The following is a 144,179-nucleotide window of genomic DNA, read 5'->3' as shown; positions in this document are numbered from 1 at the left end:
CTCTGCTTGTCCAGATCGCTCAATATGGCAATATTATTATATCAGCTCATTCGGCCCCACGATCTCTCACACAGAGGATATCAATGTTTATTCAGAACTATCTGTAATGATCCTCTCCCTTCTCCAGCCTCGTATCCCTTTTGCCAATCAACTTACCAGCTCTTGGCTCCTTCCCTCCCCCTCCTGTCTTCTCCTATTATTTCGGATTTCCACCTCCACTTCCCAATTTCAAATCTCTTATTATCTCTTCTTTCAGTTAGTCCCGACAAAGGGTCTCGACCTGAAACGTCGACTGTACCTCTTCCTATAGATGCTGCCTGGCCTGCTGCGTTCACCAACATTTTTTGTGTGCTTTACTGAAAATTTCATTGTTTTTTTTCAGCCTTATCATGGACACAATGAAAACAAGAAGTACCACCATAAGATCATAAACCATAACAATACATCTCTTTATAAAAATGTTCCTCAACACAATCACACTGTTAGTGATGATGCCCAGTCATCACCGAACACACTTTCACTGGATATCAGAACATATTACTCATGTCTTTATTTGTTAATGAACGCTCCCATGGAGCAGATGAAATGCAAATTACAAGCTGCAGAATCAATAGCTCCAATGTGCAATTGGTAAAAGTTTAAACTAAAATCGCTGGGGGCTGGGAACCGATCTGCAGTCACGAAAGAAGTGGCAGTTGGCGCACAAATAGATAAAGCTTGTAGATAGTGCGAGCTGAAGGTTAGGCAGGTGATAGAGAAGAGATGAGCTCAGATGGATGGTTTGAGAGGTTTATATTATTGCAAGGAGCATTATGAGAAAAAACGGATGAGCTAGGAGTGTGCATCAGTACTTGCATCTGTGACTTTGTGGCCATTACAGAGATATAGATGGTTAGGTGGCGGGAATAGCTCTTAGAGTGCTAGGTTTTAAATGTTTCGGGAAGGAGAGGGAGAGAGGCAACCGATGTGGGGGCGTGGCACTGCTGATCAGAGATAGCGTCGCGGCTGCAGAAAAGGAGGAAGTCATGGAAGGATTGTCAATGGAGTTCCTGTCGGTGCAGGTTAGGGACAGGAAGGGATGAATAACTCTAATGGGTGATTTTTACATACAACCCAGTCGTAACAGGGACATCATGGAGAAGACTGGGAGACAAATTCTGGAAAGGTGTAATAATAACAGGGTTGTCTTGGTGGAAGATTTTAATTTTCCAAAAATTGATTGGCATCTCCATAGAGCAAAGGGTTTAGATAAAGTGGGGGGTGCTAGGTGTGCTCAGGAAGGTTACTTGACACAATATGTAGATAGGCCTACAAGAGGAGAGGCAGTACTTGATCTGGTATTGGGAAATGAACCTGGTAAGGTATCAGATCTGTCAGTGGGAAAGCATTTTAGAGATCGTGATCACAGTTCTATCTCCTTTACAATAGCATAGGGAGAGGGATAGGAAAGAAACAAGTTAGGAAACCGTTGAAGTGGAGTAAGGAGAAATATGAGGCTAGCAGGCAGGAACTTGGAAGCATAAATTGGGAAAAGATGCACTCAGGAAATGTGGCACATGTTCAGGGGATGGCTGCGTGCAGTTCTGCATAGGTACGCTCCAATGAGACAGGGAAAGAATGGCAGGGTTCAGAAACCGTTGTGTACAAAGGCGGTTGTAATTCTACTCAATAAGGAAAGTACAGCCTACGAAAGGTTCAAAAAATAAGTAATGATAGAGATCTAGAAGATTATAAGGCTAGTAGGAAGGAGCTTAAGAGTGAAATTAGGAGAGCCAGAAGGGTCCATGAGAAGGTCTTGGCGGGTAGGATTAAGGGAAACCCCAATGCATTCCAGAAGAATGTGAGGAGCAAGAAGATAAGATATGATACAACAGAACCAATCAAGTGTGACAGTGGAAGAGTGTGTATGGAACTGGAGGAGATTGCAGAGGTACATAATGAATACTTTGCTTCAGTATTCACTACGGAAAGGATCTTGGCGATTTTAGGGATGACGTACAGCGGACTGGAAAGCTTGAGCATATAGATATTAAGGAAAAAAAAATGTGCTGGAGCTTTTGGAAAGCATCAAGTTGGGTAAGTGACTGGGACCGGGCAAGATGTACCACAGGCTACTGTGGGAGGCGAGGGAAGAGACTCTGGCGATGATCTTTGCATCATCAATGGGGACGGGAGAGGTTCCGGAGCATTGGAGGGTTGCGAATGTTGTTCCTTTATTCAAGAAAGGGAGTAGTGATAGCCTAGGAAATTATAGACCAGTGCGTCTAACTTCAGTTCCTGGTATGTTGATGGAAAAAGTCCTGAGAGGCAGCATTAGAGAGAAATAGTATGGTTCGGACTAGTCACCATGGCTTTGTCAAAGGCAGGTTATGCTTTACGGGCCTGATTGATAGTTTTGAAGATGTGACTAAACAACGTGATGAAGGTGAAGCAGTAGATGTAGTATATATGGATTTCAGCAAGGCATTTGATAAGGTACACCATGCAAGGCTTACCGAGAAAGTAAGGAGGCAAGGGAACCAAAGCGACATTGCTTTAAGGATCCGGCATTGGCTTCCCACAGAAGAGTGGTTATTGACGGGTCATATTCTGCACGGAGGTCCGTGACCAGTGGCTAAGAAGTGATAAATGGGGTTCAACCCACAAAAGTCACAGGTTGTTCATTTTGGTAGGTCAAATATGATGGTAGAATATAAAATTAATGACAAGTTTCTTGGCCGTGTGGAGGATCAGTGGGACCTTGGGGTCTGAGTCCATAGGACACTCAATTCTGCGACATAGGTTGACTCTGTGGTTAACAAGGCATACGGAGCATTGGCCTTCTTCAATCGTGGGAATGAGTTTTAAAGCTCAGAGGTAATGTTACAGCTATATTGGACTCTGGTCAGGCACCACTTAGAGAATTGTGCTCAATTCTGGTCGCCTCACTACAGGATGTGGAAACCATAGGAAGGGTGCAGAGGAGATTTACAAGAATATTGCCTGGATTGAGAGCATGCCTTATGACAACAGTTTGAGTGAACACGGCCTTTTCTCCTTGGAGTGACAGAGCATAAGGGGTCACCTGACAGGGGTGTATAAGATGATAAGAGGCATTGACATGTGGATAATCAGAGTCTTTTCTCCAGGGCTGAAATGGCTTCCACGAGAGGGCACATTTTTAAACTGCTTAGAAGTACTTGCAGAGGAGATTTCAGGGGTAGTTTGTTTTTTTTTACCAGAGAGTGGTGAGAGCGTGGTTTGGGCTGCCGTCGGGAGTGGTGGAGACGGAAAAGATAGGGTCTTTTTACAGACTCCCAGATGGATACATGAAGCTTAGCAAAATAGAGGGCTGTGGGTAAGCCTAGGTTGTTCTAAGGTAAGGACATGATCAGTACAGATTTGTGGGCCGAATAGCCTGTATTGCTCTGTAGGTTTTCTACGTTTCTCTGTTTCTATAGCAACTTTATGTTTCATGCAATAGTCTGTCTGCGAATGTTTTCAGCTGAATCCTGTAGACTGTTACGTGATTTGTAAGAGAGTCCCATTATAGTTGTCATACTCATCTTATTCCCGATTTCCAACGTTAGCGCCTCACTGGACGAATTTTCCAGTCTGTCCTAACTGAGGAGTGCTGAGAATTTTTCTGCGATTAACAGCCCCACGCCTCCTCCTTTAAACCCTCACGCTCCGTCGGGTCCAAAGTGAGGAAACTCCGCAATACTTAGATGCCAGCTCTGCCCCTCCTGCAACCAAGTCAGGCACATAGACGATCTCTACACTCAAAGACTTACTTTTGAAATCCTCCCACTTACCAAGTAAACGAGAAAGCACCCTCTCCCAATCCACATTTTCCAGATCCTTTCTCATAGTGGCCTAATGGGGCTTTCTTCAAGTCAGAATCTCAACCCCCAGACCAGAAATATGTTTCTCCTATATTTAGTTTGATGCTTGTGATACTTCGATCAATTGATGCAATATTTTCCCCTCCAGAAATTTCTGTCACCTGTCCGGTCTCATTCCATACTTGCAGATTAAGTATCGTTCACTCTTGTTGCAACATCTACGTATTGATGAAAGAAACTTTCCTGAACGTATTTGGCAATCTGTATCCGATCACGTCATTTTAATAAATTTCAAAGTTTAAAGAAAATCAGGCATTTCAGAAAACATATATGTCACCACCTACAACTGTGAGACTCTTTTTCCTTTGGGTATACTTAGCAACATCTATGACAGTCCCTGTCAATATGAGGACAATTAAAATTGCCTACAATAACAAACTTATGTTTCTTGCAACAGTCTGTCCGCGAATGTGTTCCTTTAAGCCGCGCGGACTGTTAAGTGTTCTGTAATATAGCCCAATTAAAGTCATTATACCTAACTTATTCTACAGTTTCCACCGTTAGCGCCTCACTAGACGAATTTTCCAGTCTGCCCTTCTGAGTAGGGCCATGACATTTTCCGTGACTAGCAACGGCACACCGACCCCTTCTATCCCTCCCGCACTATCGCGTTTAAAGTAGTGGAACTCCGTAAAATTAAGATGACTGTACTACATCCCCTGCAGTCAAGTCTCACTAATCGCTACATTACTATAAATCCATGGGTTTGTTTCCGGCCTGAGTTCATCTGCCTTTCTTACGATACTTCCTGCATTGTAATATACACTGCTATGCACATTTGCCTTTCACTGACCAACACTATGTCTCCACAGTGAAAGTTGAAAGTTGAAAACGGATAACGCGGGCAGAAAGGACTAAGCCAATTCCCTGTACAGTGGATGGTACAGATTGCTGAAGCGCTGATGAACTCCACCCAAACCATCGACCTCAAGAAGGCGATGGGGACAGGAGATCATCGATGGCTTAATCTCCAGTTTGGAGCCCAAGGTCCAAGTAAAGGAGTAAGGACAGTAGGCGCCCCATGCTCAAACATTTAATTTCTCTTTAAGGTCTTAACATCTTCTGTCTTCAACAACTCTCCAAAATGTGTTCTGATAGTCGGTTAACCTTCCACTGCAACTATATTTAACCCCTCACACTCCACCCCGTACAACACTAGAAATCCGTTCCAGTAGGATATGATCCCCCTCAAGTTCAGGTGCAAACCCTCTCCTCTGAACATGTCTCCAAAAATATGTCGTCCTCCCTCCTCCACAATTTTCTTAGTCCCGTGTTAAACTATATATTCTTCCTATTTCAGGCTCCACTAGCACATGGCAGCAATCCTAAGATGGCATCTCTAGAAGACCTACTCTTAAAAGTTGCACCTAACTCTCCGAACCAATTTTGCAGAAATTCGTTTCTTACCTGAAGTTAGCATAACCTGTGAATCTTTACACTTCATTTTCAGAACGCTGAGGGTTGTATCGGCGATGCCCCGCAATCTGTCACTCTGGAGTTAACTGAACATCTGGAAATCTCGTTCTCCTCCGCAGAACTAGCTTTCAGGGATCATTAATCGAACAGCTATGATATCGATTGAGAGGACGACTAGTCCCCTGGGCATCTAGAAACACACACAAAGCGAATGGGCGCGGTTTAACAAGATTGCTCAATGGAGAAATATACTGAATTGCTGAATTCTGCTTTCCATATTGAACATAAATATCGCTTATTTAATATCCTGCTGTAACCGCTACAACACTCGCTAACACAAAAGCAACGTTGGCGACAACTGGACGGAACTGCCAGTGCCGGTACTCAATTACAATTCATGTATAACTTAAAAATGGACAAATATTCAGATACAGATGTCCTTATGCTGGAAATTTAATAAGCGAGTCAGTGGAGATTCATCTCCAGAAAAGGAGGATTAAGGCGTCCCTTCCCTCCACTAGCCTTCTGGCCACTCCTGGGAAACATGCAGTACCTGCTTCGCACCCTGATCAATTTCACGTGAAGACATGGCAGCAGGTGTTGGACGGTTGTATGAGCAGATGGTACATTTCACAACTCCTGGCTTTGTAACTGCTGACGCTAGCAAGACAATAGAAACATAGAAACATAGAAAACCTACAGCACAATATAGGGCCTTCGGTCCACAAAGCTGTGCCGAACATGTCCTTACCCAGAAATTACAAACGGTTATCCGTTGCCCTAGATTTTTCTAAGCGCCATGTACCTATCCAGGAGTCGATTACAAGACCCTATCTCATCCGTCTCCACCACTGCCGCCGGCAGCCTATTCCACTCTCTGCGTAAAATATTTACCCGACATCTCCTCTGTACCTACGTCCAAGCACTTCAAAACTAGGCCCTCGCGTGCTAGCCATTTCAACCTTGTGGAAAAGCCTCTGACTATCCACACGATCAATGCCTCTCATCATGCTGTACAGTGATATCGCCTGTGCCTGTAGAACGCATAAATGGATAAAAAACACAATCGATCGTTAGAGAAACATAATTTATTGGAATTTGACGCCCTCTTCTCACACCGCATTGAATTCACATTACTGCTTGCCCGTCCGCTGTAAACTTATACATTGGGAATTCACGGTGATTTCGAGCGCTGCAGAACGATCAATGCAGCTTTACACATAATTACTCTGATCAAGCGATCCTGCTCGATGGACAGCACGGACTGAAGGTGCAAAATATTCAGCTGCCCAACACGTGAAAAGTGATAGGTTTTGGTCCCGTGATTCGCAAACGGAGCTAAAGTTGTTAAAGTCGTTCAACATTTACGTTATTGGCCATCGAATGCAACAGGATAGGAAACTGAATCACTCAGCCACCCAGCCGCCTAATTTTGCTAAAATATCCCTATTAGGTCTTTGTTTCAATGGCAGACTTGGTTTAATCTGACAGTAGGAACAATGGGTGTTTGATTGGATTCTGCATGACTTTATTAAATATATACATAGAGATATATAGTATGAAATCAGAGCATTATGTTCATGACAACCAGGATGCCAATCAAAACTCGATCTATTTGCCAGCGTTCGGTGCATAGCCTTGCAAACCTTTACAAAGCGTGTATCTATTCAACTGTTTTAAAATTATACATTGTACCTGGCTACACTCTCCCTGACAGTTTCTTACCTACAAATGCCAATTTTATTGAATTTTTCAGAAATCTGGGAAAGAAAGACTGAGTGCATATACCCTTTCGATACTGCTCATAGGTTTCGTCACATCGATAAATTGACCATTCATTCTGCTCAGCTCCAAAGAATAACATTCTTACTGTCCACCTTCTCTCACATTGAAATTCCTTATCTCCCAGTAAAACGTTGATAAATCACTCCTGCACTATGTTCAGTGCAATTCTGTTTGTTCTATGGCTGAAACTGAACAGACTAGTTCAATTGCAGCCTTACCTGATGCTTACAGCACTACCGCTTTTAGGGAACAGCAGGCTCCCACTCCCTCGGTTCTACACAAACCCCCAAGTCCAAGCCGTTTATAGTAGATATTCTACCTTGATCGACTTTCCCAAATGAAGCATCTCTAACTGATCCGAATTAAGCTCCCTTTCACATGCATCGGCCTAGTTACTCAGCTGATCAAAATTCCAAAGAAAATCTCGGTAACACTCTTCACTGTCCACTATTACAGCTATACTGGTAACAACTGTAAAAAAATAGAACTATTCCTTGTATATTGTCTTACCGACCATTGATGTAGAAGACAGAAAATAATAAAACCAGCAGAAATACCTCAGCAACATCATTAGTCACAGCCTATAGTCCGAAAAACATCCTGGCCAACAGTGGCAATATCACTTCAGCTCAGAGATAGTTCGGGGAAGAGGTAATAACCCCAGGGTGGTCAGTGGCGTGTTAGAAAAATCGCAGACCATTCTGCATATTGAAGGGAAGTGCCTCTGTAAACTATAAAGCTGGCCCGTAATCAATTGTCGTTTCAGCATGACATCAATGCGCATGCTTCATGTCTGCTGTCGTCCAATCGAAATCCAGATAATGGACCTCCAGCAGCTCTTACAGATGAGCGTGAGTGTGCCGAGTAAAACGATTGCCCATATTCATCTGTCTGTCTTTCACATTACTGACCCTCTGCAGAGACCGTTTTATTCTGTTCCTTTCAATGTTTTATCTCATTTGAACAGTATTTACAAATTATATATATATATATATATATATATGTACACAAACATATAACTGAGCATATTCCGGAATTCTGCAAGTGTCGAACTACAACATGCATCTCATGTTTAGAGTGATTAATCTGATTAGTGATGTGCAATAAATCTGCCTCGTTATTACACAGCCCGATTGAAACAGCAAAAAACATGCACGTTTGTTCGAAGCATTCAGCACATTTTTCTTCAACAGCCCAGTATGTTAATGTATACATATGTTCCTGCATACAGAGGGTGTATTAAAATTACATCTACTATTCTATTGCTGGCATGATGCATCAGAGAAAATAATATCGGTTGTGTAAAGGTGTAATTGATGAAGACTTGGCATTCTTAAGTTCCCCGGTGGTTTCCATTATCTGAACCGACTGAGCACAAGCTGTACCAATTTTCGACATTTAGGTTCTTTATCCGCGAAGCCATGAACAAAGGCTGGCAACCCATATCAAAGTTGCTGATGAACGCAGCAGGCCAGGCAGCATCTCTAGGAAGAGGTGCAGTCGACGTTTCGGGCCGAAACCCTTTGTCAGGACTAACTGAAAGAAGAGCTAGTAAGAGATTTGAAAGTGGGGGGGGGGGGGGTGTTCCGAAATGATGCCTGAAACGTCGACTGTACCTCCTCCTAGACATGCTGCCTGGCCTGCTGCGTTCACCAGCAACTTTGAAGTGTGTTGCTTGAGCTTTACTGTCTGAGTGCGGGAGTGTGATTGGAGACAACTTTACTAACACTGACATGCAACCCAGCAGAGGGAGGGAAGCCCCGGACACCCACTCACCCAAACAGGGACGGGGAGGCACGGATGCTGGGCATCAAAATTAATTACTCTATCTTCTAGTAACCGCTGAGCTCCCGGGTCTCTCCATCATTGATCAGGGAGCCCGCCCCCGCGCGATCATCGCGCTCCGCCCTCACCGGGAATCCTGGCAACCACGCGAGCTTTAGTATCTATCTCTCTGTCTCTCTCTCTCTCTTGAAAGTGGGAAGGGGAGAGAGTTCCAGTCTCGTCGTCAAAATTAAAGTATGACGCCTTCTATGCCTTGTTATGGCAATCCCTCTCTATGAAGCATTACAGCACCACCTACATTGACGTTGGATCTTGTAGTTGAACTCATCCTCCCAGTCCGGGAACTGGCATCGCATGCTGGGATAGGCAAATCCCTGTCTCACCAGGGTTGAAATTTTCCGACTTTCCTCACCTGGTTTAGCCCGCCTGTCGTAGCGGTGTACCAGAGTGTCTCCACTGTAGCACGTAAACATTTACCTGGAGCCACAGCTAAGAGCTGGGTGGCAGGGGTGGGACAGAGGTAGACGAGCTGCCCCTGGGCGGAACACCACATGCCCACCCTGACAGCTGCCAAACTAATTATTCCTTATGGAACCTCCCGGTTTCCTTGGCTGCGAAGGCTCCGGGAAGGCACTCTGTGGTCCCGCCAAACTCGTGAGATTGACATAGCTCTCACATTCCAAACTCCGGATTGTGTGGATGCTGTGTAATTTGCTACCCTGTTACAAATTAATGCCAGGAAATAACAGACAGTACACTGCACACTATTAAAAGAATTATATTTATGAATCTTAACTTAAAGATTAGTTATGAAAACAAAAAAGCGCCCATTGTTAATTAAACAGTGAAATATCCACAAGATGGAGATCATCTTGAACTTCGCAAATGAGCCGAGTGCCACGCCTCGATACCAGTTCCACGATAGATATATAAGTGAGATTTTCTCGGGTGAACCGGGGGCTGCACGTTGGTATGATTTCCATACAGGATACAGAGTGGTAAGGCTATTTTTTTCCAATAAGCCGAGATCCACAATTGGCATGGAGTGGTGTACTGCAAGAGCAGAAGGAAGTGTGATTATGAGGTGAATTTGAACACATCCTCTGTTCTGCACATAGTTATATCGGTGACAATGTGGAAAATGAGAAGACACTGAATGGGGAAATAGGACAGATATCGTCTTGGACTCATATATTATGACTACAGAGAATAGACTCTTCCGCCGCCTCAGATCATCTCGCTGTGATCTTCCGCCTACTCACATTCATCTGCACCGTCCTTTCGTCTCTCATTTGTGTACCTACACGAACTTCATTGAAATGTTGCAATTGAATCCGCATCGACCACTTACGCTGACAGTTCCTTCCACACTCGCTCGAATATGTGAGGGAATAAGACTTCTCCGATGTTCTTTTGCAGCTTTCACCTTTCAGCACAAACCTATGAGCTCTAGTTCTAGATTTACTCAGAGAATGGGGAAAATCTGCGAGTATTCGTTTTGTCTATAACTCGCATGATTTGGTGTACGATCCCCACTCATTTTCCTGCTCTCCAGGGAATAAATTCCTAACCGATTCAACCTTTCCCGAAGTTTCTTGGCATTAATTCCCCAAAACAATCCTTGTAAAGGATCACTGCAATCTTTGAAACTTATTGATGTTTTTATACAATAGGTAGGTGACCAGAACAGCACACAATATATTTTCTACGGCCTCACCAAGGTGCTGTACTGCTTCAACATAACGTCCCAACTCCTGTACTCAGTCAACTGATTGTGAAGGTCAATATGATTAGAGCTCACTACGTCTCGAACAACCTGTGACATGGTTTTCCTGGAACTATGGATCTATATTCCAAGGTCTCCTGTTAAATATTGCACAATAAATTCGTTCCGTTCCAGTATGCACGTCGTACTCTGCTGTATGTTTTTCTCCCAACGGAGACCACCTCAGACATGTCCGTGTTCAATTCAATCTGCCATATTTCAACTCATTACCCAGTCAGTCAATATCACGCTACCAGCTTGGATAGTCTTCCTGGCTGTACAGACCATCCCCAATCTCGGAGCTGTCGAAACGTTTCTGATCCTGTTGCCTACATTGACATCTAGATCATTGTTATAGCCGATACATATGAACGGGCCGAACCCCATTCGCTGCAGCACAATAGTGACAGTGAAAAAATCAACCATTCACTCTCTGCTAATCCAGTGTTAGATCCACAGTGTTTAGTCTGATACGTCTGAATGAAAATTGGAAGTCAACATGCCATTTTCATATGGAAAAAAAATGTAGTGACTCAGCAATATTTCATGGGGATATAATTTGAAGATTTGGTTTTCCAGCGCAAAGTTTCAGTGTAAATATAATGCATTGCATTTTATGTTGCTTAATTAGGTTTTAGTGGCAAATAATAGTCTAGGAATTTGCGGACAAATTATTGATTTTAATTTCTACTTCTGTTTAAACAGAATATCGATAGGGAGATGGTGGTAGAATTGTGGCAGGTTTGGCTCAAGTCTTTAAAGACAGGTAGATTGGACAACACGTCACGTGTATTGGGTAAAGTGGTCAAGGTTTTCACTGGGAGAGGTTCAGTGCCTCATACCGAACGGTCTATCCGTGTGCACGAAAGGAGTGTTTCGCAATTGGTCAACATACGGCAGCTAATGTCGGGCGGGTGCATAACTTTTTCTTATCAAAGGTACCTGGAATATTGTTCAAGATCTCTTTTATATGCTCAGATGAACAGACATACAACATATTTTATTGAGAAACATGTCATAAGTTGTTATTTCCGTCATTCAAGTGATTCGAAATAACTAGACCGAACGAAAGAAAAACAATGATTCTATCTCCCCCTTCAATAAAGTGGAAGCTGATGTCCCGCTCTGAATATCGGAAGTGAACGTGCTCAGCCGAATGTGACAAAATAAACCTGTTTGAAGTTGATTATCCATATTGATTGTTCAGGATGAGTATTCATGTTAGAAGCAACACTGATCAGAAAATGTCCCATTTCAGCAACAGAAGCCAGGTGGCTTGGAAATTAATTTCTCAAAGTACATTTTACCTTTTGTTTAAAAGTTAATAACTTGTAATATCCCTTGGAGTGACGACATTATAGCACGTTCTCAGGGTGAGAAAAACACTTTATTGTCAGGGTTTTTGCAACCGATTGTCACTAATGTGGCTAATGTGATTAACCACGTTAACTTCCTCAGTGGAATTGCTCTCACTTGCATATAACTCTGTAAAACGGAACACCAGTCCATATGAGCTGCCGGAACGTTTCGTACAACTGCACCCTTCTTCTGACGGACTATGGGATATCCAGTGATTTATTACATCGCGGGCATTTTCTATCCTGCAATTGTAGCCATTGGTGTCCCTGGTAAGATACTGGAGCTGGTCACTTTACTTGTAGTGCCGTCGACCTGCTTTTGTTCTGCTGCACTGTACACACTTTTACTCAGCACAAATGCTACCCTTTTCTGAAAGGTGTCCCCAGAATGGATTCAAGTATCTGGTAGTTCTATCTTCATTTTCCATATTTTAATAGATGTGATTGTTTTGTCATTTACGTTGATGCCGATATTGACATTGTTTCATAATTTCAACGCGCTCTGCTTTCTGAATATTCTCGGATACTGTTCTATACTTTCCTAGGTCGGAGTCTCCATCAGTAGAGACACTTCTACAGCAGAGCAGCATTTTCAAATGACCTGCCATTCTATTTTCAACACGCAAGTCTGTTATTCCATTTGTCAGTGAATTATAATTTATTCTTTACATCTCCTTGCATTCACTTTGTTCGATTATAAGTAATTCCTTCAGCCGTTTCACCTCGTGATGTTTACTGGGGCGACTAACTTATAACCAGATATCGGATACCTGGCTCTACACGGTCGGAAGGTCGCCAACCCACTTCCACTCCAGTCCTTTATTGTCCACCAACCAGAGTGCATCGATGGAGTCCACACACACTGGATTTCTGCTGGTCAACTGCAAAAAACAAAAAGGTTCCCTGCATTGCGTCGGGAAGATGGTGGGCATTCAGGGTGTTTCCGTTGATGATATTTCTGCTTTATTTTCTTTTTTTTTCCAAATTTCTTGCAGTAAATTTAACGGCGATAGTGATTTTATCTCAGGGTAATTGCGGACTCTCCAAATGCATCACCCGTTACCTGGTTGGAATGGCAACAGCGGATCTGATGGTGGTTATCGTTGTTGCTTTAGTGGAACAGACCAACAATATCTACATTTATTCCAGATCGCTGCTTATCACACCTGTATGTGCTCTGACACTCGTATTTTGGGTTGTGACGAGGGACTGTTCTGTTTGGTTTACGGTCAGTTTTACCTTCGATCGTTTCATCGCAATATGTCGTCGAAAGCTCGGGGAACGATACTGCACTGAGAGAACAACAACAGTGGTTATGATGACCGTGGTTATACTGAGCTGCGGGAGAAGTGTCCCGTTTTACTTTTCTGTTGAACCTTACGTCATCATTGACAACGTGCCGTGGCGTTGCTCCTTTACGTATGAATACGCCACTTTACCCGTTTGGAAAGGATACGAATTGCTGGACAGCATCTTAACACCGTTGCTGCCAATCTGCTTAATTCTGGTGTTCAATGGGTTAACAGTAAGACATATCATTGCGGCAAATAGAGTCCGCAAGGGGCTTCGGAACAGCAGTGATAATCAGAAAGATACCGAGGTTGCAAAACGCAGAAAATCGATGACTTTGATGTTTGCTATATCAGCGAATTTCATATTATTTTGGATTCCTTATGTAGTTCACTCCCTGAAATGGCAAGCGCAAAACTATTTTTATCTGGACAGATATGTGAGTTCCCCGGTATATATACTACAGCAATTTGGATTCATGTTGCAAATTCTCAGTATGTGCACCAACACTTGTATCTATACACTGACACAGAGGAAATTCAGACAAGAGCTGAAGAATGGAATGAAGTATGTCTTTACATTAAATGGCCGTCTGTGTAGATAATACCCAGGTTTAATTGCAATTCAGTGGAGTTTTCGAATAAAACAGTTTTAAAAATCAATACGTTTGGCAAATATGTCATAAATTCAAACAGTCATGTGCATGTCTATCTTCAAATTGCAAAATGCATGGAAGATTGCATACTTCATACAGTTCAAGTAGAAAACTGGACAATTATCTCATGATAGACTCTGAGTTAAACTGAGAATCAGGAAGGGAGGTATCACTTGTTTCGACGTAATCTGTAGAGACTACCGTCCCTCTCCCACGCCCATCATTAAAATAAAAGGAAGACAGAGCAGAACTGATCGAGAGATAGATGTTGTTCAGGTGCTGTATTAACATGGTTGTTGTCACAGGCAACTTATACTTCACTGACAATTATTGGCACTTCCTCAGGTAAAAGGAATTCTCAGTTGTGTCGACGAAGGAGTACTGACACAAGAAACGGACATGCGGACTAGAGAACAGCCCATCCTGGATCTAGTCCCGGTCAGCATTTCAGAACGATACAATTCAGCTACTTGACATTTATTAATACCTTACATAGGGATAGGAGCAGCCAGTATGGAATGTATTTAAATGTTCCTATTAGGTAGGAACTTGGGAGCCGAATTTGGTACATGATGTTATCCTTCAAATGCTCAACAGAAATGTGCATATTATTAATAGATCACTTGATTCGGGTTCGGTATAGGCTTGTATCATTGAGGCAGGGAACGGATGGTCGCGTGAAGTAACCCTGGTTGACAAGAGATATGAAACAGCTCGTCAAATGGAAGAAAGGATGATGCATAAGTTTTACGAATATAGGATCAGGCAGGGCTATGGACAGCCACAGTGTAGCCAGGAAGGAATTTAACAAAGGACTTAGAAGAGTTCGAAGGGGACATGAGAAGCCCTCGGAGTGTCGCATTAGAGAGAGGGTGGGACATATCAGTGATAAAAGAGGAGCATGGATCTGGAGTGCCAGAAGTCAGTGAAGGTCCTTACTGTTACCTTGCGTCGGTATTCACCAGTGAGCGTGACCTTGATTAATGTGATACAGCGAAAAAATGGAAACATTGTGCTGCGACATGCCTACTCGTAGGATTATGCACTGGAAACTCGGAAAATATTAAAATAATTAATTCCTTGATACCGGAAGGGATGTATTCCTGGCATTTGGAAAAAGTGAGCAAATATATTACTGCCCTTTTGGACAAGCCATAAGTAGTACCGCAGGACTTGAGGATGAGAAATCATATACCTTTGTTCAAGAAATTTAATAGGGACAGTCTTCAGAATTATAGGCCGGTGACTCTTCCTGAATAGCTGAGCTTTATCAATAGTGGGCAAGCTATTCAGAGGATTTTGAGAGAGGGAATTTATAAATATCTGGAGAAACGTGTTCTGGTTGGACAGAGTCAGCACGGTTTTGTGGGGCAGGTCATCCCTTATGAGACTCACTGAATTATTTGAAAAAGTGAAAAATATATGTATAAAATTAGAACAGACAAAACTCAACATCAGCATTTCAATGACTTCGGCGGTATCGTTTAGTGCACACCCCCCCTCCCCGCCCCCAAATGAACCAGCCTCTCAAAATGCAAATTTCGAATTCGCAATTCAAGTACACACTAATTTTTCCTAAAGTGAATTTACCTTCGAAAAGTGGGTTTATCTTAAACGGAGTAGACACACGCACATCTTCGCCCTTTAAACCGTGATTCCACGTGGCCGGCGTGGAATCTGCGTCTCCCTCTGAAATCAATAACAATGGAAACAAATAAAAGAACAAAATGTAAATGTGCAGGTAAGGCAAAAACAAAGGTCCAAACTTGCACTTCATTACCTTCAAAACAGTTTCAGGTACCTGGCCTATACAGAGCAAACAGTTGATGCCAGAGTTAAATTACTTAGGAGTGATATTCTGCTTTCACTTTCCTGCCCCTGTTTCCTTACATTGTGACTTCTCTCTGCTCGCAAGTGGAGTAGTGGCGCCGACAGTAGTACTGGGTTCTTTCGTTTGTATGGTGGCCGGATTCGTTTGCAACGAGCTGCCTATCACGGGTATAGTCGTGCGGGGCTGCATCACTACGTCCATCACTAAAGTCTCATCCTATTGCAGATGCAAAACCCCATATTATTTCTCTCTGAATGGGCCAGTTGGCCCTGGACCTATCTGCTTTGGACACTTCATGTGATCTCTAGTATTATTTTTCTTTTCTCTGATATTGATTACCCTATCAGGTTCGTACTTTGTTTAAATCAGTACACGTTGTCCTTGAGCTTTCCACTTCGCTGCAAGCTGAAATCATTCCAATCACTCACTCTTTAGCGAGATTTCTAAAACTGATTTAAGTGCGTAATTTCCCGCTCCTCTTACCCCCACCGCCCTGGCAAATAAGTAGGATTTTCCTTAAGGTGAATATCTTCTCTTCAAGCCGGATCGCTACATTATGCAGCGCTTCATTGCTTCTTTTAATCATTCCCGCTGTACTTTAGGTTACCGCCGACATTCTACCCAATGCTCAATTAAGCATCATTCTGCTTTGACTTCGTTTAAATTCTGTTCCGAACATCTTCCGATGGGTAATCATCCAAACCCTAATATAGCGTTTTAAAATTTTTACTCATACCTCCATGACCAGCGAACTCTCTACATTGAGGATAGTTCCTCGTAACGCTCTTCTCCATCAGAGCATTAAAATAAATATATAAAAAAATAATATGCCATCAGAGCACATCTCCATGTGCGCTGATGGAGAGTACTTCTGCATCAGAGAATATTAAAAGAAAACACGGTCTGAGGGTGATGTTATAGTTAGACTTTAATTTCCCAAATATTGAGTGGGAGAACCCAATGACTAATGGATTACAATAAAGTTAATTCATTGAGATTCGAAATGATTACTTTTGAACCAATATGTTAAACGCCAACAAACGGAGAGTCCTGTCTATATTTGAACGTTCTGTAATCGACAGGGCAGAATTTAGTGTACGGAATCTTTTAAGCCTTTTGGAACAAGTAACCATAACGTTGTTAGTCTCGAAGTTTTTGTGAGAGTGTATCAGTAAAAGCCAAAACAAATAAATTGAATTTCAGAAAGACAATGTCTGTGCAGATGCAGCTGACACTTTAGAGGGTGAACTGGAAGGAACTGCTCGGAATTGAGCCAGCTGAGGAGCAAAAGAGTCATTGTTTTCACAGGAAATCCAGGAAATGTTCATACCCAAGGTCGGAAGAAACAAGAAAAGCATAGATCAATGCTCAAAGTACAAAGTAAAATATATTATCAGTGTACATATGTGACACCACATACAGCCCTGAGATTATTCTTCTGTGGGTTTACTTAGTAAATCTATAGAAGAGAGCAAAGATGAATGAAGATATGCATAAAAAGATTGAAGCAAAAGGCAACTGTACAAGGAGAACAACACAAAAGTTGTACAACAAAAATGGGGCAGCAGGCTGAGGGTAGCAGACACCAATAGAATCAACAAACTCATTCGTAAGGCCAGTGATGTTGTAGGGATGGAACTGGAATTTCTCACGCTGGTGTCTGAAAAGAGGATGCTGTCTAAGTTGCATGCCATCTTGGTCAATGTCTCCCATCCACTACATAATGTACTGGGTGGGCACAGGAGTACATTCAGCCAGAGACTCCTTCCACCGAGATGCAACACGGAGCGTCATAGGAAGTCATTCCTGCCTGTGGCCATCAAACTTTACAACTCCTCCCTTGGAGGGTCAGACACCCTGATCCAATAGGCAAGTCCTGGACTTATTTCCTGGCATAATTTACTTATTACTATTTAATCATTTATGGTGCAACTGTAACGAAAATCATTTTCCCCCGGGGCCAATAAAGTATGACTCTGATGTGACTAAAAATATAGGAAGCATTTTACCTATAGGGCACATAAAAATATGAGAGCCAGAGTGAAGAGAGAAATTCTGATTATCAAAAGGCAGGTTGAGAAGGATATTGCCGATAATGCTAAAACTGACACGAAGAGATATTTTTCTTCAATTATTTAGTAGTACTGTAATGGAAAAGTCATGGAGGAAGTTAGGTTTATTGGAAATAATAGTGAGGTGTTAAATTATGCTGAGAATGACATAGCGGCTGCTGTTAACACATATTTCGCTGAAGCATTCACCTGCGAAGATGTTAGCGATATGCCAGTAATGTAGGGAGAAAAAGAAAGGATACCTTAAGTTAATTAGACACCTTAGAAAGTGAGGTAATGTTCATCTGAAAAAGCTGAAAGTTAAAAAATCTCCAGGGCCAGACAAAAGATATCCAAGGGTACTTTAAGAGCTCTGTGATTCCATATACAAACCACAAATATGTATTTTTCAAAAGTGTTTGACGACTAGAGAAATCCCTACGGAGTGAAAATTGGCTAAATTTGTCGCTGTATATAAGAATGCGAAACATAAGTAGCTGGTAAGATCCAGCATGTTAGCAGAAAGAAAACATTGGTTCAGAAACCGGAAAATATGTTTCACTAATATGCTGAAGTTCTATGATAAATAAAAAAATATAATAATAATAATAATGAAAACATTAGAACGGTTGATATCATGTACGTAGACTTTCAGTTTATGTTAATCATCAAATTACAGGAGGTGGGGAATCAGACAAAAGTATGCGAATGGGTGGAGAATTGGCTCAAAAGCAGAAAACAACGAGTTATGGTGGGAGGATCAATTTCACACAGAGAAGATGTTAGAAGTAGAGTCCCGCAGATATCGGTTTTGGGATGGCTGCTGTTTTAAATTTACATTAATGATTTGAATAAGCACATAGCAACTAGACTTTTAACGTTTGCCGATGACACAGGGGGTAGGCTGATAACATGCAGACAGCAGAATCAATACAGTCAGATCTAAACAAAATCCAGATGTGAGCAGATAAACATCAGAACATTTAATGTAAATAAATATAAAGTATTGCATTTAGGAAATAGATATATGAGATCTAAATAAACAATAGCGGGTATTGAGTTATATAGTATGAGAAGGATTTGAGAGTCGTGTTAGACTCATCACTATCAATATCTAGAGAACACAAAAAGCGATTAAGAATGCGAAAGCAATGTTGGGCTATAGAATGCGCTAAGTGATGTTCATGTTTAGAGACGTTTACCTTTATCTGTACAATGCGCTTCTGAGGACACATTTGAGTACTGTGAACAATCTTGATCTCCAATAATTGTGGATCACGCAATTGTTGTGTATTTCAAAAACCATGATTTCCTATCTGTTCAACCGTCTCTATTCCTTCTCACTCTCTGGTTTTCTGAAGATTAACGGAGAGAGGGCCAAAGAGTGTCCAGACTAATAATAGAACGGAAAGATGGGCAAAAAGCGTCCATCTAGTAGTGGATTAGAGCAAGGGGCAAAGACAGACCATACAGCTGGTTGAGCGGAGGGAAGACCAAAGAGTAACCAGACAAATAGTGGAACGTAGAGTCATAGCATCAGCTTTTGTTATTATTGTGGTAATGGCGTCAAGAATGACCAGTCGATTGTGAGGAATTTACTCACTGTATCTTTTTTATCACCACCTTCGGACATGTTTACACTTCTACTGTTCTAGGAAAAGCTACAGTTTTCCTACATATTTTTATTGCCAATAATACAAAATAAATTTGGGGAGAAATTTCTCATGATCTCTTGCATTCCCTTCTGCGCTCCATTGTTCAACATTAACTCTTTGTTTTGAAATGTCGACACATACAAAGCTCTTCTTTTCTGATGTAGCATCCCTGGGTTAGCATTTTACACACTTCAAAATCTATGTTGCATACGGCTGCACACACGTTTAACATACTGAACACGCTGTGATGAACGCTACGAATACAAATGCCTTCCTTTATTTATTTTTCGAACAGGCTGCAAACAACCACAAGAAGAAAAAAAAAATGGAAATCCTATAGGAGATTACTTACAGTCAAGTAGAGCTGCAGTTAACCCGTTGCATTTCGGTATTTACATGCTGACAGGTTACACCTTGTTGTGGGTTTGTGCAACTGAAAATAAAACAATGAAATATGAACACCAATATTGCTCGAATAAGAAAACATTTTCCAAAGTATAAACGCTCACAGTAAGTTCATTATGAAAATATCAATGTTTTGCCACTTGCTCCCTGACTTCCATTTGGTTGCAGGAATTATCAGTTGAAAACGCAAAAAAATAGGGTTTTAATTATTACTGAAAATAATATATATAGGGCACATCAGAGCAACTGTTGTGCCAAATGAAACCAAATAGTGCCAGTAAAAAAAACAAATAAGTTTGATAATATTTGCTGTAAAATGTTGTGAAAGTTTGTACTTTCCAAGGAACCGAATGAAAGAAGGTTGTTCAGCAGTCTACTTGGTATAACTTTGTTGATAATTCCCATTTTCTCCTGTTAGTTCCTGCAATCCAATAGAAATCAAGGCAGGAAATGCAAAATATTGATACTTTGAGAATGAACTTACCATGAACGTTTGTACTTTGGAAACGAATCTCTTATTCGAACCATATCAATATTCTTGGATTTCAGTGCTTTAAAAGGGATACGCCGCGGTGGGGGCGGGGGGAGGGCGGTGTGGAAAGGGGAGAAGAGACGGCATTACTGGTCAGGGATACTATAACAGCTACAGAAAGGGTGGGTACTGTAGCAGGATCCTCTTTTGAGTCAGTAAGGGTAGATGACAGGAACAGGAAGGGAGCACTTACAATATTGGGAGTATTCTATAGGCCCCCTAGTAGCAGCAGAGATACCGCAGAGCAGATTGGGAGGCAGTTTTGGAAGGGTGTAAAGATAACAGGGTTGTTAACTTGGGTGACTTTAACTTCCCTAATATTGATTGGCACCTGATTAGTTCCAATGGTTTAGACGGGGCAGAGTTTGCTCAGTGTGTCCAGGATGGATTCGTGTCACAGTATGTTGACAGGCCGACCAGGGGTAATGCCATACTATCTAGTACTAGGTAATGAACCGAGTCAGGTCACAGATCTCTCAGTGGATGAGCATCTGGCGGACAGTGACCACCGCTCCCTGGCCTTTAGCATTGTCATGGAAAAGAATAGAATCAAAGAGGACAGGAAAATTTTTAATTGGGGAAAGGCAAATTATGAGGCTATAAGGCTAGAACTTGCGGGTCTGAATTGGGATGATGTTTTTGCAGGGAGATGTACTATGGACATGTGGTCAATGTTTAGAGATCTCTTGCGGGATGTAAGGGATAAATTTGTCCAGGTGAGGAAGATAAAGAATGGTAGGGTGAAGGAACCATGGGTGACAAGTGAGGTGGAAAATCTAGTCGGGAGGAAGAAGGCAGCATACATGAGGTTTAGGAAGCAAGGATCAGATGGGTCTATTGAGGAATATAGGGAAGCAAGAAAGGAGCTTAAGAAGAGGCTGAGAAGAGCAAGAAGGGGGCATGAGAAGGCCTTGGAGAGTAGGGTAAAGGAAAACCCCAAGGCATTCTTCAATTATGTGAAGAATAAAAGGATGACAGGAGTGAAGGTAGGACCGATTAGAGATAAAGGTGGGAAGATGTATCTGGAGGCTGTGGAAGTGAGCGAGGTCCTCAATGAATACTTCTCTTCGGTATTCACCAATGAGAGGGAACTTGATGATGGTGAGGACAATATGAGTGAGGTTGATGTTCTGGAGCATGCTGATATTAAGGGAGAGGAGGTGTTGGAGTTGTTAAAATACATTAGGACAGATAGGTCCCCAGGGCCTGACGCAATATTCCCCAGGCTGTTCCATGAGGCGAGAGAAGAGATTGCTGAGCCTCTGGCTAGGATCTTTATGTCCTCGTTGTCCACGGGAATGGTACCGGAGGATTGGAGGGAGGCGAATGTTGTTCCCTTGTTCAAAAAAGGTAGTAGGGATAGTCCGGGTAATTATAGACCAGTGAGCCTTACGTCTGGTGGGAAAGCTGTTGGAAAAGATTCTTAGAGATAGGATCTATAGGCATTTAGAGAATCATGGTCTGATCAGGGACAGTCAGCATGACTTTGTGAAGGGCAGATCGTGTCTAACAAGCCTGAGCAAATAGAGTTCTTTGAGGAGGTGACCAGGCATATAGATGAGGCTAGTGCAGTGGATGTGATCTATATGGATTTTAGTAAGGTATTTGACAAGGTTCCACACGGTAGGCTTATTCAGAAAGTTAGAAGGCATGAGATCCAGGGAAGTTTGGCCAGGTGGATTCAGAATTGGCTTGCCTGCAGAAGGCAGAGGGTGGTGGTGGAGGGAGTACATTCAGATTGGAGGATTGTGACTAGTGGTGTCCCACAAGGATCTGTTCTGGGACGTCTACTTTTCGTGATTTTTATTAACGACCTGGATGTGGGGGTAGAAGGATGGGTTGGCAAGTTTGCAGATAACACAAAGGTTGGTGGTGTTGTAGATAGTGTAGAGGATTGTCACAGATTGCAGCGAGACATTGATATGATGCAGAAGTGGGCTGAGAAGTGGCAGATGGAGTTCAACCCGGAGAAGTGTGAGGTGGTACACTTTGGAAGGACAAACTCCAAGGCAGAGTACAAAGTAAATGGCAGGATACTTGATAATGTGGAGGAGCAGAGGAATCTGGGGGTACATGTCCACAGATCACTGGAAGTTGCCTCACAGGTGGATAGGGTAGTTAAGAAAGCTTATGGGGTGTTAGCTTTCATAAGTGGAGGGATAGAGTTTACGAGTCACGATGTAATGATGCAGCTCTATAAAACTCTGGTTAGGCCACACTTGGAGTACTGTGTCCATTTCTGGTCACCTCACTATAAGAAGGATGTGGAAGCATTGGAAAGGGTACAGAGGAGATTTACCAGGATGCTGCCTGGTTTAAAGAGTATGGATTATGATCAGAGATTAAGAGAGCTAGGGCTTTACTCTCTGGAGAGAAGGATGAGGAGAAGAGACAAGATAGAGATATACAAAATATTAAGAGGAATAGAAGAGAACAGCTAGCGCCTCTTCCCCGGGGCAACACTGCTTAATACAAGAGGACATAGTTTTAACGTAAGGGATGGGAAGTTCAAGGGGGATATTAGAGGAAGGTTTTTACTCAGAGAGTGGTTGGTGCGTGGAATGCACTCCCTGAGTCAGTGGTGAAGGCAGATACACTAGTGAAATTTAAGAGACTACTAGACAGGTATATCTAGTAATTTAAGGTGGGGGGTTATATGGGAGGAAGTGTTTAAAGGTCGACACAACATTGTGGGCCGAAGGGCCTGTACTGTGCTGTATTGTTCTTTGTTCTTTGTTCTGTAACTTCCTGACTTTTGAAATCAATGCATCTTCAAATAAATGCAAGCATGCTATTTGCCTTCTTAACCATCCGTGTAGCCAATCTGTTTAGCCACTTTCAGAGAGTGATGGGCCTAGATCTCTCTTTTCACTCCATCTCCCATCCAGAGTTTATTTAGTGATTCCCTGCCTCATCCATTTCCTCCCGCATCTCACACCACGCAATCAGCAATCACTGCATGAAAATGTTGCTGCTGCGCCCTTTTAAAATTTTCCCTCACATCCGAAATCTATTTCCCGAGTTATGTCCTCCCCTGACCTTAGGACAAGATTGTTAACACTGACCTTATCTCTGACTGTCATAATTTTAAACAATTCTGTAGAGTGGCTGCTCTTTCCTCTACGTTCCAAGTAGTGAAGACCCACCCTGGCCATCCCTCCTTGTAACACTTGCCTTTATACTGGGCATCATCTGCATAAACTTCTCTACAATCTTTCCAGTTTAACCACAACTTTCCTATAATAGAACGACAAAATCTGCACATAGCTCTTCAAGCACAGCCTCACTAAATGGACGTCCAAGAATCTGCTCCAGCATCCCATCATAACTGACACCGGATCCCACTCAACCCCATACACTTGTCTTCTTTCCATATCACTTGATGACTTGGCCGATCAGGAAACTATAAACGTCCGCCTTAAATCTACTCACGGTCTTGGCCTTCAACGCAGTCTGTGGCAGAAATCCAAGGATTTACCACTCTGGGGGAAAGAAAATACTTCTAACCTCTGTCCGAAAAAGTAAACCCCTCAATTTTGAGGCTGTGCAACTTTGTTCTGGATAAGCCCACCATAGGAAACACCTCTCCATATCCACACTACTTAGTCCTTTCAACGTTCGAAATGTTTCGATGAGAAACCCCTGCATTCTTCCAAATTCCAGTGAGTACTGCCCAAAAGCTGCCAAACGGTCCTCATATGTTAACCACTTTATTCTCGGAATCATCCTTGTGAATCTCCTCTAGACTCTTTCCAATTTCAACACATCCTTTCTGAATTATGGGGCCCAAAACTGTTGATAATAATCTAAGAGCAGCCTAACTAGTCTTAGAAAGACTCAGTATTTTCTCCTTGCTTTTGTATTCTATTCCACTTGAAATAAATGCCAACTTTGCATTTGCCTTCCTTACAATGGACCTGTAAATTTAACCTTCCCGAAGTCTTACATGATAGCTCGCAAGACTGTCTGTACCTCTGATATTTGAACTTTCTCTTTTAGAGAATAGCCCGCACTATTGTACCTTCACTGAACTGGAACATCATGCATTTCTCAGTACAATATTGCTTCTGCCAATGTTCATGCCGTTCCTTCCAATTTGTCTACGTCCTGCTACAATCTCATTAATTCCCCAGCACGACCTATCCCTCCATCTAGCTTCATATCATGCGTAAACCTTGCCACAGGGCCAACAATTCCATTATACAAATCATTGGTTGAAAATATGAAAAGTAACCGTTGCAATACTGACCCCTGAGGAATATCACTCTTCAAAAGAAAGGACCCCTTTTTTCCCCACTCGCTGTCTCCTGCCTGTTCACCATTCCTACATTCATACCAGTGCCTCACTTGTAAAGTCATAGGATGTTATCTTGTTAAACAGCCACAGGTTGGGCACCTTAACAAATGCCTTCTGAAAATCCAAGTAAAGGACATCACTTCTCCCTTGTGCACCCTGTTTTTTACTTTCTCAAAGTGCTCTAACAGTTCTGTCAGGTAAGATTTCCCTTCAGAGAAACCATGCTGACTTTGAATTGTTTTATCATTAGTCTCCAAGAAACCCGAAACCTTGTTCTTAATAATAAACTCCTACACTTTCCCAAACACTGCGGTCCGGTTAACTGTCCTATAATTTCCTTTGATTTGCCTTTCTACCTTCTTTAAGAGTGCACTAACATTTTCAGTCTTCCAGTTCTCCGGCATCATGCCATAATCAAGTGATTCTAGAAAGATCATGACCAATGCATCCGTTATGTCTTCAGCAATCTCCCTCAGGACTTCGGGAAGCAGTCAATCTGGTCCAGGTGACCAGATGTAACACCCCCAACCTTTGTGTCATCAGCATATTAGCTATCCAATCCCTCCACTTCATCATCAAAGTCCTTTATAAAAGCCACGAAGAGTAAGAGTCCCAGAAGAGATCCCTGTGGCACACCACTAGTAATCGACCGCCATGCACAATATCCCGTCTAAAACCTTCTGTGGGCAAGCCAATTCTAGATCCAAAAATCAATGTCCCCTTTGATCCCATACTTCCTTACTTACTTAATAAGCCTTGTATGGGTTACCTTATCAAATGCCTTGCTAAAATCCATATACACTACATCTACGGCTCTACCTTCATCAATGAGTTTAGTCACATCCACAAAAATTCCACTGGCTCGTAAAGCACGACCTGCCTTTCACAAAGCTATGCTGAATGGACATAATTATATTATGTCTCTCCAAATGTTCATAAATCCTGCCTCTCAGGATCTTTTCTAACAAGTCATCAACCACTGAAGTAAGATTCATTGGTCTATAATTTCCTGCTCTACCTCTACTCCCTTTCTCGAATAAGTGAACAACATACGCAAAGCTCCAATCCTCCGGAACCTCTCCTATCCCCATTCATGATGCAAAGATCATCGCCGAAGGTTCAGAATTCTCCTCCTTCGTCTCCAACTGTAGCCTGGGATACATCTCTTCCGAGCACGCTGACTTTAAAATGTTGTTGTTGTTTTGTTTTTTTTTCAAAAGCTCCAGCTCATTCTCGTTCTAAATATCAAAAGCTCAAGTTTTTTAGTCCGCTGTAAGTCATCGCCAAGCTCCTTTTCCGAATTGAATACTGAAGCAAAGAATTCATTACATACCCCTGCTTTCTCCTCTGGTTCCATACACACTTTCCCACTGTCTCACTTGATTGGTCCTATGTTCTTACATCTTATCCTATTGCTCTTCACATACTTGTAGAATGCCTTGGGGTTTTCCTTAATTCTGTTCGCCACGGCCTTCTCATGGCCCCTTCTGGCTCACCTAATTTCATTCTTAAGCTCCTTCCTGCTAGCCTTATAATCTTCTAGGTCTCTATCATTACCTTTATTTTTCAACTTTTTGTAAGCTCTTCTTTTCTTCATGACTAAATATACAACTGCCTTTGTACACCACGGTTCCTGTACCCTACCATCCTTTCCCTGTCGCATTGGAACTTGTCTGTGGAGAACCCCACGCAAATAACCTCTGATCATTTTCCATATTTTTCCGTACGTTTCCCTGACAACATCCGTTTCCAATTTTATGCTTCCAAGTTACTGCTTGATAACCTCATATTTCCCCTTATTCGAATTAAACATTTCCCTAACTTGTCTGCTTCTATCCTTCTCCAATGCTATGGTAAAGGATAGAGAATTGTGATCACTATCTCCAAAATGCTCTCCCACTGAAAGAACTAACACCTGAACAGGTTTATTTCTCAATACCAGATCACAATCACAATCACAAGACAAAGGAGCAGAAGTAGGCCATTCGACCCATCGAGTCTGCTCCGCAGCTCCCCCATGAGCTAAACTATTCACCCATCTAATTTCAATTTCCGGGTTTTCCCCCATATCCCTTTATACCCTGACTAATTAGATACCTGTCAATCTCCTCCTGAAACACCCTTCAGGATCGGGCCTCCACAGCTGTATGTGGCAACGAATTCCACAAATCCACCACCCTCTGGTTAAAAAAAAACTCCTCATCTCTGTTTTAACTGGGTACTCTCTAATTCTAAAACTATGGCCTCTTGTCCTGAACTCACCCACCAAGGGAAACAACCTTTCCACATCTACTCTGTCCAACCCTTTCAAGGTTCGAAAATGTTTCTAAGAGATCCCCTCTCATTCTTCTATACTCTCATGAATACAGTCCAAGAGCCGACAAACGGTCCTCATATATTAGCCCCTGCATTCCAGGAATCATCCTCGTACATCTTCTCTGAACTTTCTCCAACATCAGTACATCCTTTCTAAGATAGGGGGCCCAAAACTGCACGCAGTATTCCAAATGAGGTCTCACTAATGCCCCGTAGAACCTCATCAACACCTCCTTACCCTTATACACTATTTCTCTTGAAATGAATGCCAACATAGCATTCGCTTTCCTTACCGCCGATCCAACTTGGTGGTTAACCTTTAGTGTATCCTGCAGGAGGACCCCCAAGTCCCTTTGCACATCCGATTTTTGAATTGTCTCCCCATCTAAATAATAAACTGCCCGATTGTTTCTTCTTCCAAAATGTACAGCCGTACATTTGTCAACGTTGTATCTCATCTGACATTTCTTTGCCCACTCTCCTAAACTGACTAAGTCTCTCTGCAACCTTTCCGTTTCTTCAACATTTACTGCTCCTCCACCTGTCTTGGTGTCATCCGCAAATTTAGCCGCAAAACCATTTAATCCATAATCCAAATCATCATAAAAAGAAGCGGCCCCAACACCGACCCCTGCGGAACACCACTAGTAACTGGCAACCAATCAGAATAAGATCCCTTTATTCCCACCCTTTGCTTTCTGCCTATCGGCCAATGCTCCACCCATTTCAATATCTTTCCTATAATTCCATGGCCTCTCATCTTATTAAGCAGCCTCATATGCGGCACCTTATCGAAGGCCTTTTGAAAATCCAAATACACAACATCCACAGACTCTCCTTTGTCAAACTTATTCGAGATTACCTCAAAAAATTCCAATAGGTTGGTGAGGCAGGACCTTCCCTTCATGAAACCATGCTGGCTTCGGCCTATCTTGTCATGCACCTCGAGGTATTTCATAACCTCGTCCTGGAGGATTGACTCCAATGTCTTTCCAACTACCGATGTCAGACTAATAGGTCTGTAATTTTCTTTTTGCTGCCTCCTTCCTTTCTTAAATAGCGGAACTACATTTGCGACCTTCCAGTCCTCCGGAACCATGCCAGAGTCTATTGATTCCTTGAAGATCATTTCTAATGCTTCCACAATCTCCAAAGCCACCTCCTTCAGAACCCTTGGGTGCACCTGATCCGGACCGGGTGACTTATCTGCTTTTAGTCCACTTAGCTTCCCAAGCACTTTCTCTCTAGTAATCTTGACTGTACCTAATTCTATTCCCTGATACCTCTGGCTATCAGGTATATTGATCATGTCTTCCAGTGTGAAGACTGATGCAAAATACTCATTCAGTTCCTCTGCCATCTCTTTGTTATCCATTATAATTTCTCCAGCATCATTTTCAATCGGTCCCGTAACTACCCTTGTCACTCCTTTACTCTTCATATATTAAAAAAAACTGTTAGTATCCTTTTTATGTTAATCGCCAACTCCCTTTCATAATTCATCCTTTCTTTCCTAATGACTTTCTTAGTTTTCTTCTGTAAGTTTTTAAAAGTCTTCCAGTCCTCATTTTTCCCACTAATTTTTGCTTCCTTGGATGCCGTTTCTTTTGCTTTTATTTTTGCCTTAACCTCTCTCCTTAGCCACATTTGTGCCATTTTTCCATTCATGCTTTTCTTTTTTCTTGGAATATATTTTTCCTGCATTTTCCTTATTTCTTGTAGGAATTTCATCCAATTCTGCTCTGCCGTCCCTCCATTTAGCTTACTTTTCCAATCGACTTGGGCCAGTTCCTCTCTCATACCACTGTAATTTCCCCTGTTCCACTGAAATATCGATACACCTGATACCAGCTTCTCCTTTTCAAATTTGAAACTGAACTCAATCATATTATGGTCACTGCTTCCAAGAGGTTACTTTACCTCCAGCTCCCTAATCGCCTCAGGTTCGTTACACAGCACCCAGTCCAAAACAGCCGGTCCCCTGGTGGGCTTCTGGACAAGTTGCTCCAAAAAGCCATCCTGTAGGCATTCTACAAATTCCCTCTCCTGAGATCAATTACCTTCCCGACTTTCCCAATCCACTTTCGTATTAAAATCCACCATAATTATCTTGACATTTTCCTTCTGACACGCTTTTTCTATTTCCAGCTACAACTTCTAGTCCACATCCCGGCTGCTGTTTGGAGGCCTGTATATAACTGCTATTAGTGTTTTTTACCCTTGCCATTTCTTAATTCTACCCATAAGGATTCTACCTCTTCTGATCCTATGTCCCTTCTTTCTATTGATTTGATATCGTTACTTACCATCAGGGCCACGCCACCCCCTTTACCTACCTTCCTAACTTTCCTGTACACTGTGTATCCTGGGATATTCAGCTCCCAATCACATCCATCATTTAGCCATGACTCGGTGATGGCCACAATGTCATACCTTTTAACCTGCAGCTGTGCAGCAAGGTCATCCACTTTATTTCTAATGCTGCGTGCATTTAAGTACAGTACATTTAGATCGGTACCTGTTGCCACTTGTGCTATGTATCTATTTTGCAGCGAATTATCCTGTATAGTCACCGGCCTGTCCTTCTTACCATCTTTGCTGCACAGTATTTTTGACTTATTTCTATTTTCCTCTTCCTCGATCCTAACACCTTAGTTTCCTTCCCCTTGCCAACTTAGTTTAAACCCTCCCTAACAGCAATATTAAACAATCCCGCTAGGATATTAGTACCATTTGTGTTCAGGTGTAATCCATCTCTTTTGTACAAGTCGTACCTTCCCCGAAATAGATCCCAATGATTCAAGATTGGCTGATTTGTTCCTCAACCCCAATCTCTTTCCTCTCGTAAACCGTTAGCTCCCTCACCAATCAAACATCTTCACACCCCTTTCTTCCCTACACGCAATGACTTGGTGTCCACACCTTCTGCAGCAGCAAAATCGAGACCTCTTGAAAGTTAGCCTTCAAGTTAGCCTTCAGGGAATCTACAACAAGAACTCATAAGTCTCTATGCATCCATTGCTTCGTAATTTTCCCCCATTAGAAGCCTATCTACACCATAATCGTTCGTTACGAAGTGCATATCCCGCACCTCTATACATTGCCTTCCACCTGTCACTTCTTCGCCCACTCGGTCAAACCAACCCGCTGCTGGCGACACTGCTTGTCTCTGCAGGTAGATCCTGTCCATCTGAATCACATCCGACAGCTGACTCTTCGTTATTGAAAAGCTCATCTGCCGGTCGTATCCTGGTTTATCTCTGTTTCCGAATATGCCGACAGATGATCTATCTCCCTGTATTTTGATATATTACATAATGATCTCTCCCAGGGGCACAACAACCTTTTGATCGTTTCCCGTATTATCCTCTGATAAAGATGGCCGGGATCTGACTACATTCATGATGAACTCCTATAAATCATCCATTCTACAGTTGATAGCACAGTTCCCTCCAGTGAGCTCACAAACTATGTCGGCTTCACCAGTGAATGTAGATGAGATGTATTAATTTAATATTTCTGTGGTTTTCTGTGATTCTACACATAGATCAGCCTTCACACTATCAGTGTCTATTCGACAAACACACCCGACACCCAGGCATGAAGTAACCCATTAAACCCAAATATACAGTATACAAATATACAGTACTGTGCAGTTGCGACGAAGGCCCGTCACTAACTACGGACGGCACATGGGGCACTCGGTAAAACACTCATCCCCAGCAGTAATAGTGACTGGGTCTGAACCAGAGCTGCTGCACGGAGCTGTCTCATACAGAGGCAGCAGCCACCTGCACAGGTGTGCTGATGGTGGAGGATACCAGCTTTAATTCGATAATTGAGTTAATTAGCTTTTGGTTGGTCTAGGGGAAGGGGCTTAGCAGTTATAAGCCTCAGGTTACCAAGGCTTTGGGGTTAGTTTTCTTTTGTGTGTGTCTGAGGGGGGTTGCTTCTATACATATATTGCTTCTTTTCCCGGTTTTTGTCTTGCTTTGTGGTAAATAAAAGCACCTCAATTTATTTTTGCGACTCAAACCATCTGGTTATTTTTCTTAAACAATTGAAGCACAGTTTTTGTGATAGCCGTGTAGCAAGGATACCCATTACCGCTAATTTTTAATACTGTACAAAAGAAGTAGACACATATATGGAACAGGGGTGCCTGAGATTACATAGAAACATAGAAAACCTACAGCACAAAACAGGCACTTCGGCTGTAAAGATGAAGCCATACTCAGGTTGGAGGAACAACACCTTATATTCCGTCTGGGTAGCCTCCAACCTGATGGCATGAACATCGACTTCTCTAACTTCTGCTAATGCCCCACCTCCCCCTCGTACCCCATCTGTTACTTATTTTTATACACACCTTCTTTCTCTCACTCTCCTTTTTCTCCCTCTGACCCTCTGAATATACCTCTTGCCCATCCTCTGGGACACCCCCCACACTTGTCTTTCTTCCCGGACCTCCTGTCCCATGATCCTCTCGTATCCCTTTTGCCTATCACCCGTCCAGCTCTTGGCTCCTTCCCTCCCCCTCCTGTCTTCTCCTATCATTTTGGATCTCCCCCTCCCCCTCCAACTTTCAAATCCTTTACTCACTTTTCCTTCAGTTAGTCCTGACGAAGGGTCTCGGCCTGAAACATCGACTGCACCTCTTCCTAGAGATGCTGCCAGGCCTGCTGCGTTCACCAGCAACTTTTATGTGTGTTGCTTGAATTTCGAGCATCTGCAGAATTCCTGTTGTCCAAGGAGAAAAGGCTGTGTTCACTCAACCTATTCTCATAAGGCATGCTCCCCAATTCAGGCAACATCCTTGTAAATCTCCTCTACACGCTTTCTATGGTTTCCACGTCCTTCCTGTAGTAAGGTGACCAGAATTGAGCACAGTACTCCAAATAGGGTCTGAGCAGGGTCCTACATACCTACAACATTACCTCTCGGCTCTTAAACTCAATCCCAGAGTTGATGAAGGCTAATGCACCGTATACCTTCTTAACCACAGCGTCAACCTGCGCAGCAGCTTTGAGTGTCCTATGGACTTGGACCCCAAGATCCCTCTGGTTCTCCACATGGCCAAGAGTCTTACCATTAATGCTATATTCTGCCATCACAGTTGACCAGCCAAAATGAAGAAAACCTCACAATTATCTGGGTTGAACTCCATTTGCCACTTCTCAGCCCAGTTTTGCATCCAATCAATGTCCCGCTGTAACCTCTGACAGCCCTCCACACTATCTACAACACTCCTAAACTTTGTGTCATCAGTAGATCTACTAAACCATATCTCCACTTCCTCATCCAGGTCAGTATAAAAATCACGAAGGATAGGGGTCCCAGAACAGATCCCTGAGGCACACCACTGGTGACCGACCTCCGTGTAGAATATGACCCGTTACAACCACTCTTTGCCTCCTGCGGCCAAGCCAGTTCTGGATCCACAAAGCAATGCCCCGCTAGATCCCATGCCTTCTTACTTTCCTAATAAGCTTTGCATGGGGTACCTTAACAAATGCCTTGCTAAAATCCATATACACTACATCTACTGTTCTTCCTTCATCAATGTGTTTAGTCACATCTTCAGAAAATTCGATCAGGCTCGTAAGGCACGACCTACCCTTGACAAAGTCATGCTGACTATTCCTAATAATATTATGCCTCTCCAAATGTTCATAAATCCTGCCTCTCAGGATCTTCTCCATCAACTTACCAACCACTGAAGTAAGACTCACTGCTCTGTAATATCCTCGGCTATCTCTGCTCCCTTTCTTGAATAAGGGAACAACATCCGCAACCCTCCAATCCTCCGGAACCTCTCCCGTACTCATTCGTGATGCAAAGATCATCGCCAGATATTTGCATATTACCGTACTTGTTAACACGGAGAGGAGAGCGAGTTTGTAAATCTTCATTTCCAGTCTTTCCCTCTGACCTTCCAGTCGTGATGAAAGGTCTCGGCCCGAAATTGCGGCGGTATATTCCTATCCATTGATGCTGCCTGACCTGCTGAGCTCCCTCAGCACAGTTGGAGTATCGCTCTAGATTTCTACCAACTGTAGTACATCCTGTGTCTTTGTAAATATGTGGAGATCAAAGGATGTTGGATATGGGGAGTGTGGAGCCCCACTGGAGGGGTGTGGGACAGATAGCAGGAACATAGTGCCAGGGCCGGGGGAGGGAGTGTTGCGGGTGCTGCCCAGCAATGGGATACCAGGCAAGGACATTTAATTACAAACAATTTATTTATTGATCATTGCAGAATGCCTCTCTGGCTCTTTACATTCCGTCCCCTCTCGGCCATGAATCCACTCTCCCTGCCCCCTTCCCACTCTTAGTCCACAATAAAGACAATAAAGAATTGGTTTTCTTTTCGGCATCAGTACAGTGTGACACTTAAAACTACTGCAGTTCTGTACGAAAGTCTTAGGCATGGTCACCATGCGTCCCACTAATGCACTCTCAGGACCCTTATACTCAACAAGGAACTGGTCTGATTCCAGCTGCCTGCATCTGGCACATATCTCTTCTTTTCCCCTGCTCATGCCCTTCATGACCATTGACAAAAGAGCTGGCCTAATTTTGTCTGCGTGGCCAATTACTCTGACATGGACATTCTGCCACCAATGCCTTGTTAAATGCTGTACAGTTTTCCGACGCCCTCTACTAACACATCATTTACCAGTTCCTTCTTATGCCATCGAAATTAGGTTTGGTAAAATTTAGGTCCTTGACCTGAATACATTCCATTATCCAGTTGATTGTCCTAAACTACTGTGGCCCACGCTACTGCGCTTCCCCGCAGCAACCCCATGACATAAGCAATCTTTGACTTATCTGTGGAGTAAGTTAACGACTGCTGTTCAAACACCAGGGAGCACTGAAGGAGGAAGGCCCAGCACTTCCACAAATCTCCACCGTAGTGTTCCGGCTCAGGGACGCGAGGCTCTCTGGGCGGGGGTGTTGGTTACAGAGAAAGGTTGAACAAGTTGGGTCTTTATTCTTTGGAACGTATGAGATTGAGGGGGGAACTTGATAGCTGTATTTAAAATTATGAGAGCGATAAACAGAGTTGACGTGGATAGGCTTTTTCCATTGAGAGTGGGGGAGATTCAAACAAGAGGACATAAGTTGAGAGTTAAAGGGCAAAAGTTTAGGAGTAACATGAGGGGGAACTTCTGTACTCAGACAGTGGTGGCTGTGTGGAACGAGCTTCCAGCAGAAGTAGTTGAGTCAGGTTCGATGTTGTCGTTTAAAGTTAAATTGGATAGATATATGGTCAGGAAAGGAATGGAGGGTTATGGGCTGAGTGCAGGTCGGTGGGACTAGGTGAGAGTAAGAGTTCGGCACGGACTAGAAGGGCCGACATGGCCTGTTTCCGTGCTGTAATTGTTATATGCTTATGGTTATATTAATAATTAGCCAACAAAAACATGAACCCTGCAAATATGGCTGCTCCAACAGAAAGCTCGGATTTTGTCATAATTTCCACTGCTGACGTAATACCAAATAAATTTGATATATTTCTCTTCAATCTGCTCAATATTTACATCAGAGTCAATGGTGTTGAATAAAACTGTTTGCTCAAGTAATTGTAACTAATGACGTTAGTCAGGGTATAACCGTATCTCTCGAGATTGCTCCTTTGTATAAATCAGGGACATTTTGAAAGCACCAGCTCAGAATTTCTGCCGGCGCCGTGAATTGAAAAGCAATAGAAATCAATTTCTCACTGAAATGAGTTATCCAGTCATCCTGAGAATAGGGGAAGTTTACTATCCTTTTATTTCAGCCTTTGGAATTCCCGGTAAGCCGCCGTATCAGCTGCTGTAGGTGGGAACTGAAGTTGAAATCCATTGCTGTAATTGTTTCAGTCGCTGGATTCCAATGCCACATGTCCAGTCCCAGTCTGCCGCATTTCAGGAATGAAATGAAAACATCGGGAATATGGATTTCAGGATCTGGATCTAAAAACAAACCGATGTTGGAATTTAGCGATTCTGGAATTCAACGGCTCAGGCAGAGTTTTCCCAGTTGCTTCTGTTGAATAATGTAATGTTCTGCTTTTGGTCCGGTGGTGGCTGTGCTGAAATCGGATATATTACTCCCCGTGTTTATACCGATTGATTGTCTGCATTTATATGTGAGTGGTCGTGTGAGGTGCAATGATAAAACCGCCGACTGGTAGTAACACTTTAGAAAATGTGAGTAGTTCCATGTTGCAGCATTAAACTTGTGGATTTTTAATAAATGTGTGCGCTGTGACTGACTGTGAAGCAGTTGATGGACAACTCAGTGAAGTCGTTATTGAGCCAATTATCACAATAGACGTGTGGCTTCATAGTTATCAACACCATAAAATGTATTATATTATATCTACATCTGACACAGATTCAGTAATCTGGAAGCGACTCTGAGTTGTCTATAATGAACGATGAATTCCTCTCCCCTGCTTCCCTTGATAGTTTCAATGGGAGGTGTCGCCTCTCTCTCTAACGTTGTGTCAGATTGCGTTTTAATGGCGGCATCAGTCAATGTTCTATTGTAAAGTCACTGGTGGAATTTGCTGGATTAGGAAACAAACATGGAAAATTCTTTAAACACTAAATCCCAATCGGTTTGAATGGAAAGAGAAATCTTAACAGGTTTGTCAGGGACCTCTCTGAGAACGTTTATGAGAAGAGACACTTCAACTGTTTTTTTTCTTCCAGAAAGTCTCTTTTGTCTGGATGCGTGTTTCCAGCATATTCCGTTCTTTTGTACCGTCCTTCGATTGTCCTGACAGCGAGCACCATAGAAGCTGATGACTGTCTTTTGGAACTATCATGCAATCAGGGTGCGGATGTACTCATTTTCTGACACGAAATGCGGAGGCGCCGGTAGAAAATGTTCCATCCAGTATGGACTGTGAGGAGGTAATTACCCAGCTTTCATTTCCCGCTGCCACTTCGCATTTTGGTCATCAGTAAGGAATCCGTACACAAATTATATTGCTTTTATTTTACTGTGTAACGTCCTTCTTTGTCCCCTCCAGATCTACGCCCTCTTTGGAATATTCCAGCACAAAACGCATCAATGACATGGAAGTATTACGGTATCCGCTCACATTGCTGCACTAGCCTCTGTTCGGTATTTTTTTTTTTCAACTTGCTGTTCCCTGTCTCTCTTTCAGCGAACCTGCTGGCGGTTGTGATTGTGCCCCGGCGAAAGTGCGGTCTGTCCAAATGCGTCAATCGTTACATGGTGGGAATGGCCGCCGCCGATCTCTTGCTGGTTATCTCCTATCCGCTGCTGACGTGGACTGCTTGGATTTATTTTCGCCGATCATTCCTTTTCATCACTCCTGTGTGCAGACTCCGTGTATGGTTTGTTTTTGCGAGCACTGCGACCTCAGTCTGGCTGACTGTCGCTTTCACCTTTGATCGATTTGTGGCTATTTGCTGTGAGAAGCTGAAAACAAAATATTGCACCGAGAGAACGGCGGCTGTGGTTATCGGGACAGTGAGTGTACTGGCCTGTTTGGAGTGTGTTCCCTGGGGCTTTGTATACGAGCCTTTGGTAGTAATTGATGGTGTTCCCTGGTATTGTGTTTATACATCGAGTTACAAAATTTCTCCCTCATGGGCGGCATTTGCAATGTTTCACCGCATTTTAACCCCTTGTGTCCCATTCTTTCTGATTTTGCTGTTCAATATTCGAACTGTTAGGAAAATTCTAGCAGCCAGCCGTTCCCGCCGGGGGCTCCGGGGACGAAGGAATGGAGAGAATGACAAGGACCGGGAGATGGAGAACCGACGCAAATCCATCGTTTTGCTCTTCAGCATAACCGCTAGTTTCATACTGTGCTGGATAACACGGCAGGCATTTTATATCCATCAACGGATTTCAATGAGATTTGTGTATTATTCTGTAACAGATCCCCGCTACCTCACTGAAGAAATATCGGGAATGCTGCAGATTCTCGGGTGCTGCACCAACACTTTTATTTACGCCCTGACCCAGAGCAAATTCCGAGAAGAAATTAAGAATATGCTGAAATACCCAATGAATCGGATTTTGAAGCTCAATTAAACGTTAGAAATGAATACTGTAAATTATTACAATCAAGCTGCCTTCGTGATCCCTATTCTGTAAACCACCTGTGTATAAATGGAAACAATGTGATGAACAGAGTTATAGAACTAACACGGGAGAAAATCTGCTGATGCTTGAAACAGAAAACAACACACACAATCATAATTTACTCTTTTCTGTAACTGCTATCTGGTGTGCTAAGTTATTTTAAGATTTTGTGTTTGTTGCCTTAAGGTAACAAACCAGCTGTTTACAGCTGTTTCCGAAGGCATCACTGGCTTCAGCGTCCCAAAGAAATCCACTTTGCACCTTACCTCACTCCCGGATTACATTGAACGTTGTGGCGAGTCCGTTACCTCTGTTTCTCGGCTCTAACACAACTGTCTGATCATGGGGTATACTTTCGTCAGTAAAACCACTGCTGATTGCGTCATAACCCATCCTTTCTTTCCCCCTCGCTTTTGTCTTTAGTGCAGAGAGTGAGAGGGAGAAAGAGAGAGAGAGAGAGATGTGGTGGCAGGGATAGGAGGAAGATATTCTGAATGTCAGAAATAAGTGAAGACAATGTAAAGTTTGGGATACTGATAGTGTACTGGGTCTCGGGGAACATGAGGAATCAACAAGCAAGTCAAATTGTGAATCGTTGGAGTGAATAGTGACGAGGAAATGTCTAGAGTGAAGAGTATTAACGGGAATCCCAAGGCATTTTATACATTGTAAACACTGTAAGCATTGTAAACACTGTAAACACTGAAAGCACTGTAAACATTGTAAACACCAGAAACATGTAAAACACTGTAAACACTGTAAACATTGTAAACACTGTAAACACCGTAAACATTGTAAACATTGTGAACACTGTAAACACCGTAAACATTGTAAACATTGCGAACACTGTAAACACTGTAAACACCGTTAACATTGTAAACACTGTAAACATTGTAAACACTGTAAACACTGTAAACACACCACGATTAAATTGAAGCTTGTGGTGAATCTGTTTCCCCTGCTTCCCGGTTCTGACAAGAAGGCCTGATCTTGGAGTATATTTCCATTTGTAACTATAATATCCCCCATATTGAATGGGATCCTTAGTGTAGAGGCTCAGAGGAGAAGAATTTGTTCGTCGTTATCCTGGAAAGACTGAGCGATATTTACCGTCTATACTACGTCAGTCTGTGCAGATTTAGCATGTCATCTGAAACTTAGCCAACTTCGAGAGTAGTATAGTGGAGAGGACCCTGTCTGGTTGCTTCATTGTCTGGTATGGAAACACCAAGTTCCTTGATTAGAATAAACAACGAGAAGTTGTGGATGCAGCCAGTCCATCAGATGTACATCCCTCCCCGCCGCTGAGAACATCGACAAGAAGTGAAATCACCGGAAAGCAGCATGATCATCAGGGACGCCCGTCACCCAGGTGATGCTCACTTCTCCATGCTGCTGTCCAGAAGGAGTGACAGGAGCGTCAGGTCCCATAGCAACAGGTTCAGCAATACTTCTACTCGTAAATGATCAGGCTCCTCCAGTAGAGGGGATAATTTAACTTACCCCAACTATCAACTCACATGAGAGGACTCCACAACTCATGTTCATGAAATTTACTCAATTAATAATTAAATAAAATCAATAACTTTAGTGTGCTTAGTCCATTGATAGATTATCTCCTTTGTCTCCTACACAACTCGTGACGAGTCTGCAATCAAAACAGTAATCGGTGGCAACTCAGCAAGAAGCTGGTCCCATAAATATCGACCGTATTAGTGTGTAAGTGCGTTGGAACTTGAAGCTCCCCCCTTCATTACTCTGGTTCTTGCTGGGTGAAGCAAGTCTCGTCCTCTTATCTCCAATTCCGAAGTCATGTTCTCAATTACAATATTGTAACTTTCCAAAGGACACTCTTTCCACCCGTTGGTATAACTTGTTTTTGTTGTGGCTATAATATGCCTGTCCCACGAAAGCACATTGTAAGAAGATCTCATTCGTTATCGTCAGAGCAGACAATGAACAATCCTCGTAAGCACTGAAAGCATAATCCATGTATTTATGTTTTCTTATCACTTCCGGACAAGCACGTCTTTTTTTCCCTTTTATGACATCTGGATGATTCTATTCCTTACTTGGTACCATTCATAACAATAACACGTGTTGGTGGGTTACTTTAGAATATAAGTCTCCTCGTGATATATTTCCGTAATGCAAACTCTTCTCAAATTGTGGGCTCAATTATTTCGATGTCGGGGAATATGAAATAACATACCGACATAAAACATTCCTGTACTATCATCCCATGTAGCCAGTACTCTATGGATTAGTGTAAACCTTCTAATATTACACAAGACAACTTTACCTCAAACCCTTGTTTCTTATATAGCCCCCCTGGCCACCCTCAGGGTCGCTCGGCTCGCTCTCGTCTAGGGAAACAGCCTCGGCCCCGCCAAACTGGGTAATTTGTTTGTGTGGATGCTGTGTGAGGTACCCCACCCCGCCCAAATAACAGATAATACACCAGATGCAATTAAATGATTTACAGTTTATAGATATTACTAATTCTATGACATTAATATGCATTTGATACCGAGAGGAAAGTAATGGGAAAAAAAAAGGCGCCAACACTTATCAAAGTTCAATCTCTTCGTGCACAAAAACCGTTGGAGCTCAAGGACCTTCTTCTTCACCCTGCGACCCCCTCGGACCACCTCGACCGGCCGCCTGGGACCAACAACGGTGGTCGACCAGACGCTCCACACGAGTCCGTCTCCGTCTCCTCGCCGAACGTTCCGCTCGGGGTCCGACCCCGTTAGCGGACTCACAGCACCTGGTCCATCCTCTGTCTCGCTCTCCCGCCTTCTGCCCCCAAACCCCCTCGCAAACAGTATCTTCAAATACACCAAAAACCATAACAACTATCCCAATTGGTTAATAGCACCCTCTTATCACCCTCTAAACCACAATAAGCTGCTAGCGCAGACTTTCTCAGCGTTTAACACAACAAAGCCGCATTCCCCAGATTAACATAACAAAAACGCCATTTTAATTAGCCTCCGCAGTAACATAAAAGTCGAAACCCCCTTACACTCTCCCCCCACCAAATAAAGTCATGCCCTCATGACTTCTAAATAATTCGTCACCCAGTCCTACAGACACACAACACACACATACACAGATGCACACAGTGACAGTGCTCCCCAAACAGTAGACCTTACTCCCGTCCCACGGGCCCTAAATAGGCCAACCTATCTGGGAGCTTCTTAACCCTCTGAGACCCCCGTACCCCCTCACCTAAACCCAAAAGGCTCAGACACTACTAGGGATACCTCGGGCCTGCTTGCCAACTCCTCTCTCACTCAGGCCACCACTACAGCTCGGAGCCCCCTGTCCCGTGTCCGGGGCCCCGCCTCTCCTCCTTCCTGATCCTGCCGTAACTCAGACTGCCCACAGCTAGCCCTCCCCACTACACCTGACTCAGTGGGAGAAGGGCCAAAGGTCTCTTCCTCAATCACGGGGAAGTTAGCGAAAGGCAGCATGTACCACATATCCAGCACATCATCCTTCGAATCCGTATCCTTCCTCATTCCCTCGATCGATAGCTGCTGGTTAAGTTTCTCCAAACTGAAATATTTAGCCGGGGCTACCCCTTCAGCCTCCTGCAGTCGAGACGTCAGCTTCTTCGGGGACTCCTTCAACTCTCGCCACAGTCTCAGCAGTTCTGACTCAGGGTTCCTGGCCATCTCAATCTGGGACGCAGTTACCCCACCAGCTTCTTCCTCCCTGACCTGAAAAGCAGCAGTTAAAGGATGTTCAGCCTCCGGTTGTTTCTTCCTGAGGGCGTCTTCCAGGTCAACTTTCAGTTTTTCCACATTTAAACTCGCGATAGCCATCTTCAGGTTCCTTTCAAGCGTCCGCCTCCCTTTTCCGAGATCTGTCCTCCATTTCTTTACCTCCTCGGGAGTGTAGTCAAACTCCCCTCCCTGGGCACTCGGTTTTCTGTTGACCTTAGTCAGAACACTTCCTTGGTCTTCCTCAACTTGTAAATCTTCCAATCTGTTCTGAATGGACGTCTTGAGTTTCTGCTGATCCTTTCGAAGGTGGGTCATTGTTTCTACTCGCTGGATTAATTCGTCAGTATATGACCGCAGTGCGGTGCAAATCCCCTCTCTTCCCTGTGTCTCATTCAGATTGACGACCTGGGTTTCCATCCCCCGGTCCACCACCGTCTGTCCCAACACCAGGAAGTTCAACTGGTATATCGGGTCATTTCCCTCACATTGCACCAAACTCCTCCGGCCAAAAACTCCTCCACATTTGACACTTCGCTTCGGTCGCCCGGGCTCAGCCACTCGCCTCGCCTCATAGTCCCCCCAGGCGAATCCAAGCTCTAGGCGGTCATCCATATACGTCAAAACTCCACACACCTTCACTTCCCCCATGGTCTTCCTCATGCCCCGCGGGAAGGATGCAGGGGCTCCAGATATGCCCTTGGGCATCTTTTCGGATCAGAAGAATCCTAGGGAACTAGTAAAGGCCATCTTCGGCTCAACAGCCGCACTCCTCAGGATCTGGCAACATCCACCCCTCAGATGCAGCACATTAAACCGCGTCGCATCATCCACACACATGCTGCCTCCATCTTCCACGCCGCCATGGTCCAGTTGCCGCGACCTCTCTCTCACTGAGGTGCCTTCAGCGGTCAACTCCCCTCCCTCGTAGTGGTTCGGAGCATCTACGAAGAGGGTCTTACCCTCAGCTACTTTCCCCAGACCGTACCACCGCTGGTTCTCGTTTAAATTCGGTACTGGCTCAAGGCTGCTACACACGTCCTCAGAAGCAACTCGACACGCTGGGTGCCCAGACAATGCCCCCATGAACTCCAGGGTCAGTAACCAATCATCGTCTTCTGGATAACTACTGCCACTAGTACCCAAAGTCTCCGGTGCCCTTGCGGTTGTCAAGGGTAAATGCTTCAGACAGCGGTTGTAAAACGAACTGTCCAACAACTTGACCTGTGCCCCGGGGTGAAGGATGGCTTTAGAATCGCTTCCCTCTATCCATAACGTTACCCTGGGGCGTGGTCCCTCTAAGCCTTCAGGAATAGGGTCTTTTCCTTGCGGAGGTTCAGTGGTACATTGCTAGGAACGTGCTTCCCCAGAGACCGCAGGCCGTTCCCCCACTGGGCCTCCACTAAGTTTCCCGACACCTCTCTGATCAGCTGAACAACTGATCCCCTGAAATGATCCCCTTGGTACTACAAGCAATTTAGCCGCCCTCCTCGCCAGAGAAGACACACTGAAAACTTTCCCCCCTCTTTCAAATAACTGACAGCTGTCACTACGGTGTAAGTGAACCTGACAGCTCTAACACCGTCACCAGCCCGCCTACTCAAACTTTCAACCAATCCCTGTCGCTCTCCCTCAACCGAGCACTGACACTCATCTAACTGAGAGATCCACTCCGCCCACGTCTCACACGTCTCCGCCCCTCCTGGGGTGGACACTATCCCCGCTGCCAGGCGGAGCCTTCCAGAGCTAGAACATTTATTCGCAGACTCTACCTCCAAATCAGACCACTCTTTCCTCTCTCTCCCAACTGCATGGACAGCCCCGAGTGCCACCTCTAACTCGTCAATGCTAGTCTGAACTCGAACAAAGACCGCACCCACAACGCATACAGCAATCACTAGCAAATAACCCACAGAGACACACATTACAGATTTAAGCAGGGCACCCACAGAGCATACCAACAGACTCAAGCATCCCGGACAAAGCCCCCACAATGCAGCCCCCCTGGCCACCCTCAGGGTCGCTCGGCTCGCTGTCGTCTAGGGAAACAGCCTCGGCCCCGCCAAACTGGGTAATTCGTTTGTGTGGATGCTATGTGAGGTACCCCACCCCGCCCAAATAACAGACAATACACCAGATGCAATTAAATGATTTACAGTTTATAGATATTACTAATTCTATGACATTAATATGCATTTGATACCGAGAGGAAAGTAATGGGGAAAAAAAAAGGCGCCACACTTATCAAAGTTCAATCTCTTCGTGCACAAAAACCGTTGGAGCTCAAGGACCTTCTTCTTCACCCTGTGACCCCTCGGACCACCTCGACCGGCCGCCTGGGACCAACAACGGTGGTCGACCAGACGCTCCACACGAGTCCGTCTCCGTCTCCTCGTCGAACGTCCCGCTCGGAGTCCGACCCCGTTAGCGGACTCACAGCACCTGGTCCATCCTCTGTCTCGGTCTCCCGCCTTCTGCCCCCAAACCCCCGCATACAGTATCTTCAAATACACCAAAAACCATAACAACTATCCCAATTGGTTAATAGCACCCTCTTATCACCCTCTAAACCACAATAAGCTGCTAGCTCAAACTTTCTCAGCGTTAAAGCACAACAAAGCCGCATTCCCCAGATTAACATAACAAAAACGCCATTTTAATTAGCCTCCGCAGTAACATAAAAATCGAAACTCCCTTACAGTAAGAACACAAATAACTTTATATACTTGTCGAATATCTGTCATCCACCCCTCAATCGCCAGTGGGAATTTCATTTTCTTGGTGTCCGGAGACTTTCTCCCCAAACCTCACGCCCCCGCCCCCCACACCCCCAGCAAATATACTTGTTCCTGACCCCGTGCTGAACGTTACCGAATCAGCTCAGAGATGACGGACTTTGTACCCAGACTGCTGACAGACGCTGCCTTGTAAACAATGATTCTTGTTGATAGCTCTGTCTTTGTCATCTCAGTGCATTGCCCTGATAGGTGTATCTTCACTGCTGTGAGCTGAGATCCGTAAACGTTATGCTATGTCAGAATGTCCCTTCATATTCATCCACTACGTTTCATTATGATGTTCTGAGCTTTGATCTCTGATACTATCCTTCCCTCACCATAAGAACATAAGAAACAGGAGCAGGAGTAGGCCATCCGGCTCATCGAGCCTGACCCGGCATTCAATAAGATCATGGCTGATCTGTCCGTAAACTCAGCTCCATCTACCTGCCTTTTCGCCATAACCCTTAATTCCCCTACTGTTGCACGGGGCGACTGAGGATAACCCAAGTGCAGGACACCGGCACGTCGACTGAGTTGGGGATGCTGGCGTAGACGTAGACGGAGAACAGCAACCCGGAGGAATCTTGACAAGGAGACGGGATTTACAGGGACTATCTGGAAACTAGAGCTGAACTTGGAACTAAGAACGAATTATTACACGAAAATGGACCAACAAACTGTCAACCTGTGTAGTGCTGCCTTTGGACTTATTTCACAGTCTCTGATGCAAACCAGGTGTACTGTAATTAAGTAAACTAGCACCAATTGGAAATCTAATGGCTGAAATTAGGGCATAATCAGGGAGAAAGGAGCGTTAAAGGGGAAAAGCCAAACGGAACCATGACTCTACTCATTCCTCAAGAGGACCCTCCTGGCGATCCCCCAGGCTTGTCTGGATGGTGCAAATGGAAATCCCGGATGAGAGAATTGTCCAGAATTTAGGAGCGCGGAAACCAGGAACGTTTTTCCGGGCCTTAACCCTCTCAGTCGACCAGGTACTGGAGACCCCTGCCCCGACGGCGGACATCCAATAACCGCCGGACGGTGTACGCCGGATGGTGGTCGATTATCCGGGGGGGGGAGGGGGTAGGCGGGTGGAGGAGGGGGTTCGGTCGGAACGGACAAGGGACTGACCGAGACCGGATTTAACTGGGAGACTTGAAATGTAGGATGGATCTTCATAGACGTAGGTAGTTTGAGCCAGATTGCCGTGGGGTTGATAATGCACTCAACCTCGAAAGGTCCTAGGTCATGGTACTTCGCTGGAACCCTGGACAAGTCAGGGGGTTGGATGGCAGGTGAAGTCGTGATGGTTCTTACAAGGGGAAAAGGCCAAAGGGCCAACTGTAGACAAGTGGCTTGACAAAACGGACTCCATATGACTATCTTCCCGGTGGACCTATCAACGTAAGTATTATGGCGGTTTAACCAGGGGTACACAAGAACAATTGGAGCTTGAGAGGAGGAGATTAAGTTAAATTGTACCTGTTCCCGATGGTTCCCAGAGAGAATCAAAGACAGTGGTGGGGTATAGTGAGTGAGTAGGGTCAGAAGTCTTCCGTCCAGTGCCCGGGCTTCCAGAGGTGTACTCAACGGCTCCCGAGGAATTCCGGCCTGGGAAGCTATGTCTTCATCCAACAGATTCCCCTCCGCACCGGAGTCTATCAAGGCAGACAAGGACAGGGACTGTTGGTTGTAGCTTACAGTGGCTTGGATTTGCATCCGTGATTGGGGGACAGAAGGGAATGTGGTCTGGCTCACCAGGGTCCCCATTTCTACTGGTGAGCCCTCCCTCTTGGCCTTAGGTAACAGGTAGCGCGAAAATGGCCAGACTGACCGCAATAGAAACAATCTCCTGCTCTAATCTCCGGAGTCGCTCTGAGGGAAAAAGACTGCTCCGTCCCAGCTGCATTGGTTCCTCTCCCGTGGTGGTTGAAACGGCCGGGCCGGATGCTATTCTAGGAGCGGGAGGAGGAGAGAGGTTAGGACTGGTTGTAGATGGTGAATCGTGCCGTGACGACCGGTTCTCTCTCTCTGTCGTTCTCGCAGTCGGTTGCCCAGCCTGGTGGATAGGGCGATCAATGAATCCAGGCTGTTAGTGTCATCCCTAGCCGCCAACTCGTCCTTCACCTTGTAACAGAGGCCTTGCCGGAATACCTCCTGGAGTGCCTCATCATTCCAGCCGGAGTCGGCCGCTAGCGCCCGGAACTCCACGGAGTATTCTGCAACACTACGTGAGCCTTGATGGAGGGTGAGGAGCCGCTTAGCGGCATCTTTACCGCAGACAGGATGGTCAAAAGCCTTCCTTATTTCTGAGAGTAAGGTGGGAAAGGAAGAACAGGCCTCTGGGTGATTATCCCAAATCGCGGTGGCCCACGCTAAGGCATTTCCTCACACCAACCCCATGATGTAAGCTATTTTAGATCTGTCTGTGGCGTACGTGGCTGGCTGCTGCTCGAACACCAGGGAACATTGCATCAGAAAGCCCGGCACTTCCCCAGATCTCCGGCGTAAGGTTCTGGTTCGGGGACGCGCGGCTCTCTTAGCGGTCGTGTTGTTGACGCATCTGGAGTCGCCACTACAGACTGTCTGGGCTGGTCAGACGGAGTTCCCGGAGTAGGCGGGGTAAGATGGGCGGATGCTCGTCGACCTGTTCACTGCTGTCTCTTACATTTACTGACAGGGAACGGAGGTTTTCCATGACTTCCTGGAGCAGCTGATCCCAGTAGGAAGCCCTGGCTAGCGAGGGCTTGTTGCAGGGGATTCGTGTCCGCTGGATTCATGGTGGCCAGTTTGTTCTGTTGCACGGGGCGACTGAGCAGAACCCAAGTACAGGACACCGGCACGTCGACTGAGTTATGGATGCTGGCGTAGACGTGAACGTAGAACAGCAACCGGAGGAATCTTGACAAGGAGATGGGACTTACAGGGACTATCTTGAATCTCGAGCTGAACTTAGAACTAACGGTTCTAATTGGAGAAGAGGACGAAATATCACACCAGACTAGACCAAGAAACTGGCAACCTGTGATAGTGACGTCATCGTACTTATTTCACAGTCTCCGAGGAAAACCAGGTGTACTGTAATTAAGTAAACTAGCAGCAATTGGAAATCAATGACTGAATTTAGGGCATAATCAGGGAGCAAGGAGCTTTACTAGGGAACAGCCAAACGGAACCATAACATAACTATATATTTTGTTTCATTAACAATGTATAAATATACATTTGGTGTCAATGACAGACTCAGAAATGTTGAATTTGGTCCCTCAAGTTGACACTGTTTGGGAACAACTGGGCTCCAAGCACCGGTCCCTACAACACCCACTGGGACATCCTGCAGGCCCAAGAAGGGTCTGATTATTCCTTCTCTTTAAACACACAGACAACAGGAACAGGAGCAGGCCACAGGACATGGGATGATGTGGAGCGAAATAAGCTCAATGACTGACACTGTGCATGTGTGATATGATACTCTGGAGGGATTCTCACTCTGTGCCTCGCACAGAAATTTTGTAATGGGACGGCCCAAAGTGACATTTTCTCAAGGTCTGACCATGGGTGTTTACCGTGGGATAGTGCGGAGGGAATTTTCTGTCTCTCACCCTGTGACTGTGTGATCCAACGGTTTGGAGGGAACTAAACTCTGTGTTTGATCCGGGATGTGTGTGATGAGCGAGCGGTTTAAAGGGAGCATCACTTTGTGTCTGATCCTGACAGTATGTAATGGGACAGTGATGCGGCAGCTTCACTATGTGTCTGATCCGCAGAGTGTGAGGTAGGGTGGTGCGGTGTGAGATTCTCTCATTGTTTAACCTGCGGGCGTGCGATGTGACGGTGTGGAGGGAGACTCACTCTATGACTGACACAGGAATATTGTAATGGTACGACCGCAGGAAGATTTTTCAATGACAGACCCTGGGAGTGTCTCATCGGATGGTGTGGAAGGAATTCTCAGTGTCTGACCCTGTGAGTGTGTGATTCGATGGTGTGGAGGGACATTCACTCTGCGTCTTTTCCTGGGAGTGTGTGATGGGGAGGTGTGGAGAGCTCCATACTGTGTCTGATCTGGGAAGTATGTGATGGGACGTTATGGAGGGAACTTCACCCTGTGTCTGAACACAGGAGTGACTGATGGGATAGTGTGGTGGAAGCTTCACTCTGTGTCTGATCCGGAAGTGTGTGATGGGACACTGTGAAGGGAGATTCACTCTGTGTGTGATCCGGGAGTGTATGATGGGATAGTGTGGTGGGAGCTTCACTCTGTGTCTGATCCGGGAGTGTGTGATGGGACAGTGTGGAGGGAGATTCACTCTGTGTGTGATGGGATAGCGTGGTGGGAGCTTCACCCTGTGTCTGATCCGGGCAGTGTGTGATGGGACTCTGCAAGTAGCTTCACTCTGTCTGATCCGGGAGTGTCTGATCGGAAGGTGAGGAGGGAGCTTCAATCTGTATGTGATCCAGAATTGTATGTCGGGACAGTGTGGGAGGATCTACATTCTGTGTTGACCTTGGGAGTGTGTGATGGGACAGTGTGGAGAGAGTTTCACTCTGTGTCTGATCTGGGCAGTGAGGGATGGGACAGAGTGAATGGAACTTCACACTGTGTCTGACCACGGGAGTGTGTGATAGGAGAGTTTGGTGGGAGCTTCACTCTATGCCTGACCCTGGGAGTGAGTGATGGGATGGAGTGGAGAGAGCTTCACTCTGTGTCTCACCATGGGAATGATTGAAGGGCTATTGTGGGGAGGGGGGGGGGTGTTCACTCTGTGTCTGATCCCTGGAGTGTGTGATGGGACAGTGTAGAAGGAGATTCTTTTTTTTTATCTGATCCAGGGATTCTCTGATGGGGTGGTGTGGAGGGAGCTTCATTCTGTGTCTAACCACGGGAATCACTGATGGGATAGTGTGGAGGGAGGTTCACTCTGTGTCTGATCCCTGGAGTGCGTGATTCGATGGTGTGGAGGAAGATTCATTTCTCTCATCCAGGGATTCTGTCATGAGATGGTGTAGAGGGAGCTGCACTCTGCGTCTGAGCCGGGTGTGTGTGATGGGATGGTTTCGAGTAAGTTAAATTCTGTGTCTGATCCAGGGAGTGAGTAATGGGATGGTGTGGAGTGGGATTCATTGTGTGCCCAACAACTGTAGTGTTTACTGGGAAGATGACGAGGGAGAATTATCCTGTATTATCTCCGGGGAGTGTGTGGTAGGGTTGTGAGGAGGGTGATTCTCTCATTATCTGACCCTGGGACTGTGTGAAAGGATGGTGTGGAGGGAGCTCCACTCTGTGTCTGACCATGCGACTGATAGCATATGTTGGAAAGAGCTTCGCTCTGTGTCTGCCCCTGAGACTGAGTGATGGAATGGTGCGGAGGAAGCTTCACTCTGTGTGTCTGACCTCGGGAGTGTGTGATGGGACGGTGCGGAGGGAGATTCACTCTCTGTCTGACCCCGGGAGTGTGTGATGGGACGGTGTGGAGGGAGATTCACTCTCTGTCTGACGCCGGGAGTGTGTGATGGGACGGTGTGGAGGGAGATTCACTCTGTGTGTCTGACCCCGGGAGTGTGTGATGGGACGGTGCGGAGGAAGCTTCACTCTGTGTTTGACATTGCGAGTGTGTGATGGGACGGTGCGGAGGGAGATTCACTCTCTGTCTGACCCCGGGAGTGTGTGATGGGACGGTGTGGAGGGAGATTCACTCTCTGTCTGACCCCGGGAGTGTGTGATGGGACGGTGCGGAGGAAGCTTCACTCTGTGTTTGACATTGCGAGTGTGTGATGGGACGGTGCGGAGGGAGATTCACTCTGTCTGATCCAAGGAGTGTGTAATGGGACTGCGCTGAGCGAGCTTCACTGTGTTTCTGAACCCAGGAGTTTGTGATGGCACGGTGTGGAGGGATCTTCACTCTGTTTCTGGCCCCTATAGAGTTGTAGGAAATTCACCCTGCGTCCGATCTTCGGAGTGTGAGGTAAGGTGAGGTGTTCTCAAAGTCTGGCCCTGGGGATGTGTGACGGGACAGTGTGGAAGTAACTTCACTCTGTCTGATCCGGAGAGTGGGTGACGGGACGATGTGGAGGGAGCTTCACTCTGTGTCTGACATAGAAATGTTTTAATGGAACGAATTGGAGTTAGATTTTCTCAATGCCTGACCCTGGGAGTGTATTATGGGATGGTGTAGAGGGAATTCTCTGTGTCTGACCCTGTGACTCTGTGAGGAGGGAGTTTCTTTCTGTGTCTGATCCAGCGAGTGTGTGAAGGGACTGTATTGAGGGAGCTTCACTCTGTTTCTAACCTGGAAGTGTGTGATGGGACGGTGTGGGGGGAGCTTCACTCTGCGTCTGACACAGGAATTTTGTAATGGAACGAATTGGAGTTAGATTTTCTCAATGCCTGACCCTGGCAGTGTATCATGGGATGGTGTGGAGGGAATTTTCTGTGTCTGATCCTGTGACTCTGTGATCCGACTGTGAGGAGAGAGTTTCTTTCTGTGTCTGATCCAGCGAGTGTGTGAAGGGACTGTATTGAGGGAGCTTCACTCTGTTTCTAACCTGGGAGTGTGTGATGCGACGGTGTGGAGGGAGCTTTTCTCAGTGATTGATGGGATGGTGTGGTAGTAGCTGCTCTCAGTTTCTGACCTGTGGACTATTTGATGGGTCAGTGTCGAGGGAGTTTCTTTCAGTTTCTGAGCGGTTAGTGGGGACGAGATGGTGGCGGAGGAAGCTTCACTGTGTTTCTGTTCCCGGGATTAAGTAATGTGATGATGCAGACGGAGCTTCACTCTGTGTTTTATCCCCGGGAGCGTGTGATGATATGTTGCGGAGGAAGCTTCACTCTGTTTCTGACCTGAGAATGTTTGACGGCTCTTTGTGGAGAGTGTTTTGGTCTGTGTCCGACCAAAGGAGTGATCGATCGGAGACACGGGGGGAGCTTCACCCTGTGTCTGATCCGAGGAGTGTGTGTTGGACAGTGCAGTGTGAGATTCTCTGAATGTCTGACGCTGTGACTATGTAATATAACGGTGAAGAGGGAGCGTTACTGTGTGCCTGACGCAGGAATTTTGTAATGGGACGGCTCAGAGTAAGCTTTTCCCAATGTCTGGCCCTGGGACTGTAACATGGAATGGTGTAGAGGGAATTCTCTGTGTCTGACCCTGTAAGTGTGCAAATGATACTGTGTGGGGGGAGATTCATTTTGTGTCTAATCCAGGGATTCTGAGATGGGACGGTGTTGACGGAGATTAACTCTGCGTCTGAACCGGAGTATGTGTGATGGGACTGTATGGAGGGAGCTTCATTCTGTGTCTGATTCAGGGATGTTGTAATTCAACGTCCTGGAGTGAGATTGAAGGGATGATGTAGACGGAAATTCACTCTGTCTGACACGCCATGCTGTTTGCTTCTGTTCCATTCTCTTGTTCTCGACCTTTGTGGATGCAGGTCAGATATTATACAGTATGTGAGCTTACAATCCCTTTTGTCGTTTTTGTCTGTGAGAGCAAGGAGAGCGCGCAGGAAGGTGGTGGCTGGAGAGTGCGTGAATCTGGGGTGTGAGGAAGCGGTCGTCAGCCTGGATGGGGATGGGGAGTGAAGGGGTCCTGGGGACCAGACACCACCAGACTGACATCCCTCAGCCTGGAGCTGAGACGCTGCTGTACCAGTGTGAGGAGCTCAGACCCATTATTGCAGTTCACCGGGTGCGGGGGAGGGGGGCAGCAGTAACCCCAGGTCACTGTTTCTCCTCGAATGAGACTCAAGTCCGACACCAAGACGGGAAGTTTAAGCGGTTTATTGATTTCATCATTTCAAATGTAAATTAAACAATGTGTGAGCTGCTGACGTGCGGGAATAAATAAACTGCTCCCGACTCACTCAGTCACACTCAATTAACCGACCGGCAGCAACCAGTGACAGTTTGAATAATCAGTCCCGTTTCTCACCGTCACCCTGCATCGGGGAATCGATGATTATAAAATCACACCAGGGCCGTGAAGATCGCTGCAGATCCAGGGTCACTGCCGGGATATTTGTCAATTTAACATTATTATATCAGCCAGACTTCCCAATTCACCGTCCTCAGCAAAGTGAAAAAAAGGATTCTCTCCCAGGATGATCCCACCCCGGGAAACTGGAGTCCCAGACTGAGCTCCGGCCGCCGGGCTCTTCCTGTCTCTGTAATTCCCCTGGGTCTCACGTGGGGGAGTGTCAAACCCGCACATACGGCGAAGGAGGCGCCACAAAAAAGGCGGAAATACGTCATGCAGGAACTCTTCTGCTGTCGCAGAGCGCGAGACTGGAGCCAGTTCTGTTAGAACGGTTGGAAGTTATTCCTGGCGCGCGGCCATTAAAGGTAAGGGTGGGAATTAAAGGGGAGGGCAGGAGTTAATGGGGAGTGCAGGGAATCGGCCAAAATCTCCCTGTCCCACAGGCAGGGATAATTCACATATTCAAATATTCACAGATCCACTCTCAGTCCGAGTCTGGGTTCCTGCAGAGATCTCAATTCCTTCTTCCCAGTCCGACTGAACTGATTCCCGTACAGCCTGAAAAAGATGGAAGAATAAAGATGAAATGAACAAATTACACAACGGTGTCGGTAACAGGGGACCGGAGTTAATGTTTCAACAACACTCACAGACAAATATCACCAGAAAACCCGCAGATCCGCTGATATTTTATCACATTGAACATTATGAGAAACACTCACTCGATCCACTTCATATTCGGGTTTGTCAGTATGAGGCGGCGGAGAGCGGGGACAGATCGGTCTGTGAGCGAGTTTGATATCAGGTTCAGCTCCCTCAATGATGGTTTTGTACTGAGAGCGAAGACAAGATCCTCGGCACCAGAATCTGTGAGACCGACATCCCTCAGCCTGGAGATGAGAGAGAGTGAGGGTGAAGGACAGAGAGAGACAGGAGACGGTACAAATCCCCAGTATTTATCAGTAACACAATTACTAATCACATTAATATTCAGTGTCAGACATCTGGTGGAAGTAAACACAATCTCCCACAATCTGGTACTTACCACAGTTTCTGTATTTTACACTCCGGGTTCCTCAGAGCCGCAGACACCAGTTTCACTCCTGAATCTCCCAGCTCATTCATCCCAAGGCTAAACACAAAACAGACAAATTGATGAAAAAAATGATTCAAACTGTGGGTCTGAGGGAATTTCTCTCACTCGGATATTTCAGGAAACATTAAACCCTTCAGTAAATCACTGATCGGAGTTCCCATCACTGTCAACGTCCCTCACTGACTAGCTCCAGGGTATTCACCGAATGTCAGTAATGTAGTCTGTCGGTGTGACCCTGTAAACTCCACATATTCTGTCTCATTCCCTGATGGTGAGAAAAGTGTTCCCGATCTGAGGGAGTGGGAAGGAGCAGTGTTAAAATGGTGGGAGAAAATCCCACAGTGAGGAAGATCTGTGAATGGGAATGTGTCGATGGGAGATGGTGGAAGAGACCCCAACTGAGGAGAAGGGATAGGAAGACAGAACTTGCAGGTGGAAGGGGGTGAGGAAGAGGGATCCCACAGGAGGAAGGAGAATAGAGAAGAAATATCCCACAAGAAGAAAGCGGATGGGAAAGTGAAATCCACAGGAGGAAGGGGGTGGGGATGAGAGATCCCACAGGAGGAAGGGGGTGGGGATGAGAGACCCGACAGGGGGAAGGGGGTGGGGATGAGAGACCCGACAGGGGGAAGGGGGTGGGGATGAGAGACCCGACAGGGGGAAGGGGGTGGGGATGAGAGACCCGACAGGGGGAAGGGGGTGGGGATGAGAGATCCCACAGGAGGAAGGGGGTGGGGATGAGAGACCCCACAGGAGGAAGGGGGTGGGGATGAGAGACCCGACAGGGGGAAGGGGGAGGGGATGAGAGACCCGACAGGGGGAAGGGGGTGGGGATGAGAAATCCCACAGGAGGAAGGGGGTGGGGATGAGAGACCCGACAGGGGGAAGGGGGAGGGGATGAGAGACCCGACAGGGGGAAGGGGGAGGGGATGAGCGATCCCCAGGGAAGAAGGTGAATGGAGAAGAGAGACGCCTCAGGAGGAAGGCGGATAGGGTAGTGACGACCCTCAGGAGGAAGGGGAACGGGGGAAGAGAGATCCCTCAGGAGGAAGGGGAACGGGGAAGAGAGATCCCTCAGGAGGAAGGGGAACGGGGAAGAGAGATCCCTCAGGAGGAAGGGGAACGGGGAAGAGAGATCCCTCAGGAGGAAGGGGAACGGGGAAGAGAGATCCCTCAGGAGGAAGGGGAACGGGGAAGAGAGATCCCTCAGGAGGAAGGGGAACGGGGAAGAGAGATCCCTCAGGAGGAAGGGGAACGGGGAAGAGAGATCTCACAGGAGAAAGGGGGATGGGAAAGAGAGATCCTACAGAAGGAAGGGCGCTTGGAAGAGAGATCCATCAAGAAGAAAGATGTGGAAGAGAGATCCCTCAAGAGGAAGGGGAACAGGGAAGAGAGATATCTCAGGAGGAAGGGGAACGGGGAAGAGAAATCCCACATTAACAAGGGGAATGGGGAAGAGAGATCCGACAGGAGGATCTGATTCTGAGGTAGATCGCTGGTGAGTGGAATGTCGGAATTAGGGCCCATAATCGGTAGAGAACATGACCAATTGGGGGCGGGGTATTGCACACAGTCACACAGGTGGACTGATGGTGATGGTCACACACGTGGAAGGCCAGCGGGAAGATAATCTTAGAGGTAACTCTCTCCTTCTCACTGAAACAGTCTGGTGAAGGTCTCTTATCCCTCACCAGGAAGGCGTTGTACAGCTGGGACAGTCCGGTGATAGGCTCCTGTCCCTCACCGGGAACAGGGTGTAAAGTTTTGACAGTCTGCTGACGGTCTTTTGTTCCTCTCTGGGAAATGGGTATGAAGCTCTGAGGCAGAGTAATCCCACAGGAGAAAGGGAGATGTGGTATAGAGACACCACTAGAGGGAGGGGAACAGAGAAGAAAGATGCCACAGAAGGAAGGAAGATGGGAAAGAGATATCCCCACAGGGCGAGGGGGGTGGAGAAGAGAGATTCCATGGGAGAAGAGGAATGGAGAAAAGAGATCCCACAGGAGGAAGGGGAACGGGGAAGAGAGATCCCTCAGGAGGAAAGGGAATGGGGAAGAGAGATCCCATAGGCGGATGAAAAAGTGAGATCCCATAGGTGGAAGGCAGATGGGGAAGCGAGATTCCACAATAGGATGTGATGCAGACGTAGAACGCACGGGAAGGGATGGTCAGAATTGAACCCCACAATTGGAAGAGGTGATGCCCACATGAGTGCTGGGTATCTGGCAGTGAACAAAGTCACACTGTTGCAGTGATCGTGATAGTCACACGCGGGGAGAGGGGTTGGGGAGGATAATCTGAGAGGTATTTCTCTCTCTCTCACTGGGACATTCCTCTGACCCTCTCTTGTACTTCTTCGGGAAGAGGTTGCTCAGATCCGTCACACCTGCTGCAGTCAGTGTTGGTCTGGGTGTCAGTAACTGTGAGAAGGAACATTGTCAATGGACGTGTCACAGGCAGCGAGAAACACGGCCATTCCTGTGATTTACTACCATTAAACCAATGGCCGTTGTTCACTGATCTGATGAAGACTCCAATATCCCCTCGCAAGGAAAAACAGAAACCTCCCCAAGTCCTTGGGGAATTACTGTCCGAACCCCTGATATTTGTCACTATTCTTTAAATCTGATCTGTTTTTATCCAAACCCTTTACGTTGAAACAACACAATGGAACAGTTTCACAGTTCAGAGTCAGAAATAAATCAAGTTACCTCAGCTCCTGGCACTTGTACAGCCCGGGTCCCAGCCGCTGGATTCCTTCACACTGAATGTGGCAGTTCCAAAGGTCGAGGTGTTTTATTGTATCACAGAGTCCGATGACATGAGACAGGACAGCACAGTCAATCGGAGTCAGTGTCATTCCACGGAATGAAAGTGTTTCCACAGATCTCATTGCAGCCTGAACCAGTCCACGATTCTGAGACTCAAACAGGTAGTGCAATGCGTTCAAGAGGCTCCTTTTACCAGTTTCACTCCATGTGTTTCCACTTTGGCGTTTAACCTCCTCCCTCACCCAGTCAATCACACGGCAGGTTGTTTCATGAGGAAATGAACCCAGAAACTCCTCCAGGCCCCGAGCTGTCACGGGCGAGGAGAGACCAGCAATAAAACGGAGAAATACCTCAAATCGCCCATCTGTCGTGCTGTGGGCTTCAGTGAGGAATTTCAGGATTTTCCTGGGACGTAGAGTCAGGAATTTTGCGACTGCAGCTACAAACTCTTGGATGGTGAGGTGTGGGAATGTGTACACCACACACCGGGCAGAATCCTCTCTCTCCAAAAGCTCCATCAAGAACCCGGACAGGAACTGGGAAGGCTGCAGATCATAGTTGATCAAATCTGCATCTGTAAATACTATCTTATTCTTGGACACTCCACTGAAGGCCATCTGACCAACGCTGAGAAACACGTCACGGGGGTTCTCAATCTCACGGCCGTGGTTTTTCAGGATGTTGTAAATATAGTAGGAATACAGCTGGGTGATGGTCTTGGGAACTCGCTGTGGGTCCCTGTCTCTTTGTGTGAAGAAAGGGCCCAGTGCCAGAGCGAGGATCCAGCAGTAGGAGGGGTTGTAGCTCATGGTGTACAGGATCTCGTTCTCCTCCACGTGTTTAAAAACAGCTGCCGCCACTGTCTGTTCTTCAAAATACTTGATGAAATATTCCTTCCGTTCCTCACCAACAAATCCCAGGATTTCAGCCCAGACACTGATTTCTGCCTTTTCCAATAAATGTAACGCAGTGGGGCGGGAGGTCACCAGCACTGAACACCCTGGGAGCAGTTTGTGCTGGATTAAACTGTACACAATATCCGATACTTCACACCACCACTCGGGGTCTGGGCACTGGTGCTTGGGTTCTGTATCTCTCCGACTGTCAGCAAAATCAATTTTGTGTTTGAATTCATCCAAACCATCGAATATAAACAGCAATCCCTCTGGGTTCTTCCAGACCTCTCTCAGGATATTCCCGAAATAAGGATACTGATCCAGAATCAGTTCCCTCAGATTTATTCTAGTGTTAATGGAGTTTAACTCCCGGAATTTGAAACTGAAGACAAACTGGAATTGTTGGTATATTGTCCCTGTGGCCCAGTCATAAACAATCTTTTGTACCATTGTTGTTTTCCCGATCCCTGGGACTCCAGCCACTGTTGCCGAACTTCCAGATTTGCATTTATTCCGGGAAAAGCTGCTCTGGAATAACTGGTCAGTCTGGATTTTTTCCAGCTCTTGGCGGAGATGTTTCTGTCTCCACTCCTCATGGACTCTGCCTCTCGCCAGCAGTTCATGTTCTACCAGTCTCCGCTCTCGAACAGTGGAAATGACCGTGAGCTCAGCGTATCGATCAACCAGCTGGAAAACCTTCACCTTCTCCCTCATCAGGATGGTGTTCACTCTCAGTGCTTCAGTTTGTGCCCGCAGAGTCTCCTTGTGTTTCTGTTGAACATCTTCCATGGGAACAGAGACATAGTCAAAATGTTAAATGGCTCACCTAACAAAGAGCTTTATAATTGCATTTCAAGATTCAGTGTTTGAGATTACAGGAATTCAATGATTCCATGGATATCGGGGCACGAAGTAAAGTTCTGTTCACAGATACCGGAATTGTCAGTGATGGAGTTCCCAGAATTTCACATTTTCTGGTACTATTTGTGAAGGTGAACATTCCCCGGTGTCCTGTTGCAATCCTGACTTCAGTTCCGTGGAACGACATTTCACTACATTTAAAGCGTTGTTTGCTTCATTAACAGACAGAGTTAATGTTGATCTGGTGTGGAAATATGGAGAGCAGGGCACTGTGCATTTTGGCAAAGCTGCACACTGGGGAGTCACAGGTGTCCACTGCTTTTGCATCAAAACAGGAGCAGAATATGTAGGAAATACTCAAGTTCGGCAGCATCTGTACAAAGAATCACTGAGAAGTTTCAGAGCAACATCCCACCAGAATGACAAGAAAAAAATGGGCAATTTTCAGTTTCAGTGAAGGTGGAGGTGCAGAAAGGTGGAAAGGAATCTCCTTGAATGGGAGAGACCACAAGTGTCTCAGTGATGTGCACCATGCTTCTGAGAGAGGGTGGTGAAGTCTTGGCAACTGCTACTGATGAGTCTGGCACTGGGATGTGAGATGTTGTCTTATGTGGCTTCCGTCTGTCTGGGTTGACCATGGGCGTTGCGCCCCAGCTGACTAGATACGCAAGCCAGGACACTACGCTATGGAGTGCAAGCTCTTAACCATGTAGGAAGCTCCCTCTCTCCATGCACCTGATGAACCCAAAGGAAGAGCAGAGCCTGATACAGCTTGGCACCAGAAGTGTTGCCAGTCTGCATCGAACACAACCTACGTCTGCCTCAGGTGCTCCATCTCCAGCTTCAGGTGTTGCCCTGCGGGTTTACTCCCAAAGTCTTCCGCATGAGGTGCAGAGTTGCAGGGCAGTGGAGTTTTGAGATCAGAGTGTTCTCTCTCCTGGACAATCTGCCAACAATGGCTGACAAGCCCCATCTGCCCAAAGCAACAGGTTCAAAAGCGCCAGTCAACCATTTCTGCCGGGCTTAGTCGCTTTTCCACACATGAAGGCCAGGATCTGGACTTGGTTTTGGGAGGCTATTTGAGTCGCATGCCACTGGGAGCAATAACAGGTTATGGAAGCTTATCCCCACTACCACCCACGGTTGTAACAATTTTAAGGAACCAAGGGGTGCCATAAAATAAGTCGGTAAATTGGTCTATTATTATCACATGGAAGCAGTGTTGCAGTTGTCAAAAATTGCAGTGCAGGCAAACAATAAGTTACAAGGGCAAAGGAGCTGCGCCAGGTTGTTTTAAAACTATGCTGCTAAAATATAGAATTCAACACCTAAAATATAAAATTCTGAGGCACATTTGTACACTGGGAACCCCTGGTCAAAATTTCTGTTATTGTGAATAGTTAAGTGAGTAGAAGATGAATCGATCTCTAAAAGTCATAAAGTTATAGATGAAACATTACTTTCGACATTTTAAGCAAGATTAGTGTACAATTTTAGAGTGAAAAAAGGAAAGGAGCACGATGCAAAATGCAGGTGATGCAAATTTCAAAGCTTTATGAATACCCTGACTCCTCAAACCTTGTCCCAACAATCAGCAGCCATGGGCTCTAAGCAGCTGCCTAACACACTGAAAATTTAAATAAGTGACGCCCAGAAACCTGGAGAAGGCTATAGCAAAATAGCAAAGCGTTTTCAGGTTGTCGTTTCCTCCGTTCGTAATGTAATTAGGAAATGGCAGATAAAAGGAACTTTGGAGGTCAGGTTGAGGTCTGGAAGACCAAGAAAACTTTCCGAGAGAACTGCACGTAGGATTGCTATGAAAGGCAAATCAAAACGACCATTTGACTGCAAAAGACCTTCAGGAAGATTTAGCAAAGCTCTACTATGCAGCGACACCTGCACAAGTATGACCTTCATGGAAGAGTCATCAGAAGAAAACCTTACCTGCATCCGCACCACAAAATTCAGCGTCAGAGGTTAGCACAGAAAGACCTAAAAAAAATATGCATTTTCGAAACAAGTCATGTGGACTGATGAAGTTAAAATAGAACTTTTTGGCCGCAAAGAGAAAGGTATGTTTGGAGGAAAAAAAGGGTGCAGAATTTCATGAAAAGAACACCTCTCCAACTGTCAAGCATCGGGGAGAATCGATCATATATAACCGTATAACAATTACAGCACGGAAACAGGCCATCTCGTCCCTTCTAGTCCGTGCCGAACGCTTACTCTCACCTAGTCTCACCGACCTGCACTCAGCTCATAACCCTCCATTCCTTTCCTGTCCATATACCTATCCAATTTTTCTTGAAATGACAATATCGAACCTGCCTCTACCGCTTCCACTGGAAGCTAGTTCCATACAGCCACCACTCTGAGTAAAGAGGTTCCCCCTCGTTCACCCCTAAGCTTTTGCCCCCTAACTCTCAACTCATGTCCCCTTGTTTGAATCTCCCCTACACTTAATGGAAAAAGCCTATCCACGTCAACTCTATCTATCTCCGTCATAAATTTAAATACCTCTATAAAGCCCCTCCTCAACCTTCTACGCTACAAGGAATAAAGACATAACTTGTTCAACCTTTCCCTGTAACTCAGGGGCTGAAACACAGGTAACATTCTAGTAAATCTTGCTCTCTATTGTATTGACATCTTTCCTATAATTCGCTGACCAAAACTGTACACAATACTCCAATTTTGGCCTTACCAATGCCTTGTACAATTTTGACGTTACATCCCAACTCCTATACTCAATGCTCTGATACGTAAAGGCCAATTTACCAAAAGCTTTTTTCACCACCCTATCCACGTGAGATTCCACCTTCAGGGAACTATGCACCATTATTCCTAAACCACTCTGTTCTACTGCATTCTTCAATGCCCTACCATTTACCATGCATGTCTTCTTTTGATTAGTTCTACCAAATTGTAGCACCTCACACTTATCAGCATTAATCTCCATCTGAAATTTTTCAGCCCACTCTTCTAACCGGCCGAAATATCTCTGCAAGATTTGAAAACCTGCTTCATTATCCACAACGCCTATCTTCGTATCATCTGCATACTTACTAATCCAATTTACCACCACATCATACACATCATTAATGGATATGACAAACAACATGGGACCCAGTACAGATCCCTGAGGCACACCACTAGACATCGGTTCCAACCTGACAGTTATCCACCACTACTCTCTGGAATCTCCCATCCAGCCACTGTTGAATCCATTTTGCTACTTCAATATTAATACCTAACGATTCAACCTTCCTAACTAACCTTCCGTGTGGAGCCTTGTCAAAGGCCTTACTGAAGTCCAGAAAGACAACATCCACTGCTTTACCCTCGTCAACTTTCCCAGTAACCTCTTCAGAAAATCAGTAAGATTTGTCAAACATGACCTTCCACGCACAAATCAGACCCTGTCTATCCAGATAATTATATATACCATCTCTAAGAATACTTTCCATTAACTTACCACCACTGACGTCAAACTTACAGGCTGATAATTGCTAGGTTTACTCTTAGAACTATTTTTAAACAATGGAACTACATGAGCAATACGCCAATCCTCCGGCACCATCCCCGTTTCTAATGACATTTGAAATGTTACTGTCAGAGCCCTTGCAATTTCTTCACTAACTTCCCTCAAGGTCCTCGGGAATATCCTGTCAGGAACTGGAGACTTATCCACTTTCATATTCCTTAAAAGTACCAGTACTTCCTCTTCTTTAATCATCATAGTTTCCATAACTTCCCTACTTGTTTCCCTTACGTTACACAATTCAATATCCTTCTCCTTAGTGAATACCGAAGAAAAGAAATTGTTCAAATTCTCCCCCATCTCCTTTGGCTCCACACAGCGCTGTCCACTCTGGTTCTCTAAGGGATAAATTTTATCCCTCACTATCCTTTGCCTATTTATATAACTGTAGAAACCCTTTGGATTTATTTTCACCTTACCTGCCAAAGCAACCTCGTATCTTCTTTTAGATTTCCTAATTTCTTTCTTAAGATTCTTTTTACTTTCTTTATATTCTTCAAGTACCTATATTGCCTATATTTATTGTCGATATCTCTCTTTTTCCGAACCAAGTTTCCAATAATCCTTGAAAACCATGGCTCTCTCAAACTTTTAGCCTGTCCTTTCTACCTAACAGGAACATAAAGATTCTGTACCCTCAAAATTTCACCTTTAAATCACCTCCATATCTCTATTACATCGATTCCCATAAAACAAATTGTCCCACTAAACTCCTTCTAAATCCTTTCGCATCTCCTCAAAGTTAGCCTTTTTCTAATCAAAAATCTCAAACCTGGGTCCAGACCTATCCTTCTCTATAATTGTATTGAAAGTAATGGCATTGTGATCACTGGACCCGAAGTGCTCCCCAACACATATCTCCGTCACCTGACCCATCTCATTCCCTAACAGGAGATCCAACACTGCTCCCTCTCCAGTTGCTACTTCTATGTATTGCTGCAAACAACTATCCTGCACACATTTAAAAAGCTACAAACCATCCAGACCTTTTACAGCATGGGCTTCCCAGTCTATGTGTGGAAAACTAAAATCTCCCACAATCACAACCTTGTGCTTACTACAAATATCTGCTATCTCCTTACAGATTTTCTCCTGCAATTCTCGCTCCCTATTAGGTGGTCTATAATACACCCCTCTAAGTGTTACTACACCTTTCCCATTCCTCAATTCCACCCAAATAGCCTCCCTGGACGAGCCCTCTAATCTATCCTGCCAGAGCACCGCTGTAATATTTTCTCTGACAAGCAATGCAATACCTCCCCCTCTTGTCACTCCGATTCTATCACAGGAATATTTATCTGCCAATCACACTCCTCCTGCAACCATATTTCACTAATACCTACATCATACTTCCAGGTGTCAATCCATGCTCTAAGTTCATCCACCTTTCTTACAATACTCCTAGCATTAAAATAAATGCATTTAAGAAATTTTTCACCTCTATTGTCTGTTTATCAATAACGGTGCAAGCAGCCTTACTATCTTCTTTTTCTTCCTTCTTCCATACATCTGTTCCTACACTCTGGTTCCCCTCCCCCATTGTATCTAGTTTAAATCCACTGGAGCCTCTCTAGTAAACCTACCTGCAAGAATATTTGTTTCCCTCTAGTTCAGACCATCCCGCCAGAACAGGTCCCCACTTCACTGGAAAACAGCCCAATTATCTATAAATCTGAAGGCCTCCCTCCTGCACCATGTCTTCAGCCACGTGTTGATCTACGCTATCTTACTATTTCTAAACCCGCCTGCACATGGCATTGGTAGCAATCCTGAGATTGCTATCCTGTAGGTCCTGTCCTTTAACTTGGCGCCTAACTCCCTAAATGCTCCTTTCAGGACCTCCTCACGCTTCCTACTCACGTCATTGGTCCCTACATGGAAAAAAAAAGCTGAAGATGAAAAGAGGATGGCTTCTACAACAGGATAATGATCCTAAACACACCTCAAGATCCACAATGGACTACCTCAAGAGGCGCGAGCTGAAGGTTTTGCCATGGCCCTCACAGTCCCCTGACCCAAACATCATCGAACATCTGTGGACAGACCTCAAAAGAGCAGTGCATGCAAGATGGCCCAAGAATCTTACAGAACCAGAAGACTTTTGCAAGGAAGAATGGGCGAAAATCCCCCAAACAAGAATTGGAAGACTCTTAGCTGACTACAGAAAGCGATTACAAGCTGTGATACTTGCCAAAGAGGGCGTTGCTAAGTACTGGCCATGAAGAGTGCCCAAAATTTTGCTTCGCGCCGTTTTCCTTTTTTGTTATTTTAAAACTGTAAAAGATGGAAATTTAAAAAAAAAAAGTAATCTTGTTTAAAATATTAAAGAAATGTGTCGTTTTTCACTTTATGTCTTTTGGAAATCAGGTCATCTTTACTCGCTTCGCTATTCACAGTAACAGAAATTTTGTTCCAGGGTGCCCAAACTTTTGCATGCCACTGTATATGAATAGGGTGACAAAGACTTTTGCAGCTACTGTTAAGGGATGGAGACACCGGTTGTCACTTTTAAACGCCAGCACAAAACGTTTCATTGAAACTTGGTTATGACTGACAACATTTTGTCTTTTATTTGCTAGTTTGCACTTTACTCCATGCAATTTAAATGACGTCGTCTGGATGAAAAGTGCTTTATAAGTAAGTTAATATTTTTATTTTTTTTTCCAGCTCAAACCAGTAAATCGTGAGCTACGGACATAGTCCGGCACATTCAGTTCTGAATTGTAGGAAATTTTAGACTACTGTCGTTGTGTATACTATTGTGGCTTTCCGTAGATTTACATATGTGGACCTAATTGTTTAATACTATTGTGTAGTACTTTTGGGATGATACCAGTTGTCAATATTACTGTGGGACAATGCATACCTTGTTCATGTCCCACAGACTTTCAATTTCCTCATTTAATTCAGCATATATCTGGGGTTTTTCATTAAATGATTTCTGTAAGTTATGTCTATTTGGAATCTCTATCTATTAAATAAGCTGTTTTTACTTGTTTATCCTGGAAAATTATATCCGGACAGTTATAATGGATCAATCACAGCATGACAGCAAGACTGTACAAGTGAATCAGGATTGTTTTCATAGTTTTTTTCAGTTTGTATACTAAAGCGAGATTTTTTTGAATGACATTTGCTACTTGTATGTGTGCACCCACACAGTCGTTTCAATTGATTTAGTAAAATACACCTGTATCTGCAATGTCCGACTTCAGGTCAGTTTGTATCGTGGCAAAAACTATAACATGAAGACAGGAGAACACTCCAAGTAACACTGCAAAAAGGTTTTTGATAATCACTAGTCAGGAGATGGATGCAGGAACATTCCCAAGTCACTGCGTATCCCACGGAGTACAGTTAAGTCACTCATCAAGAAGTGGAAATAACATGGCGGAACTCTAAAATCTACCTAGAGAAGGAAGTCCTCCAAAACTGAGTACCTGTGCAAAAAGGAGACTAGTGAGTGATGCCACCAAGAAACATATGACAACTCTGGAGGAGTTACAAGCTTCAGTGGCTGAGATGGGAGAGACTGTGCATGCAGCAACTGTTGCCTGGGTGCTTCACGAGTCGCAGCTTTATGGGTGATTGGTAAAGAGAAAGACACTGTTGAAAAAAAAAACTCACATGAAATCTCAGATACAGTTTGCTAGAAGGCATGTCGGATACTCTGAAGTCAGCTGGAAGAAGGTGCTAAGGTCTGATGAAACCAAAATTGAGCTTCCTGGCTATTAGACCAAATGCTAGTAGATTTGGCGTAAGCAAAACGTCACACTCCTTCAAAAACACACCATACTTACCGTGAAGCATGTTGGTGGCTGCATCAAGCTGTGGGATTGCTTCACTGCAGCAAGCTCTGGAAAGCTTGTGAAGGTAGAAGGCAAAATACAGGGAAATATTGGAGGAAAACCTGATGTAGGAGAACTGTGACTTGAAAAGAACTGCTCACTCATGATCCCCATGCAATCTGACAGAGCTCGGGCAGTTTTGTAAAAAGAAAGGGGAGGTATTACACTGTCCAGATGTGCAAAGCTGATCCGCACAGACTAAACGCATTGACTAAATTTTAACTTGAAGTGGACAAATACATATGCAACCAATACTATATATAAATTATTTTAGCTTTACTAATGCAACAGCGAATAATTTCGAATCATCCATGTTTAGGAGAATAAAGATAGAATTTGTTTGTTTTTTTTCCTGATTTGAGACATGATTTCTGTCCCATTCAGTAAATTAGAGAGCAGATTTAAAGCTATAGAGAGCAATAGTGGGCTTAGCAAATCGCTCTGGAAAATGCCCAAGTTTGTATTGATAAACATGGTTGTTAATACGGTGATTATGTACGCCAATGCTCCATCAGGTGTTGTAGAAATTTCACAAGTATTGAGTGCTTCTTGTATATTAGAAACTTCTATTAACCATGAATGAGGGACAGAATAAAATGTTTCTTTGTTGATAGTCAATATAACACGAACGATTTCTGCTTTTGCTCCTGGCTACATATAAAATTACGTCTATTATCAGTTGTTCTTTAAAATCGTTCATACTCTGACAGCATTCTTTCAGAATGGCTTCACCGGGATGTTGCCTGGATTGGAGAACATGTGCAACAAGGAGAGTTTTGATTAACTTGATTTGTTTACTCTGAAGTTCTGACATGACATGATGTATGATTGAGAGAGACACAGTTTGAGTAGACAGCCTACAGTTTGTTTTTTACCCATGATTGAAGTGCCTATTACCAGAGGGCATTTGGTTAAGCTGCGATAGCATTTACAAAACATGTACGCTGTTTTTTTTTTTTTTTTTTCGCAGAGTGGTGGGTGCCTGGAATGCACTGACTGAGGCAATTGTAATTGGTCGGAAGAAAGAAAAGTCACCTGGGCTGGAAGATGCAGTGTATCAGGAGACTGCCTGGGGTGTGTGGAGATTCCCATAACATTAGGACCTGAAGTGAAGGCGCCAGCGAACCAACAGCTGGATTAATAAAAAAACGTTGTAGAATATTCAGGCTGCAACGAGAGATTCTCTGAATTGTAACCTGAATCCAGAGATCAGCGAAAGATTTATGGTGAATTTTGATTCCCAGTTTCTGCCAAGTCACAGTCTAACATTTGAGATGTGGTTTGAACGGTGCATTTTATCACTCACCTATCAGTTGAGTGGGTAACTCAGATAACCCTCGGGCGATGTACAAGTATTCCTGCAGATCAGGGCCTGTTTAAATCAGAAAGCTCTCATGAAAACAGAACTAATATAACTAAAACTGTTTATTTAAATATGCCTTTGCATTCAGTGTGTGGCTTTAACATACCGAGCTCCTGTATTTCCTTCAGTACTTTGTCCAACTTTGGTAACTCAGTCCTCCATGTCATAAAGGATTCCCACATCGCCCTCCGGACCCGGGAGCCTTTCCCCATCACCAAGCTGAGGAAGAGTGTGGAACTCTCTGTCCGGTTTCCATTCTCTGTCAGTTCAGTGACTTTCTACAAAAAGGAAGTAATGAATATATTGTGGAGCAGAGAGAAAGACATGCAGAATGTGGAGTAAAATATCTGTTCATGGTCCTGGTAGCTTCAAAACATATGCAGTCACATGTCCACTGCCTCATCCTCCCTGGGTTCAGTCATTACAACAGAGAAGCAGTAACTGAAGCAAATTCTAAATAAATACGGTGAATGAATAAACAAGAAACTGAAAACAAATGGAGAGCAGTCATCACGAAGTCATGGCTGAAAGAAGATCATACTTGGGTGCTTATACACAGGGATACATATCGTATCAAAAAGACAGGCAGGGGGGTTGGGTTGACTCTGTTGATTTAAAAAATCCTTAGAAAGAGGTGACATTAGATTAGACAATGTAAAAGCCTTGTGGGTAGAGTTAAGAAACTGCAAGTGTAAAATGACGCTGATGGAAATGATATTAGCCAGGATGTAGGCTACGAATTACAATGGGAGATCGAAAAGGCATGCGGAAAGGTCGACGTTAAAATATTCTTCAGGGATATCAATATGCAGGTGCCTTTTTTCGAAAATAAGGATGGTGCTGAATCCCAAGAAGGGGAATTTGTCAATTGCCTATGAGTTGTTTTTTAAAGCATCTTGTGGTTAAAGCCACTATGGGAAAGGTGGATCCGTATTCTGTGTTGCACATTGAGGAAGATTTGATTAGGGAGCTTAAGGCAAAGGAACCTCAGGAGACAGTGATCACAATATGATAGAGCTCACCCTGAAGTTTGGGAGGAAGAAGGTAAAGTTAGATCTATAAGTATTACAGTCTAATAAAGGGAATTACAGAGACATTAGAGGGGACCTGGCAAATTGGACAAAGAGTCTAGCAGCAATGATGCAGAGCAAGAATAGCTGGAATCTCTGGGAGCATTTCAGGGGTGCAGGATAGATAGTCCTAAAGATGAAGAATTGTTTTAAAGGTAGGATGAGCAAACATGGCTGACAAAGAACTCAGGAAAACCAGCACAAAAGCCAAGAAGGGGGCATAAAACATAGCAAAAATGGTGGAAAACTAGAGGACTGGGATGCTTTTTCAAACCAACAGAAGACAGCTAAAAAGCCTTAAGCAGGCAAAATGTGAAATATGAAAGGAGCTAGATAATAATTCAAAGGAGCTTACCAAAAGGTTCTTCAGATACATAAATAATGAAAGAGAAGCAATAGAGCACACAGTAAACCAGGAAGATATGGCAGTAGCAGGCGGATAAAGAATAGCGTGAGATAACAGGAAGTATTTTACGTCAGCCTTCACTGCAGAAGACATGAGAAATGTGCCAGAAATTTGAGAATGTCTGGGGCAGAAGTGAGTGTAGTTGCAATTATTAAGGAGAAGGTGCTGGGGAAGCTGAAAGCTCTGAAGATAGATGAATTTCATGACCAAGATAGACTACACCCCTTTGCTTCCAAAAGAGGTAGTTTAAGAGATTGTGGAAGTACTAGTAGTGATTGTTCAAGAAACACTAGAGTTTGGAATGGTTATGGAGGACTGGAAGATTTTAAATCTCACTCCAGTCTCTTCAAGAAAGGAGGGAGACAGAAGAAAGGGAATTATAGGCTTGTTAACTTGACCGAAGGTTGGAAGATGTTGGGAGTCCACTACTGAGGAGGTTTTGGGGTATTTGGAGGCACATGATAAAATGAGTCAATGTCCATTAAGAAAAATCTTGCCTGACAAATCTGTTGGAATTCCTTCAGGAAATAAAAAGCAGTATCGACAAAGGAGAGTCAGTGCATGCTAATTCCTTGGTTTATCAGACGATTTTTGACTTGGTACCGCACATGAGACGGTTTAACAAGATAAGAGCCCATGGTAAGAGAGGAAAGATGCTGGCATGGATAGAGGAACTATGGTTTCTCCAGGGAAACTTTTGGCTGACTGTCAGGAAGCAAAGAGTGGGAACAAAGAGGTCCTTTTCTTGTTGGATGTTGGCGACTAGTGGTGTTCTGCATGATTTGATTGGGGTATTTTCTTTTCAATTATATGTCAATGATTTTGATGACAGAACTGATGGCTTTATGGCCAAGTTTGAAGTCAATATGAAGATACATTGAGGAACAGATACCTGATAACACCTTTACACGGTGCCTCACATGAGGCTGCTTAGCAAGATAGGAGGCCATGGAATTACAGGAAAGTTCCTAGCATGGGGAGAGCATTGGCTGGTCGGTAGAAAACAGAAAGTTGGAATAAAGGGATCCTATTCTAGCTGGCTACCGGTTACCAGTGGAGTTCCACAGGGGTCGGTGTTGCGACCATTACTTTTTAGAATGTATGTCAATGATTTGGACTACGGTATTAAGGGATTTGTGGCTAAATTTTCGGAGTATACAAAGGTAGTTTGAGGAGCGGGTAGTGTTGAGCAAACAGAGCCTGCAGGGAAACTTAGATAGTTTAGGGGGATGGGAAAATAAGTGTTGGTAAGTGCACGGCTATGCACTTTGGTGGAAAAAAATAAATGGCCAGACTATTATTTAGATGGGGAGAGAATTCAAAATGCCGAGACACAAAGAGACTTGGGAGCCCTTGTGCGAGATACCCTAAAGGTTAACCTCTAGGTTGAGTCAGTTGTGAAGGCGGCGAATGTAATGTTGGCATTCATTTCTAGAGGTATGGAATATAAGAGCAGGGATGTGATGTTGATGCTCTATGAGGCACTCATGAGACCACACTTGGAGTTTTGTGCGCAGTTTTGGGCTCCTTATTTTAGGTATGCTAACATTGGGGAGGGTTCAGAGAAGATCCACAAGAATGATTCCAGGAATAGAAGGTTTACCGTATGAGGACCGTCTGGCAGCTCTTGGGCTGTATTCCCTGGAGTTCAGGAGAATGTGTGGGGAATCTCATAGAAACATTCTGAATGTTATAAGTCCTGAACAGGTTTTATATGGCAAAGTCATTTCCCATGGTAGGGGAATCTAGGACAGGAGGGCACGGCTTCAGGATTGAAGGACTTCCATTTAGAACGGAGATGCGGAGAAATTGCATCAGTGGTAAATCTGTGGAATTTGTTGCCACAAGCGGCTGTGGAGGCAACGTCATTGTGTGTACTTAAGGCAGAGATAGATAGATTTTTGATTAGCCAGGGCATCAAAGGGTATGGGGAAATAGCAGAGGAGTTAGGATTACTGGAAGTATTGGATCCGCCATGATAGAATGGCAGAGCAGACTCGATGGGGTGAATGGCCTACTTCTGCTCCTATATTTCATGGTCTAACAGGAAGCCTTGAGGAAGGACAGTTATCAGAAGGACATAGACTGATTGGAAAAATGGACAAAGCAGTGTCAGGTGGAATATAGTATAGGGAAGTAGATTGGTATGCAATTTTCTAGAAGTAATGAAAATGTTGACTATTTTAGTATCCGGCAGAAAAAGAAGAAATCAGAGTTTCAAAGGATCTTCGGAGACCAAGTGCAGGATACCTTGCAGGTTGAGTTGGAAGGCAAATGCGAGAAGATTTCGAAAGGATTAGACTGCAAGAACACGGGTCTAATGTTGAGACCTTACAAGACATTGGCAAGACTGCACTTGCATATTGTGAGCAGTTTTGGTCCCTGATTTTAGAACAGGTGTGATGGCATTCAACAAGGTTCAGAGTAGAATAAAGAGAAGGATCGCTATAAGGAAAGTGTTAATGTATGAAGAATAGTACGTAACTCTGCACCTGTACTCGCTGGAGCTGATGAGAGGGGAATCTCATTGAGACTTATGGAATGTTGAAAGGCGTACTTAGATGCTTCCTATAGCGGGGGAGTCTAGAACCAGAAAGCACAGCATTAGAATAGGGTAACATCTACATTGAACTGATGAGGGAGAATTAATTTCGCTGGAGAGTAGTGAACCTGTAGAATTCATTGGCAGACTGCTGTGGAGACCAAGTCATCGAGTAGACTTAAAGTGGAGGTTCATAGGTTATTGGTTAGTCAGTTCTGCAAGGTTTACAGGGAGAAGGCAGGAGAATACGGTTGAGAGGGTTCATAGATCACGACTAAATGTGCAGCAGAATTGTTGGGCCAGAAGTCCCATTTATGCTTCTATATGTTATTTTCTTATTATTGATATGTAAAGACAACAGAACGCTAGGACTGTTATGCTGCTGTCTCATGACTGAGATTGTCACATCTATGGTGGAATGAAGGTCATCGAGGATGCTACTGAAGATGGATGGGCCCAGGACATTGCCCTGAGGAAAAAAAAAAACTGTACTGATTTCCTGAGGCTTCAAAGATGCATCTCAAAGAATGATTGACATTAGGGAAATGGAAATATTTCCCATAACAGGAATAATGAACTATAATTATGTAATAAATCAGCATAATTCCCTGATGGTCTACTGCGCTGGCAAAGAATCCCTCAGTTTCACTGAAAAGAGGTCTGAAGAGTTACATCTGTGAAAAGGATTTTAAGGTTTAAGTTCCACAGCAGTAAATTTGAAAGCTAAAGATGATGGATTTATTGATGAACATACATATTTATAGATTACTCCTCTTGCATGAGCAGAGGTCTTTGGATAAAGCCTATCTGATTAATTACATATAGCGCCAATGAATCACAATGTGAACAGAGTCACTCAAGGGTGTAATGCACTTAATTTTCGAATATTACTCATGGATGGATAGGCCAGACCTAGGACATTACCATCACTGTTTGTGAGGACCATGTACAGTGACGCGAAACAGCATATCCCTGTCTCTTGTCAATTAGATATCCAGCTCCTCAACAGACATTTTTCTTTCAGTTTTGTCCATTTTCTGCACTTTCAGGGCAACCTCGTGATGCCGGTGAGGTTGTGTAGAAGCATCTTATAGAGTTTATTTCTGAGAATGTTACCAGAGGGAAAGTTGGTGAAGGCAAGTAAGAAGATATTGTCTGTATGGTCTTTAGCACAGCATTTGACAAGTTTCCACATTGGAGATTGATCGTGTTCAGTCGCTTGGCATTCAAGATGAGGGAGAAAGTTAGATTAGACATTGGCTTTGTGGGATGCCAAAGACTGGAAGTAGATTGTTGCATCTTGGACTGGTGGCCTGTGACTACTGACCCGGTTCTGGGGCCATTATTGTTTATCGTCTATCTCCACGACTTGGATGATAATGTCGTTTATTGCATCAGCAAAATTGCAGATGACACCAATATTGGGGGTGTAGTGGAGTGAGGAAGACCATCAAAGCTTGCAGCGAGATCTGGACCAACTATAAAAATAGGCTGAAAAATGGCAAGTGGAATTTAATGCAAACAGGTGTGAGAGTTTACACTATGGTAGGATCACCAGGGTAGGTCTTACACAATGCATGGTAGGACACTGAGGTGTGCAGCTGAAGGAAATGGCGGTACATGTAAATAGGATCATAAAGAAGGTTTTTGGCATATTAGCCTTCATAAAAGAAAATATTGAGCACAGAAGATGGGATGCTATATTGAACATGTGAAAGACATCGCTGAACCCTAATCTGAAGTACTGTGTGCAGCTCTGGTCACCTACTTACAGGAAATATGAAAATAAGATTGAAAGAGTACAGGGAAAATTTATAAGGATGTTGCCAGAACTGGAGGACCTGAGTTATAAGGAAAGATTTAATAGGTTCCTTGGAATTTAGAGGATTGAGGGGAGATTTCATGGAGGTGTGCAAGGTAATTGCAAGCATGCTTTTCTCACTAAGTTTGGGTGGTACTACAGAACGCCATGGGGAACATGAGGAGAAACCTGAGAGTGAGAGGGTGTGAAACGAGCTACCAGCTCAAGCTCAACTATGGGTAGATAGCCTGTATGTCAGTGGTAGCCCAAGTGCAGGTTGATGGGAGTAGGGTTTAAATGGTTCTGCATGAACTAGATGGGCAGAAGGGCCTGTTTCCGTGCTGTACTTTTCTATGACTATGAAAGGTCAGCCACGTATTTGGTTGGGAACTCAGATGGAACTTGGGTGGGGTTAAGATGGCGCTAAATAGTTGCCACTTCGATCTCATCTGTGGCAACTGCTTAAACCCCTCCCTTTAATGTCTGATTTTCCCTTCTCAAGGTGGCTGGGCATCCATCAAAGTCCCTGATCTCGTCCATGAGTTTCCATTCCTGGGAGCTCACTGACCGATCAGCCATTTTCCGACATTCTCCAGGTGTTTGGACAAGCGATTCCATACCGCTGTTACCAACTGATGTGTTGCAGGAGGAGGAACATCAGGCTTCCACCTGCTCTTTCTCTCAATGTTCAGGAGAGTTTGCTGCCAATTCTCGAGTCATAAAAAAGTGCAGACTCACAATGTAACTGACTGTTCGTCTCCCATTTCCCTGTGAAAAGGGTGACATCTCTCTGCCTGTTGTTAGTGAGAGACAGAACGTGTGGTATTTCGAACTGTCGGGTAAGCTATAGTTTTTATTTACTGCAGATCATTGTCTCTATTTCGGTGCTTGGCTATAGCTTGTTGGGTGGTGTGCGTTGACAGTTCTTTTTTGCTGAAATGGGAAGGGGAGGGAGGAGGATGATGCTTCACTGCTGCTTCCGTTGCGGAGGGGAGGGGGGCTCTGGAGTTCTAAATGTTTTTGTCGTTCATTCTTTTGGGGTCCGTCTGTTCTTTGTGGATGTCTGTGAAGACCAAGTGTTTCAGGTTGCACACATTCTCTGATAATAAATGGAACCATGTGAGACTAGAAGAAGTGTGATTAGCAGGTTTCCCTCCTTCAGTGATTAATCTGACAGCTTAGTATTAATGAACCTGGGTGAATTTGATCAACCGTCTGGACAAGGTGTGATATTAATTTTGAGCAGAATGCTTGTTCAGCAGTCCAGATACACAGCCGCTGTGTGTTTACAAAGACAAGTGTGCAAACAGGGCCCGAAGGACAATTAGGGACCCTAGACACCCCAATCACAAACTATTCCAGCTGCTACCATCTGGGAAATGGTACCACAGCATAAAAGCCAGGATCAACGGAAGAGCTTCCTCCACCAGGCCATCCGACTGATAAATTCATGCTGATACAATTGTATTTCTATGGTATATTAAGTGTCGTGTTGTACATACTATTTATTACAAATTACTATGAATTGCAGATTGCCCATTCAGACAGAGACGTAATGTAAGGAATTCTGCTCCTCATGTATGTGAAGTATGTAAATAATAAAGTCAATTCAATTCAATTCACTGCGCTTAGACATTGTGTTTTTGGAAGGAGACAGAGTTGTAATAGACTGCTGCATCTCTGACTGGGAGTTTATAACTCATGCAGTTCCACAGGGATTGGTGTTGGGTCCGTTGTTGTTTGTCATCAATATCAACCATCTAGAAGTGAAAATGCAGTTTACTGGATCAGCAAACTTGCGGATGACATCAAGAGTGGGTACATGTAGTGGAGAGTGAGGAAGACTGCCAACGTTTGCAGTGGTATCTAAACCAGCTGAGAAATGGTCTGAAGTATGACCGATGCAATTTAATGCAGACAAGTGTGACGTGCTGCACTTTGGAAGGGTCGATCTTATACAGTGACGACGAGGCACTGAGGAGTGTGTTAGAACAAAGTAAAACTGGGAATACAGGTCCGTAATTCATTAAAAGTGGCAGCAAAGGTGGATAGATCAGAAAGAAAGTAGTTGGCACAATAGCCTTCACAAATGAAAATATTGAGTATAGGAGATGGGACATGATGTTCAGTGTGTATAAGATGTTGGTGAGGCCTAATTTTGAGTGTTGTCTGCAGGTCCGGTCACCTATTTATAGGACAGATGTAAAGAAGGTTGAAAGAGTGCAGAGAACATTTACAAGGATGTTGCCGGGACTGGAGGAACTGAGTTATAAGAAAAGATTGAGTAGGTTAGGACTTTATGCCTTGGAATACAGAAGATTGAGGGGAGATTTGATAGAGGTATAACAATTATGAGGGGTATAGGTAGGGTAAATGCAAGCAGGCTTTTTGCACGGACATAGAGAAGTACTACAGAAGATGTCTTGAGTAAAGGATGAAAGGTCAAAAGTTCAAGGAGCACAAGAGGGGAAACTTCTTCACTCAGAGGGTGGAGAGGTATAGAACGAGTGGTACAAGTGGTTAAGAGAAGTCTGCATAGATACATGAATGTTAATGCTATAGAGCGTCATGGCCTGGGGGAGGCCAATGGGAATAGGCATTTTATGTCATCCGGCATGGAATAGATGGGCCAAATGGCCTTTTTCTGTGCTGTACCTTTCTATGACCACACAAGCGAGTCATACATTGTTCGGGAACTCAGATGGAGACCAGACCAAGTGTGGTTAGCAAGACTCCCTCCCTCAATACCGCAGTGAAGCCAGTTGGCCCAATTTACAACCTGACAGTTTCGTACTCATCCTGGATTAATGATCTCAGGTGAATTTGACAGCCGGTCCTGATAAGATGCAAGATTAAATTTGGACTGAATGCCTGTTCAACAGTCCAGATAAGCAGCCACTGCTTTTATAATCACACTGATAAATACAGCAGGCATGAGAGGAAAAGGTGACGCTAAACCTGTAGTCCCAGTGCTCCCCACCTTAATAGCTGAAAACAAGTCTACTAGACAGAAGGCAGAAACCTTCGTCTCTATTGTCATGTAGAACTCCTGGAACGTGCAGGAGATTAATATTGATCACTATTCCCTCTGATACCAGCAGTTTGGTGACAATACACTAAATACACTCACCTCATTTTCCTCTCTACTGAAATGTCCCTCCTCTGTCAACATCCAACCGAGTCTTTCAACCTTTTCTTCAATCGCTTGTTCCAGTCTGTCCCTGTAGAACTTTGTCAGTTGATACAGTCGATCTTCGCCCCCCTGTGCCAGGAGGTCAGAGATTGTAAACACTGGCTCTGTGAATATAAAAAGAGAATCTGGACACGAACTCAAATATCCCTCATCTCCACCGCTCTCACCCAACTCAACAAAACAATCATGCCTGGAACATCAGTGTTCACCGGTCTTCAGCCATTAAAATTGATTTATTCCTAATCCCCAACACTGGCCTTAAACCTACCCAGCGCTGATCTGAGCTAACATTACCAGAAGGACCATATTTAGTACAAACCTTCCTGGTGAATACATTTCCCCTAATTCATATCCCAGAAATACTCTCTTATCTGGACAGCTGCATTTCCTCCAATACACACCCTGTAAATCCTCGGAGCCGCTAGTACATTCCCTGTAGTGGGTTAATGGGTGCCTCACTAAACCACTTCTTCCACACTCACACATTTCCCCTCTCCTCTGACTAGCCCTCCAACAAGGCCTCACATTTACCCTCCACCCTGCAGCATTCTGTGACCCCATCACCCTCATATTTCACTCACCAGGTCCTTGTTGGGGACTTGACAATTCCGTGTTTAATGAGCTTCCGAGCTGACAGACAGTCGCCTCACTTGCACCGGTTCCAGGGTTCTGATCAGTGTCTCCGATGCCACTGTCTCTGAGCTGACTTTGCTCTCCCTCCTCTGCGGTCGGACTGCATTCAACTGAGACATTGCTCTCAATCCGATCCTGTTTTGGTACCGTGTCCCGATCAGCTTCCCTCGGTGACCCGCCTGGTATAAATCTCTTCAGTACCTCCTGTACCCAATTTAATTTCCCGCCTGAAATAAGTGATGAATTGCAGGTTAACGAGCGTGATTTAGAGCTGAGCAGAACAGATTCAGACTGGGTAGGTACATTGGATCCCAGACTCTGGCTGACCAGATTTGGATTGGGACTGTGCTGGTGAATGCACGATGACCATCCCGATAAGCCGGTGACTGGACACATCAACTCGCAGAAAAAGAACAGGATGTACACAGTAATACTGATCATCGGCTACGCAGCAGTTGAACACACTGTAACCAGGGGATCTTAATGGAACAGTGTCAGGTAACACCGGAAAATATCACTGGGATTATCTTCCACAAGCAAGAATCTCCCTGGGTCACAAACTGTCCACTGCCTGTATCACACACAGGTCAGCCACTAGATTATGCACTGTCTGATCCCCTTGATCACAAACTCTCCATCCGTTGTGTCACAATGTCCTGCCCTCTGGGTCACAGACTGGTCATTGCCTTGAGACACACACTGTCGGGTTCCTTGAGTCACAAACTGACCATTGCCTTGTCATGCACACTGTCCAGTCCCCTGAATGAATCTTTTCTGTACTCTTTCCTTGCTAATGACATCTGTCATGTACCCTACCTATGGGTATAAACAGCTCCAGGGAATCATGCAATCGTATGCTTGGATCCCCCCCCCCCCCCCCCAAGTTCTACAACACTTTTCAAAGCCCTTTTATTGACTATGCAACTCCTGCCCTATTTTAACTTTACAACGTGAACCCATGTTTTGGTGCACTTTCCAAGTTTGTGAACTGATTATCACCCCTTCATTGTCCATTGTACCACAATTTTTGGTGACACCTGCAAACTTACAAACAACATTAACAACTTTATCTACCAAATCTTTAATAGAAAGGCAACAGTAGGCCCAGCAGCAATCCACACCAGTGGTCACAAGCCTCCATACTGAATAGCACTCGATGATTAACCCTCTGATTCATTCGACCTCACCAGTTCCATATCTAGTTGGCTGTTTCGCCCACAAGGACATGAATCGGTGTTATATACGTTGACATACATGTACTTTGATAATAAATTCACAGTGAACGTTGAACTTTAATACTCCAAAGATTACAGGTAGACAATGTGTGGAGTCAACAGTTGGCATGTTTGCCATCATTAGCTGCAGCACAGAATACAGGCGAGGAGAGATCTTGTGACAAGGTTGTAAACTGTTGGTTGGACCAGTTGGAGCAGCGTGTGCGGTTCTGGTACCAATACTACAGGAAATATTTATTAGTACTGGAGAGATTGCAGATTGAATATTTCAAAGACAAGAGATTGGATTGGATTGGATGAGCACATTTTCAGATTCAGTCTCAGCTCAGAACTAGGTTATTCATTTCCCTCCATAGTTGCTCCATTAGTTTGTGTGCTACCGCTTTATTTCCCCTCTTGAAACGCCATGGAATTCAATTTACTCCTACTCACCAATGACATTACATTGTCCCGATTGCCTTCTTTGATTCCATGTTTGTCTCCTGCTGTTTAATATTTCCCATGCCATATCAGCATTGGAGTTCCTTCAACATCTTTTGAGAAATGCATGATCATTTTTTGTCCGCAGACCTTACATTCTTTGGGGTTTTGAAACACCTAAGCAGCTCACAAATTTATCTAAAATGAGCTGTCCTCTGATCCTCAGCCATTCCAAACACTGGTAATGTTCTCGTCTCGGCTACAGAAAAGAAAATTTTGGGGACTCCCCTCATCTCATTTGCGCAGCAGGTGAGAAAACCAGGGGAGGGTTAATGGCAGCCCTTCCAAAACCTGAAATGCTGTGTTATCACAAAGTCTCCGAAATCCTGGAAATTTTCCTATCTGTCATACTGGGGCGCTGGAGACTGATTCAGATGCAAGACACAGACACTGAAGAACGAAAAAACAGGCTATGACTGTAAGAATGCCAGGGAAGTCAGGAAGCAATTATTGATCAGAGGTGAATCCGGGAGAGAGGAAAGCATAGCGGGAAGAAGCACAGCTGGAGACGGCCACAGGCCCTGGACAAGACAAATACTCAGGGCCTGGGCTGGGACTTGGACTAGGAACGCTGGACCTGGAAAAAACAACTTGGAACTAGGAGCCTGGACTAGGACTACTGGACCCGGACGAGGAACGAGGAACAAGGAGCCTGGACTAGGAACTCGAAACGCCGGAACCAGAGTCCAGACAAGGACCCAGAACCTGGGTCTTGGTTGGGACTCAGAACCAGGGTCTTGACTGAGAACCAGAACCCGGGTCCAGTAGAACTTGGGATAAGGATCTTGGCAAGGACAGGACGTGGCTACAGCACAGGACGAGGAATCTCCAGCACACGGCTGGGCGAGAGAACTCCTGGGCTGGGCGAGGCACCAGAACTAGATGAGAACACGAAGCTCAGACTTGGACAGGCTGGAACACGGCGCCTGGACTGGGTCTTGGGGCACAGGAACACAGAGCCCTGGACCTGAGCACAGGAACACAGAGCGCTGGACCCCTCTTTGGGAACTGGACTTAGGGCCAGGGCTCTACACAGAGTCAGGACCCCTGCTTGTGTACAGGGCGTTCGGCTGGGACTCTTCTTTGACACGGACACTAAACACGGGGACACAAAGAGATACTTCCAAGCTCAACGATAGATAGTTCCTTATCTTGGCGTGGCAAGGCTCCGGTCTCACTCCGGCGGTTGAACTTGCAGCGATACAGGCAAAGACGCAGGCGAGGTTGCAGGCAAGGTAGCAGGTGAAGGTAACAGCCGAAGGTTAGTGCCAAAGTAACTGTTGAGATAAACTGCCGAAATAACTGCCAGGGATTCAGAAGGGAGGCAAAAGGGAGAGAGAACAGTCCAGCCAGCAATCCCTGGTTTGCAGAGGTATGTATGTGGCAGCCTGAAACGAGAATCAGATGCATTAATTACGGAGCCCAACGGAACCAGTGAAAACAGGAAAACCTGGAATACGGATCGACGGACCGTACCGAGAACCGGAATGTGGACTTCACGGACCGGACGATGACACTATGATATGGTTCTGAACTTTATAAATGAAATTTTGAGATGTCTTACACATCAGGGCCTGTCTAGAGCTGAAACAGACCATGACCCTTGACATTCACATAACCCAGAAGATTGCCATCACATTTTTGTCTGTGTTTCAACAACCACCACATGATTCAGGACCTCTTGCTCCTTTCACTCAGGTGAAACTTTGCACAGTGAGCAGAATGTCAGGTCCTGTGCTGGAATTGTTGAATTGATCTATCACTCATGGCTGGTTTACCAGTGGGATCAATTACCCTCTTTGATGACACTTTTCTGGGCCCGGTTAGTACCTGCGTAAGTTTCTTCATCTGAACTATTGTTCACCAACAGGAAAGAAGTTTAGTTATGAAGGTCCCAGTGAACATACCTGCAGCCATTATGATTCTGATTGTCGTCTTCTTGTTTACACTTCGGTCCTGGTGCAGGAAAGCTCCACCTCCTGGTGACGCCCTGAATTACACATAACAAGCAGACAGTGAGAGAGCGAGAGAGAGAGTGAGAGAGAGAGCGAGAGAGAGAGCGAGAGAGAGAGCGAGCGAGAGAGAGAGCGAGAGAGAGAGCGAGAGAGAGAGCGAGAGAGATGACTTTACAAATACTGTAGTATCTCCATCCCCTGTATCAGAGCAGCAGTTGGCTTAGGGAGCAAAAATTTCCTGTTAACATCAACTTCAACATCATGTCTGTATATCTGTCCAGTGATAACTGGCGCATCTACTGATAGAGCCACAGAGCAGATACAGACCTTCCTGCCCAACGAGACAATGCTGATGACAGTGACGGCTGAGATGGTGCCAATTTCCTGTGATGTGCCCATTTCCCTCCTGGCCTCTTCACTACATCTACACATCGAAACTGCTTCTGGAATTAAACAATTGTGGCTGTCTCATCCACTTCCTCTGGCTGTTCCATCCACATAGTCACCAACCTCTGCATGAAACCGTTGCTGCTTGTGTTGCTTTTGCAATCTATGTACCACTCCTCTGCACATTTAGGTCCCGATAGGCTACGGTAATTTTCACTGTGTACACCATCTACTAATTCTGTGTCATCTGCAAACTTACTAGTCAAGCCTTGCACATTCACATTCAAATGTTTGTAGGATAGTAACCTGGTGGTGCGCGTCCTGAGGCATCTGTAATTCTACCTGATGGCAGCAGTGAGAAAAGTGCAGGCCTGGGTGGTGAGGATCTTTGATGATGGATGCTGCCTTTCTAAGGCAGCATTTCATGTAGATACACTCAATGGTTGAGAGAGCTTTACCCGTAGCACACTGGGCCGAATCCACTACCTTTCGCAGGATTTTCTGCTCAAAGGCATTGGTGTTCCCTGACCGGTCCATAATGCAAGCAGTCAGCAGGCTTTCCACCACAAATCTACAGACGTTTACGAACGTTTTTGATGACATACCGATTCTCCACAGACTCCTGAGGAAGTAGAGGCGCTGTCGTGCTTTATTCGCAATTATATTTATAAGATGGGTCCAGGACAGGACCTCTGAGAGTGACCCCCAAGAATTTAAAGTTACTGACCCCTCCAACTCTGATGCTCCAATGATCACTGGCCCAGGGACCTCTGGCTTCCCTCTCCTGAATTCTACAATCAGTTTTCGGGTCTTATTGATATTGAGTGAGAGGTTGTTGTTCTTACACCACTCAGCCAAGTTTTCAGTCTCCCTCCTGTATGCTGATTCACCACCCCTTTTGGTACAGTCCACAGAGTTATTATCAGCAAGCTTATATACGGTGGTGGAGCCGTACTTAGCCACACAATCACAGGCTAAGTACACATCCCTGTGGTACTCCTGTGGTGATGGAGATTGTGGAGATGTTTTTGCCAATCTTAACTGACTAGGGTCTACAAGTGAGGAAATCCAGGATCCAATTGCACAAGGAGGTATTGAGATCAGGTCTTGGAGTCTACTCATTAGTTTTGAGCGTCCAGTATGAGGCAAATGACATCGAGCTGCAGCTCCAGTTCCTGAACATATTCTCTGAGGAGATGCAACTCGGTGCACCTGGTGCAGATGTGGTTATCTGGGAGGCTGGGGGTCTCTCAGAATTTCCAGTAATTTCTCTTTTTTTTTATTTTGAATAATGCACAAACACAGACTGTTTTCAAGATGCTTGTGACATTCTGAACAGATTTTGCAGAAATGCAATGTCCATATTAGATTTCTCTCCAGTCCAATACATTCCATACAGTCATTATTCACAACAGCACCCCCCCCACCCCCCACGCCGCCTCCTCACTGTCAATCTGTTGCATCTGCTCCTGAGGTCACTTGTCTCTTCACTGGGGTTAGGGATCAAAGAACGAAAACAAAACATGCAACACTCCTTCGTCGGCTGTTACTGAATAAGTGGCTCACCAAAAATAATCAAGAAGCACATGGCAAAGCTCTACATCGTATACTGTGAGTTTAATTATGACCAAGAGTAACGCGGCAGCATTCTGTAACAATGAAATTAAAGTTGTAATGGCCCTCTTTTCTCTGCCTCGTGCTGCATTTAATTCAACCTATGCTTGTGATTTTTCCACTGGCTCCCCGCCCCAGAGGGCGAGGATCCTCTCCCAATCCCGACCCCGCAGACTATCCCAACACAGAATGGAAAGGAAACCACCATCCTTCCAGGAACAGTGAGCATGAGCAAAGTGATTGTTGCATCATCAGTGCGGGGGGCAGGGCTGAAATCAAACCTGCAGATGCTGCAGATCTGCGGTAAAATGAGAGGGGGACACCAAATCCTGTGACTGGTGGAGAGTCTCCCATGACAATAAACTAGGTCCTCATTTTAATTGTGTGGAATGTTACGTAAACGGCAACAATGAATATCAATCGAGACAGGTTTATATAAAAACAACCAGACATTTATTAAACACGGATAAACGATAAGGTAAAAAACAACAAACAAATCCTTAACCAGAAGTTAACCGATATGCAGCCGTTCAACAACTCGTCATTCGGCACTGGTTTTTTAAAGCGTTAAATGCGAAAACAGTTCTAAAGCAATAAAGTCAGATATAGTTCTTAAAATGGTAAGTTCGAAAGTCCAACAGATTTATACGTTCAATTGGGAGAGACTTCTCTGGAGAAGGACTTCTTCATAGACGCGACTTTCTTGCTGGTTCTATCCACAGGATTCACGATGCCGAAAATAAACGGTTTAAAACAACTGACCTTAAATTCTTTTAGAGAGAGAACAAACCTTTGCATAAACTCTTTGCTCTTTTTGGCAAGAGTTATATCCGATGCAGGTCGCTACTCCTCCAACGAAGACTCAATAAGGTCGACCCTTTGTTAAACTGCCAAACGATGCCAACTCCTCTCAATCGTTCGATCCTATACTTCGATAAGGTCTTCACTTTCCATTCTACTGTTGGAATTGAGTAAATCAGCACATCGCGTTAGAAATTTTCAGTCCAATATTATTGTATCTTGCGATCGAACGAAGCACTCCGTTTTAAAAATGAAACTGCGTCACAAAAGCAAACACGCAACAGAAACGGAGAGACAGCACATCCTACCTGGAAATCTACAAACTAAAAACTAACTGCGTCACCTGGGATATTCCCTTATATACCCATAGTGCACATGTCATCACGTGACCTCACATCGGCGGGAAAATCACATCAGGTGACCTCCAAAAGACCATTATATCATTCTCACAAAACAAGAACACAGATCTCCTTGAGCATGTAACAGGAAATATCAAATAGACCGGAAATTCTGGACGGAGGCTTTAGTGAAGTGTACACATTTTTGAGAAGCTCAGAAAAATAGAAAAGGCTAAATTCTCACATAAATGGGTAATATACCCAGAAACATTGGCTGCATTTCGGCAGGTCGTAATAGTGGATTGGAGTCAAGAAAAACATATTCCCCACCCACAACCAAAGGACGTGACAGATGTCGATCTCACTGCCTTGTCCAAACAGGCGAAAAATCGGTGTGGTCCCAGCATCACCGCCTCATCTCCCCTCCTCCTGAGGAACAGAACAACAGGGGCTGAGCGGCCGCTCACCTCAGGCGGTTCGGTGTGAAGGTCCCACAATCCGGACTGACCCCGGCAGGTCCCGTCCAGGAAGCAGGGTAAGGCCGCCTATTCAATTGGGTTAACGGGACCCACAGCCCAACATCAGACCCCTTCACTCGGGACTAGTCCCAATACTTACCGGTGGAAACTTAATGTCTTCACCCCGCAGTCAGTGATCCCGGCCGGGGGTCTTTTCCCGATCCCGAAACCGATTCAACAAAGAATGCCAAGGAAACCACTGCCCATCAGGGACTGTGAGCATGCACAATATGACCCATGCGTCATCAGAGGGGAGGACTGTCCAGGGTGATCTGTGGCTGCAGTCAGTGCAGAGCCTCGTTTTTTTTTTAATTTCTCATAAACAAGCATTGTATTAACTGGAATTGCCAGCAGAGTAAACACAGATTGCAACAGGTAACAGAAAACCTCGCGTCCATTGTCTTTGTCTCCTGGAAAACTAAACACTTTGACAATGTCGACCGTTCGTATCCCTTCCTCTAAAAGTGAGTGAATCATTCAGATCGCTGATCAGTGAGAGGAATTATGTTTGTTGGTCATTAAAGTTCGCCCAGGGTGGATTGGATGGAGTCGATGTCGAGTTCCAGGTGTCACACTGAAAGAACCGGACAGGCAAACGCTCTGACCTTGTGATCTCCGGCCACAGATGGTGCTTCGGAGAACCGCCTGCAAAGCGCAGACACGGCGCCGGTCCCAGCTGTCGCCGGTGGTTCTCCTCTACGAGCGGCGGTGAGGAAGGAGATGATCTCTTGTTTGTGTAAATCGAGGGTGAATGCAGTGGGAAAGGGCTTGGACCGAGCTCTGCCGGACAGACACAGGCTCCGAGCTCTCCGGTCTTGTAGCCCTGATTTTGCGCTGAGCCAGGATTGTGGGGTCAGTTAGTTGTCGGTCCCCAAGCCAGGAGGGTGGATGTGGGTGAAGGGGATCTGTCTACGTGTGCGGGTGTGGGCTGAATGGTGGGAAGGATGTGGGCGATTGGCAGTGTAGAGGGAGGTTGGGGTACTAAGCGTTATCGGATGCAGCATGACCCAGGGAGTATGGACACGGGACAAATTAAGTTGTAAACAAGGGATCAGACAGCTCAGCTCGTGTCCCCTTTCAGTAACAATTGTTTTTTTTCATATTAATCACTGTTTAATCTTGCTGTTAACTTGCTGTGTTTGTTACAGAGCCCCAGAGTCTGGGAATAGCTGTCACAGTCATAGGCTGTGAGTGCAGATTGGGATGCCGGTGGGGTGTCAATGACCTCTGCATCAGAGAGGGACACGGGTTCGAACAGCCTCTTGTGAGATATAAATGTCCTTACAGTGGATTCAGATCTGGCTGCAGATCTGGAGTAATGAATCTTATTGTTAAATGAGATCTTGCCCAGCACAACTTGCCATCACATTCCCTGTAGGCTAACAGGAATAAAGTGTTTCTAATATAAAATTGAAAATAAAGTGCTGGAAACTCGGTATATCAGATTGGATGTGTGGAAAGCGAAACTGTGGAAGACCCAATATCAGAACTGGGACTGTCCAAGATGCTGCCCGATCTGCTGAATATTTCCAGCATTTTCTCTTTTTACTTTAAATGATGCTCAACTATTGACTGATTACAAGATGTTTGTGATGGCCTGAACAAAGTTGCGCAAATGTAATGCCGACATTTATTAGTTTTCTCTTCATTGCAATGCAAGGATAATGCAATTGATACAGTCAACGCTCACAGTATCCTCCCCACCCCACTATCAGTCTGTTACATCTGCTCACGAGTCTCCTTCTGACAAAGATTAACACAGCGGACATTTGGTAACGTTGAAACTAAAATTGTAATGGTATTTCAATGGCTGTCTTTATCCTACCTTGTATTGCATTGAATAAATCCTCTGGTAGTTCGAGATATCAAACACCGATTTCAGAAATACCCAGTGAGACAAAATACTTCACAGTGAAGACAACGGTAGGAGAGAGATTGTTGATATATATCTTCAGAGAAGATTCACTAGAATGATTCCAGGAATGAGCGGGTTAACACATGAGGAACGTTTGTCTGCTCCAGCCTCACCATCTCATCCCGCTCCCTGGACCACAGCACCAGGGGCTGAGCAGCGCTCATCTCAGAGGTTTGGTGTGAAGGTTAAACAACCCGCACCCACCTAGCTTGTTCTGTCCGGGAAGTGAGGTGATGGGGCGGGGGGAGGAGGCCGGCTGTTCAGGGAAATAACGGGAGTCACTGACCAACATTGCTCCAGACCAGCCTCAATTGTCACCGACAGGATCTCATTGGTCTCTCCTCACGGAGAATGTTCTTTTCTCCGGCTCCCCGCCCCAGGGGGCAAGGTCGCTCTCCTGATCCCAACACCACACACAATACGCCCCATCCAACCACAAAAAAAATCACTGCCATCGCAGTACTGAGCATGCGCGAAGTGATCACGCGTCATAGAGCGGGGGCAGGGCCTCAGAAACAATCCTGCAGATGCTGCCGATCTGCGGTAAAAAGAGAACCGAAACAGGATCAGGTGATGGGTGGAGGGTCTCCCTCCTGAACCAGTGACTCTGCTCCTCGCTCCTCACACGCTGCCCGATCCACCTGCCACAATTCCACGTTTCACATTTACACCAGCTACATGTTTAGTGTTGCTCTCTGCATCTTACCCGTCCATTCGCTGTACCAGCTGGGTCACAGAGATATGGGTTTGATTTCCATTACTGTCCAACAGTCAATTCAGACCCAAAAGAGCAATTGTGCAGGTTTCATTGAAACCAGTTCTATGTTTACAAACACTAATTTCTATTCACATCCTCCGGGCTCACAGGACAGGAACACTGAAACATCAAGTGAAAAACAGCAGGAAGTGACCATTCAGCCTCTCCAACCAATGACAAGGTGGCGGCTGCTCCCTCATGTCAGCCTCATGTTGCGTCCCAATCCTCATTTCCTCAATCTCTTTGGTTTCCACACATCTGCTTTATGTGAGGATGAGCACTGAGTCTTCACCGGCCTCTGTGGTGGGGATTTACAGACACTCACCACCCTCGGAGTGGAGATATTTCCCTTCATCTCAGTCCCGGACAGTCCACCCCCTTTTTCAGAGACTGGGATCCCTGGTTCAACCGGTAATGATGTTGTGCATTTTAATGTGTTCACCCCTCGGTCCTCGATTCTCTAAATGAAAGGGTTATCACTTTTGATCTTTCTTCATATGATGGCCCACCACTCCAGGGATCAGTCTGGTGAATCTTCATTGCACTTTCTATAACAAATACTCTCTAACCTCTTTGTTAACCCTCTATGGAATTAATTTCCATCTTCTGCAGCCCCGTGTTGCCCCAACCACTCACCTCCCACCCCTGTCACTATTTCCACCTTCCCACCTCCCCCTCACCTGGATCCACCTCTCACTCCCCAGCTCTTGCCCCATCCCCACCCCTCACCTCTTTTCTCTGACTATTTCCCGTCCACTCTCAGTCCAGAGGGAGGGTCTCGGCCCGAAATGTTGACGGTCCATTTCCCTCCACAGATGCTGCCCGACCCACTGAGTTCCTCCGGCAGTTTGTTCTTTGGTCTGTATAACCCGTGTTAGTGTGGGGAGCGGGATTTTACACCATATTCCCGGTACAATCTCAGCGAAGCTCAAGTAACTGTGAAAGTCATCTTCACTCTTATACCCAGTAACTCTTCCAATAAATGCAATGTTCCTTTGACCTTCCTCCCTACCCACTGCACCTCGGTCCTTCTCTGTTTAAACACACTCTGTGTGTGTTTCTGCTTCTCCTACTGAAGTGGGTGATCTCACATTTCCCACATTGGGCTCCAGCTGACCTGTTGTTCCCACTCACTTATTTTGCCTCCGTAACCCCGAAATATTTCGACAAGAAACACAGAACATAGAACAGTACAGCAGTGGAACAGACCCCTCGGCCCACAATGTTGTGCTCAAAATATTCAATTAATCAAATTGCCATCTAAACTAATACCTCTACACTGTTTTCCCTCACATTCATTTGTCTATGTAAACATCTCTTAAAAGTCCCCGATGTATCTGCCGCTATCATCACACCAGGCAGCACATTCCAGCAACCCACGACTCTGTGTGAAAAAAAACACTTCCCCCTCACATCTCCTTTCAAACTACCCCCTCTCACTTTAAATGTATGCATCTTGATTTAGTCATTTCTACCACGGGTATAAAGTTATTCTCTGTCTACTCTATCTATACATCTTGTAAACTTATGAACCTCCATCTTCTCACCCCAGTCTGTACCACTCTAGAGAAAATAAACCAAGTTTGTCCAACCTCTCGTTATAGCTCATGCCCTCAAATTCAGGCAATATCCTGGTAAACCTCCTCTGCACCCTCTCCAGGGCCATTAACATCCTTCCTGGAATGAGGCAACCAGAAATGCATTAAATACCCCAGATGTGACCTAACTCACGCTTTATGAAGCTGTAGCATAAGTTCCTGAATTTTGAATATTTAAAAATTACGACCAATAAAGACAGGCATGTCATTTGCCTTCTTAACCACCCTGTCAATCTGTATAGCCACTTTCAGGGAGCGATGAACGTGCTCATCGACACTGCTATCTCTTTATAATTGACCTACCGAGATGATAATCACTAATCAAATGTCAGAGTTTTCTCAGGTCCTGTTGAATTTATTGACAAGTGCGCATGTACAGGGAGATACAGGTACAGAGAAACACTGACTTGCAGCAACATCACAGGCAAGTACATTCAGATAACACATGGAACATAATTTGCACAATTCTGTGTCATTTTCAATATAGAAATACCAGTTTTATGTCATTAACAATGTATAAATACACATTTCTTTCAAGAATAGCGTTGGAAATTTTGAATTTGGTTCCTCAAACAAATTGTTGACAGTTTGGGAACAACTGGGCTCCAAGCACCGGACCTTACTACACCCACTGGGAAATCCTGCAGACTCAAGAAGGGTCTGGTTATTCTTTCTCATTAAACACACAGACAACAGGAACAGGAACAGGCCACTCAGCCCATCCAGTCCATCTGGTCATGCAATAAGACACAAGACCAGCCCATCCTTGTCCCCGAACACCACTCCAATCCACTTTGCCCAAACAATTGGCCCCACTTGCAGGTCAACCATCTGCCGGTGTTTGCCCACCAGAGTGGTGAATATCTCTGCTAATACCTCTGGCTATCCACACCATCAATGCCTCTCATCATTTTATACACCTCTATCAGGTCACCTCTCATTCTCCATCACTCCAAGGAGATAAGTCCAAGCAAGTTTGCAGCAAGTAAGTTCAAAGAATTATTTTTTGAATGACAATAAGTATAAACTCTCCCCTTCGTTTCCATCTCCCCACTGAGAGGTGACCAAAAGCTACTTCACAAGATGCAAGACCTTGAAATGAACGAACACTGAGGGAATATGAGTGACTTTAAACAGCTGGGAGACTGACAACACATTAGCAGATCTGGAGTGATTGTAACTGGTCTGACAGAGGCATAACTGGTACTTCTGGGCACATTCAGTCTCATTCTAACTATTTTCTATGCACTATCTAAAGGACCAGTGTTTGAGAAAATAAAACTCACCAAGCTCACCTGACTGAATCAATGAAAAACTCTGAGTCAGAAGGGTTCTCTCCAGTTGATGCTCTCAGTCCTCCGGTAGGTTCACTTGTTGCTGTTCCCTCGTCTTTAATTGTGATTCACTTCCAGTTGTGGGACTTTCTTCAAATAAACCTCTCACCACAGGTCTAACTTTAACCAGAGAGATAATGAAGCACGTTAGCAATATAAAGGAGAACATTTCCGCTCAATGTTCCAAAAAACAAAACACTAAATTTTAAACGTTGAAGACAAATATAATGATCGCAGTGAACAAATCTGTAATTGTCCCTGGCATGTCACAAAACCTGGTATCGGATACCAAGGAGTCATCATTCAGTCATGGTCGGACATAAGACACAGGAATAGAGTTAGGTGACTCAGTCCATTGAGTCTGCCCCAGCATTCAACCATGGCTGAGATTTATTCCAACACCATATTCCTCCCGTAACCCTGAAGCTACTTAGCAATCACATATATATTAATCTCTGCATAAATATACCCAAATGGCAGCCTCAACCACTATCTGTGGCAACAAATTCCACAGATCAGCCACCCTTTACTTAAGTTATTCTCCTCATCTCAATTTTAAAGGGAAGCTTCTGTATTCTGAGACTGTGCTGTCAGATCCCAGACTCTCCGTCTAATGGAAACATCCTCTCCATGTCCACTGTATCCAGGCTTTTCAACAATTGGTAGGTTTAGTTAACCATACATCTCCACCCCCCCCCCTCCACCCACAGTCTCTCTGAACTCCACTGTGCACAGGCCCAGAACCATTGACTAACAGACTGGTGATAGTGAGGGGAAATTTCCAAACATGGTTGGAACACTGAACCCCTGTGTCCAATTCTACTCTTCCAACGATTTAATCACAGCTTCTTCCAGTGAAGGATGGAATGGGATCTCATCTTCTCCTCAGATTAGCAGTCATTGCTTTCAAAGGAACTCCAGAAACAAACATCTGATCCCAGACCAGAAATATTCGCTCAACACCTCATAAGCCCCAGCAGCTCGATGCCCAGATCCATTTTACCAGGGTCAAAATCTGTGATAGGGTGACACAGCTGAACGTGCCACTTACCGACCCCAGAAAACTGGCACATCATTCCCACATCGGGGATTTCCCCACAACCAATGCCCAGCAACCTGGGACATCTGATTCATTGTGGAAGGAGAAACATCCAGCCCCATCTACAGAAGTACTGACCTGGGCCAAATTCCAAGTACTGACACTTCCATATTCCCGGAGTTTACATCTCAGGATAATGGACGAAGCACCGATTTTCCCAGGACTTCTTGTTAGCAGTAAAATGCTGCAGTGTGTCGGCCATTCAGAGTTCAAAAACTAACACTGCTGCATCAGAACACAAAATAAGATGCAGATGCTGGGGTCAAAGCAGCACTCGCAACGCGCTGGAGGATCTCAGCAAGTCGGGCAGCATCCGTGGAGAAGGTCGGTCGACGTTTCGGGCCGGAACCCTTCGTCAGTACTGTACGGGGAAGGGGCGGAGGCCCTCTAAAGAAGGTGGGGGGAGGGTGGGAAGGAGAAGGCTGGTAGATTCCAGGTGAAAAACCAGTAAGGTGAAAGACAAAGGGGTGGGGGAGGGGAAGGAGGGAGGTGATAAGCAGGAAAGGTGAAGAAGGAATAGGGGAAAACACAATGGGTAATAGAAGGAGGCAGAACCAAGAGGGAAGTGGTAGGCAGCTGTGGGAGGGGGCAGAGTGACATAGAGATAGGGGAAGGGAGGGGGAGGGAATTACAGGAAGTTGGAGAATCCTATGTTCATACCAAGGGGCTGGAGACTACTTAGACGGTATATGAGGTGTTGCTCCTCCCACCTGAGTTTAGCCTCTTCATGGCAGCAGAGGAGGCCATGTATGGACATATCTGAATGGGAATGGGAAACAGAGTTGAAGTGGGTGGCTACCTGGATATCTTGTGGCGGACGGAGTGGAGGTGCTCGACGAAGCGGTCCCCCAATCTGCGTCAGGTTTCACCGAAGTAGACGACGCCGCACCGGGAGCACCTGATGCAACAGATGACCCCAACAAACTTACAAGTGAAGTGTTGCCTTACTTGGAAGGATTGTTCGGGGCCCTGAATGGTGACAAGAGTAGAGGTGTACATCTACATCTTCTACAAGCCCAATGACTCTCATAACTACCTCAACTATACCTCTTCCCACCCCACCACATGCAAAAATGCCATTCCCTATTCCCAGTTCCTCCGTCTCCGCCGCATCTGCTCTGAGGATGAGGTTTTCTGTTCCAGGACATCTCAAATGTCCTCTTTCTTTAAGGATCGTGGTTTCCCTTCTACCGTCATCAATGATGCCCTCACCCGCATCTCCTCCATTTCCCGCACTTCGGCCCTCACCCCATCCTCCCGCAACCACAACAGGGACAGACCTTGTCCTCACCTCTCACCCCACTAGCCTCCGGATCCAACACATTATCCTCCGCAACTTCCGCCAACTTCAACAGGACCCCACCACTAAGCACATCTTTACCTCTCCACCTCTCTCCGCCTTCCGCAGGAATCGGTCCTCCGCGACTCCCTGGTCCACACGTCCCTCCCCACGGATCTGTCACGCGGCACTTATCCCTGTAAGCATAAGTGCTACACCTGTCCCTACACCTCCTCTCTTGCCAACATTCAGGGCCTCAAACAGTACTTCCAAGTGAGGCAATACTTCACTTGTGAGTCTGTTGGGGTCATCTATTGCATCCGGTGCTCCCGGTGCGGCCTCCTCTACATCGGTGAAACCCGACGCAGATTAGGAGACCGCTTCGTCAAGCACCTCCGCTCCGTCTGCCAAAACAGACAGGATCTCCCAGTAGCCATCCACTTCAATTCTGTTTCCCACTCCCATTCAGATATGTCCATACATGGCCTCCTCTACTGCCATGATGAGGCTAAACTCAGGTTGGAGAAGCAACACCTCACATACCGTCTAGGTAGTCTCCATCCCCTTGGTATGAACATAGAATTCTCCAACTTCCGGTAATTCCCTCCCCCTCCATTCCCCTATCCCTATGTCACTCTACCCCATCCTCCAGCTGCCTACCACCTCCCTCTTGGTACCGCCTCCGGGGATGCTGCCCGACCTGCTGAGTTCCTCGAGCGCGTTGTGAGTACTGCTGCATCAACCTATGGCAGAATGGGAACCTGATAGTCCTCTGACTGGGCCAGATATTGGGCTGGAAAACCTGGGCGTGGGTCACCAGCAGGCAGGGATAGGCTTCACATTGTCTCCGGCAGCTAAGCTGAACACATGTTATCATTATCTTATTGTTAAATGAGATTTTGACCAGCACAATTGACCGTCACATTTCCTGTAGACTTCATTTCAAATTGAAATTAGTTGCTGGAAATTCAGCACATCAGATTGGATCTGTGGAAAGAGAAACTGTAGAAGACCCATTATCAGAAGCGATGTTGCCTGATCTGCTGAAGGTTTCCAGCATTTTCTCCTTTAACTTGAAATTATGAAGAACTATTGACTGATTACAAGATGCTTGTGACGGCCTGAACAAAGCTGCACAAATATAATGCCCACATTCCTTAGTTTTGTCTTCACTCCGGGACTCTCTTGAAGCACTAGATGGAGTAATTCGCCCTTGAATTTGCTCCGTTCTTTTTTTTTTTTCATTTATTTACCACCCGTTTAGTATTCACATTGAAATGTTTACAATATTTTTGTATGCTTGAATTTTGACTTTTAATTCATGGAAATGACAACCAGAGGGAAAAGGAGACTTACTGAGAGCAAGGAAGCCGACAATGGAAATATAGAAGAAGCAGGCGACCCTAAACAGTCTAACAGCCTAAGCAGTCACAACTGACTTCGGAAGCTGTATCCACGCTTTTAGATGACAAACTTGATATATTTGATAAAAGATTCTCTAATCTCGAGATAAAGTTAAATAATATTGAAGATCAATTCGGAGCACTTAAGCGTGAGAATGAAAAGCAACAGCAACTAATTTCGGATTTTGATGAAAATGGCAGACAAAGAGACCGCAGATTGAGCTCGTTGGAGAAGAAATTAATTTCGACCACACAAACGCTGGAAGAATGTAAAATCAAGATTATTGACTTGAAAAATCGCAGTCGCAGACAGAATCTACGGATTATAGGACTTCGTGAGGATGTGGGAAGTGGCGATCCCACCAAGTATTTTGCTCAATTTTTAATGGAGGTATTCGGTACTGAAGTGTTTTCTAATCCCCTTATACTCGACGACGCTCATCGCTCTTTAAGGGTTAATCCTCCGAAAGATTTAAAACCCAGAGCCGTTGTTCTACGATTCCACTACGTGCATACTAAGGATCATTTAATTCGAGTTGCACGTCGGAAAGGAGTGGCTGAGCTCGGGGATCTCAAATTTCGTTTGGTAGAAGATTTTAGTCCAGAGCTGTTACAAGAGAGGTCTCTTTTTAAGTCAGTGATGTCGGAATTATACCAAAGGAAATATTACCCTGCGTTGTCATGTCCTGCGCGTAAATGGTTTAAATCGGTGACGGAGGCACGTCAATTTCTTGAAGATCTTGACTAGATTTCAACTGTTTAATAAATTTACTGCTTTCTCATGTTTGAATGTAGTTGACTATTAGCTTAAAACTAATGTGTAGATTTGCCTTTAAAGTTCGGGAACTTTCATTCTTGGTTGGATTATACCAGTATATATATTCTTTGGAGTATAGATGTTTATTATGCTTTTATGTTAAGATTTTTTTTTCTCTTTTATTATTTTATGTAAGTATTTTTAACTGCTCGTTCAACATTTTGACTTGGCGACTGTTTTTTTTTGAAATATTAATAAGATTGTATTACGTTGCTGTCTGTTGGTAAGGAACATGCTTAACCAATGTGGAAGGCTGGTGTTAATGCCCACATGTTCAAGCTTACGTAGCAATCTTTGGTGGGGGACCGTGCCAAATGCCTTACTGAAGTCGAGTGTGATCAAGTCTGCTTGTCTTCTATTGTCAAGAATCTTTGCTAAGTCGTTGATCAACCCTGCAAGTTGCGTGTCACAAGATCTGCCCTGTCGGAATCCATGCTGATGGTGAGGAAGAACATTGTGTCTGTCTAGGTGGTCCACAATGTAACGGTGAATAATATGTTCAAGAATTTTACAAGGGATGGAAGTGAGTGAAAGCGGTCTGTAATTTCCCAGGTGTGTACGCTCGCTCTTCTTACAAATTGGAACGACATTCGCTTTCAACTGATCGTCTGGCAATGTCCCTGTAGCAATAGACTTCTGCAATATATTTTGCAAAACTGGAGCTAGACTGGAGGCACACTCTTTAGAATCATAGCTGGTGTTTGATCAGATCCTGGTGCTTTCTTAAGCTGTAATTCCTCAAGAAGTTTCTTATCGCCTGTTACAGTTATAATGAGATCTGGCAAGTCTGGGGTATTGCGGGGGTCTAAAGTGGGGAGTTCATTCAAATGTTCCCTTGTAAGCACAAAGCAAAACTGCTGGTTATGTGTTTGTGCTTTGTCTGCATCAAGAGATATAGCGGGGCCCCCGGATAACAGAGAAGAAATGTCAAAAACTTCTTGCATTGTAGATTTAATCAAGCTCCAGAAGGGTCTGGTGTTGACACTCTTTAAGATCTCAGCTATTACCTCATTAACATACTGATGGTAAGCTAACCTGATATTTCTATCAATAAGTCGGCACAAGGATTTAAACTTTTGCCAGTCTTCATAATGACCGGATTTCCTAGCTTTATTATAGAGTCTTTGCTTTCTACGTATAGCACGCCGGGTGGACTGGTTGACCCATGGTAAGTTGAACCCAGAAGAGCTCATTTCAGAGGTGACATACTTGTCAATTTCTGCCTGAAGGACCGCTTGGAAGTTAGGTCAAAGAGTATCAATACTGACCGATGCTAAATATTCCTTCGTTAGTGACCAGTCAAAATCACTAACAAGTTTTGCAATTCCACTAAAATATGCTGTCCTTTAGAGAAATATTCTCCTTTTGAGAATTTAATTAATTTCACACTAAGCTTTGCATTCACAACAACAACATCATGGTCACTAATCCCTACAGTGACATGGTGATTCACAACTAAAGCTGGATTTGACACAACAAAGTCCAGTATGTTACTTTCTCTAGTTGGATGTATAACAATTTGTGTCAAATTAAAATCAGCTACAAGATCAATCATTAGTTTACTGACTGCTATATAGCTGCCCCCTTGGCGGACAATACTGCTGTCCCAAACCACACTAAGCAAATTAAAAATCTCCAGGAAGCCAAAAAATGCTGATTGAGGGATTTTTGAGAGAGACAAATCCAGTTCCTTTAAATAATCAACATTGGATGATGGAGGACGATAGAATACTTCAACCTACACCGGTTTTTAGATCTTTAACATGAATACTAATCCACTTTATTTCACAATTTGAATCTAAGGAATCTAGGGTTTCAAATACAACAGAAGGTAAGCAAAACGACATAAGAAGGGAAAAGTTTAAATGAGAGGGAAAACTAGCCAATATATAAAGCAGGATACCAAAAGTTTGTGTCTCAGTTACATGAAGAGTATAAGGGAGGTGAGAGCTGATATTAGATACTGGAAAAATGATGCTGGTAAAGTAGTACTGGGGTCGAAGAAATGGAAGATGAACACCATGAGTACTTTACATCATACTTCACTGTGGAAAACACTAGCAGTGTGCCTGAGGTCCGTGGGTGACAGGTCTCGTTCCAGAGGACTGAAAAATTGCAAATGTTACTGCACTGATTAACAAGGGAGGAAGGCGAAAAAAAGAAGGAATTGATAGGCTAGTTAGCCGAGCCTCAGTAGTTGGGAATGTGTTGGTGTTCATTATGAAGAATGATGTTTCTCGTATCTGGGGATGAATGATAAAATAGTCAAAGTCAGCATGATTTCTGTCAAGGGAAATCTAGCCTGACAAATCTGTTAGAGTTCTTTGACGACGTAACAAGCAGGGTGGACAAAAGAGAGACAGTAGATGTCCTTTACTTGGATTTTCAGAAGACATTTGATATGATAGAGTAATGATTTATTTATTACTCGGTAATGATAGAGATCTGGATGATTATAAGGCGAGCAGGAAGGAGCTGAAGAGGGAAATTAGGAGAGCCAGAAGGTGCCATGAGAAGGCCTGGGAGGCCAGTATTAAGGAGAACCTCAAACCATTCAACAAGTATGTGAAGAACAAGCAGATAAGAAGTGAGAGAATAGCAACAATCAAGTGTGATAGTGGAAAAGTGTGTATCGAACCGGAAGAGACAGCAGAGGTACTTAATGAATACTTTGCTTTAGTATTCACTATGGAGAATGATCTTGGCGATTGTAGGGATGACTTGTAGCGCCCTGAAAAGCTTGAACATATAGATATTAAGAAAGAGGATTTGCTGGAGCTTTTGGAAAGCATTAAGTTGGATAAGTCACCGGGACTGGACGGGATGTACCCCAAGCTAATCTGGGAGGCAAGCAAGGAGACTGTTCAGACTTGGGCGATGATCTTTGCATCAACAATGGGAACGGGAGCAGTTCCGGAGAATTGGAAGGTTGCGGATGTTGTTCCCTTATTCAGGAAAGGGAGTAGAGATAGCCCAGGAAATTATAGACCGGTGAGTCTTACTTCAGTGGTTAGTAAGTTGATGGAGAAGATCCTGAGCGGCAGGATTTATGAACATTTGGAGACGTATAATATGATTAGGAATAGTCAGCATAGCTTGTTCAATGGCAGGTAGTGCCTGACGAACCTGATTGAATTTTTTGAGGATGTGACTAAATGCATTGATGAAGATAGGGCAGTAGATGTGGTGCATATCGATTTCAACAAGGAATTTGATAAGGTACTCCGTGCAAGGCTACTTGAGAGAGTAAAGAGGCATGGAATCCAAGGGGACATTGCTTTATTGGCAGGCATGATGTTGTGAACACCACTAAATCATGTCTGAAGGATGTTTGTAGTTGAGAGCTGAATGTCCAAGGTTACACGTTGTATTGAAAGGATAGGAAGACACGCAGAGCGGGTGGTGTGGCTCGACTGGTTAAAAAAAAACGGTATCAAATCAGCTGGAAGCCCGAGAAGAGTTTGTGACGGTTAGCATTCGCTCCAGACTCCGTCCTCACCCCAACCTCCTTATGCAAGCTGTCTAATACAATACTGATTTGCGCTGTTTAATTACACCCTCCCCCCCTCCCCCCACCTGTATTCAGACAATGAACATACTGGCAGCCACTATCTCAGCTCTTCACGCAACACACAGAAGACACTGGAGGAACCCAGCGGACCAGGCAGTATCCATGGACAAGAGTAAACAGTCGACGTTTCGGCGCGAGAATTTTCACGCGGATTTCATTGAACAAGCGTGGCAAGCCTGGACGGTGTTTGGTGATCTTAATTCAGTCCAAGACAGATAGATAAAAAAATTAGGTAAAAGTTTTAGTCCCGATAAATTGCAACATTGTTGAAAGTTGGACTCTCAATGTGGTCCTATATAAATAGAGGAAGGTGTCGTTGTTCCTTTCCTCAAACGCCTCTCCGAAATAAAAGCAAATGTTCCATCTCCTCATATGTTCGTTGGCTTTCATAACTCACAGTATTGAGGACAAGAGTAAGGATGTGATGTTGAAGTTGCATAAGAGGTTGTAAGGTCTAATTTGCAGTAGTGTGTGAGTTTTGGTCACCAGGAAAGATGACAGTAAGACTGAAAGAGTGCTGAGTGAATTTACAAGTTTATCGCCAGGAATTGAGGACATGAATTATTGGAAAAGTTTAATAGGCTGGAATTTTACTCCCAAGAGCGTAGAAGAATGAAGGCAGACGTGATAGAGAGGCGCAGAATTAAAACACAAAAGGTGAAGAGTTTAAAGGGATCATGAGGGTAGCTTTTTCAATCAAGGTTGGTGAGTTTGGGGAAAGAGCTGTCAGCGGAAGGGTTGGATGCCGGTTGAGTTTCAACATTGAAGAGAAATTTAGATAGGACAAGAGTGCACGGCCTCAAGAGAGAGAGGCGTTTATTCAAAACAGAGATCCGGATACATTACTTTAGCCAGAGTGTGGTGTATATGTGGAATTTAATACTATAGACAGCTATGGAGGCCAGGTCCCTGCGTGTACTTTAGGCAGAGATTGAGAGGTTCTTGACTGGACGCGACAGCAAAGGTTACGGGGAGAAGGCCGTGGAGTTTGGGCTGAGGAGGAGGGGTAAAGGATCAGGCAGGATTGAGTGGCGGAGCAAAGTCTATGGGGCCAAATGGCCAAATTCTGCTCCGATGTCTTATGGGCTTATACATAGGTGCGTGGATCGGAGGACTGTGCAGGGCTATGGTCCAGATTCTCTCTCCTTAGTGTAACACCATGAGAAAGGTATCACCGCTAACGTAATGCTCTTTCTGTAGAAGCAGTGTCTGAGTTTTCTTGAAAAATAGCAGGTGCTTTGGAATGTGAGCTGACTCCGTTGTTTGGAGGGAGATGAACAGAAAAGACGCTGGAGAGGAGCGGTCGTTGGATGCGACGCGATGAGGAAACCGTGATTAGATGGAGATAGGTGCCGAGATCGACTGAGGATCGGCGAATTGAGCTCCAACTTGTGCACATTTGACTGTTTAATTATAATGGGCCTTTTCGTGTTTCTCTTCTTTCTTATCTTTACTAACCTTTTAGTTAACATTCACAAATATAGTTTATTTATGAACTATATACCTAGGCACGTGGTCGAGTGAGTATTCGAATAAAATAAATTTCCACCACATCGGTGGACCGATGCCCTTTAGATCTTGGGGTTTGTCAGCTCTCAGGAATTGAGTTCGGTAGTTTTGATCTTACAGATGTAAATTTTATTTTCTCTTTCTTGCTTATTTAGTTTTCGAACGCTAATGGGAGTTATTTCCTTATGACACCTATTATTTAATTCATGGTATGGATTAGCGATGGGCTAATATCTATCCTACTGTTTTCCAAAGGAACACGTTTTAAATTTGAACAAAAAGTTACGAAGACAAATAAAAATAAGAAAATTAGTCTCAGGAAGGTTCTTGGTCCGAATCTCCGACTGTTTGCTCTTTTCCATAGGTGATGCCTGGTCTCCTGAGTTCCTCTAGCATTTTGTGCGTGCTGCGTGCGGTTTTCCAGCATCTGCAGCTTTTCTCGCGTTTCTGATAAGAAATAAGTCTTTCCTTTAGTGGATGCCGTCCAAATGGATTCACTAAAACAATAAACTGACAGGGTATATTGTTTCACACACAAAATGCTGGAGGAAATCAGCAGGCCAGCCAGCAACTGTGAGAAAAAAGTACAGTCGACAGTTAGGGCGATTCCTTTAGGAGAAAAGAAAAGCTGAGGAGTAGATTTCAAAATTAGAGGGGGAGGAAGGGAAGGAGAGAAGCACCAGATGATAAGTGGACCCTAAAGGGGGAAGGATGAAGTACAGAGCTGGTAGATTGTGGGAAATCCTAACCATGACAAGGATTTGAAATAAAAACAACCGCGACCGAACACATAATATCGCCGGCAGAAGAGAGCCGGTGACTCTTGGATCCCTGACTCCTAAACAAAGACACTTAAAAAAGGGTTGCTTGAATGAATACTGTGAGATGAACAACAGAAACGGCATTATTCTCGCCGAGATCCCGCTTAAAAATGCTATCACTTGTTTGATAACTTTTCCGAATGGATTCATGCAGCCAGACAGCTGAGGGGCTTTTGGCTGACTTGGACGGTGCAGGCTGTTATCCTGTGGGACTCAGAGCTCAGCATCTCTCTGCAAACAGCTGCCTGCCCGCAGGACGAGTTCCAACAAGCACATTCCTCAGGACAGGGAGCGGCCTCTCTGCTGAAATCTTAGCAGCAGGCTCGGTAGCTTGCTGTCAATCAATACTGATGGAACTTGGTTTAATATTTTATTTAACCATTCATTTTCCACGGAATGGCAGCAACATCGATACAGAAATAATATTTATGTGATTTCGATCCCAGAGTGAACTACTACCCGTTCCAATTGGTGCCCGAAATGCTGAGGGTTTATAATCCTTTCTATTTTTTTTTTTAATTTTCGTGTTCGGTGCACTGTCCTGATTCCTTCAGGTTGTTACAGCCAGGGGTGGTAATGGGGACAAGGTCTCACTGTCTATTAAATGGTTCCAATGACTTTCACCTCAAATCACCTTTGACTACCAAGTCCGGCTCCTGGCCTTCACGTGTGACTTAGCTACTGACCCGGACGGATCAGTTTCTACTGACATGAGAAGGGGCAGAGGCCTTAATAACAGCCGCTTCGGGCAGATGGGTCTCGTCAGCTGCGGCTGGCAGCTCGTCTAGAAGGAATACTTTGATCTCAAACCTCCGCTGCCTTATGGGTTGACCCACTCATGAGAAAAGCTCCGAGAGTAAACACAGAGGGAAAACTCCGGAGCTGCAGTTCCTACGTTGAGTTAAACGCTGACTGGTAATTCCGGCGACGCTGCCGGTACCAAACTGTATCGATCTCTGCCGATCCTTTGTGTTCATCGGGCGAGTGGAGCGGGCGGAGCCTGCTACATGGGCAACATCTTGCTCTCCGTATCGTACTGACCTGGCTCGCGTACCTGGACAGCTAGGACACAACATCGATGCTAAACTCTGGCCGACAGAGGTCCTCACCTCACACTGCCCTACGAAAAGGAGCCAAATACTCGAGTGTCAGACTGTGCCCTATGGACCTTGACTGATCCCATACCGCGTCTGTGGGAGGGGGATGCAGCAGGACTGGTAGAACCACTGACATCCTCGGCCTGGGGAAAAGGTGGACACCGCAGTCCCGGTTCCACCCACCTGACAGAGCGGTCGGGTCTGGCTTTGGCAGCGGGGTAGAAATGGTTCACCAGGTTGATTCCAGAGATGAGGGGTGTTAAACTATGCGGACAGATTGAGTCACCTGCCACTGTACTCGCTGTAATTCAGAAGATTGAGAGGAGATCTGATTGAAACATATAAAAATATGAAAGGGATTGTTAAGATCATAGTCATACTCATAGTCACACTTTATTGATCCTGGGGGAGATTGGTTTTCGTTACAGTTGCACCATAAATAATAAATAGTAATAGAACATAAATAGTTAAATAGTAATATGTAAATTATACCAGTAAATTATGATATAAGTACAGGACCAGCCCATTTGCTCAAGGTGTCTGACATTCCAAGGGAGGAGTTGTAAAGTTTGATGGCCACAGGCAGGAATGACTTCCTATGACGCTCACTGCTGTATCTCGGTGGAATGAGTCTCTGGCTGAATGTACTCCTGTGCCCACCCAGTACATTATGTCGTGGATGGGAGACAGTAACCAAGATGGGATGCAACTTAGACAGCATCCTCTTTTCAGACACCACCGTGAGAGAGTCCAGTTCCATCCCCACAACATCATTGGTCTTACGAATGAGTTTGTTGATTCTGTTGGTGTTTGCTACCCTCAGCCTGCTGCCCCAGCACACAACAGCATACATGATAGCACTGGCCTCCACAGACTCGTAGGCTCGTAGATAGAGGCAGGAAAGTGTTTTTTTTTTCCATTGGTAGGAAAGACTAGAACTAGGGGACAAGGTCTCAAGATTCGCAGAGCAGATTTAGAACGGAAATCTTTTTTTTTCCCAAGAGAGTAACGAATCTGTGGAGTTCTCTGCCCGATAAAGTAGTTGAGGCTACCACAGTAAATATATTGAAGACAAGATTAAATAGATTTTTCTATACTAGGGGAATTAAGGGTGACGGGGAAAAGGCAGGCAGGTGGAGATGTGTTCATGGTCAGATCAACCATGACCTTATTGAATAGCAGAGCAGGCTCGACGGGCCAGATGACCGACTGCTGCTCCTATTTCATATGTTCTTATCTTCTTATCTTCGACCCCGGCAGGTTGGACAGTGGGTCGAGGAGGAGGAGTACTGCGAACAGGGGAATTCCTGATAGGAACAAGATGAAACACATGCAAAAATATTAAAGTTGCGTTAACCTTACCTCACGTTCAAAAGTAGTTTCTCAATTGATTTCTGCTCAGATCTCACACGTTCTCTCTTTGTTATTCAATCCCAGCTGTCCCCAACCTGGCGCCCACGGATAATGGTAAGGGTCCATGGCATCTCATCGGTCGGAAACGCTTGCTCGACACCGAATATGAGGAGGATGTTCTCTCGTTAAAGTCTGCAAGTCCCAGGCTGTAAATTCGAGCCGCCCACGCTCTGCAAGGTTCGAAGCTCTGCCAAGCAGGTCCCGTCCTGCCCGAGACAAGACGATTTTCAGCTTAAACGTCCCAGCACAGAGTCAGCTGCACAGTCGGAATTAAGGAAAAGCCCTTCCTCAGCTCCCTCCCACTTCAACTGTGAACAAGTTAAGTCAAGCTCCTTGCCAAACAATTCCATTTGCAGGGAATTCAGCATACACTAATCTGTAAACTAATTTCCTTTTTTTTTTCTTTTTGCTTTCAATTACCGAAGTTTGGCTACAAAATTCATGTTGTTTGCATGCATTTTTGCTGTAAATGTGGTCGCGGAACCCCCGCCCCTTATGTCACCCCCCACCCCCCAGCACCGTGTAATATAAGTTATACCAAAGAGAGACTGTCCAATATAACGAATCGGGAAGGTTGCTTTTCTGGCTCGCTGGGTATTTGCTCCTTGGGCCGGATGACTTTCAGTCGCGGTCCGGGAGCCTGATGTTGGCTGTCTGACTGCTCAGCGGCGTGAATCTCTCTAATATTCGCCGGCAGCCATCGGCACTCGATATCAGGAATCTCCTGCAACGAATAAAGTGGCCACTGAGTGTATGTGCTCGTGGTCTTCTGCTGGAGACCATCCACTTCCAGGCTCCTCAAGGTTTATTCAAATGGCCTTCCTGTTAGGATTTTTTTTTTTTTTTTTTTGAATAACGCTCGCTTTCCGGAGATCCCGCTTGCAGAATCGTTCCTGGCGGGAAATGTCCTGCAAGGTCGGGGATGCTGATCATAATACCTCAGGTAAATTTCCGTTCGAAATCTCAGCGGATAGACAATGCCCCATTTCACTTGCATATAAATCCAGTGGCCATTAGCGGGAGCGATAAAACTCTGCAACAGGCAGCTGTGTTGAATGGAGATAAGAAGGAATTTCTTCAGCCAGAGAGTGGTGAATCTGTGGAATTATTTGCCACTGGTGGCTGTGGAGGCCAGGGCTTTATGTATATTGAAGGCAGACCTTGACAGATTATTGATGGGCTCGGGCGTGAAATGATATTGGAGATCAGAGAGCATAGAAATCTACAGCACATTACAGGCCCTTTGGCCCACAATGCTGAGCCGACCATGTAAACTCCTTTAGAAAACGCCTAGAATTTCCCTACGAAATAGCCCTTTATTTATTCTAAGATCCATGTACCTATCTAATACCCTCTTAGAAGACCTTATTTTATCCGCCTTTACCACCGTCGCTGGCAGTTCAGTCCACGCACTCACCAGTCTCTGTGTGAAAGACTTACCTCTGACATCCTTTCCGTACGTACTTCCAAGCACCTTATAACTATGGAACACCTCCCACCACCCCCACCCCCTTGTGTTAGTTATTTAAACCGGGGGGGGGGGAGCCTCTGGCTATGCACACGCTTAATGCCTCTCATCACCATATGCGCCTTTATCAGGTCACCTTTCATCCTCGAAGGAGAAAAGGCAAAGTTGACTCAACCAAACAAGACAAGAGATTGCGGCTGAGAGGGAAAATTAGATGCACCATGATGAATTGACGGAGCAGACTCGATGGGCCAGATGGCCGAATTCTGCTCCTATATCTTATGGACTTATATATTCATACGGAAATATGAAGCGGCTCTGACTTGTTTTCACAGGAGAGACAATTTTTCTGCTCCTATATCTTATGGACTTATATATTCATACGGAAATATGAAGCGGCTCTGACTTGTTTTCACAGGAGAGACAACTCCTTTCCCCTGAGCTATTGGCGACTGTTTGCGCTGAGACTCGGTCTGCACCTGGCAGCACCATTCATTCACACAGGGAGCTCACCGCCTCCCAGGCAAAAGGGGAGGATCAAACTGGGAGCGCTGAACAGGAAATAGACTGAGCGGTTGCCGTGGCAAGGGAAAGATACGACTATATAGACGACAGAAGTAAAAACGGGAATGCCCCTCGATATAAGTCAGGCTCTAGGAGGCCATAAGATTCAATTCTCCGTTTGCTCTCCACTCAGTCCTTGCCCCGTCCCCCTTTGCTGTCGGACCTGCTCCACGTACAGGGTCGGAAAGGCTGCAGAAAGTTGCAATCTCAGACAATTTGATCTCGGTCAATTCCAGCTGTAACTGCATCCTGAACTTTTCAATGGAAAGGTCACAGTTACTCCTTGTGAGTAGCAATACCTCTAGTCCCACTACCCTGAGCACTGCTGCACCCCAGGACGATGTGCTCAGCGCATTGCTGATGCACAATGCTATCACGGGATTCAGTTGAAACCATGTCATCCATTTTGAGAAATCACAACAGGTGCTGTGGCCTCATCAACAACGGTGCTGAGTCAGCGTACAGAGATGAAGTGGAGTGGAAGTGTGAGAACAGCAACCTAAGCCTGAACCTGGAGAAGACCAATGAAATGATTGTGGATATTAGGAAGGTGCAAATAAAGTACCCTCCTCTGCAAATTAATGACTTCTCTGTAGAGAGTTAAGTGCACAAATTTCCAAGGAGTTCACGTCATGGACGACCTCACCTGGTGTCTCAACATCACTTCTCTGAACGAAGCAGCGCAGCAGCACCATGAGTGGAATTTTACAGGAGTCCTGGCAAGCTGCATCCACATCTGGTATGGGAATAGCGCAGCGTCAGACATGAGATCCCGACAAAGGACTGTGAGAATAGCGGAGATTATCATACAGTTCGCAGGAGATTTCAAGTCTATATTTTCACCCAGAAGATCTTCAGCGTTTGGAATGCAGTTCCTGAGAGAGTATTATCTGGATGAGCACTTGAATCAACAAGGTGTAGGCGGCTAGGAAACAAGTGTGCAGAATTAGGATTAGTATAGATAGGTACTTGATAGACAGCATGGTCTGGATGGGGCAAAATGTCTGTATGTACTGCACGTTTTTATGACTATAGTTGTTTCCAAGTTCAAAGTCAAAGGCAAACTGGTGGAGATAGCATCATGCCATGGAGATGCTTTTCAGGAGCAGGGACTGGAAATCTGGTCAGGATTGATGGGAAGATAAATGCTGGTAAATACAGAAAGATCCTGAATAAGCACCTGCTGGCTCTGCCAGAAAGCTTAAACTGGTGCGGAAGTTAGTCTTTTATTAGGACAACAGCCCAGTGCCAGAGCAACCATGAAGTGGCCTCAAATGAAGAAAATTGTTGTCCTTGAGTGGCCCAGTCCGGTTTCTGACCTTAATCCAATGGAACATCTCTGGCAAGACCTCAGGATTGCTGTCCACCACTGCTCCCCACTAACCCGGCACAGCTTCAGAAATTTTGCAAGGAAGAATAGGCAAACTTTGCTCCATAACCTTCTGGAAAGTTAATAGAGACTTCTCCAAAAAACACTCGTCTCTGCAATAGCTGTGAGAGGTGGTTCAACGAAATAATGAGCAAAGGGGAATGAACACTTTTGAATTTTGAATTTTTAGCTATTTACGCTTTCCAGTTCCCCCTGGTTTTGTCATCTATTGTGAAAAAAAGCCTGTGATTAGCAAATAAAACTTCTGAGTGAAATTGATCAAAATCCCTGGAAGTAATATTCAATTATCTGACCAATTGGTTGGAGGGTGAATACTTATAGAAGGCAATGTAGTTAGATAGATCGATATATAAAGGCGAGAACATGAGCTGTAGAGCCCTTGAAAGTGATTCCATACGTTGTGGAATAAGTTTAGTATTGAGGTGAGTGAGGTTATCCACGCTGGTTCAGCAGTCTGATGGATGAATGTCCATAAATGTCCTTGTCTGGTAATGTGAGACCTCAGGCTCCTGTACCTCCTGCTCAATGGTCGCAGTGTGAAGAGAGCATGGTCTGGATGTTTTGGGTCCTTGGTGATGAATGCTGCTTTCTTGTGTCTATACACCTAATAAATGTGCTCAATGGCAAGGAGAGTTTTTTTTTTTTCTGGGACTGGGCTGTATCCACCACTTTCTGACAGGCGTCTCTGTTCTTTGCACTGGTGTGGGACTGGGACAGATCGACAGGTGAGTGGCAGCCTAGACATGAAGGACAAGGGCGAAGTCCTCTTGCTCCTGGTGTGTTGTCTTCTTGAATAATGAATTGGAGGGGCCTCAGGAGGTGTCACTACAGCATGTCGTGCTGGTTTCAATCTACACACTAATCACTAGATTAAATGAACACAGAAAACTGCCGACCAGGAAGGTGGAGACAATAATGTGGGATGACCGTAGGGTCAGTGTTAAAATTTTTCGATGATCAGCATGTACTCGGTTGGTCAAAGTGCCTGTTTCTGTGTTGTACGTTCTGTTCTGTGCGGCACCTCTCCCTCCTCTCCTATCTTTGTTGTCTTTCACTCTCACATTCTCCCCATCTCACCCTCAACACATCACTTTATACTAATTTCACTTGATTCAACCTGTGTCGTTTCATAAAATGTTACCTATGTCTATGATGTGAAAACCCTTCTGTTCTCCATCTCTGCATCAGGTGGCAAACAGGAGAACAGAACGGGGCAGAATTAACCAAAAGGGTGATTCTATTGGATCAGGAATGACCACAAAAGCAAGAGTGAATAATTTGTAAAGTTTTGCAAGGAAATTGAATATTCAGCCCCAGAAACTGCATGACATCTCTCTGACCCCTTCTACCTCTCTCGCTCTTTGTTCCACATCACTACCCCACTCCAGGAAATTCTCTCATCTTCTCTGTGGGTGAATTTACATCTGTGGCTATCAACATGTGATACCTATGTGAGTGAAGTGAACAGTCCTTTGTTCTCAGTTTCTGTGTTTCTCTTTGCAAACGTGGTGGCAGAACGAAACAGGGTTAAAACTTGTAGTGTTTCTATGCAAACTCCAGTAGCTGAAGAAGTCAGGGTAAGTAATTTAGGGGAATCTGTAAAAAACAGGTCACTTGGAACAAAAGTTCCTCTTTAAGTATACCCAATGACTTCGGCTCCACAACCATCTGTGGAAATTAATTCCAATGAGCACTCTCTGGCTAAAGAAATTCCTCTTCATTCTTATTCAATGTGGAGTCCCTCTATTCTGGGACAGGAACCCTCAGACCTAGACTTCATCACAACAAGAAATATCCTCTCAAGTCCACTCTATCCAGTGCTTTCAAAATCCGATACGTCTCGATGTAAGATACTTCTCATTCTTGTGAACTCCAGTTCGTACCTACTCAGAACCACCAAATGCTCTTCATATGTTAACCCTTTCATTCACAGGGGCATTCCCGTGAACTTCTTCTGGAGTCTCCAATGCCAGCACATTCTTTCACGGGACAGGGTCACAAAACCACTCAAAGGCAGTCTGACAAATGCCTTATAAAGCCTCAGCATTCCATCCTTGCTTTTACATTCTATTCCTCTCAAAATGAGTGTTAAATGAGTCTTTCTCTGGCGGACAAAGCAGGATCTCCCAGTGGCCACACATTTTAATTCCACAACCCATTCCCATTCTGACATGTCTATCCACGGCCTCCTCTACTGTAAAGCTGAAGCCACACTCAGGTTGGAGGAACAACACCTTATATTCCGTCTGAGTAGCCTCCAACCTGATGGCATGAACATTGACTTCTCTAACTTCCGCTAATGCCCCACCTCCCCCTCGTACCCCATCCGTTATTTATTTTTTTACACACATTCTTTCTCTCACTCTCCTTTTTCTCCCTCTGTCCCTCTGACTATACCCCTTGCCCATCCTCTGGTCCCCCATCCCGTCTTTCTCCCCAGACCTCCTGTCCCATGATCCTCTCATATCCCCTTTGCCAATAACCTGTCCAGCTCTTGGCTCCATCCCTCCCCCTCCTGTCTTCTCCTATCATTTTGGATCTCCCTCTCCCCCTCCCACTTTCAAATCTCTTACTAACTCTTCCTTCAGTTAGTTCTGACGAAGGGTCTCGGCCTGAGACGTCGACTGTACCTCTTCCTAGAGATGCTGCCTGGCCTGCTGCGTTCACCAGCAACTTTGATGTGTGTTGGTTGAATTTCCAGCATCTGCAGAATTCCTGTTGTTTGCCTCAGTAAGATTAGATTAGATTTGATTATGAGGACACGCAGTGCGCTTTTATTGTCATTTAGTAATGCATGCATTGAGAAGTGATGCAATATTCCTCCGGTGTGGTATCGCAAAAACACAAGGCAGACCAGGACTGAAAAACTAACAAAACCCACATAATTATAACATATCGTTACAACAGTGCAACAATACCACAACTTGATGAAGAACAGACCACGGCACAGTAAAAAAGTTCAAAGTCTCTCCAATGTCCCACATCCCACGCAAACGGGAGAAGGAAGAAAACTCTCCGTGCCATGCCCGACCACAGTCCGACTCTGAGTCGCCCGAAAACTTCGAGCCCCCGACCAGCTCTCCGACACCGAGTACGAGCACCATCTCTATCCGAACGGTTCGATCTCAGCCTCGGTCGCCAGCAGCAGGAAAGGCCGGGGATTTGGGGTCCTTCCCTAGGGAAGATTCTCGATCGCACAGTAACAGTGGTAGCGAACCGATCTGAGGAAATGAAAGCTTCTCCCATTGCCAAGACCACAACCTCAATATTCGTCTCTGGCATTGTTTACTTATTTTGTTTTAATTTAGTAATTGTTATGCCTTGCACAGTTCCGCCATCATAAAACATTTTGCGCAATGCATGTTGGTGCAAAAAGAAACAAATAAATGGCCGGCTGGTGGCGCAATGACATCAGCACTGGACTCTGGAGCGATGGTTCCCGAGTTCAAACCCAGTCGGGCCGCTCCCGGGCACGCTTTCCATCCGTGCCGGGTTGACTGTCTAGCTCACAACTTGGCATCGTTAAAAAAGAAACACTGTCCTGTGAAAAGGGAATGTGGGAGGCCACTAACAAAATCGTTCCTCCAAGAGAACCACTTGAAAAAGTGGTCGCCGAGGCTCCGGCAGAATATGGCACACACAGAAAAAAAAAATCTGTTTCCCAGCTCCAACTCTCACCATGGCCGTGTTTCCAATTGTTGCTCAATATTGTCCTGTGTTTTTTCACTAGATATGTTGTCTTTGGGTCTGACACAGAGAGTCCTTTGTTCACTCGCTGTCAGCTTCCTCTCACAAACACAACATCAGTATGGGGCGCCAGCGATGGCTGGAATCTGGAGCAGCATACAAGGTGGTGGAGGCATTCAGCAGTTCAGGCAGCATCTGCAGAGGGAAATGAACAATCAAAATATCTATGATCAATTACTTCCTCAGAGTTAATCCAGCCCCAAATTGTGTCCATGCCCTCACACCGTACACATGATTGTAATGGACAGAGAGTGAGAGGCAGACTGCAGGATTGATCCTTCCACACCACCACAGTGTCAGATATGCGCTTCCTAGAGGAAGGTGGGATTAGATCAGACTGGCAACGTGGTAGTTACAGATATCCTGGTTCAAATAGACTCTTCCGCTGCTGTACTGCTTTGTGCTTGAGTGGCGTTAGTGTTTTGTATATAGAATGCATTACACTGACACCACAAACAAGAGAAAGCTTGCAGAGACTGGAAATTAGAGCAATACGCACAAAATGCTGGAGGAAGTCAGCAGGCTAGGCAGCACCGAAGGAAAAAAGCACTGTCAAAATGCTTTAGCAGGACTGGCGAAAAACAAGCCGAAGGACACATTTGAAAGGTGGGTAAGTGGAGAAAGAAACACAAGGCGATCGGTGAAACCTGGAGGGGGAGGGATGAAGCAAACAGCTGGGAAGTTGATTGGTGAAAGAGACAGAAAGCCATAGAAGAGAAAAAGGGAGCTCTGGGGAGGAGCACCAGAAGGAGGTGATGCGCGGGGAAGGGGATAACGGGAGAGAGGAAAAGGGGGATGTAAAATGGTTAAAGGGGAATTACTGGAAGTTTCAGAAATCGATGTTTCGATGTTCATGCCATCAGGTTGGAAGGCACACAAACGGAATATAGTTTTTTTTTTCCTCCAGCCGAACTGTGACCTTTTTACGACAGTGGAGAATGACGTGGGTGGACATATCCTAATGGGAATGAGAAGTGGAATTAAAATGGATCGCACTGGGAGATCCTGCTTCTTCTGGCAGACGGAGTGTAGATGCTTGGAGAAGCGGTCTTCCAATCTACGTCGGGTCTCTTTGATATACAGGAGACCACAGTGAGAGCGCTGAACACAGTATATGACCCCAACAGTCTTACAGGTGAGGTGTCGTTTCACCTGGGAGGACTGTTTGAGGCCTTGAATGATAGTAAGGGAGAGGTGAAGGGGCATGTTTAGTACTTGATCTGCTTACAAGGATAAGTGCCAGGAGGGAGATCAGTGGGAAGGGAGGAATAGACAAGGGAGTCGTGTATGGAGTGATTCTTGGTTAAATGGAGAGTCAGGAGAGCGGGCACCGAGGGAAAGGAAAGGAGGGATGAGGAGTTGAGATTGAATAAACAGAGAGAGAAGTGAGTGGAAGGTGAGAAAAAGGGTGTGCCTCATTCTATGATGCTGGGAGAGCAGTTGTCAATGGTAACCATCACAAAATGGCCGCCAGTCAGGGTGAGATGGGCGGGGATAGAAGAGGAGAGCGAGGGAACAGAGAGCAGAGTATTTCAGGAGTAACAGGATGCCGAGGATGGAACAGGGCCACTCGTAACAAGGGAGCTGGAACACTGAGGGGTACCCATGGGGAGGAAGATAGCTACGGGAAGAGCTTGGCACTGTTACCACCCCCTCCCATGTCCACAATACACCTTGATCTTTCTCCCTCCCCTCCTCAGGTCGCCTGGTACGACCTCTTTCAGGCTGTTCCGTAGATTGGGGAACGTGTCGTCACTGAGTCCCGTTAAAGGCCGTAGTGGGCGCGGGCTTGCTGGAGAAGATGGAGTCGAGGTCTGTCGGTGCAGGCTGGTGAGCAGGGGACCGGGTGAGTGTGAGGGATCAGACTGAAGGGGGATGGGAGAAAGAAATGGTGCGGAGAGGAGACGAGATGAGTAAAAACATCATCGCCTCTGCGTCGTCCATTACCCACTCCCCCACTCTCTCTCTCTTTCACTCGCCTCTTGCCCCTCTGTCCCCTTTTCCCTCTCTATCTCTTCCCTCATCCTGCCCCCAGCCCCTCTCACCACCCTTTATTTCGTTTCTCCCGCTGTCCCCATCTCTCTTTCTTTACCCCTCCCGCGCTCTTGCTCCTACCCTCTTTTACTCTCTTCGCCCCCAGTCTCTCGACCCTCCCGCAGGTCAGCTCGCCCCGTCTCTATATCCCCAGTCTGATCCCAAATCTCTCCCTCATCCCGGCTGATCTCTCATCTACGATTTCTCTCCCTCTCCTCCTCGTCTGTCTCCCAACTTGGTCTCTCCCTGTCTGTCACTGGCTTTTCTCCCCGTCTCACTCTCCTCCCTCCCCAGTCGTTCTCTCTCCGCCCTCCCAGATTCTCTCTCACCCAGATTCCCTCTCTCCATCAGTCTCTTTCAAAGTTAAAAGCAAATTTATTATGAAAGTACATCTACGTCACCAGATTCAGTTCAGAGACATAGGAAGCCTACAGCAAAATAGAGGCCCTTCGACCCACAAAGCTGTGCCGAACATGTCGTTTTCTTGTAGGCATACACGACAGATACGGGAAGAGACAGAAAAAAAAATAGAAAGCAAACCCCAGGGAGGGAGTGAGAGAGTAAGTCCGAGAGAACAATGTGTAAAACCGAGAGAGAGGGAGAGATAGAGTGAGAAAGACACAGAGAAGTCAAGTGAATGAGAGAGAGAGAGAGAGAGAGAGAGAGAGAGAGAGAGAGAGAGAGAGAGACTTGCACCACAGCTCGGGAACAGGAGAAACTGGCGAACGGAGCGAGAATGGGAAACCTCAGACAACTCCCCTTGTGCTACCTTGGTTACTGTGTTTGGGTCAGAGAGAATAGAACTTCCCAATTCGCCGTCAGAGTACATGTAGCTCCCTCATCATCTTCTCTCATCTGTCCACACGTCTCACCTCCTCCATTCCCCCAACCTCCTCACCCGTCACGATCTTCACACAGCAGTATGTCAGTAAATCTCCAGAAAAGCACAATACTATCCACCATTGGAATAGTCGGAAAGTTCTGAGCAATTCAGAAATGAGTGTGCCCGTACCTCTGGTTTTATCAGCTTCAGCCGAGAAAAAACAAAATAATACGTGTTGACGTGTATAAAACATATATCGCATAATATCTTGGTCTGAAACCGATCCGGAAAATTTACAAAGGAAAATAAGGACTGAAATGACGAATTTTAGAAAACACCATGTACACTCAAACCCAATTTGCATTAACTCCAACGAGGAAAGAAGGATGAACAGAATAAGACATAAATACTTTACAGAACAGTTAGATAAAACTTCTAAGGATATATTTTCATTAAGGGAAACACGATTAACCACTCCAACGAACATATACTATTCTGATAAGAAGTACACGAAACTGAAATAAATGAAAGCACAAGGATGGAAAATGAAGGAAGTATCACGACAGAAGAAACTGTTAACCAATGGAAGAGCATGAGCTCCAGACCCGGCAACATCCTTGTAAATCTCCTCAAATATATATCATCTTCAGCGTGACATCCCATCTCCTGAACCTAACTCCTTGATATATGAAGGCCAGTGAAAGTAGAGCTTTCTTTACGGCCCTATCTACCTGTGACGCCACTTTCAACAAAGTATGGACCTGTATTCCCAGCTCCTTTTGTTCTATCGCACTCCTCAGTGCCCTACCGTTCATCCTCCCTTAGTTAGTTCTACTGAAGAGAAACACCTCATATTTGTCTGTATTAAATTCCTTCAGCCATTTTTCTGGCTGCTGCGGATGCCGCTGTAAGTCATTATAGCCTCCCTCGCTATCCACTACCCCTCCAATCATGTTGTCGTCTGCAAATTTCCAGTAAACCACATTATCATTCAGATGGTTGAAATAGACAAGAAACAAAAACGCACCCAGCACTGATCCCTGCCGCACTGTCGGAGTCACAGGCCTCCAGTCAGAGATGTAACACTTTACCTCCACTGTCTGGATTCTCACTCACTGACTACAAAGCCAATATCTTATCCTGTTTACTACGTCATCGTGAATGCCGAGCGACTGAACCTTCGTGACCAACCTCCTATGAGGGAACTTATCATCTCGTTACTTACACAGACGTAATCACGTGGCAAACATAGAACCATAGAACACCACAGCACATAAGAGAAGCCATTCGGCCCTTCTAGTCTGTGCCGAAACTTCATCCCGCTAGTCCCATTGACTTGCACCCTGTCCATAACTCTCCAGACCTCTCCCGTCCATGTATCTATCCAATTTATTCTTTAAACTTAAGAGTGATCCCGCATTTACCACGTCAGATGGCAGCTCGTTCCACACCCCACCACTCTGAGTCAAGAAGTTCCCCACGAAGTAGTTTCCCCTCATGTTCCCCTTAAACATTTCCTCTTTCAGCCTAACCCGACTTCTCGTATTTTTCTCTCCTAATCTAATTGAAAAGAGCCTATTCGCATTTACCCTGTCTATACAGCTCACAATTTTGTAAACCTCTATCAAATCTCCCCTCATTCCTCTATACTCCAGGAAATAAAGTTCTAACCTGTTCAATCATTCCCTGTAGCTCAATTCCTGAAGTCCCGGAAACATCCTAGTAAATCTTCTCTGCACTCTTTCAATCTTACTGATATTCTTCCTATAGTTAGGTGACCAGAACTACACACAATACTCCAAATTTGGCCTCACCAATATCCTATACAACCTCACCATAACCTCCCAATTCCTATACTCAATACCTTGATTTGTGAATGCCAGGATGCCAGAAGTTTCTCTACAACCCTGTCTACCAGTGACGCCACTTTCAGGGAATTATGTATCTGAACTTCCAGATCCTTTTGCTCCTCCGCACTGCTCAGTGCTCTACCATTTACGTCCTACTTTCATTTGTCCTTCCAAAATGTAACACCTCATACTTGTCTGCATTAAATTCCATCTGCCATTTTCTGGCCCATTTTTTACAGTTGGTCCAGATCCCTCTGCAAACTTTGAAAACCTTCCTCGCTGTCCACAAATCCTCCAATCGTAGTGTCATCAGAAAACTTGCTGATCCAATTTATCACATTTTCATCTAGATCATTGATATAAACAACAGACAACAATGGTCCCAGCACAGATCCTTAAGGCACACCACAAGTCACAGGCCTCCAGTCTGAGAAGCAATCATCCACTACTACTCTCTGTCTTCTCCCACACAGCCAATTTCGAATCCAGTTTACATTCTTTCCATGGATGCCTAGTTTCTGAACCTTCTGATCTAACCTCCCACGTGGGATCTTGCCAAAGGCCTTACTAAAGTCCATGTAGGCAACACGCACAGCCTTTCCTTCATCTACTTTCTTGGTAACCTCCTTGAAAAACTCTACAAGATTCGTCAAACACGCTCTACCACGCACAAAGCTATGCTAACTGTCCTTAATCAGCCCTTGGCTATCCAAATACTACTATATCCGAACTCTCAGAACACCTTCCAGTAATTTACCTACTACTGATGTCAGGCTCACCGGCTTGTAATTATCTGGTTTACTTCTGGAGCCTTTTTTTGTTCAACGGAACAACATGAGCTTTCTCGCTGTCCACTACCCCTCCAATCATGTTGTCGTCTGCAAATATCCAGTAAATCACATTATCATTCAGATGGTTGATATAGACAAGAAACAAAAAACGTACCCAGCACTGATCCCTGCGGCACTGTAGGAGTCACAGGCCTCCAGTCAGAGATGGAACAACGTACAATCTACAATCCACCGGCACCATCCTCGTGGCTAAGGACATCTTACATATTTCTGCCACGGCCCCTGCAATTTCTAATCCAACCTCTCACAATGCCCGAGGAGATATCCTGTCCGGCCCGGGGGATTTATCTAACTTTATTCGCTGTAAGGAAGCAAGCATCTCCTCCTCTTTAATCTCTATATGTTCATTGACACTGCTGTTTGTTTCCCTTCCTTCCATTTATGCTATGCCAGTTTCCTCAGTAAATACCAATGCAAAAAAAAAAAACTGTTTAAGATCTCCCTCATCCCGTGAGGATCCACACATAGACAACCATTTTAATCTTTTAGGGGACCAATTTTGTCCCTTACTATCCTTTTGCTCTTAATAAAATTGTAGAAACTATTCAGACTTACCTTCACATTATCTGCCAAAATAACCCCATATTTTCTTTTTGCCTCCCTGATTTCCTTCTTTAGTATTTTCTCACATTTTCTATACTCTTCAAGTGCCTCATTTGTTCCTTGTAGCCTATACCTAGTATTCACCTCTCTCTTTTACTTAACTAGATCGCCAATATCTCTTGAAAACTAAAGCTCCCTATGCCTGAAAAGATAGGAGAATGTGGTTTACAGGGGTAATTATTCAGTCATGATGGAATGATGAAACAGGCAGAGTTGACTGAATGGCCTTTCTGCAAGATCGCTTATATTGTTCTGAATCTTGTCACAGCTTCTCTTTCTTCCATAATCATCAGACTCTGCATCGGACTTTATATTCTACTTACCAACGTCCATCTGTAAAGCTGCGCTCCCCGTTACAATTTCACCTCCTGTGTTCAAGTTTCTGTTGACTTGGACATGATCACCTCTCATCCAGGAGTGTCAGATTGAGTCCTACCATAAACGTCTATTTCCTCACTTCCCTACGTGTGAAGACACCGAGTCTCCCAAGCGTTCTCATCACCATTACAACCTCCTTCCCAAATTTCTGCTTATACGTGTCTAACGAGTTTCGATCTGTAATTTTAACACTGCTTCTCTTTCCACAGGTGCTGCCTAACCTGAGAAAACTGTAACAAGCTCGTTTTCATTTCCGATTCCCAGAGTATGTTTGTGTGTATATAACTTTGTTCTCAAATCAGGCATTCAATCTGTTCTCAAACACAACCATTTGTATTGGATGTGTAGTGGCTGACGTAAAGTTATCAGGGTGGCCGAGCGGTCTAAGGCGCCAGACTCAGGGAATGAAAGTCCTTCTTACAAGCACGAGTGTTCTGGTCTCCATCTGGGGGCGTGGGTTCGAATCCCACTCCTGACATCTTTTGTCATTAAACATTCAATCGAGAGGATGTTATTACTGCGAAGAAAACGTGGGTTGTTTGTGTGAATTAGAAAAACGGTAGAAAGAAAAGATTGTGATTTCGTCACGGCACATCACAACACAACAGATCATCGTACATCCAATCCTGGGTGCCGGATTTCTTCAGAAAGAATTCCCTAGTGGAGGATCTCGGACCGAAATGTCGACTGTTTACTCTTCTCCGTAGATGCTGCCTGGCCTTTTGAGACCTTCCAGACAGACTCAGCTAATAATATATAAAAGCGTTTAAAGTGAAATCATTGGTTGTCGGAAATGTGAGCCACGTGATTGTAAGTTATCACCTTTTGATCAAAAGCCTGATGTTTGATGGATAGTGACTGTTCTTGAACCTGGTGGAGCGAGTGAGTCCTCAGGCTCGTGTGCCTTCTACCTTCTACCTGACGGCAGCAGCGACAATAGAGCAGGGCCGGTGGGTGAGGATCTCTGTTGATGGATGCTGCTTTCCGATGACACCGGTTTATGTAGATTAGCTTAATGTTTGGCAGAGCTTTACCCGTGATGGACTGGGCCGAATCCACTAACTTGTTTTTAAGATTTTTCTTCAAAGGCCTTCCTGTTGCCGTATCAGGTCGTGATGCAGGCAGACAATATACTCTCCACTACACATTTATAGAAGATCGTCTAGCTTTTTAATGTCACGCCGACTCTCCGCAGTCTCCTAAGAAAGTAGAGGAAATTGTATTGCCAACCCATTTAAAGTTACTTCCGCTCTCCACCTCTGATCCTTCGATGAGAACTGGTTCATGGACCTTTATTTTTCCCTCTAGTGAAGAGCACAATCACTTCCCTGGTCTTGCCCACATTGAGTGACGGGGTATTGTCGCATATTCTTGAAAATTATCCCCTCTTAGTTGAAATGTATGCCCGATGGTATAAGCCATGTCGACCGTGGGATGCAGATAATCTCTCTGTGCTCTACTTTATTTATGCCTCTCGTAGTCTCAGAAACATCTATCAGATTCCCGCTCGCCCTCCGCTACTTCAGAGAAAATAACACAAGTTTGACCAAAGTCTCATTATCGCACAAATTGTCTAATTCAGGTAGCATCTTGGTAAACCCTTTCTGCCCTCTCGAAAGCCTTGTCACTCTTTCTATGACAGATAGCCTGAACTGTATGCACTACATGTTCCAGTGCTGACCTGCCGTATGTTTTAATTTCGCACATGCTTGGCAACCTGAGGAAATGCAACATGTCTATTTTCATTTCAAATCCCAGGATATACTGTGTGTTTGTATGCATACTCTCTCACCAAAACAGTCATACAGACTCTTCTGAAACACAGCTGTTTATGTTCGATGTGAAGAGATTACTGCAGGGTTGTCAGGGTATCCGAGTGGTCTAAGGCCCCAGACTTAAGGCGAGAACATCGCTTCCTCGTAAACGTGAGTGCTCTGGTCGCCACCTAGAATGGTGGGATCGAACCCCACTCCTGACAACAACTGTGCTTTACAAATGCACAATTCAATCACTATAATGTTATTGCAGTCATCAAAGCACGGTCCGTTTGGTAGAAATATAAAGATTTTGTTTTCGTCACAGCAGAGAGCAGTACAACGGGTCACATGACCTCGGATTCAAGCTGCGGAGTTTGAAGAGAAAGAGGCCGCGGTGAAGAGTGTCTGTGGTCTGTGTCACCTTCCCAGCCGTGGCTGTTGGTTGGACTGAAAGACATCGGTGCCATTCAGACACGTTGTTGGTCTCTATATTGAAACGGCAGTTTACATCGTCGTTCTTAGGCGTACATCTGCCGCGGAGCTCAGATCGTGCGTTTAACAACAATCTGAATGTGGGAATACCGCATTGATCATTCCGGACTGGATGATGTTCACCTTCTGTGGTTTAACAGGCTACTCTTCCTTATTTTTCAAAGCAGATGTTTTAAGACGTACAGTACAGAAAATAGCCTCCGGCCCAACTAGTTCAAAGTTCAAAGTAGAAAGTAAATTTGTCATCACAGCGTATATATGCATATATCAGCATGTACAACAATGGGGTTCACCTTCTCACGGGCATCCAGGAAACACAATAAAATCCATGCAGGACCACAATAACACAGCGGTCAAAAATCAATATGTATAACAGAACATACAGTGCAACGTAAACGAAATGATAGTGACCATAGCAATATTAATTGTTATATTATGTATTATTCCAGGGCGACCAATCCCGCTATAGTTTTTTTTTTGAGATTTAATCCCTCTCTCAGAGACAACTTGACACAGGATTGAACATGGTCGAACATGCGAAATTGTTCACACCTCTATCAGTGAAGCTGAAATATTCTCCCCAGTTGCAACAGAAAACACCGCTCACTTCCCTGATCTAGAGAACTCTGTGTTCTTTCTGCCACTGCGTTGTCCGTTGTCCTGATCTGTCTAAGTTTAGGAGCCTCTCTACTTCTTCCAGTTGTCCCGTCGCGTAGTCGACAGTCTGGATTAAAACACATTTGCCCACCGTCTGGTCAAACTGCCGTTCCATGATCGTAACTTTCCTACTATTTACGGTCATTAAAAGCCTTAAACAACAAATCATCTGGGCTCTTCTTCAGACACCACTTTGTCCTCGCCCGTCCGGTTGTGGCTTGTCCTGTTTATCCAGACTGTGAATTTTATGCTCAACTTCCTGTCGAACAGTGACCCCGGGAAAGATACGGAGGACGTAGCCAATCTCTAGTATTAAGATTTGGAGTGGTTGGGGACCGGTGTGTGAGGCTTTCACAAGAAAAGCGCAAAGTGGGAGAATGAGTGGTAGAGGCGTGGTGCTAGGCAAACAAATTCCCTCATTACAGGCCTGACCGAGAATGCACGCAACTCCACCGTCAGATATGTTTCTCATGTAAAAGAACGATATCCCGATTTGTTTGCTTCGTGATGTCCCAATCGAGTGTTTCCGGGCCTAACCCCCTTCTCATTCTGTATCCGCAGATAAATACTACTATTTACATCCCAGCAACAGGTTCCCGATGCACTCCCAGTTTCAAACCCGACCTCGGCGATTAAAAATTCGCAAATATTTTGGCAAAATAAACAAAAACACGGGCATATTCCATCTCATTACTTTGACGGAATGATCTCTTTGCCTCGTTTCTCTCTTTTCTTTCGTCTCATTCTGAATCTTTCCCTTCCCACCGGTGAATTTTCTCCAACCGTCAACCAACTGTACTTCCCCCCACCCCGCACCCACCAACCTCTCTTTCTCAGCCTGGGCTGCCTCCCACCCAGAATCTGTCTGACATGTAGTCAGCGGGATTCTCCTTCATCGTCACCTTCAGACATTCTGTCCTCTTCTCGCTCTGTGCTGCGATCCCAGTGCGGTAAGTACAACGGCTGAACTTCACGGCAAACCATCGGCAGCACCTTCCTGCACAGCGACCTGTCAACATTCCACGCTGTCGCTTAATTCCACCTGTCACACTTGGGATCACTTTACTATTTACCCGCCAAAGAATGGACCATGAGTAGTGTGTGTTCTTTGAGTGGTGTAAAAAACCTGTGAAGGCGTCCGTGATTTCGATGCGAACGAGCTGTGCTGATGGTGACAGAGTTGGCTCACTAGGTTTTGTGTGGGAGGATTCAGATCAGTATAATAGACTGTTGGGGAGACGTGTGGTTGTTAGGAGCTCGTGGAAGAAGTGTTTTTTTACATGAGAGAGCGTAGTGATGGCGAATAGTCAGTGGTGCAACCTGTGGATAGACGTGTTTCAATGGGTGCCACCAGTGCGGAAGGCACTAGGTGATTGGAAGTGGCTAATGGAGGAGTGGTGGTGTCTCCGGAGGCAATCTGTTGTCGAAGGTGGTGTCAGTCTATATGTCCATTCCGAGACACACATAGACAGTTGGAGAGTGTTGTGCAAGAGGCGTGTTTAACCAGACGCCAGCTATAAGATTTTCTCTGAGTGAATTTCGTAAGGGGAGGATATCAGTGATTCATTTCTAAGTCTGGAGCGTAGCGTGACATTGTTATAGTGCAGTTGGTTACAGATTTTGAAATAAAAGTGATTTTATTTGATATTGAAACAACATATGTTATGGAAGGAAGGAATGTTGATTACATTATGGATTTTACGAGTTATATAACCATATAACCATATAAAAACTACAGCACGGAAACAAGCCATCTCGGCCCTTCTAGTCCGTGTCGAGCTCTTACTCTCACCTAGTCCCACAGACCTGCACTCAGCCCATAACCCTCCATTCCTTTCCTGTCCATATATCTATTCACTTTATCTTTAAACGACAACATCGAACGTGCCTCAACCACTTCTGCTGGAAGTTCGTTCCACACAGCCACCACTCTCTGAGTAAAGAAGTTGCCCCTCGTGTTACCCCTAAACGTTTGCCCATTTAACTCTGAACGCATGCCCTCTTGTTTGAATCTCCCCCGCGCTCAATGGAAAAAACCTATACACGTCAACTCTATCTATCCCTCTCATAATCTTAAATACCTCTATCAAGCCCCACTCAACCTTCTACGTTCCAATGAATAAAGACCCAACTTGTTCAACTTTTCTGTGTAATTTAGGTGATGAAACCCAGGTAACATTCTAGTAAACCTTCTCTGTACTCTCTCCATTTTGTTAACATCTTTCCTATAATTTGGTGACCAAAACTGTACACAACACTCCAGATTTGGCCTCACCAATGCCTTGCACAATTTCAACATTACATCCCAATTTCTATACTCAATGCTCTGATTTATAAAGGCCAGCATACCAAAAGCTTTCTTCACCACCCTACCCACATGAGATCCCACCTTCAGGGAACTATGCACCATTATTACTAGATCCCTCTGTTCTACTGCATTCTTCAATGCCCTACCAATTACAATGTATGTCCTATTTTGATTAGTCCTACCAAATTGTAGCAACTCACATTTATCAGCATTAAAATCCATCTTCCATCTTTCTGCCCACTCTTCCAACAGACCTAAATCTCTCTGCAAGCTTTGAAAACCTACTTCATTATCCACAACTTCACCTATCTTAGTATCATCTGCATACTTACTCATCCAATTTAACACCCCATCATCCAGATCATTAATGTATATGACAAATAACATTGGACACAGTACAGATCCCTGTGGCACAGCACTAGTCAGCGGCCTCCGGTCTGACAAACAGTTTTCCACCACGACTCTCTGGCGTCGCCCATTCAGCCACTGCTGAATCCATTTTATTACTTCAATATGAATACCTAACGATTGAACCTTCCTTACCAACCTTCCGTGTGGGACCTTGTCAAAAGCCTTACTGAAGTCCATATAGACAACATCCAGCGCTTTATCCTCGTCAACATTCCGAGTAACCTCTTCAAAAAATTCAATAAGATTTGTCAAACATGACCTTCGACGCAAAAATCCATGTTGACTGTTCCTATTCAGACCCTGTCTATCCAGATCATTATATATACCATCTCTAAGAACACTTTCCATCATTTTACCCACCACTGACGTCAAACTCACAGGCCGATAATTGCTTGGTTTACTCTTAGAACCCTTTTTAAACAATGGATCAACATGAGCGATACGCCGATCCTCTGGCACTATCCCCGTTTCTAATGACATTTGAAATATTTCTGTCAGGGCCCCTGCTATTTCCACACTAACTTCCCTTAATGTCCTCGGGAATATCCTGTCAGGACCCCGAAACTTATCCACTTTTATATTCCTTAAAAGCTCCCGTACTACTTCTTCTTTAATCATCATAGTTTCCATAACTTCCCTACCCGTTTCCCTTATCTTACACAATTCAATATCGTTCTCCTTACTGAATACAGAAGAAAAGAAGTTGTTCAGAATCTCCCCCATCTCTTTTGGCTCCACACATAGCCGACCACTCTGATTCTCTAAGAGGCCAATTTTATTCCTCACTATCCTTTTGCTATTTATATAACTGTGGAAACCCTTTGGATTTATTTTCGCCTTACTCGCCAAAGCAACCTCATATCTGCTTTTTGCTTTTCTAATTTCTTTCCTAGGATTATTTTCATATTCTTTATATTCCTCGAGCACCTTATTTACTCCATGAGTTGGGGTGTACATTTTTTTTTCTTTGTTTCATCTGGTCCGTCTATGTAAGGGTGCACAATTTATTTTCTTATATTTATAGCCGTCTATTTTTTATGCTTAAATATATTCTATATGATAGGCACTGGGTGGGTAAATCATTACATACAGATGGTGGAGTTTAATAGATTAGAGGCAGGAATTTGTATTTTACTAAGTAGGATGAAAGTATCAGTCAATAAGTTCAATCTATATGCACATAGATGAGGTTTTAAGGTTTCAGTCGCGAAAATGCAAGTTATATCTTTTACAAATAGTATTAATAGATACAAGTTATATCTTTTACAAGTAGTATTAATAGACCCGCAGCTTAGTTCAAACTCTTGACAACATCAGTAAAATAAGTGATAAATGTAAAGTGTAAAATGTAAAATATTTACAAATGTCAATGTCAATATTCTTGAGTTGCCACTCGAACATCTTTGTTGAACATCTAATTTTTGCTTAATTATATGTTTTTGATTATGGCTGTATGGCTTATGGATCAGATTAGTTTCTTCTTTAAAAAGTTTGGGTGTAATGCAATACAGGTTTTAGGATTGTGTTTTGATGAAGTAAGGTGTCTGGTTTGCTGGTTGTAATGGAACAGGTACATTTACAATTTCGGAGGTTGAAGTTGCTGTTAACATGCTGGATTAATTTGACAGAGGCAAAATAATGAATATTTTGTTAAAGGTGTGCTGGACGACTGATGGTAACATCACAAGAAGGTTTTATTTTTTTTTGGTTAGGGTGGCTGGGATCAAATCATGCTAGGAATATGGGTATGTTGGGTTTTGAATTATGTCCCATTGTCCCATTCTCTGTAGCTCCACCTTCTTATTTTTCCAATGACTTCAGTTGATTGTAGTTTACACGATTCAATAAGGACTAAGGATTCCGTTATGCCTGACAGTATGTTGGTTTATCATCATGATCGGATCATTCGTGAGGCAGGGGCAGAAATAAACAGGAGTTACAGGGAGATAGTCGCTCCTAAAAGTCAGGAGACATGTAGTTTGGTGACTGTCAGGAGAGGAAAGGGGAACAGAAAGAAAGAGCAGAGCACCTCTGTGGCCGTTTCCATCAATAATAAGTATACCGTTTTGGATACTGTTGGTGGGGACGACCTACCAGGGACAAGTTGTAGTGGTCGCGTCTCTGGTAATGAGACTGGGCCCTTAGCTCAGAACAGAAGGAGGGAAAAGAGGAGAACAGTTGTGATAGGGGATTTGATAGCTAGAGGGACAGATAGGTGGTTCTGTGGGAGAGATCGAAAGTCCCGGATGGTCTGTTGCCTCCCTGGTGCCAGGGTCCGCGATATCTCGGATCGAGTTCTCAGTATTCTCAGGAAGGAGGGTGAGCAGCCAAATGTCGTGGTCCATGCAGGGACCAATGACGTGTCTTGGAAGAAGGAGGAGGTCCTGCAAAGAGGTTTTAGGGAGTTAGGTGCAAATTTGAAGGACAGGACCTCCAGGGTTGCAATCTCAGGAAGGCTACCCGTGCCACGTGCTAGTGATGCTAGAAATAGGAAGATAATTCAGCTAAATACGTGGCTAAGGAGTTGGTGCAGGAGGGGGGACTGCATGTTTTTGGACAATTAGGCCTTGTTCCAGGGAAGGTGGGACCTGTTCCGATGGGACGGGTTGCACCTGAACTGGAGGGGGACTAACATCCTTGTGGGAACGTTTGCTTGTACTGCTCCAGCGGGTTTAAACTAGATTTGCAGGGGGAGGGGAACCAGAGTGTTAGAGCAGATAGTGAGGTGGAGGGTGATAAAGGTTACGCAAGAGCTGCAACTGTAGTGTATGGAGAAAAGCTGGATCGAAAATATAAAGAGGGTTTGATGAAAGAGAAACAGAATAAAAGATGTAAATGCAGTTAGGTAGAAGAGCTAAAGTGCATGTACTTTAATACAAGAAGCATCAGGGACAAAGGTGATGAACTGAGAGCTTGGATATATACATGAAATTATGATGCAGTGGCCATAACTGAGACTTGGCTGGCACCAGGGCAGGAATGAATTCACAATATTCCTGGATTTCAGTGTTTTAAAGGGGATAGAGGGCGCGGAAAAGGGGGATGAGGGGTGGCATTACTGGTCAGGGATACTATTACAGCTACAGAAAGGGTGGGTAATATGTCAGGATCCTCTTTTGATCAATATGGGTAAAAGTCAGGAACAGGAAGGGAGCAGTTACTCTATTGGGAGTATTCTGTAGGCCGCGTGGTAGCAACAGAGATACCGACGAGCAGATTGGGAGGCAGTTTTTGGAAAGGTGCTAAAATAACAGGGTTATTATCATGGGTAACTTTTAATTCCCTAATATTGATTGGCACCTGATTAGTTCCAATGATTTAGACGGGGCAGAAGAGGGATGAACAGAATAAGACATAAATACTTTAGAGAACAGTCAGATAAAACTTCTAAGGATATACTTTCATTAACAGAAACATGACTAACAACTCCAACGAACATATACTATTGTGATAGGAAGTACACGAAACTGAAATTAACTGAAAGCACAAAGATGAAAATGAAGGAAGTATCACTACAGTAGAAACTACCCGTGACGCCACTTTCAATAAATTATGGACTTGTACACCCAGCTCCCAGCTCCCTTTCTTCTACTGCATTCCCCAGTGCCCTACCGTTCAATCTCCCCGGTTATTTCTACCGAGGGCAACACCACGCTCTTCTCTGCTCTAAATTCCATCAGATATCTTTCAGCTCATTTTTCCAGCTGGTGCAGATCCTCGCTGTCCACTACAGCTCCAATCATACTGTCATCCGCAAATATCCAGGAAACAACATTATCATTCAGATGGTTGATATAGACGAGAAACTAAAATGTGTCCAGCACTGATCCCTGAGGGACTGTGGGAGGCACAGGTCTCCAGTCAGAGCTGCAAAAATCTACCTCCAGTCTCTGGCTTCTGCCACAAAGCCGGTGTCTTATCTTAGTTACTACGTCATCGTGAATGCCGAGCGACTGAACCTTCGTGACCAACCTCCCACGCGGGAGCTCGTCATCTGGTTACTTACACAGACACAATCACGTGGCAAACTTCATTCACCAAAATCTTGCTTTAAAAGGTGCCATCCATTACTATAAATCCTCGTCATGTTTCATAGTCAGGGTCCTACAATAACATGACGACCGATCCAATATTATGTGTAGGGCAATCCATAATACATGGGATAGCACACCAGGACACCCAGTCCGAAGCAGGAAGTAAAGGTGATAATGCGTGTGGATTTCAAAGATAGGTATACGGGTAGTAATATTATATTAATAATAATAAATAGTAATAATAGTAATAGTAATAATGATAATAATAATACTTGACGAACAGGGAGAAGAGCGAGAACATACATTTCAGTTAAAAATCTAAAAGGTGTGAACCCTACATTCGGTGGCATAAGGAAGGAACAATGGGATTAACATGCACGAAGCAGCGCACTCTAACGCCTTCACCAGCGTTTTGGAGGATGTCAGCCAGGCCAGTCTGGAAAAAAATCACGATGATTTACTGTCAACAGATTACTTGCAATAGCAGAGGAAACAACACACTGAAACACTGTCACACCACCATCAAGTATGCCTACCGTGCTATTCCACGCCCTCACTTATGGTCACTACCTCCTCATGGCTCCTTTACCTCGAGGGCCCGGATCAAATCCGGTTCATTGTACAACACTAAATCTAGAATTGCGTTCTCTCTGGTAGGCTCCAGTACAAGCTGCTTTAAGAATCCATCTCGGAGGGACTTCACAAACTCCCTTTCTTGGGATCCAGTACCAACCTAATTCCTCCAGTCTAACTGCATGTTGAAGTCCCCCATAACAAATGTAGCATTACCTTTGCGACATGCCAACTTCCTCCCCTCTGCCATCCGATTCCTAAATGGGCTCCGTATCCGTGAACACTGCCTCAATTTCTGTTTTGCCCGATGTTCTAGTCTATTCAATACACATATACTGTAATTGATTACTTAATGTTTTATTCTATGATATGTATTGCATTGAACTGCTGCTGCTAAGTTAACATGAGAGGGCGCACAGGAACGAGATACACCAACTAGTGGAGTGGTGTCTTAGCAACTACCTTGCACTCAAAGTCAGTCAGACGAAAGGGCTGATTGTGAACTTCAGGAACGGCAAGACAAAGGATTAGATACCGATCCTCATAGAGAGATCGGAAGTGGAGAGAGCGAGCAGTTTCAAGTTCCTGGGTGTCAAGATCTCTGAGGACCTAACCTGGTCCCAACATATCGATGCAGCTATAAAGAAGACAAGACAGTGACTATACTTTAGTTTGAAGAGAATTGGTATGTCAACAAATACACGCAAATACTTCTATAGATGGGAGAGCATTCTGACAGGCCCTATCACTGTCTGATATGGAGGGTTGGGGGTTGAGGTGGGGGTTGCTACTGCACTGGACCGAAAGAAGCTGCAGATAGTCGTAAATTTAGGCAGCTCCATCTTGGGTACCAGCCTACTAAGTACCCAGGACATCTGCAAGGAGCGGTGTCAGCGTCCATTATTAAGGACTCCCAGCACCCCGGGCACGGCCTTTTCTCATTGGTACCATACAGAAGCCTGAAGGCTCACAGTTAGCGATTCAGGAACAGCTTCGTCCCCTCTGTCAACCGATTCCTAAATATCACATATACTGTCATTGAGTTACTTATTTCTTTCTTCTATATTATGCATTGCATTGAACTGCTGCTGCTAAGTTAACACATTTCACGGCACATGCCGGTGATAATAAACCTGATTTTGATTCTGTAAGTATCTGTTTGCATCCGGAGAGAGTGATGGACATGTCAAGACACAGATGACCTCACGGTTCTTCACTGGAAACAAGAAAGAGGTCAGTTTGTGACGGTTGTTTGTACCATTGAACACAGACTTCTGAGGTCAAGAGAGTGAAACTGTTCCAATGCAACTGATTTTGCAATTTACAACACTGTCTGTCTGTCTGTCTGTCTGTCTGTCTGTCTGTCTGTCTCTCTCTCTCTCTCTCTCTCTCTCTCTCTCTCTCCTCTCTCTCCTCCTCTTCTCAGTCTCTCTCTCTCCCCCCTCTCTCTCTCTCAGCCAGACTCAAGCCCCTCTGCTTTACAATCATAAGATTCAAAAGAAATCTTTTGAAACAAATATCGTTTACTTTTTAAACGTGATTAATAAGGGAAACTACACATTTTACTTCATCTTCGAAATCTACTTTGCCTCATTTTTTGCTAAATCTGCTGAAAAGCGTCCAAGCAAATTATGAATATATAAAACTTTAATGCTGGAAGTTATTTGACAACAGCTCCCCACACCTGCTGCTCAGCTGCTGTGCAAAAGGGGTTAACTGCATCTGTTATTTCATTAAATGCCAATGACGTCATTTCCACAGAGGGTTTTGGAGACACAAGAGAGTTTCGCTCTATTACTAATAAACATCGGAATCACTGAGTTCTCACTGAACAGCCGCTCCGGAACTCACAGCGCTTCGCTGATCCACACAGCGGGACAGAGAGAGCACATCTGCGGAAGGAAGGCTTGCTCGTTCCGTAATGGATCAGAGTCCGGGAACAGCAGCGTGGAATGCGACAGAAGCTCCGAAGAATGTCTTCTGGGCTGCTCAGTTGATCTTTGCGAAGTATGAATGGATGACCTTGGATCTTCGAATCGCTCACGCATTAAAAGTCATTCAAGTGATTTACTACCCTGGTCTCGCTATCATTGCTCTTCCCGGTGAGTGTCTCTTCAAAGCTCAACTATACAATGTTAAATTTACAATTCTAATGTTTATCACCCATTTGAAATTATTGCTACTGTCGCACACTCCAGGTAAGAAATCTCCAAAGGTTCAAATTCTGCAACAATGCTGTTCACTGTGGCTCTTGTAATTGTGCGGGTGTAATGGCCAATGATCCAAACAGTAAACTCCGTTCAATCGTTGCTCACATCAGTTCATGAACGAGGTTCTGATATTTTGCCTCTGGAAGCGTTGCTTCCTTTCAGTCGCTCCATCATCCGCTCGAAAATATCGACTTTTGAAACAAGTTGCTTCAAACTCCTTGTGTTTGCAACGGAATTTAATCTGACTTCCAAATACGGATTATTCTCGCAGACAACCGCTGTGACTATCAACTACCCGCCATATTCACTGCACACCCAGCGCCGCCAAGCTTCGTACGTGCCTGCCACGGCATCGAACAGAACATTCTGCCTTCCCACTTCTCCCAGAACCGACTGTCTATTCTAAAACTCTTGGGCTGTCCAGGGAATCGGTGGTCCTTCCCTGACGGATCACCGTTGGCATTCGTCCCGCTGCAGCTCCATCTCCACATTATCGGAATTTGTCAGCAAATGTCTGAATTGTTTCACCTCTGCCCTTTCCTGTGGTAATTCACGTGATTTAAAACAATCCTTGATTCGCTTTTCAAATGTCTCTTCTAGGCTTTCGCAGAACTGGGTTATAATAATGATAAAGGGAGACTGCTTATTATCTGTCTTCTCCTGAGAGAAGTTACATTATGGTGAATATTCTCGACTCTCTTATTCTCTGGTTATTTCAAACAACATTAATCTGAATAACACTGTGCAGCGGAAAATGTAGTTGTCTGTATGGACTGAATTCTGCAATTCCATTCGAAGTTCAGAATTCTTCCTTGAATTCCAGTGGCATTTTATTCAAAAAAAAAGGAAAGAGATCTCATTTTTACTATGTTATCGTTAAAATATCCTCACAATCATTCGCTCTCCTCTGACGATCCACCTCCAATCGATATCGTATCGGATTTGACTCTATGATTGGAACTCAACAATTATAAAATGCCACTGTCCTTTCTGTGCGTTTTATTTTTTTGAATTTTTGACCCGCGAAAATTGGCTGTGATCTCAGTAATTTAGAGTAGTCCTGGTACAAAACTGATTCCATTCTCCTATTGAAATTCAAAACCGTCCTCAACTGATGATGTTATTATCGTCGGCGTTTACATTTGACTGTCAACTCGGAGGAAGGGAGGGAGCGGGAAGCACCGGGGAGACATTCTGTAATTGGCGATAACTTTCAACATGATTTTCCTCCGCCAGATCTGCAACCTGGTTCTCCGCTCTACGTTGACAATACGGTATTGTGCAAAACGCTTAAGACTACCGAACTATATATATGTTTGCCAAAGACTTTTGCTGAGTAGTGTATAATGATCAGGGGAGGGAGTCTGCCCTTCATCTAAACAGTCATTGTTGAGAAAATTTATCAAATGGAATTTAAGTTTCTGCAGATTTCCTATTTGAAGTTCCATTTGCATCTTTCCCCTCAACATATACAAAGTTCCCAATTACCAGTGATCGTTATCTGTGTTATTCACTGCTGTTTCCTGTGCGATATCGGCCCGAAAATATTGCGGTTGATTTTTCATGATTTCACTTACGATTTGATTCTAATAATTAATTTTCTTGGTAGACTTCCCGAGGAGCATTTATCCACTCATGTGATTAGACACAGAGAACAAATCCGATAAATTGTATGATAATAGAGAACGCTTCCGGGTGTGTCTCCATTCATTGTGATTTATGCTTCTTGCAGTGAACCTGGTGACGATTTTAATCCTGTCCAGAGGAAAGTGCGGTCTCTCCAGAGTTGTCACTCGCTATCTAGTTGCCATGGCAGCGGCAGATCTTATGGTTGTTGTCCTGGACCTGATATTGAGCAAGATTCCGAATATTTACGTGCCAATTGAACTTCTCATCTGGGCTGCGGACACACCAGTGTGTCAAATCCACGCCGTCCTGCTTTACGCTGCCACCGATTGTTCGGTCTGGTTCACCGTCACTTTCACATTTGACCGGTTTGTGGCCATTTGTTGCCAGACGCTGAAAACAAAATATTGCACCGGGAAAACTGCGGCTGTGATTCTGGGGACAGTGACTGCGATCAGCTGTTTCAGGAACATTTACTGGTATTTTCGACTCTCGGGGTATTATGCAATACTGATCGCTCCATTTATTTGTATAGATACCGCAGATTATGTGTCTTTATTTGTCGCAATGTCAATTGACTTATTTCATTACCTTCTCACTCCTGTAATACCATTTCTGCTGGTTCTCCTGACGAATGGATTAACCATCCGGCATGTTCTAGTCACAAGCAGAGGGCGCAGGAGACTGCGGCGTGCTGACAAGGGACAGAGTGCCAGAGATCCGGAGATGGAGAGCCGCAAAAAATCACTCGTTTTACTGCTGATCATCTCTGGCAATTTCGTTCTGCTGTGGGCACCGTTCACTGTTTATACTGCTTGGAACCGACTGTCTGCTTTGTCTGCCGTGACGCTTCCTGCTGATTCTCTGCGAGGACTGGGCTCAATGTTGCAGCTTCTGAGCTGCTGCACAAACACGGCTCTTTACGCCGTCACCCAGACCAAGTTCAGGGAGCAACTGAAGGACGCGATAAAACATCCCCTGGCTTTCATTGCTGCAAGGATGTCATAAGTTAGTGATGTTTCCCTGCCTGGTCCAAATAATTCACCACCCATTGCAGGCAATCTCTGCACCAATGAAGACAGGCGTTCTCCTTGTTTGTCTCATTCATCGCCAGCATGACTCCTCGCACTGGCTCACTGAAGATCATTTTAATCGTTTTTCCTGCATTCACCAGTTTCTATCCCCCCTCTCTTCCCCAGTGGAACGACCTATATTTGTTAGTGTAGACCAGCGCCATCGTTGTGACCCACAGTTCTGACGTCAAAGTCCCACTGTTCGCCCGTTCCAGCCGCCCTGCTCCGCTCCAGCGTGAAACCTCTCCTGTGTTCCCGAAACCTCTCCCGTTTAACAGTGACTGCGGACGGTCCGGTTCACCCAGCTCGCAGGTCATACAGGTAAATAGCTCTTGTCCCGGGTACCGCTCTGATAAATTCTAGCATTCCAGAAACATCATGCAATCACAATGTTAAGGGAAGTTTGAAAAATCGATGTTAGTGTTGAGGAAATGCGAATGCCAATCCGCAATGAGGGGTGCAGTTGCTCTCGTTTTTTTTAGTATTACCTTGGCCGCAGCGGCATCCGAGGACAGACATGTCGAGGGATTTGCATTGCATTTGCAATCTCTCCCGACAGGGCTATTGCAAGGCCTGGGCAAAAGAACAGGTGTTGGTACAGATTTCCAGCTTTGTCTGTCTTTCCTAGCTACATTGTTCGTTTTTACGGTACTGTGTGGTGACAAACTTAACAATATTTTTTAGAGCACGACCGCTATCAGGTTTTATCGAACGCGGCTGGTTGAAGACAGCCGAAACTCTATGGGTTGTCTCTATCACAGAGGCCGGATTAGACCGAAACTGTATCACTGAATGTGTCTCTCTGAGCAGAGAGGAAGGAGAGCTGACCAAGGAACTGTTTTCCGGAAAAGATCAGGAACTCGCGAGTAAAGCTACAGAGTACAGCAAACACATAACTACAGGCTCGGGCAGGTCTTCTGCTCTGCTGATAAAATATTGTTGAAATGATCCCGAGCACGATAATATGGACTCTTCACCTCCCAGTTTATTCCGTTCTGATTTTCCTCCTTTTTTGTCTCCTTGTTATTCAGTGTATCTGCAGTTGTTACATTTTATTCAGAATTGTAACTGTTTGACCTTGTTCTGTTTATTCTACTTCACGGCTCTATACAATGATTTGAACTGTACACAGGACTGGATTTTCACAGCATCTCAGTACATGTGACAATATTAAACCGATTCCAATTCCATCCACCTGGAGATCATATCTGAATCAGTCTCCCCACCATGGGGGAGTCACAGTCCGTGGACAGATCAGGCCGCTCACATGGAGTTCCCTTGTCCGGACCACAGTGAGAAGTGAGCGGCTACCTGGATATCACAGGTTCGCAAGTTCTCAGAGTACGAAACGGCGGCACGTCATTTCCGGGAAAGGTATTCTCCCTGACTGCAACTGGATGGCGAAACTCTTATGCCCCTTCTATCCAAATGCTCACCCAGATCCTTCTGATCTGTCAGACTGTCTGCCGCCGCCGGGCGCTCACGCAATCGGTTTCAGATCTTCAGCAACTCACCCGGTGAGGAACAAAGCGATCCGATATTCACTGTGTTCGCTGTACTTCAGAACCAGCTATGGTGCCTGGATGCTGACGCCTCAGTGCGTGGGATACATTACAAACTGGTTATCGTCTGCCAATAATCGCGATCCTCTCAGCCTCAGGGTGTTTCGCTACAGCGGTCACAAACCTATCCGGCTCATCGGTTTCGTGCTGGTTTCGGATTAGTCCTCTCACGTGTACCGAGATACAGTGGAACTGTGTCTGGCGTTTTGTTCCATGAAACTCCAATGATTACACAGTGTATTGAGTAGAACAATGTACAGCAATATCATGTCTCTGCTCTTGTGCGCCGTGTCTCGTGTAATTAAAGTAAGCATGCATTCCAGTTTAGATGGAAATGTTGGGCTGGGGATTCATCGTTCAGTGGCTCCGGGAATCTGTTACATCCAGGAAGCCGTTCTGTTCTCACCCCGGTCTGGGTAAAGAAACGCGGGGGAAATACAGCGCACATTCTTTGGTGTTTTACCTATGGGGATCTGTAGACTTAAAACTCTGGAACGGCTCGTTCCTTCAGACTTATCACAGATTTAATGTCATTGGCGTGAGTTCTAAATTTATCAGACTTCCCGAAAATCTGTTAGAGTCACTTACTGTCTTTGGATCAGCCGGAAAATTGGGCTGAAAAGTGGTAGATGGAATTTCATGCAGGTAACTGCGAGCTGTTGCACTTTGAGAGGCTTACATGTTTAATGTTGGGGCACTGAAGAGTGTGGTGGAACAGAGTGATCCGGGAATAAAGATCCATAATCTCTCGAAGGTGTCATCACAGGTCGACAGGGTGGTAAAGAGAACTTTTGGTACATTGACCTTAATAGGTCAAGGTATTGAGTATCGGAGATGAGATGTTATGTTGAGTTCAATAAGACGTCAGTGAGGCCGATTAGGCGTATTGTGTGCAGTCCTGGTCACCTTTCGGAAGGAAAGATAGCAATGAAATTGAACGAGTTCATAGAGATTTTTAGGGATTGGATCAGGTAATTGTAAGCAGGCTCTTTCCCACTGAGGCTGGGTGGGACTAATGGTCAGAGGTTAAGGGTGCAAGGTGAAATTCTTAAGGGGAACATGCGGGTGGTGAGAGTGGAACAGGCTGGCTTCGGGAGTAACGAGCGGAGGATTGATTACAACATGTGTGGGGTTCTCAGTAATGTTAGCTGCTAAGACTGCTGTAGTGGCTTCCTTGTAATGCTAACTGCTGATGTATTGGTTTCTCTGTAGCTGCGATGTTTGGGTTATACTTACAGATAACGGGAAACTAACCAATGGGAGACATGTTATTCTATCTTCTATGTCTGGGAACCGAGTTTGCTCGCGGGCTTTCGGTCGAGGCGAGGAAAGAGGAAGAACGAGTGCGGGGAGCGTTCGGTGATTAGTGAGTGTCTCAGGATGAGGGAGTGTCCTGTGTTTACTGAGGGTCTCGGGGTATGGAGAGAGTCTGAGGTGAGGGAGTGATTGGTGTTTAGTGAGGGTCTCGGGGGAGGGAGAGAGTCTGAGGTGAGGGAGTGTCCGGTGTTTAGTGAGGGTCTTGGGGAATGGAGAGAGTCTGAGGTGAGGGAGTGTCCGGTGTTTAGTGAGGGTCTCGGGGGAGGGAGAGAGTCTGAGGTGAGGGGGTGCCCGGTGTTTAGTGAGGGTCTCGGGGGAGGGAGAGCGTCTGAGGTGAGGGAGTGTCAGGTGTTTTGTGAGGGTCTCGGTGGAGGGAGAGAGTCTAAGGTGAGGGAGTGTCCGGTGTTTAGTGAGGGTCTCGGGGCAGGCAGAGAGTCTGAGGGGAGGGAGTGCCCGGTATTTAGTGAGGGTCTCGGGGGAGGGAGAGAGTCTGAGGTGAGGGGGTGCCCGGTGTTTAGTGAGGGTCTCGGGGGAGGGAGAGAGTCCGAGGTGAGGGAGTGTCCGGTGTTTAGTGAGGGTCTCGGGGGGAGGGAGAGAGTCTGAGGTGAGGGAGTGTCTGGTGTGTAGTGAGGGTCTCGGGGGAGGGAGAGAGTCTGAGGTGAGGGAGTGTCTGGTGTGTAGTGAGGGTCTCGGGGGAGGGAGAGAGTCTGAGGGGAGGGAGTTTTCCGGTGTTTAGTGAGGGTCTCGGGGGAGGGAGAGAGTCTGAGGGGAGAGAGTGTCCGGTGTTTAGTGAGGGTCTCGGGGGAGGGAGAGAGTCTGAGGTGAGGGAGTGTCCGGTGTGTAGTGAGGGTCTCGGGGGAGGGAGAGAGTCTGAGGGGAGAGAGTGTCCGGTGTTTAGTGAGGGTCTCGGGGGGAGGGAGAGAGTCTGAGGTGAGGGAGTGTCTGGTGTGTAGTGAGGGTCTCGGGGGAGGGAGAGAGTCTGAGGTGAGGGAGTGTCCGGTGTTTAGTGAGGGTCTCGGGGGAGGGAGAGAGTCTGAGGGGAGGGAGTTTTCCGGTGTTTAGTGAGGGTCTCGGGGGAGGGAGAGAGTCTGAGGGGAGAGAGTGTCCGGTGTTTAGTGAGGGTCTCGGGGGAGGGAGAGAGTCTGAGGTGAGGGAGTGTCCGGTGTTTAGTGAGGGTCTCGGGGGAGAGAGAGAGTCTGAGGTGAGGGAGTGTCCGGTGTTTACTGAGGGTCTCGGGGGAGGGAGAGAGTCTGAGGTGAGGTAGTGTCCGGTGTTTAGTGAGGGTCTTGGGGAATGGAGAGAGTCTGAGGTGAGGGAGTGTCCGGTGTTTAGTGAGGGTCTCGGGGGATGGAGAGAGTCTGAGGTGAGGGAGTGTCCGGTGTGTTGTGAGGGTCTCGGGGGAAGGAGAGAGTCTGAGGTGAGGGAGTGTCCAGTGTTTAGTGAGGGTCTCGGGGGAGGGAGAGAGTCTGAGGTGAGGGAGTGTCCGGTGTGTAGTGAGGGTCTCGGGGGAGGGAGAGAGTCTGAGGTGAGGGAGTGTCCGGTGTTTAGTGAGGGTCTCGGGGGGAGGGAGAGAGTCTGAGGTGAGGGAGTGTCCGGTGTGTAGTGAGCGTCTCGGGGGAGGGAGAGAGTCTGAGGTGAGGGAGTGTCTGGTGTTTAGTGAGGGTCTCGGGGGAGGGAGAGAGTCTGAGGTGAGGGAGTGTCCGGTGTTTAGTGAGGGTCTCGGGGGAGGGAGAGAGTCTGAGGTGAGGGAGTGTCCAGTGTTTAGTGAGGGTCTCGGGGGAGGGAGAGAGTCCGAGGTGAGGGAGTGTCCGGTGTTTAGTGAGGGTCTCGGGGGAGGGAGAGAGTCTGAGGTGAGGGGGTGCCCGGTGTTTAGTGAGGGTCTCGGGGGAGGGAGAGAGTCTGAGGTGAGGGGGTGCCCGGTGTTTAGTGAGGGTCTCGGGGGAGGGAGAGAGTCCGAGGTGAGGGAGTGTCCGGTGTTTAGTGAGGGTCTCGGGGGAGGGAGAGAGTCTGAGGTGAGGGGGTGCCCGGTGTTTAGTGAGGGTCTCGGGGGAGGGAGAGAGTCTGAGGGGAGGGAGTGTCCGGTGTTTAGAGAGGGTCTCGGGGGAGGGAGAGAGTCGGAGGTGAGGGAGTGTCTGGTGTTTAGTGAGGGTCTCGGAGGGAGGGAGAGAGTCTGAGGTGAGGGAGTGTCCGGTGTTTAGTGAGGGTCTCGGGGGAGGGAGAGAGTCCGAGGTGAGGGAGTGTCCGGTGTTTAGTGAGGGTCTCGGGTGAGGGAGAGAGTCTGAGGTGAGGGAGTGTCCGGTGTTTAGTGAGGGTCTCGGGGAAGGGAGAGAGTCTGAGGTTAGCGAGTGTCTGGTGTTTAGTGAGGGTCTCGGGGGAGGGAGGGAGAGAGTCTGAGGGGAGGGAGTGTCCGGTGTTTAGTGAGGGTCTCGGGGGGAGGGAGAGAGTCTGAGGCGAGGGAGTGTCCGGTGTTTAGTGAGGGTCTCGGGGGAGGGAGAGAGTCTGAGGTGAGGGAGTGTCCGGTGTTTAGTGAGGGTCTCGGGGGAGGGAGAGAGTCTGAGGTGAGGGAGTGTCCGGTGTTTAGTGAGGGTCTCGGGGGAGGGAGAGAGTCTGAGGTGAGGGAGTGTCCGGTGTTTAGTGAGGGTCTCGGGGGAGGGAGAGAGTCTGAGCTGAGGGAGTGTCCGGTGTTTAGTGAGGCTCTCGGGGGAGGGAGAGAGTCTGAGGTGAGGGAGTGTCCGGTGTGTAGTGAGGGTCTCGGGGGAGGGAGAGAGTCTGAGGTGAGGGAGTGTCCGGTGTTTAGTGAGGGTCTCGGGTGAGGGAGTGTCTGGTGTTTAGTGAGGGTCTCGGGGGAGAGAGAGAGTCTGAGGGGAGGGAGTGTCCGGTGTTTAGTGAGGGTCTCGGAGGGAGGGAGAGAGTCTGAGGGGAGAGAGTGTCCGGTGTTTACTGAGGGTCTCGGGGGGAGGGAGAGAGTCTGAGGTGAGGGAGTGTCCGGTGTGTAGTGAGGGTCTCGGGGGAATGGAGAGAGTCTGAGGTGAGGGAGTGTCAGGTGTTTAGTGAGGGTCTCGGGGGAGGGAGAGAGTCTGATGTGAGGGAGTGTCCGGTGTTTAGTGAGGGTCTCGGGGGAGGGAGAGAGTCTGAGGTGAGGGAGTGTCCGGTGTTTAGTGAGGGTCTCGGGGGAGGGAGAGAGTCTGAGGTGAGGGAGTGTCTGGTGTTTAGCGAGGGTCTCGGGGGAGGGAGAGAGTCTGAGGTGAGGGAGTGTCCGGTGTGTAGTGAGGGTCTCGGGGGAGGGAGAGAGTCTGAGGTGAGGGAGTGTCCGGTGTGTAGTGAAGGTCTCGGGGGAGGGAGAGAGTCTGAGGTGAGGGAGTGTCCGGTGTTTAGTGAGGGTCACGGGGGAGGGAGAGAGTCTGAGGTGAGGGAGTGTCCGGTGTTTAGTGAGGGTCTCGGAGGAAGGAGAGAGTCTGAGGTGAGGGAGTGTCCGGTGTTTAGTGAGGGTCTCGGGGGGAGGGAGAGAGTCTGAGGTGAGGGAGTGTCCGGTGTTTAGTGAGGGTCTCGGGGGGAGGGAGAGAGTCTGAGGTGAGGGAGTGTCCGGTGTTTAGTGAGGGTCTCGGGGGGAGGGAGAGAGTCTGAGGTGAGGGAGTGTCCGGTGTTTAGTGAGGGTCTCGGGGCAGGCAGAGGGTCTGAGGGGAGGGAGTGTCTGGTGTTTAGTGAGGGTCTTGGGGGAGGGAGAGAGTCTGAGGTGAGGGAGTGTCCGGTGTTTAGTGAGTGTCTCGGGGGAGGGAGAGAGTCTGAGGTGAGGGAGAGTCCGGTGTTTAGTGAGGGTCTCAGGGGAGGGAGAGAGTCTGAGGTGAGGGAGTGTCCGGTGTGTAGTGAGGGTCTCGGGGGAGGGAGAGAGTCTGAGGTCAGGGAGTGTCCGGTGTGTAGTGAGGGTCTCGGGGGAGGGAGAGAGACTGAGGGGAGAGAGTGTCCGGTGTTTATTGAGGGTCTCGGGGGGAGGGAGAGAGTCTGAGGTGAGGGAGTGTCCGGTGTGTAGTGAGGGTCTCGGGGGAGGGAGAGAGTCTGAGGGGAGAGAGTCTCCGGTGTTTAGTGAGGGTCTCGGGGGGAGGGAGAGAGTCTGAGGTGAGGGAGTGTCTGGTGTGTAGTGAGGGTCTCGGGGGAGGGAGAGAGTCTGAGGTGAGGGAGTGTCTGGTGTGTAGTGAGGGTCTTGGGGTAGGGAGGGAGTCTGAGATGAGGGAGTGTCCAGTGTTTAGTGAGGGTCTCGGGGGAGGGAGAGAGTCTGAGGTGAGGGAGTGTCAGGTGTTTTGTGAGGGTCTCGGTGGAGGGAGAGAGTCTGAGGTGAGGGAGTGTCCGGTGTTTAGTGAGGGTCTCGGGGGAGGGAGAGAGTCTGAGGTGAGGGAGTGTCCGGTGTTTAGTGAGGGTCTCGGGGGAGAGAGAGAGTCTGAGGTGAGGGAGTGTCCGGTGTTTACTGAGGGCCTCGGGGGAGGGAGAGAGTCTGATGTGAGGGAGTGTCCGGTGTTTAGTGAGGGTCTCGGGGGAGGGAGAGAGTCTGAGGTGAGGGAGTGTCCGGTGTTTAGTGAGGGTCTCGGGGGAGGGAGAGAGTCTGAGGTGAGGGAGTGTCTGGTGTTTAGCGAGGGTCTCGGGGGAGGGAGAGAGTCTGAGGTGAGGGAGTGTCCGGTGTGTAGTGAGGGTCTCGGGGGAGGGAGAGAGTCTGAGGTGAGGGAGTGTCCGGTGTGTAGTGAAGGTCTCGGGGGAGGGAGAGAGTCTGAGGTGAGGGAGTGTCCGGTGTTTAGTGAGGGTCACGGGGGAGGGAGAGAGTCTGAGGTGAGGGAGTGTCCGGTGTTTAGTGAGGGTCTCGGAGGAAGGAGAGAGTCTGAGGTGAGGGAGTGTCCGGTGTTTAGTGAGGGTCTCGGGGGGAGGGAGAGAGTCTGAGGTGAGGGAGTGTCCGGTGTTTAGTGAGGGTCTCGGGGGGAGGGAGAGAGTCTGAGGTGAGGGAGTGTCCGGTGTTTAGTGAGGGTCTCGGGGGGAGGGAGAGAGTCTGAGGTGAGGGAGTGTCCGGTGTTTAGTGAGGGTCTCGGGGCAGGCAGAGGGTCTGAGGGGAGGGAGTGTCTGGTGTTTAGTGAGGGTCTTGGGGGAGGGAGAGAGTCTGAGGTGAGGGAGTGTCCGGTGTTTAGTGAGTGTCTCGGGGGAGGGAGAGAGTCTGAGGTGAGGGAGAGTCCGGTGTTTAGTGAGGGTCTCAGGGGAGGGAGAGAGTCTGAGGTGAGGGAGTGTCCGGTGTGTAGTGAGGGTCTCGGGGGAGGGAGAGAGTCTGAGGTCAGGGAGTGTCCGGTGTGTAGTGAGGGTCTCGGGGGAGGGAGAGAGACTGAGGGGAGAGAGTGTCCGGTGTTTATTGAGGGTCTCGGGGGGAGGGAGAGAGTCTGAGGTGAGGGAGTGTCCGGTGTGTAGTGAGGGTCTCGGGGGAGGGAGAGAGTCTGAGGGGAGAGAGTGTCCGGTGTTTAGTGAGGGTCTCGGGGGGAGGGAGAGAGTCTGAGGTGAGGGAGTGTCTGGTGTGTAGTGAGGGTCTCGGGGGAGGGAGAGAGTCTGAGGTGAGGGAGTGTCTGGTGTGTAGTGAGGGTCTTGGGGTAGGGAGGGAGTCTGAGATGAGGGAGTGTCCAGTGTTTAGTGAGGGTCTCGGGGGAGGGAGAGAGTCTGAGGTGAGGGAGTGTCAGGTGTTTTGTGAGGGTCTCGGTGGAGGGAGAGAGTCTGAGGTGAGGGAGTGTCCGGTGTTTAGTGAGGGTCTCGGGGGAGGGAGAGAGTCTGAGGTGAGGGAGTGTCCGGTGTTTAGTGAGGGTCTCGGGGGAGAGAGAGAGTCTGAGGTGAGGGAGTGTCCGGTGTTTACTGAGGGTCTCGGGGGAGGGAGAGAGTCTGAGGTGAGGTAGTGTCCGGTGTTTAGTGAGGGTCTTGGGGAATGGAGAGAGTCTGAGGTGAGGGAGTGTCCGGTGTTTAGTGAGGGTCTCGGGGGATGGAGAGAGTCTGAGGTGAGGGAGTGTTTGGTGTTTAGTGAGGGTCTCGGGGGAGGGAGAGAGTCTGAGGTGAGGGAGTGTCCGGTGTGTAGTGAGGGTCTCGGGGGAGAGAGAGAGTCTGAGGTGAGGGAGTGTCCGGTGTTTAGTGAGGGTCTCGGGGGAGGGAGAGAGTCTGAGGTGAGGGAGTGTCCGGTGTTTAGTGAGGGTCTCGGGGGAGGGAGAGAGTCTGAGGTGAGGGAGTGTCCGGTGTGTAGTGAGGGTCTCGGGGGAGGGAGAGAGTCTGAGGTGAGGGAGTGTCCGGTGTTTAGTGAGGGTCTCGGGGAGGGAGAGAGTCTGAGGTGAGGGAGTGTCCGGTGTTTAGTGAGTGTCTCAGGATGAGGGAGTGTCCTGTGTTTACTGAGGGTCTCGGGGTATGGAGAGAGTCTGAGGTGAGGGAGTGATTGGTGTTTAGTGAGGGTCTCGGAGGAGGGAGAGAGTCTGAGGTGAGGGAGTGTCCGGTGTTTAGTGAGGGTCTTGGGGAATGGAGAGAGTCTGAGGTGAGGGAGTGTCCGGTGTTTAGTGAGGGTCTCGGGGGAGGGAGAGAGTCTGAGGTGAGGGAGTGTCCGGTGTTTAGTGAGGGTCTCGGGGGAGGGAGAGAGTCTGAGGTGAGGGGGTGCCCGGTGTTTAGTGAGGGTCTCGGGGGAGGGAGAGAGTCTGAGGGGAGGGAGTGTCCGGTGTTTAGAGAGGGTCTCGGGGGAGGGAGAGAGTCGGAGGTGAGGGAGTGTCTGGTGTTTAGTGAGGGTCTCGGAGGGAGGGAGAGAGTCTGAGGTGAGGGAGTGTCCGGTGTTTAGTGAGGGTCTCGGGGGAGGGAGAGAGTCCGAGGTGAGGGAGTGTCCGGTGTTTAGTGAGGGTCTCGGGTGAGGGAGAGAGTCTGAGGTGAGGGAGTGTCCGGTGTTTAGTGAGGGTCTCGGGGGAGGGAGAGAGTCTGAGGTGAGGGAGTGTCGGGTGTTTAGTGAGGGTCTCGGGGGAGGGGAGAGAGTCTGAGGTGAGGGAGTGTCCGGAATTTAGTGAGGGTCTCGGGGGAGGGAGAGAGTCTGATGTGAGGGAGTGTCCAGTGTGTAGTGAGGGTCTCGGGGGAGGGAGCGAGTCTGAGGTGAGGGAGTGTCCGGTGTTTAGTGAAGGTCTCGGGGGAGGGAGAGAGTCAGAGGTGAGGGAGTGTCTGGTGTTTAGTGAGGGTCTCGGGGAAGCGACAGAGTCTGAGGTGAGGGAGTGTCTGGTGTGTAGTGAGGGTCTCGGGGGAGGGAGAGAGTCTGAGGTGAGGGAGTGTCTGGTGTGTAGTGAGGGTCTTGGGGTAGGGAGGGAGTCTGAGATGAGGGAGTGTCCAGTGTTTAGTGAGGGTCTCGGGGGAGGGAGAGAGTCTGAGGTGAGGGAGTGTCAGGTGTTTTGTGAGGGTCTCGGTGGAGGGAGAGAGTCTGAGGTGAGGGAGTGTCCGGTGTTTAGTGAGGGTCTCGGGGGAGGGAGAGAGTCTGAGGTGAGGGAGTGTCCGGTGTTTAGTGAGGGTCTCGGGGGAGAGAGAGAGTCTGAGGTGAGGGAGTGTCCGGTGTTTACTGAGGGTCTCGGGGGAGGGAGAGAGTCTGATGTGAGGGAGTGTCCGGTGTTTAGTGAGGGTCTCGGGGGAGGGAGAGAGTCTGAGGTGAGGGAGTGTCCGGTGTTTAGTGAGGGTCTCGGGAGAGGGAGAGAGTCTGAGGTGAGGGAGTGTCTGGTGTTTAGCGAGGGTCTCGGGGGAGGGAGAGAGTCTGAGGTGAGGGAGTGTCCGGTGTGTAGTGAGGGTCTCGGGGGAGGGAGAGAGTCTGAGGTGAGGGAGTGTCCGGTGTGTAGTGAAGGTCTCGGGGGAGGGAGAGAGTCTGAGGTGAGGGAGTGTCCGGTGTTTAGTGAGGGTCACGGGGGAGGGAGAGAGTCTGAGGTGAGGGAGTGTCCGGTGTTTAGTGAGGGTCTCGGAGGAAGGAGAGAGTCTGAGGTGAGGGAGTGTCCGGTGTTTAGTGAGGGTCTCGGGGGGAGGGAGAGAGTCTGAGGTGAGGGAGTGTCCGGTGTTTAGTGAGGGTCTCGGGGGGAGGGAGAGAGTCTGAGGTGAGGGAGTGTCCGGTGTTTAGTGAGGGTCTCGGGGGGAGGGAGAGAGTCTGAGGTGAGGGAGTGTCCGGTGTTTAGTGAGGGTCTCGGGGCAGGCAGAGGGTCTGAGGGGAGGGAGTGTCTGGTGTTTAGTGAGGGTCTTGGGGGAGGGAGAGAGTCTGAGGTGAGGGAGTGTCCGGTGTTTAGTGAGTGTCTCGGGGGAGGGAGAGAGTCTGAGGTGAGGGAGAGTCCGGTGTTTAGTGAGGGTCTCAGGGGAGGGAGAGAGTCTGAGGTGAGGGAGTGTCCGGTGTGTAGTGAGGGTCTCGGGGGAGGGAGAGAGTCTGAGGTCAGGGAGTGTCCGAATGTAGTGAGGGTCTCGGGGGAGGGAGAGAGACTGAGGGGAGAGAGTGTCCGGTGTTTATTGAGGGACTCGGGGGGAGGGAGAGAGTCTGAGGTGAGGGAGTGTCCGGTGTGTAGTGAGGGTCTCGGGGGAGGGAGAGAGTCTGAGGGGAGAGAGTGTCCGGTGTTTAGTGAGGGTCTCGGGGGGAGGGAGAGAGTCTGAGGTGAGGGAGTGTCTGGTGTGTAGTGAGGGTCTCGGGGGAGGGAGAGAGTCTGAGGTGAGGGAGTGTCTGGTGTGTAGTGAGGGTCTTGGGGTAGGGAGGGAGTCTGAGATGAGGGAGTGTCCAGTGTTTAGTGAGGGTCTCGGGGGAGGGAGAGAGTCTGAGGTGAGGGAGTGTCAGGTGTTTTGTGAGGGTCTCGGTGGAGGGAGAGAGTCTGAGGTGAGGGAGTGTCCGGTGTTTAGTGAGGGTCTCGGGGGAGGGAGAGAGTCTGAGGTGAGGGAGTGTCCGGTGTTTAGTGAGGGTCTCGGGGGAGAGAGAGAGTCTGAGGTGAGGGAGTGTCCGGTGTTTACTGAGGGTCTCGGGGGAGGGAGAGAGTCTGAGGTGAGGTAGTGTCCGGTGTTTAGTGAGGGTCTTGGGGAATGGAGAGAGTCTGAGGTGAGGGAGTGTCCGGTGTTTAGTGAGGGTCTCGGGGGATGGAGAGAGTCTGAGGTGAGGGAGTGTTTGGTGTTTAGTGAGGGTCTCGGGGGAGGGAGAGAGTCTGAGGTGAGGGAGTGTCCGGTGTGTAGTGAGGGTCTCGGGGGAGAGAGAGAGTCTGAGGTGAGGGAGTGTCCGGTGTTTAGTGAGGGTCTCGGGGGAGGGAGAGAGTCTGAGGTGAGGGAGTGTCCGGTGTTTAGTGAGGGTCTCGGGGGAGGGAGAGAGTCTGAGGTGAGGGAGTGTCCGGTGTGTAGTGAGGGTCTCGGGGGAGGGAGAGAGTCTGAGGTGAGGGAGTGTCCGGTGTTTAGTGAGGGTCTCGGGGAGGGAGAGAGTCTGAGGTGAGGGAGTGTCCGGTGTTTAGTGAGTGTCTCAGGATGAGGGAGTGTCCTGTGTTTACTGAGGGTCTCGGGGTATGGAGAGAGTCTGAGGTGAGGGAGTGATTGGTGTTTAGTGAGGGTCTCGGGGGAGGGAGAGAGTCTGAGGTGAGGGAGTGTCCGGTGTTTAGTGAGGGTCTTGGGGAATGGAGAGAGTCTGAGGTGAGGGAGTGTCCGGTGTTTAGTGAGGGTCTCGGGGGAGGGAGAGAGTCTGAGGTGAGGGAGTGTCCGGTGTTTAGTGAGGGTCTCGGGGGAGGGAGAGAGTCTGAGGTGAGGGGGTGCCCGGTCTTTAGTGAGGGTCTCGGGGGAGGGAGAGAGTCTGAGGGGAGGGAGTGTCCGGTGTTTAGAGAGGGTCTCGGGGGAGGGAGAGAGTCGGAGCTGAGGGAGTGTCTGGTGTTTAGTGAGGGTCTCGGAGGGAGGGAGAGAGTCTGAGGTGAGGGAGTGTCCGGTGTTTAGTGAGGGTCTCGGGGGAGGGAGAGAGTCCGAGGTGAGGGAGTGTCCGGTGTTTAGTGAGGGTCTCGGGTGAGGGAGAGAGTCTGAGGTGAGGGAGTGTCCGGTGTTTAGTGAGGGTCTCGGGGGAGGGAGAGAGTCTGAGGTGAGGGAGTGTCGGGTGTTTAGTGAGGGTCTCGGGGGAGGGGAGAGAGTCTGAGGTGAGGGAGTGTCCGGAATTTAGTGAGGGTCTCGGGGGAGGGAGGGAGTCTGATGTGAGGGAGTGTCCAGTGTGTAGTGAGGGTCTCGGGGGAGGGAGCGAGTCTGAGGTGAGGGAGTGTCCGGTGTTTAGTGAAGGTCTCGGGGGAGGGAGAGAGTCAGAGGTGAGGGAGTGTCTGGTGTTTAGTGAGGGTCTCGGGGAAGCGACAGAGTCTGAGGTGAGGGAGTGTCCGGTGTTTAGTGAGGGTCTCGGGGGAGGGAGAGAGTCTGAGGTGAGGGAGTGTCCGGTGTTTAGTGAGGGTCTCGGGGGAGGGAGAGAGTCTGAGATGAGGGAGTGTCCGGTGTTTAGTGAGGGCCTCGGGGGAGGGAGAGAGTCTGAGGTGAGGGAGTGTCCGGTGTTTAGTGAGGGTCTCGGGGGAGGGAGAGTGTCTGAGGTGAGGGAGTGTCCGGTGTTTAGTGAGGGTCTCGGGGAAGGGAGAGAGTCTGAGGTGAGGGGGTGTCCGGTGTTTAGTGAGGGTCTCGGGGCAGGCAGAGAGTCTGAGGGGAGGGAGTGTCTGGTGTTTAGTGAGGGTCTTGGGGGAGGGAGAGAGTCTGAGGTGAGGGAGTGTTCGGTGTTTAGTGAGTGTCTCGGGGGAGGGAGAGAGTCTGAGGTGAGGGAGAGTCCGGTGTTTAGTGAGGGTCTCAGGGGAGGGAGAGAGTCTGAGGTGAGGGAGTGTCC

General features: G+C 46.0%; 1 protein-coding gene and 1 non-coding gene across 2 annotated transcripts; one reads left to right on the top strand and one right to left on the bottom strand.

The window, feature by feature from the left end:
- Positions 1 to 52,107: 52,107 nt before the first annotated feature.
- On the bottom strand, positions 52,108 to 118,328 carry LOC140208008 (NACHT, LRR and PYD domains-containing protein 3-like). The gene is made up of 15 exons (XM_072276540.1): positions 118,248 to 118,328; positions 102,138 to 102,323; positions 85,387 to 85,439; positions 83,592 to 83,766; positions 82,799 to 83,013; positions 79,281 to 79,363; positions 78,211 to 78,468; positions 75,607 to 75,885; positions 74,963 to 75,150; positions 66,120 to 66,291; positions 65,957 to 66,022; positions 55,445 to 57,182; positions 52,683 to 52,769; positions 52,360 to 52,527; positions 52,108 to 52,195 (listed from the first exon to the last, which is right to left on the bottom strand). Exons 1-15 carry the CDS (start codon positions 118,326 to 118,328, stop codon positions 52,108 to 52,110), a joined length of 3,837 nt encoding a protein of 1,278 aa, XP_072132641.1.
- On the top strand, positions 115,672 to 115,785 carry trnal-cag (transfer RNA leucine (anticodon CAG)). The gene is made up of 2 exons: positions 115,672 to 115,709; positions 115,751 to 115,785. It is a non-coding gene; the product is annotated as a tRNA-Leu (tRNA).
- Positions 118,329 to 144,179: the final 25,851 nt, after the last annotated feature.

The sequence above is a fragment of the Mobula birostris genome, chromosome 13, assembly GCF_030028105.1.
Source record: "Mobula birostris isolate sMobBir1 chromosome 13, sMobBir1.hap1, whole genome shotgun sequence".
In the NCBI taxonomy this organism is placed as follows: domain Eukaryota; kingdom Metazoa; phylum Chordata; class Chondrichthyes; order Myliobatiformes; family Myliobatidae; genus Mobula; species Mobula birostris.
This window is presented reverse-complemented; position numbering and strand designations above follow the sequence as displayed.

Bases quoted from the DNA above. Each gene is read 5' to 3' on its own strand.
- LOC140208008 (XM_072276540.1), bottom strand. From the start codon at position 118,328: ATGGAACGGCAGTTTGACCAGACGGTGGGCAAATGTGTTTTAATCCAG. The intron at 83,767-85,386 runs GTGATCACTTCG...TCTGTCCGGCAG, and splicing joins CTGCCCCCGCTCTATGACGC to AGCTCGGTCCAAGCCCTTTC. The intron at 52,770-55,444 runs GTAACTTGATTT...TTTTGTGTTTAG, and splicing joins TACAAGTGCCAGGAGCTGAG to CCTTGGGATGAATGAGCTGG.